Consider the following 132,427-nt stretch of genomic DNA (forward strand, 5'->3'; position numbering starts at 1 on the left):
TAGTTTTGAAAATACATCTCTGTTTAAAAAATATGCCTTGGTTGAAGGCTTTATCTTTTATTTAGCTGCAGTAAACTCATATCCAGATACACTAAATTCATTTTCAGTGACATTAAATGTATTTTTAGTGACCCCAAATATATTTTCAATGACACAATTAATTTTCGGTGATGCTGAATTCATTTCCAGCAAAGCTAAATTTATTTTTAGTGACACTAAATTTATTTTCTATTTTTTTATCATTTTTTACACCCGAACAGGTGCAATGAACAAATGGGAATAGACTGGACAGCTCCACACCATAGGAAAGTTGGTCCGTAACCATGCGGATAGAAAAGTCAGTCCCCCCAAGGTAGACCGCATTCAGTGTATGACCGCACAGCAGATCACGCACAGGGAGGAGGCCTAGACTCCTGCAATTCGAATACAATGATGATGGATAAAGTAAGGCCAAGTCCAAAACCGATTAGACTGGAAGGCCAACCGTTAATCAAACTTTCCATTCAAAATCGTGTTTTTCAATCAAGAAAGTCATAAATAAACTAAAACAAATGGAGAATACCAGAAATAAACCGCAGATGGGTTGGGAACACGAACGTTGATATAATTAGAACAAGAGAATATGCCCTTAGCAGGTCCGGTGAACGGTGGATGGAATTACCAGTGGATGACGACGACGAATAAGGGTATGTTCGGAATTTTAAGGAAAATTAAAAAAATAATTAGTGAATAGAAGAGTTTAAAATTCTTAACCTCATTTTTGTCAAATTTCTTGAGCGGCTTTTCTGCGTCGGCGTCGCTTTCCACTCTTAAATGAAGTCACCTGTGGGCCCTCCTTTTGCTGTTGCTTGAAGTGAAGGACCAAATGAGGTCGACATCCCATTTCCCATCAATGGCCCACAATAAGGGAAGCTTCGTATTACCATCCTGTACCTATGGGCAAGCGAGAGAGGAGTCGGACGGGTCAGCTCCAACTTTCGCGTCACCGTTAGTGGGCCCACTCTAATTTGCCCGTCCAAACTCCTAAAAGTACAATGGCATGTTTTTCGCTTACCTTTTTTATTTATTTCCAAATCGTCGTTTTTCATTTGGGCGGCGCCGGCTCCTACGCTTTTCCGCCTAAACAAATATCCTCCCCTAGTTCCTCTTCTTCGGTGAGTGCCCCTCTTCCGACCCGAATTTCCCGAAAATGGGAATTCTCCGGCGACAACTCAAAGCCATGCTCCGCAAGAATTGGCTCCTCAAAATTCGCCATCCTTTTTCCACTGCCGCCGAGGTCAGCCGACTTGTCTTCCTCGTCGTCGAATTTTCGAAATCTTGTCTTCCTAGTTTGTTTTTAGAAATTTTACAATTAAGTATGTTTTGCAGATTTTTCTTCCGACCGTGGTTATGCTTTTGCTCATCGGAGTGAGGACGAGAGTCGATACGCAACTGCACCCGACGCAGCCTTATATTAAGAAGGGACTCTTTGTCGACGTTGGCAAAAGCGACATTTCTCCGAGTTTTGACAAAATTCTGCAAAACTTGGTTGCTATGGGCGAGCATATAGCTTTCGCGCCCGATACGGAGGAGACTAGGCGGATGCTCGATATTTTAAGCTTCCGGTTCCCTCTGCTTAAGGTATGTCTCCCAATGCATAGGTTGAGCTTGCTTTTTTGTTTGGATATCTTTTCTGTTACGAAAATAAACGCGGAACTTGACGTACTTCTTTTCAGCTTCCGAAAGAGATACTCTATGTTGTTCTAAAAATGATGGAAATTACATTAACTGACCAATGAATATGTCAAACTTTGAAGTGAAGAATAAGCAAGTAATGGACAACTATAACGAAATTTTTGTGAGATGACTCTTTCAGTATGCTGAATCACGTAGAAACTTGTTGTGACTTGTTAAGCTTGGCCGGGTTTAACTATCAAAATTTGCGAGTGTGGGGGGTCGGATTTTTAGTCTGGACTCAGAGGAAGCTGTAGATTGAGTAGTGGAGATAACTAGGTTCTACAGGTCAAGTGGTCATTCCAATTTTTATGTATAAAGGAAAACCCCTTTGTCTTTATGTTCCTTGTTGATTTTGAGAGAGGCGTTATAGAGTTTTTTATTCTATCACAGAATCATACTGAGACTTCTGCTTATGAGAGGATCTTCAGTCAAAATAATGAAGCCTCTTCTTCTGAACCTTTATGTATGTGTAAAATTACAAACATAACTGTGCAATATTTTGGTGGTAAAAAGTCCATGAAAGCGAGGAGAACTTCGTGTTCTGAACTTGAATCCAACAGTTATACAATTATTCTAATTTTATGTGAATGACAACATGATAAATGATTGAGATAACTAATGCGTCTCTGGCATTTTTGAAACACTGTTTCTCCTTATGTTTACAGGAATCTAGCCTAACGTTGATCCAAATCTTATTTAAAAAATAAAAACTGTTGGATCTAATTCTGACCTTAATCCTGCTTAGAGAAAAAAACAACTTTTCTATTGGATAGAGGAGATTTTTCTGAAGAAAATAAAGCTTTTCACACTGAGACCTTCTGATAAACTATTTGGTTTCATTTTCCCAATAAATGTTTTCTTTCTTCTTTTCTTCTATTTCCAAATTCATGTGTAGTGTTCAATGTTTTAACAGTGTAACTGCTGTTGGTTCTTTTATCACAGGTAGCTGGGATTGTTTACAAAGATGAGTTGGAGCTAGAAACTTACATACGTTCAGATCTTTATGGTTTTACTGACCATGCCAAGTAAGTAGCATGTTACCAAGTTTCTGCTGTGGTGCAAATTCATTGAAGAAAACAATTAAGTTTGGTAAATGCTTACTGTAGAGGTCACTTCTCTTCATGAATGTTTAAGGATATTCTATCCTTTTGATTGCACTAGGATTTTGAAGTTTGAGAGCAGAAAATTGACTAGGGATCTTCTTCTTGCTTGTCCAGGAATATATCTTACCCTCGAGTCAAAGGAGCAATTATATTTCATGAACAAGGTCCCCTTTCATTTGACTATAGCATACGCCTCAATCACTCATGGGCCTTCTCAGGGTTTCCTGATGTCAAAACCATCATGGACACAAGTGGTCCTTATCTGAATGACTTGGAACTGGGTGTTTCTCCTGTACCCACTCTACAATATGGCTTGAGTGGATTTCTAACTGTATGAACTCTTCTTTCTCCCTCACACACACGCACACACGCGCACACACACGCTCACACACGCAGGCACATAGAGAGAGAGAGAGAGCTATAAATGATATTAACTACATTCCATATTGCTAACTGGAAATAGAAGTGGATTAATTACTCTTTTCCCCTTGAGAAATGCTGAATTTACTTTCCCCTTTGAGAAATATTAAATTACTCTCATCACCCCTGATATCAAATCTACATTTTTTTACCCTCTTCTCCTCCATTTTTTTAGTAAAAAGTACAAGACTGCCTTAAAAAATTTTAAATCCAACTCAGGGAAAAGCTTCGTCTGTCAGCCAAGGAACCCTCCTGAGGGAAAATCTTTTCCTTGAAAATCCAGAAATCCAGAAAATCCAAAAGTTCAACTCCTATGCCACCTCACCCCCTCAAAAATCATCATTACCTCCCCTCGACTTCGCCACCCTTCCGCCACATCCTAACTCTGTACGTCCGGAAACCCAAAATACTAACCCAACTGTCACCTCACCGCCCATCACAATCCCATCACCGTCTCCCGATACTTCCATCCTCTCGCCTTTTCAAATCTAGAAATAACACAAATCCAGAATGTTAGCCACATCATCACCTCCCCGCCACAAAAAATCTCACCGCTGTCCCTCGATATTCTCCCACCTCCACCACCATGTAAAAATCTTGAAACCCCAGAAACCCAAAACCCAAATGTAACCTCATCTCCGCTCGACAATCAAACCTTTTCGCCGCCTCTGTACGGGACGCAGACTGGTACGGCGAATTTGATCCTGCTCTGTCTGACCTTCCCACCCCTCTCTGCTCCAATATCGACCCCCATCATTTCATCGATCCCATCAAAGTTTTCAACATCTCTATCCCAGTCCCACCATCTGAAAGACCCATCTCCATCAAATTATGCCTCTTCCCCAAAATCCTGCAACACCGTTTCCTGAGGGCAACCCACTCCAAAAATCACATCTGTACCCTACCAAGTTCCCCCCATCTTTTCTCATCCCGCCTCCCGAAATCCACCATCATGTAATACCCCATCAGCCTTTCCGTCTCCGTTGCCCTCGGGCCAAAACAACAAGTGTCAGCCCCCTACTTTCTCTTGAGCCTCCCAGAAAACTCCCTCCCCATCAACTACCTTTTTTGTCCGGGTTTTAAATACCTTGAAACCCACACCTGATAGAAATGTCCAATTGACGGTTTCGTGTCCAAACATCCGTCAGTCCCCATACCTTCCTCGAACCCCATACAACACCACCCCCTTAACCCAACCATCGAATATAATCCAAAAAAATCCTTCACTTTTCCCAAACTTGCCACTAAGTTCTTTTCAACGGAAGACATTTGACAGAGTTAACTGGAAGTTTTTGGATACCCTCCTGAGGAAGATGGGATTCGGAGAAAAATGGCGCTTCTGGATCCAAAGCTGCATCTCCTCTGCAAGATACTCTGTCCTTCTCAATGACACAATTTGCGGGTATTTTAAGGGAACTAGGGGAATCAGACAAGGAGACCCCCTCTCCACCCTGCTCTTCAACATGGTGGCAGAATACCTATCCTCCTTGATCTACTTGGCCAAGAACATGGGATGGCTCCTACCCACGACTGATTGCACAACATTTGATATTCCGACTCTCCAGTTTGCAGATGATACTATTTGCATCGGGTTTTGTACTATGGATCAAATTAGAAAATTACGTGCCGTGCTGGGATTATTTGAATTGGCTTCTGGTCAGAGCATAAACTGGGGAAAAACCACTCTCCTTTGCTATCATATTGATCCAGTTGAGCTTCGGAATATGGCGGACTATCTGGGATGCTCTGTGGGAAATATGCCTGGTACGTATCTTGGGCTCCCACTTTTTGATTCTCGGCCTTCGGCGTCTCTATGGTCCCCCCTCATTGAGAAATTTGAAAAGAGGCTAGCCACTTGGAGGGGTAAACTCCTATCAATAGCGGGGCATCTCACTCTTCCCAAGTCTTGTCCTGCGGGGCTTCCAAATTATCTGTTATCATTCATGCACTGTCCGGCTTCCATTTGCTCCAAAATTGATGCTATCCGTCGACGATTTTTGTGGAGGGTTTAGAAGATACCTTCAGATACCATCTGGTCAGTTGAAGGATATTTGCATGCCTCATAATAGGGGAGGAATGGGCATCCGACCTACAAAAGAAATGAACACAGCTCTTATGCTCAAATGGATTTGGAATTTCAACAACAAGCACAATAGTTTATAGAAGAATATGGTGAAATTCTACCTTCAGTTTTCGGGTGCATGGTGGAGAGATGGTAGCGCTGCTCGCCTCCTATCCATGATATGGAAATCAGTTTTCAAGCTCCTTTCCAGTATTCAGAGATGCTACCGCATTTCACACGGGCAACGGAAGGACCCTTCTCTTCTGGTCGGGCGAATGGTGTGGCCCCCGATCTCTCTCAGAGGACTTTCTGGGGTTGTATAGGGTGGCAAACAACCTCTCTTGCTTTGTGGCTGATTCATGGAGTGATCACTCGTGGAGTCTTCCGTTTCATCGGGGATTAAATGATGAGGAATCATTGGCTTTTTGCTCTCTCCTTACTAAACTCAGCAGTACTATTATTCGGGAGCACTCAGATGATAAGCTGATTTGGAAGCTCAGTAATAATGGCTGATTCACTGTCACTTCGGCTTACTCTCATATCAGAAAGCAGGACTATAGTCCTCATGAGCACAAGGCAAATCTGGCTTGGAAACTCTCAGTGCCAAGCAAAATCAAGTTCTTCGTGTGGTCAACCATCAGAGAGCAGGTTCTTACTTCGGACAACCTCCATAGAAGAGGTTTCACTGCCACCGATCTTTCTTGTCCCCTTTGCGATGAGTGTGAAGAGACAGTCCAACATGTCCTCTTACACTGTCAATTTTCGTGGCAAGTTTGGATGAAGATATTTCAGAAAATCGGGCTCCAACTGGGGCTACATCAAGACCTCTTTGGCACCTTTGAGATGGTTTGAGGGATTCTCCTTTCTTGGCTGGGCAAGTTAATTCTTTCGGCCTGTCTTGCGCATGTTCCATGGTGCATTTGGTTCGAGCGGAACAACCGGAGATTCAATTCCAAAGCTAGTACCCCAGACAACACGACTTCTCATGCCGTCGGCCTCATCTCGAGCTGGCTTCATACAAAGAAGGATTTTGCCACTCTGTTAGGGGTTTCCCTTCGGGAAAATTGGAATTTGATCGCTCACATGTCTGGCCCTAGCAGAGCTTCTAGAATGGCTATCTGGGATCCTCCCCCTTGCGACTGCATAAAGTTGAATTTTGATGGTAGTGCTATTGGATGTCCTGGTCCAACAGGAGCTGGTGGTATATTTAGAGGTCACAATGGAGATCCCATTCTTTCTTATGCTGGTCCGGTGGGCATTGCAGATTCTAATACTGCCGAAGTTAGTGCTCTACTGTTCGGCCTCCAAATCTTCATGGATTGACTTCATGACAAGTTAATCATCGAAGGAGACTCGAAGACGGTTATTAGTTGGTGTTCCAAAGACAACCTCCCCCCTTGGCGCCACTGGCCCATCACTGATAGTATTGTTGACATTGTATCTTCTATGCATTGTAATTGGAATCTCATTCCTAGGTCAGCCAACTCTTTGGCTAATAAATTGGCAAAATTCGGAGCTTCCCAGCAATCTCTCATTGTATGGGAAGGGTTCCCTTCTTTGTAGTTTGCTCTTTTGAACTTTTGTCTTAATAAAAATCAGCATCATTTAAAAAAAAAAAAAAGTTCTTTTCAACTGCAGCCACATGTCACAAATCAGGATGGGAAATCTGCCCGTACCCTTCACCCAGATTGACGTCTGTCACTCCGACAACTCATCCAAACCAGATTCCGCCTAGGGCTCCATTTTTTCTCTTCCCAATACCCCCCAACACTTATAAACATCACCCCCAGACGTTTTCTTTGCCCCATCCCATTACAAATCTTCAACCCGAACCCCACCATGGAAGCGTCAAGTTCAAAAGCCAAAACTCCCTCTACCCTCCCCCCCTCCCTCAAAAATAACGGGCCCCGAAATGGTTAAAAGATCTTTAGTTACCCCTTCACTTTTACTTACTCTAAAAAAAAGAGAGGGCAAAGCACAAGTTACCTCCCCCCAGAAAATTAGTACTCCCCTTGTCTCCACTCCTAACCTCCCTCATCCAACCACAAACTTTATGTCTGCTTACTACCCGGGTACCCAGCCTCAGCCCTAGCACCAACCCCAACTTGAGGATGCTCTCCCACATCCAACAATAGACCTTATGTCTGCTTACTACTCTGGTACCCAGCCGAAGCCCCAGCACCACCACCAGCCCCAACCTGAGGATGCTATCCTCCAATTCCTGGAAGAAAAAGACTTAGATCTTCCACCGGAAGAATACAATGAAATAACCAAACTTGCGTGGATTTTCAGCTCTTATTACGATGAGGCTTCTCGCCAATGGGAGAAGGATATCAACCTACCAGTTTCTAAATGATTATCTTGTCATGGAATGAGGAATCTGCTCACTGTCTAAGTGCTCCATCATCAAAGCAGCCCTTTTGGAATGTAAGCCAAAAATTGTAGTTCTTGTTGAAACGAAGCTGCAAAATTTTGATTACTCTATTGCTCGCGATTTATGGTATTGTTTGGACCTTGTGTGGGCAACGGTCGATGCTATTGGGCACTCGGGTGGCATTCTTGTCATCTGGGACCCAAAAACAGTAGACGCTAATCTCTGCCGGTTGGGACAATACTCCATTGGCATTTGCTTCCACGATTACTTTTTGGGCACTTCGTGGGCTCTGGCTGGTGTGTATGGTCCGACTAGGCCTGACGAGGAATTATTTCAACTAGTCCATCTCTGGGATCTGCCTTGGCTTCTGGCCGGTATTTTAATTCTATTCTTCTCTACTCTGAAAAAAGCCCCCCCACGCCCAGAACTAGATCTGCTATGAGAGCTTTCTCTGATCTCATTGGTAGTCTCGAACTATCAGAAATTTCTCCGTCCGGGAAAAAATACACTTGGTCAAATGGCCAATCCTCTCCAATCTTCTCTAAGTTGGACCATTTTTTTGCTAACAATGAATGGCTCAATCTTTTCCCAGACACATCTGGCCAAGTCCTCAACAAAGTCGGTTCTGATCAATGGCCTATTCAAATTAATACCCTCCTCCCTACGTGGGGGCGCTCTCCCTTCCGTTTCGAAAATTCTTGGGACCCTTCTGGAGGTTTTCAACTCTTCCGTTCCGGTCTCGTGGCAAGAATTGAAGCATCACCCTAACCCTGGCTGGGAGCTTGCTCTTAAATTGAAAGCTTTGAAGTCGAAGATTCGTTTATGGTCTTTTTCTCATCGTGCTACTATTGCTTCTCGAAAGGATTCGGTTCGTCGTCGCATCTCGGAGTTTGACCTACTCGAAGAGCAAAGGTCTATTTCTCCCTCTAATGTACTTCTTAGAAGTCAATTAAATTCAGAACTTTCAAATATGCTTCGCTATGAAACTGTCCGCTAGAAACAACATGCAAGATTTCGCTAGATAGCCGAGGGGGATGGAAATATGAAGTTTTTCCATGCTATTGCCTCGGCCAGAAGGAGGGTTAACCGTATCACTTCCTTGTGTCACGGAGACCAAGTGATTACGGATAGCCCCTCTATCTCTAATATTTTTGTGAAGTTTTTCTCAGAGTTTTATTCTGAAGAGCGTTATAATCAGCCAAAGCTGCCCCAACTCGACTATCCGCGAATCTCTTCGTTAGAGGGAACTGATTTGGAAAAGCCTCTCAGAACAGAAGAAATAGATTCGACAACCATGGGGCTTCTGAAAGATAAAGCCCCTAGTCTGGATGGTTTTAATGATGAGTTTTACCACAAATATTGGGATACCATCAAATCAAATGTTTATACGTTTGTCCAAAATTTCCACCAAGTCAGCATCACCCATAAGGCTGTAGGTGCTTCCTTTATTGCTCTGATCCCCAAAAAATCCCCAGCCATCCTTCCACAAGACTTTAGACCAATCAGTCTCACTACTAGTTACTATAAAATAATTGCCCGTTTACTTGCTAAACGTCTTCGGATCCACCTCTCCAAACTCATAAGCCCTTGCCTAAGTGCCTTTATCCGGGATCAGAATATCTTAGAGTCTGCCGTGGCTGCCCATGAACTCCTAGACACTTTAAAAAAATCAAATCGGCCTAGATTCGCCCTAAAAATTGATTTGAAAAAGGCCTTTGATCGAGCAAACTGGAAACTAATTGATTACCTTCTAGATAGGATGGGTTTTGGGACTCGGTGGAAAATTTGGATGAGAGGTTGTATCTCTATTGCATCATATTCTGTCCTAGTTAATGGGAAGCCCCGTGGTTATTTCAAAGCTACAAGAGGAATCAGGCAAGGAGACCCACTATCCCCATTTCTCTTCACTCTCATTGGGGAACATCTTGCTTCTATGGTCTGATTTGCCAAAAGAACGGGTTGGCTTAATCCTATCTCTAATGACCCAAGCCAAGATATTCCGTTAATGCAATATGCTGATGATACTATTTTTTTCGGAGAAGGTACCTTGAGTCAGATCTCCCACTTGAAAGCTCTGCTTAACCTTTTTGAGCTGTCTTATGGACAAAAGGTAAGCTGGGCTAAATCATCTATTTTTGGGTTTCAATATTGATCCTTCGGTTCTAAATTCCATGGCTAATTATTTGGCTTGTAAAGTTGCCTCCCCTTCGGGCACATATTTGGGACTTCCTCTTTCCCCTGTCTTACCTTCAAAATCTCCTTGGCATCCAGTCATTGAGCGTCTTGATGGTAGACTTGCCTCCTGGAGAGGAAAGTTCTTGTCCAAAGCTAGTAAACTTACCCTTATTAAGTCTTGTTTACATGGTATACCATCTTATTTTTTGTCTTTGTACTGTTGCCCTGCCTCTGTCAGAAATAGAATTGAGTTCTTAAAAAGAAGATTTTTATGGGGTGGGCAAAATGGTGAAAGAAAATATTGCCTAGTGAAATGGGTTGATGTTTGTAAACCTCTTGTTGAGGGTGGTCTTGGGATTCGCGACACTGCAACAACAAACTCTGCTCTCGTTATGAAGTGGATTTGGAAATTTAATATGCACCCGTCACTGATTTGGCGGAACATAGTGGTGGTAAAAGCTGATAAGTTCTCTGGATGGTGGACAAAAGGAGGAAGGTATAACAGATTATCTCATGTTTGTAAAAAGATAGCATGTTTGTTACCTGTTTTCAAAAACGCTGTCAAGTGTTATATTGGATTGGCAGTCGGACAAAATTTTGGACAGATTGGTGGGTAGGCCCAGCTAGTTTAAATTTTAGCTATGGTCAAATTTTCTCTCTTGCTAGAAACAAGGAGGCGAATATTTCAGAGGTTGGGCAGAATTCTTGTGAGTGGAATTTAAACCTCCGAAGAGCGTTGACGAAAGTGGAAACCCTAGAAGCCGCCGAACACATCATGAGATTATCTTTGGTTCGTGTCAAAAATGCTCCAGACACCTTGATTTGGACTCCATGCCCCAAAGTTGCATTTTCCACTTCTACTGCCTATAACTCTCTTCTCTCTCCCCCCTCTACTCAATCCTGTCACCCATCTGCTATTGCGTGGTCTTTACTTGTGCCTCCAAGAGCAATTATTTTTATCTAGACAACATGCCAAAACAAAATCCTGACCTCTGATTCGCTAACGCGCCGGGGAACACATGTTTTGGATCCCCTGTGCCCGTTTTTCTAGACCTCTACCGAAGCTGTGGACCATATATTATTGCACTATAATTATGCTTACTCTGTTTGGACCAGCAAAATTGGTCTGCAATACTGTTCCTCCCAAAATCTCACATCTACTATTCATATGGTCACAAAGGCTCATCTCCCAAAGCGTAGAAAGTTATTAATCTCTTGCTGCGTTGGTCACATCGTTTGGGCCCTATGGAAAGAACGGAATAATAGGAGGTTTAATAGAAAATCTCTTCCCGAAAATATTCTAAGCAACAGAATTGTTGGGCAAGTTACTTCCTGGATTCTTATGAGAAAATAATTTAAAAATCTCAAAGGAGTAAACTTACGAGAAAACTGGCATTTTGTTGCAAAAATGTCTCACGACCCCTGCCCTCCAATTATGGAAACTTGGTCTCTTCCCCCGATAGGACATTTTAAACTGAATTTCGATGGAAGCGCGTTGGGTTGTCTAGGGTCTGCTGGATATGGAGGGGTTATTCATGACGATAAAGGAAACCTTCTCTTTTTTTTGGGCCTATTGGTGAATCAGATTCAACAACAACCGAGCTTTTTGGTTTGTTTAAAGGCGTAAATCTATTCATCAGCGGATGGTAGGCCCTCTATATGTCGAAGGCGACTCAAAAGTTGTCATCAATTGGTGTAAAAAGACATGTAAACCTCCTTGGTGGCACTGGGATCTTTTCGAGGATATATATAATTTAATTTCTCAATTACAATGTATTTGGAATTATATTCCTAGATCTGCTAATCACTTAGCAGATAGTCAGGCTAAACTAGGGGTTTTTCTCCAACATCTTGTTGTGGAGGAAGGTTTTGTTTAGTAAGGTATGTATATTTTCCCTCAGTAATACATTCACACTTTTTCTCAAAAAAAAAAAAAAAAATGAACTAGAGATAAAACTAAACACAGAGAATAGGATAATGTAGTTGCTGGACTTTGTAGGAAGTATAAAATGACAAAGTTGCCCTTTAGTAGATCTTCTAACATACTCCAAGAGATTAGCATTTACCACCCCTTTACCACTGATGAGAAGGGGCTTAGAAAGCAGTAGGGACAAATTTTTGTAGTGAATTTTTTTAACATGGAAAGTGTGGTATGAAGGTGTAAGCTCCAAGGAAAAAATGGGTATTAGAAAAAAAAAATCTAAAAAAAAAAACCAAACAAAACTAATAGTGATAACAAATAAGAAAAAGAACACATTTTCTCTATGGGTTGCTCGAGTCAACTCATAGAACCTCTTCTAAGACTAAGTTAAATTTCTGGAGAAAGAAAATAGTTCATGGATTGATTTGTAAACTAAGTACACTGGGCCCCTATTTATATTAGAGAGATTACATACTATCTGAGTTAAATTTAACTACCCATATCCCAGTTACACCCAAAGTACAACTTTTGAAAGATAAGTTCTACAATAATTAAACAATTCTAATAAAATTGAAGTATAATAATACAAAAGTTCCTCCTTAGTTGAACCTTCTTCCTAGAGACTCCTTTCTATGAATTTCATCTAAGCCTCTTCAACATTTGTTCTTCAGTAGATAGGTTTGGTTTCGGGATGATTATCATGGATGGGTTTTGGATATGAATGGTTTGGATGGGATTTCGAGGAAAGTGGTTTGTTGAATGGTTTGGTGAAATATTGATTGGGTCATAGGTTGGGAGGTGTGAGGGAGCAATAATTGGTAGGTGGTTTGGCATGAGGTTTGATGGAGTATTGATTGGGTTATTTTTGGCTGATTGAAGTGGTGTTTATGTGGAGGAATTTCAGCAGAAATTTGGTCAACCATGCTAGCTTGCAATGTAACTCCATTCTATCCTATGCAGGGCCGGTGGGTATTGCTGATTCAAATACTGCTGAAGTGAGTGCTCTTCTATTCGGCCTCCAAATCTTTAAAGAGCGGCTCCATGGCAAGCTGATTATTGAAGGCGACTCAAAGACTGTCATCAGCTGGTGTTCAAAAGAAAGCTGCCCTCCTTGGCGCCATTGGCCAATCACTGATTGTATTGCTGACATTGTGTCATCCATTCATTGTAATTGGAACCTCGTTCCTAAATCAGCCAATTCTTTGGCTGATAAATTGGCAAAATTCGGAACCTCCCCAACAATATTTCATTGTTTGGGAAGGCTTCCCCTCCTGTAATCTGCTCGTTTGAACTCTCATAATAAAATTCAGCATCATTTTAAAAAAAATAAAATGTAACTCCATTTTCGGGAAGATCCAAAATTGAAGCATCCCATTGAATTTGGGGTAGATTCATTGCAGGTTTTTGGAACCAGAATTCAAATTTTGAATTTCCGACCTGTTACCTTCCTTAACTAGATGAGTCAGCGAAGGTAATGAATTTCTTTCTCATGATTATAATAAAAAAAAGAAATCTCAACATAATTTAAAATTTCTCAAGGGGAGAACGGTGAGAGTTATTAGCCCATAAAAATATGGGATACGACCATAAAGTTGAATTAGTTCAAATATCACACATTTCCTTTCATAATTTTTCTTTGTTAAATTGGGTCCAAGTCCATCCCTAGGAGGTCTTTTCCTAAGTAATAAGTACAAGAAATTTCTAATTTTATATCCATGTGAGACTATTCTAGCACTCCCCCTCATGTGGCACCCTCTTTGCACATGGACAATTTTGAGTTGAAGCCCATGTAAGAGTGACCACTTTGGTACCATGTTAGTCCTGATCCATCACAATGACTATCCAAAGTAGGGTGACCTCTTTCCAAGTAGTAAGTATGGGAATTTTTTATCCAGGATCCATGTGGAATTATTCTAACACCTGGTATGAGAAAAAGGTATTAAATATCATGATACACCTTGTGAAAGGTAATATATTGAGCTGATTTTCTTCTTTGTTAATGCAGTTGCAGCAGATGGTGGATTCTTTCATAATATTTGCTGCACAACAAAACATAACTGAGACTGACTATGCACATGTGAATTCATCTGTCGTCCCCAGATTTAATGCTTCCTCTCTCCTCCAGCTTCCATGGACCACTTTTAGTCCATCTAACATACGGATGGCTCCATTTCCCACACGTGCATACACTGACGATGAGTTCCAGTCCATCATAAAGACTGTGATGGGAGTTCTGTATGTATTGTTTACTGTTACCATGCTTATCATTGCTTTATCTTGCATTTGTGATCTTTTCTAAAACTTTTTGATCAAGTTGTTGTTTTGCTTTGTATTAATTGGCTATTAAAGTATGATAAAACTATCTAAATTTACTGGGGCACAGGTATCTCTTGGGCTTTCTTTATCCAATTTCTCGTCTAATCAGTTTTACCGTCTTTGAGAAGGTATGATGATAAGCATAACATGAAAGTTTTGTCATTTATGTTTTTGCTTGGTTTAGTGTCTTTCTCTTTCCTCTTAATGTTTTGGATATCTATATATGTATGAGTTTTAATGCTTCAGGAACAGAAGATTAAGGAAGGTCTTCACATGATGGGTCTTAGAGATGAGACATTTTATCTTTCGTGGTTAATTACATACAGTGTACAGGTATAAACTCTGGTTTCATGCTATACTAATTGCCGTTATTAGGTCCTTTGTTGTTACTGCATGTCTTAACTTTTCATAAAATTTGCTTCTTGTGCAGTTTGCTATCTCTTCTGCTATCATCACAGTCTGCTCGATGGGTAGTCTTTTCATGTATAGTGATAAATCGGTGGTGTTTATATACTTCTTTTCATTTGGCCTCAGTGCAATCATGCTCTCCTTTTTGATCTCTACGTTCTTTTCACGGGCCAAAACGGCTGTGGCAGTTGGTACACTGTCTTTTCTTGGAGCCTTCTTCCCTTATTACACTGTCAATGATCCTGCAGTTCCCATGTTAGTTACTTTTTTTTTTTTTTTTTGAATTGTATGTTAGTTGTTTATCAAATTGGGCTCTTTTGATTTGACTAGATTTGGATAAGTTTGAATACTGAAGAGCATTATTGATTATTACTACCAGGGTATCAAAGGTCTTGGCTTCTTTGCTCTCTCCTACAGCCTTTGCCCTTGGTACAGTAAATTTTGCTGATTACGAGCGTGCTCATGTTGGTCTTCGCTGGAGCAATATTTGGCAGGCAGATCTCTTCATCACTTCCAGTTTATTTCCCTTATTTTAGTGATTGAACACTTATTATTTGAGCCTAAAGAATAAATTTCTGTAGGCTTCTTCAGGTGTAAATTTTTTGGTATGCCTCTTGATGATGTATCTCGACACAATAATCTATTGTGGCTTTGGGCTCTACCTGGACAAGGTAACATATTGGAATCTGACAAATGGTTTTTCAATTTTTTTTATTGCTATTGCTGAAATTAAACGAAGATCATAAATTCTTCTCACATATAATTTGGTGGAAACTACAGTATGGTTCTTCTTGCACAGAAATTGAACAAGCAACATCATGGTTCTTCTTGCATATAACTCGGAACACGCTAATGCGTGGTCCTCTCTTTTCTTCTGTCCTGGGTTCTAACAGCTTTCTGATGTTCTGTTTCTGTATTTGGCAACTCTTCATTGGTTTACTACTCATGATTGTTCATACAGGTTTTGCCCAGAGAAAATGGAGTGCATTATCCATGGAACTTTTTATTTACTAAGAGCTTTTGGGGGAAGAAAAACAATCTAGAAGTCAAACTTAGTGACAAGGTGTCTGAAAGTGCTACAACTCTTGGATGTAAAGACTGTCCAGAACCTGCTATTGAAGCAATTAGCTTAGATATGAAACAACAAGAACTTGATGGCCGGTATGAAATCTTTTCCTTTTGGCAGATCTCAGCTGTACTGGCTCTTTCTTTTTAGATCTATAACATTATTTTCTCCCTCTTTCAGATGTATCCAGATTCAGAATTTACAAAAAGTCTATGTGACAAAAAAAGGAAAATGTTGTGCTGTGAACTCTTTACAACTCACTTTGTATGAGAACCAGATCCTTGCACTTCTAGGTATTTTTTGTTCATTCCCCTCTGACTTCCTGATGCAGGGGACCTATGTGTAGCTTGAAGCTACCCTTTGTTTCTTGAAGCACATTGCGTCAGTTGTATGATTATAGCTTGATTTTGGCCTAAGGAAGTTCTCTCTGTTAGAATTAGCTTCTTTACTGATATTCAGTTTTACTAATTGGACATTAAAATTGATACCAAAAAGGTACTCATTGAGTTAGATTAGAGACCAGCTTTGAACACTGATTCTGGTTAAAAAATCCCTTCTTGGTTCTAATCTGATGCAATAGTTTGTAGAAACACTTCTTGCCTCAGGACAAACATGTAAGTCTATACTTCTATGCGTTGTGGGAGATCAACATATCAAAAAGGGTTTCATTGAGTTAGATTAAAGACCAGCTTGAAAACTTATTCTGATAAAAAAAATTCCTTCTTGGTTTTAATGTGATGCAATATTTTATAAAAATATTTCTTGCCTTACGACAAGCATGTTAGTTGATACTTGTATGCATTGTGGGAGATAACATATCTGCATTAACTCTTTAAATCTCTTGCATAATAAGTTATATCGTACACCACAGGACATAATGGAGCTGGTAAGAGCACGACAATCGCAATGCTTGTTGGGCTTATTCCACCTACAGCTGGGGATGTTCTTGTATGTGGCAAGAATATTAGAACAGACATGGTATGTATAAACATTTTTTCTTTTAAACTTGTTGAGAGATAGCAAGTTACAAAGGCATCCTTGTAATTAACTTGGCTATTTCTCTACTTATTCATCTGGGATCATTGCTGTCCCATGAATTAGATCTCTTTTGTATGTTAGTTAGTGAGTGTGAATAGTCTTTTATGATACGTGCTGTTCTTAAGAGAGTTAAGGGTCGATTGTTGCCCTAAGCTCATTAATTTAATAAAGTAGGATCATTGTTTGGGATGGTTCCCCCTCTTTGTAATCTTGCTCTTTTGAGCCTTTTAATATAACTCAGCACTATTTTAATTTTTTTTTTAATAAAGTAGGATAACTCTGTCAGGCTTGGTGTCTTCAGCATTATTATGATGAATTAGTGTATTTGTGTTCTGATCTTTATGTTTCTTGAAGTCATATTTCAAGATCAGGGAACCATGTTGTTGATACTCTAGCAAAATCTGGTGTAGCAAGATCTTGTCTTTCAGTTGTAGATTCTTTCTTTAATGAGGCTTGAGGGCTCTTCCCTCCCCTGCTCTTGTATTTTTTTTGCTTATTTTTGTGAAGTTGGGTCCAAGGCCCATCCCAAAATGACTAGCCAACTCAACTAATAAACTCAAGATTTTTGTATACACCAATCCATGTGGGACTATTCCTTAGCACTCCCCTCACGTGTAGGCCCTCTTTTGTGGCTCTACAAGTGGATAATTTAGATGTAGGCTCTCTTTTGTTTGGTGTCTTGTTTGTTTGATTGCAAGACTAGAGGAGGGGCGTGTAGGCTCTCTTTTGTAGCTCTACAAGTGGATAATTTTAGGTGTAGGTCCTCTTTAGTGGCTCTACAAGTGAATAATTTTAGGTGTAAGCCCTCTTTTGTGACTCTACAAGTGGATAAATTTAGGTGTAGGCCCACGTATGAGTACCCGTTCTGATACCATGTGAAGTTGGGTCCAAGACCCATCCCATAATGACTAGCCAACTTAGGAAGTCTCTTTCCCAACTAATAAACTCAAGATCATTGTACTCACTAATCCATGTAGGACTATTCTTTAAAAATATTAATGCATCAAATTCAAATTCAAATTCAAATTCAAATTCAAAAAAAAAAAGGAAGATTAATGGTGGTAATGTTGCTGGTTTTGCAAAATCAGGTGTTATTACAAGATGTTGTCTTTCTGTCAGAGATTCTTTCTCCATTGGGGTTAACGGGTTCTCCTCTCCTTTTTTTGTTATTTCTTTCCTCATATTAATCATTTTCTATGAAAAGCTTAATGTTGGTAGTTTTGGGTGTTGGCCTCATCCTTCATCTCCTTCCTTGAGTTCATGGAAGGAGAGATCACTTTGCTAGTGCTAGAATCAGCCATGGGATCAATGTCCAATACAGCACAACATTGGACATTTCAAAATTTCACCAAATAATCTCAAAGTAATGGACAAAACTACATCCAAAATGACAATTCAGCCAGTGCAGTTATGCTAAATGCCTCCTTTTACACATACATATACTTCTGCAATAGAACAAGGAGCAATCAGTGAATAAATAATAACCAAAACACACTTAACCACTTCAATACTAATTAAATTTTCCAATAGTAGAAATTCCACCTAGAGAATTGCAAGAAGAGAGACCTGCGAGGTTCGATAAATAGGACAACACGTGGCACAACAACATCAAACATGGTCTACAATCCACAGTACACCGTCAACCAACCATTGTGCATGAGAGCAGAAAAATAATCTTTAATGGCCTTTTAGATAAAAAAAAAAAATCCCTTAAGAGATGATCTTAGGAAGTGAAATAAGGGAAGGGGATTTGTAGAACACACACAAGAAAATGAGCTATGTTAAATTGGGTCTAAGGCCCATCCCAAAATGACTAGCCAACTTAGGAAACCTCTTTCTCAACTATAAACTCAAGATATTTGTACTCACTAATCCATGTGAGACTATTCCTTAACACTCCCCCTCATGTGTAGGCCCTCTTTTGTGGCTCTACAAGTGGATAATTTAGGTGTAGGCCTTCTTTTGTGGCTCTACAAGTGGATAGTTTTAGGTGTAGGCCCTCTTTTGTGGCTCTACAAGTGGATAGTTTAGGTGTAGGCCCACTTTTGTGGCTCTACAAGTGGATAATTTAGGTGTAAGCCCTCTTTTGTAGTTCTACAAGTGAATAGTTTAGGTGTAAGCCCTTTTTTGTGGTTCTACAAGTGGATAGTTTAGGTGTAGGCCCACATACGAGTACTTGCTCTGATACCATGTTAAATTGGGTCTAAGGCCCATCCCAAAATGACTAGCCAACATAGGAAACCTCTTTCCCCACTAATAAACTCAAGATATTTGTACTCACTAATCCATGTGGGACTATTCCTTAACAAGCTATGGAGCGATGGAGCCGACAATGATAATCGAGGTCAGACTTGTTAGGAATTAGATGCCCTAATTCCAAACTAAAGAGAACAATAATAATAATCTTGGAAGAAAGAAAACGCAACCGTGAACAATCAAGCTTTATACAGGTTTGCCTTAAGGTGAGACTACGTCCTGTCTTCCGCCACTGCAGTAATCCACTATGAAGATTAAATTGTTTACAAGAGAGATTGCACACACTTATAGGTGTTGTTTTTCTCTAACCTTTCTCGGCCGCAACTGATACTCTTCGGATGATAAAACCCTAATAGTGGTGCCCCAAATATAAAGAGGAAACTAAGGCAACCGCGATAAAAGAGTTAAATTTCCAAACTGCCCTTAATGAAACAACAATTAATATATCTTGGACCATCCGTGTAGGGCGTTGATTATGTTCCACAATTTAACAATCTCCCACTTGGAGACTAATCCATCATCAATATCTCCTTTGCAGCGACAACAACTTCTCAATCCTCAGAGAGAAGTCCAATTGAAGTTACACAAATTCAATATCTCAATCGTAACAGTCTTTGTCAACATATCAATCGGATTCTGACTTCTTTGAATCTTCTCAAGTGTTAAGACTCCATCCTCCAGAGCCGATCTGATGAAGTGATAACGAACTTGTATGTGCTTTGTTCTGGCATGATAAAAAGGGTTTTTTGCTAAATAAATAACACTCTCACTGTCACAATACAACACATTCTTCCCATTCTTGGACGTAATTCTTCCAACAAATACTGCAACCATACCATCTCTTTGTTGGCTTTAGTCACAACGACATATTTTGCCTTAGTAGTGGAATGAACAACTATTTTTTGCAATTTAGAGACCCACTAACTGCTGTCCCACCCAATGTGTATACATATGCAGTGGTACTCTTCCTGCCATCAATGTCTCCAGCCATGTCAGCATCTACTTAACATGTAATCCCAAGTTTGACTTTTTGAAACATAAGGCTGAGTCTACAGTGCCTCTCAAATACCTGAGAATCCACTTCACTGCTTCCTTATGCTGCTTACCCGGATTACTCATATATCTGGTCTAGTGCACACCATGGCATACATGAGACTGCCAATTGCAGAAACATAAGGCACATTGGCCATGTAGGCTTGCTCTTGCTTTGTAGAAGGTGACTGCTCCTTAGATAGCCTAAAGTGACTTGCCAAAATAATACTCATTGGTTTTGCATCATTCATGTTGAATCTGCTCAGCACCTTCACATATTCTTCTTATGACAACTTCAAGACATCAATGTCCCTAGTAATCCTCATCCCAAGGATTTGTTTTGCAGCACCCTAATCCTTCATTGCAGACTTCTTGGACAACTCCCTTTTCAACTGATCTATTTCCCGTTTGCCAAGCACCTGTTATCAACATGTCATCAACATATAGCAGTAGAATGATGTATGAGTCATCAAACTTCTTCACATAACAACAATGATCCGCCTGGCACCTCAAGAAACCATTATTACTTAAAAAGGGGTCAAACTTCTTATACCCTTGTCTTAGAGCTTGTTTAAGACCATATAACCTCTTTTGATGTTTACACACCATTTTCTCCTTTCCTTGTGCTTTGAAACCCTATGGCTGCATCATGTAAATTTCTTCTTCCAAATCACCATGAAGAAATGCTGTCTTTACATCCAACTGCTCTAAGTGCAAGTCTTCATTTGCCACTAGTCTAATAGTAGTCACTTTCACTACAGGAGAGAAAATCTCAGTGTAGTGAATGCCTTATTTTTGTTGAAAAACCCTTTTATCACCAATCTTGCCTTGTACTGCTTGCTGCCATCATGTTCGTCTTTTATTCGGTACACCCATTTGTGGGCCTTCCTTGGTCGTGTGACCTATTTTACAATACTCTTAGATATGTGGGCCTTGGTCGTGTGGGCTTGGACCCTATCTTCCAACACTCCCCCTCAAGCTGGGGGTGAGAGAACATCAAGAACTCCCAGCTTGTTGCAAATGATGTATAAAATCTTTTTGTATAAAATGGCAGTCCTCCAATCTTCCAACACGCCCCCTCACGCTGGTGCTCTCTTCCATGAGGCCCAATTGGCCAATTCAGGGGGGTATAACATAGATGTAATAATAAGTTCCTCTGTCATGGTGTCCCAACCGTTGACATTTGATATTTTTGACGGGGTATTAAGTTCCTCCGTCATGGAATCCCAACTGTTGACATTTTTTATATTTTTGACGGGGTATTAAGTTCCTCTGTCATGGAATCCCAACTATTGACATTTGATATTTTTGACGGGGTATTAAGTTCCTTTGTCTTGGTTTCCCAACCCTGATATTTTTTTACAGGGCCCATCATGGTTTCTCAATTGTGATATCTTTTGACAGGGTATTAAGTTCCTCTGCCATGGTTTCCCAATCGTGATTTTTTTGATAGGGTATCCTCCGTCATGGTTTCCCAACCATGATATTTTTTTGACAGGGTATTAAGTTCCTCTGTCATGGTTTCCTAATCGTGATATTATTTGACGGGGTCAAATAAATGATGATATGAGAAAGGATACCAAGACCACCTCTTCATTAATAATAATGTCCCCAAAGAGACATAATAGCTATAGCTGAATATAACACTACCATCTTCCAACACATATAACACGAACCAAAATAATAAACCTTGTAGAAGGACCCATGAAATAATCATAATCCGATATAAATATTTTTTCTTAGATGCAGAAGCTTCATCTTTTGTGCTCCCCCTTTCTTGAATATTTTGGTAAAATAAACTTATCCACAACACATGAAATAAAATACCTCTTTCTTGTACTTTTTCTACTTCTCCCCCTCAAGTTGGTAGGTAATGGCAGTGATCCCAGCTTGAACCAAATATCATAGATGCAACAATAAACCTAAATAACAAAGTTGTAGTAATAAGCCCTCAAACTAGGGAGAAGTGAGATATTTTTTTGATATATCAACTCAAAAAGCGACGCAAAACAATGGGCTTAAATTCGGATTTTTCAATGCAATAGGATTCCAGCATGACCTTTGATTCTTCTAATGCGAATATATATTAAAATATAGATCAGATTGACATAAAATTTTTTCCTTGTGAAACTAGACTTAAATACCTTTCATCCAAGTATAACTTCTCTTCATAAAACATAATTATCAATAGACAAATAATCTGATAGATTTCAGTCTCTGTCATCTGGCCGAACTAAGTACTCTTTCTCCTTTTCTTTCCATAATGATCATTGACTCTTCCAAGATCAATATCTCCTTATAAAAATCTCAGATCGAGAATTTGTTGAAAGGTAAGAAAATAGACTTAAAAATATTTCTTTTGATATATAATTCTCCAGATAATGTCTCTTTCTTGATAGCATAAAATACCTCGGAAGTTGAAGCTTTCTGCTGCTGCTCAAACCTCTTTTGTAATCTGACCTTCGTTGCTTCAAATATCGATTTTCTTTTGTAGATAACTCAAATAAAAAATTGGTTGAATAGGTAAGAGAATAGACTTACAAATATTTATTTTGATATATATTTCTCCATATAAAGTCTCGTTCTTGATATCATAAAATACCTCAGAAGTTGAAGCTTTCTGCTGCTACTCGAACCTCTTATGCAATCTGACCTTTGCTGCTTCAAATATCGATTTCTCTTTGTAGATAACTCCGATTGGAAAAACTCTTTTTTTATTGGAAAGTAGACTCGAATATCTTTTCGTCAATATATAATTTGAAATATGAAATGCTCAGTATAGAGGTTTTAGCTCAGTATAGAGGTTAAAAACATAAAACAAACTACGTGTGTAGGGATTGCAAAAAAAAAAAAACTACGAACCCTAACTACTAGAGATGATAGATCAGAAAAGAATCACATTACCTCTGTGGGTTGACCATGTCAACTCACATAACCTACTCTGATACCATGTTGAATTTATGGAAAAAAGAAATACTTCATCGACTTTATTAACTTATTATAATCAGAGTACATGAACCTCTATTTATAATAGGGGAAGGTAGTAGAGTCCAATTACAATAAAACTACCTTTGTCCCAATTACACCCAAACTCTAACACTTAAGGATAAGCCTTAGCATAATTAAATAACTCAATATAAATAAAAGACAAACAGAACTCAAACTAGAACTCTTCTAGGACGTGACCATAAGATAAAGATGCCAACTCGTGGTTATCTTTGTGAGTCCTTTTTGATCTTCCAATTAGCTTGTGGTTATCTTTGTGAGTCCTTTTTGATCTTCAAACTTATGTGATAAGGATGCCAGCTCGTGGTAATCATGGTGGGTCCTACTTCTTATGTGCTTGGGCCCATCTTACAATACTCTTAGATATGTGGGCCTTCCTTGGTCATGTGGCCCCTCTTACAATACTCTTAGTTATGTGGGCCTTCTTTGGTTGTGTGGGCTTGGGCCCTATCTTCCAACATGGTAAGGATGTTCGATTCAAATGGGGAGAAACGAGCATCAGGTTACCGAGTTTTGGTGTCAATGTCTGAGAATGTGAGATTGGAAATGAGTTGGGATCTCTCCGCGTATCTGCATCGTGACAGAAACTGGTGGACAGGTCAGCAGGAGGAGGATGACAACCGTGATTGGGAGATGGTTCAAAACAAGGGGAAAAATCGACGTGTGGATATAAGGAACCCTGGAGCATAGTTCGTTTATGGAAACGCTGTGCTTACGATAAGCAATGTGGAGGGCTTAGGAATTTTTGTTCTCATCACTGTAAGGAATGGCGAGAAGCGCTCATTCCTCTCCATCTTGATGGCTGCTTGCTTCTCTTTCATTCACTAGTTCATTGCTGTCACTACTGACAGTAATTCTAGGAATGAGATTCCAATTACAATCAATAGAAGATACAATGTCAGCAATACTATCCGTGATGGACCAGTGGTGCCAAGGGGGGGAGCTGTCTTTGGAACACCAACTAATAACAATCTTCACTTATTGGCTTTAATATTGCTCCTAATGCATTAAATTCTATGGCTCATTACTTGGGATGTAAAATTGCAACGCCTCCTTGTACATATCTGGGATGCATTAAATTCTATGGCTCATTTCTTGGGATGTAAAATTGCAACGCCTTCCTGTACATATTTGGGTTTGCCTTTATCACCTTCATTGCCCTCCAAAAGCTCTTGGCACTCTGTTATTGAGCGTTTGGAAGGACGTCTGGCGGTTTAGAGAGGACGGTTTTTATCTTCATTTCAGATTCAACTGAGAATCAATGTTTTTATTGAGCGTTTGGAAGGACGTCTGGCGGTTTAGAGAGGACGGTTTTTATCTTCATTTCAGATTCAACTGAGAATCAATGTTTTTATTGAGCGTTTGGAGGAGTCATTTCAGACTCAACTGGGAATCAATGTTTTTATTGAGCGTTTGGAGGAGTCATTTCAGACTCAACTGGGAATTAATGTTTTTCCTATGCTGGTCCTTCAGGCATATCCGACTCAATGTCGGCAGAATTACATGGCCTTCTTAATGGATTGCGGGTGTTCAAAGACAAATGTAGTGGGCCTATTCACATCGAAGGAGATTCTGAGGTGGTGATTGGTTGGTGCCAGCGCAATTCTTCTCCCCCATGGAGGCATTGGGATGTATTCCAGGAGATTTGGATATTGTTTCTTCCTTTTCTTGTATTTGGTCTCACATTCCGAGATTTGCTAATTCGGCAGCAGTTGTGCTTGCTAAGGAGGGAGCTTTCCTGCAATCTCTCGTCGTAAAGGATTTGCGCCCACTGCTTTTGTAGTTTTGTGGTTTTCTCTTCCTTCTTTTAAATAAAATTACATCTTCATAAAAAAAAAAAAAAGATTTTTATCTAAGGGTGGTAAACTGGTTCTTATTAAGTCCTCTATGCATGACATTCCTTCTTATTTCCTTTCCCTTTATCGATGCCTTGCCTTTGTTTGCCAAAGAATTGAATTGTTCAAAAGAAAATTCCTGTGGGGACGACCGAATGATGAAAGGAAATACTCTCTGGTGAAAAGGGCTAAGGTATGTAAATCAAAATTTCTTGGTGGGCTCGGGATCCGTGATACTGTTACTACAAATTCAGCACTGCTACTTAAATGGATTTGGAAGTTTAACTTATCTCCTGAATTAATTTGGAGGAAATTGGTTGCTGCAAAAGCAAATAAACTGTTGGGTTGGTGGACTGAGGGAGGGTGATGTGATAGGTTGTCTCTTGTATGGAAAAAAATTGTAAAATTATTACCTGCTTTCAAATCTGCTGTAAAATGTTACTCTGGGACGGGTTTTGTAACAAGATTTTGGACCGATTGGTGGACCAGCGTTCACAGCTTCAACGTCAGCCACAACTTGATTTCAAATCTGGCAAAAAATATTGAAGCATCTATTTCAGACCAGCGAATTGATGGAACCTAAATCTCCAAAGATCACTCATTGATTCTGAGCCCTTGATAGCTTCTAATCTCATTATCGTTCTCTCTTCGGTAAGTCAAAAAAATTCGCTAGATACTCTTTTTTGGATGCCGAGCATGAAAGGTAATTTCTCAACTTCAACTGCTTGCTGCTTCCTGAGTTGTCCCAACCCTCCACAAATCAAACATCCAACCGCCATTGCATTGGCTTCGCATGTTCCCCCAAATTTTTTATTTGGTCTGCATGTTGGAACAAAGTCCTTACCTAGGACTCCCTAATTCGAATAGGTGCCCATGTTCCAGACCCTCTTTGCCCTTTTGCCAAACTTCTCCATAAACAACCACCCATATCCTTCTACATTGCGAGTATGCCTATTTTGTGTGGACCAGCCTGCTTAACAAAATCAGTCTCCAATACTGTTCCTCTCAAAATCTCTCTTCAACCATCCTCTCATTTACAAATACGAACCTTCCAAAACTTAGAAAATTATTAATATCTTGTTGTGTGGGGCATCTAATTTGGGTGTTATGGAAAGAAAGGAATAACCGTAAATTTAATCTAAAGTCTACTCCTGGAGAAGCATTGGTTGAAAAAATTATTGGTCAAGTTACTAAGTGGATCTTATTGCGTAAGGAATTTAGAAACCTTCGAGGATCAAACTTTCGTGAGAACTGGCGAGTCATTGCTGACATGTCTTATCCAACTCGCCCCCTAGGATGGCGATTTGGTCTCCTCCCCCTAAAGGCAATTACAAATTGAATTTCGATGGGAGCTCGTTTGGATGTCCGGGCCCAGCAGGTTTTGGTGGTGTTATTCATGTCGAAAATGGAATTGTTCATTTTTCCTATGTTGGGCCGATTGGAAATGCGGACTCTATTACTGCTGAATTATCTGGATTACTTAATGGACTTCAAATCTTTCATAGTCGTCTCTCAGGTCCCCTCTATATTAAAGGTGATTCAAAAGTTGTCATAAATTGGTGTGCAAAGATTGATCATCCTCCTTGGCGGCATTGGAATATGTTCTACAATATATGTAATTTAATTTCTGTTTTAAATTGTAAATGGAATTGTGTTCCTAGATCTGCTAATCATTTAGCTGATGTTCAGACTAAATTAGGCGTCTCTCTCCAACACGTTGTTGTGGAGGGAGACCTTGTTTAGCAAGGTATTGCAATCTTCATATTTTCTTTTAATACAACTTATACATCATTTTTCAAAAAAAAAAAAACTTGCCATGGAGACGATCCTTGAAGATTTGGAGGCTGAACAACAGAGCACTAACTTTAGCAGTATTAGAATCGGCAATGCCCATCGGACCAACATAAGAAAGAATAGGGTCACCATTGTGACCTCTAAACACACCGCCTGCTCCAGCCGGTCTAGGACAACCAATAACACTACCATCAAAATTCAGCTTAATGTAGTCACAAAGGGAGGATCTCAGATGACCATACTCGGAGTTTTGCAGGGGCCAAACATATGGGCGATCAAACTCCAATTTTCCCGAAGGGAAACACCCTATAGAGGGGCAAATTCCTTTCTTGTATGAAACCAACTTGAGATGAGGCCCACGACATGAGAAGCTGTGTTGTCCGGGGTGCAAGCTTTGGAGTTGAATCTCAGGTTGTTCTGCTCGAGCCAAATGCACCATGGAACAGGTGCAAGACATGTCGAAAGTATTAACTTGCCCAACCGAGGAAGGTGAATCCCTCGAACCATCTCAAAGGTGCCGAAGAGGTCCTGATGTAGCCCCACTTGGAGTCTAATCTTTTAAAAAATCTTCATCTAGACTTGCCACGAAAATCCAGTGTAAGAAGACATGTTGGACTGTCTCATCGCACTCACCACAAAGGGGACAAGAAAGATCAGGGGCGGTGAAGCCTCTTCTATGAAGGTTATCCGAGGTAAGAAGCTGTCCTTTGATGGCCGACCATACGAAAAATTTGATTTTGCTTGGTACTGAGAGTTTCCAAGCCAGATTTGCCTTGTACTCATGTTTATTGTAGTCTTGCTTTCTGATATGAGAGTAAGCAGAAGTAACAGTGAATAGGCCAGTAGTGTTGGGCTTCCAAATCAACTTATCAACTGAATGCTCCCGCATAATAGTACTGTTGAGTCTGGTTAGGAGAGCAAAAAGCCAATGATTCCTCATCATTTAGTCCTTGGGGAAACGGGAGACTCCACGACCGATCGCTCCATGAATTGGCCACAGAGTAAGAGAGGTCTCTAGCCACCCTATGCAGCCCCGGGAAGTCCTTCGAGAGGGATCGGGGGCCACACCATTCATCCGATCAGAAGATAAGGGTCCTTCCATTGCCCGTGTGAAACAAGGTAGCATCTCTGAATACTGGAAGGAACTTGAAGATTGATTTCCATATCGGGGATAGGAGTCGAGCAGCGCCACCCTCTCTCCACCAGGCACCCGAAAACTGAAGGTTGAATTTAACCATATTCCTCCATAAACTGTTATGATTGTTGTTGAAATTCCAAATCTATTTGAGCATAAGAGCTTTGTTCATTTCCCTTGTAGGCCGGATGCCCAATCCTCCCCTATTATGAGGCATGCAAATATCCTTCCAACTAATCAAATGGTATCTGAAGGTGTCTTCTGAACCTCTCTAGAGAAATCACCGACGGATGACATCAATTTTGGAGCAAACAGAGGCCGGACAGTGCATGAATGATAACATATAGTTTTGCAGCCCTACTAGACAAGGGTTGAGGAGAGTGAGACGCCCCGTTGTAGACAGGTGCTTACCCCTCCAAGTGGCTAGCCTCTTTTCAAATTTCTGAATGAGGGGGGACCATAGTGACGTCGAAGGCCGAGAATCAAAAAGTGGGAGCCCAAGATATGTAACTGGCACATTTTCCACAGAGCATCCCAAGTAGTCTGCCATATCCTGAAGCCCAGCTGGATCAATGTGGTAGCCAAGAAGAGTAGTTTTTCCCCAGTTTATGTTCTAATCGGAAGCCAATTCAAATAATCCCAAAACAACACAATTTTCTAATCTGATCCATAGTACCAACCCTGAAGCAAATAGTGTCATCCGCAAATCGGAGGATCGGAATATCAAAGGCTGTGCAATCTGTCGTGGGGAGGAGTCATCCCATGTTCTTGGCCGAGTAGATCAAGGAGGATAGATATTTTGCTGTCATGTTGAAGAGCAAGGGGGAGAAGGGATCTCCTTGTCTGATTCCCCTGGTTCCCTTAAAATACCCACAAACTGTTCCGTTGAGAAAGACGGAGTAGCTTGCAGCGGAGATGCAACTTTGGATCCAAAAGCCATTTTTCCCCGAATCCCATCTTCCCCAAGAGGGTGTCCAGAAACTTCTAGTTAAATTTGTCAAATGCCTTTTCGAAGTCAAACTTGAGGATAAATCTGGGGAGTTCGAGGACCTTGAAATGATGTCGACATGCCATGGCCGAATCAAGAATGTTTTTTCCCTTAATAAAAGCACTCTAGCCATGATGAATGTCAATAGGGAGGACTGCCTTGAGTTGATAAGCAAGGAGGCGTGCAATCACCTTATATGCACTGGTGGTGAGATTGATCGGCCGGAAGTCGGATGGGAGGTTTGCCCCATCTTTTTTAGGGATGAGGGCGATGAAAGAGGCTCCAATGCTCCTATATTTGATGCCATACTGATAAAAGAAGTGGGCCATGCCAGAAATGTCGTCTTTGATGAAGGGCCAACAACGACGATAAAATTTCCCTTTGAATCCATCCGGGCCCGGAGCGTGATCTAGAGGAAAACCAAGGGCTGCAATTTCAATTTCCCGACTAGAAAAGGGGAGCTCGATGAGGCTAGCTACAGTTGATGGAATAGCTAGGAGGTTAACCCTTTGGAAGAAGGGGGGGGGGGGGGGGGGGGGGGGGGGGGGGGCAGGCTGGTGATCAGAGTATAAATCTATAAAAAAATTCACCAGTGAGTCAGAAATAAGGGTTCGGTCTGAGGTGGTCTCACTGTTGACGCTAAGCATTGTGATGTGGTGGACCCTTCTTCGTGTAGAGGCGATTGCATGGAGGAATTTAATATTAGCATCCCCATCGGAGAACCATTTGAATCTTGCACGTTGCTGTGAACTAGCTTGTTGTGGGTGAGGACTGCAATTGCCCTTGAAGGGCGTACCTTTGAGAGACTTCTGGAGAAGAGAGACATCTAGACTCCTCCTCAGAGTCGAGAGCGGCTATCTGAGCAAGGGCATTGGCTCTCACAGCTGAGGAAGAAACCTTCTTTTCGGAGGCCTAGGACCGTAGCAACGGCTTCAACATCTTGAGATTGATTGGGAAGGTCCATCCGCTCGGGCCAACAATGCTCATATTCTCCCAAAAGGATTGGACAGATAGATCAAAAGAGGGGTCTACCATCCAATTATTATTGAATCTGAAAGAGGATAGGGGGTGCAACTACCAAAATGGGTATCAACCATAATTGGCCAATGATCAGAGACGACTCGATTGAGTACTTTGCCAGAGACATTACTGTAGAGCTAAAGCCAATCATTGCTGGCTAAGAATCGGTCCAACTTTGAGAGGATAGGGGGCTGCCTGCCATTTGACCAAGTGAAGGCCTTCCCAGATAGGGTAATCTCATCCACGTCCCTGCTGCCAATAAAGTCAGCAAAAAGCTTCATGGAGGTTGTGATTCTTCAGGACGACATGGATTTCTCATAGCAGAAGCGAGTAACATTGAAGTCGCCCACAAGCATCAGAGGAATAGGCCACATTTGACAAGTCTTCAATAGATCCTCCCAAAAGAGGTGGCACTCATGGTGTTTGGTAGGGCCGTAGACCCCAACTAGGCTCCAAATGCTCCCCGAATCTCTGGCTCACAGCTTGATGCCAAGGGAGTAAGAGCCACAACAACGATCAAGCACGTCAATAGTATTGGTGTCCCACATCAGTAGGATACCGTCAACCGCTCCCACTGCATCCACTGAAGCCCACTCGGGCTCCTTTAGGACCCACAACTCTCGGATGTATCCAAGGAGAAGAGAAATCGTCTTGGTTTCTTGGAGAACAACAACATTTGCCTTGGTAGAGGCAAGGAGGTTTGGAATGGAGGCGCTGCAACGCAAGGACCCAATTCCACGAACATTCCAGGAGAGAATAATCATTGATCCTTTATCTTCTTCTTTGACTTCTCAGATGGGTGGTTCCATTATTTGGGCCCCGGTTTCTGGGTCGTATTGGTGTTGTTTTGACTGGAGAGCAGCCACAAACTTTTGAGCTCTTTCACCCGGCTCTGGAAGGATGAAATCTCTCGTCTCTGGGTTATGGGGGTACCGAGTGGTGGCACTGGGTCCTTCCTGTAGAAGCTGTCTTTGTTGACCTCTAGCTCGGCATTGGCAGGTGACAACGGGAGGGGGAGGAGTTTTTTGCTTGTGACCACGGTGAGTGCGCTCGCTAGTTCCGGACTCTTGCGTCAGAGAGGCATTTTCGTGGTGGGGATTTCTTGGTGGTGAGGGAGGGGGAGAGTCCATTATCCGGGGGAAAGCTTGTGGAGTGTAGGGGCTAAGAGGACGATTTATAGGGGGGGGGGGTTAGGTTCTGTCCGGGCCAGGGGTATTTTTTGTGGGGGACGGGTGGGTGGATGGGTAAGTGATGTGTCGGATAAGTGGGAAAGTCGGGGGGTCAACGATAATAAGTCTCTTGCTAGCTATAAAGCTGCTTGGGGGGAATCGAATCCGCTAGGGGGGCAGAGTCCAGAGGTGCATTTCCCAGAGCATTGACTGGCTGTGTGATTTCCTGAGGCTTGATTGTGCTTTCGAGGACCACATTTCTAAAACCATCCATCACAACGATGCTGATACGGATCCAATACTGCGCTTTATCCACCATGACACATCTGAAATATTGCTCTTTACACGGGTGAAGAGGATTGATGAGGATCTGGGCCTCATCCAGATGGTGCCAGTGCTCCGTGAGTAGGTCCAAAGCAATGATGGAGCCAAACTCAGACACGATTCTCGAGAACCGCATTCTACCATAGCTCGGTAGGAAGCCCTTTAATAGTGACCCATTGGCCGTACTGGCTGGATGGTGCTGAGAGGAGCCACTCTGAGGCCCCAATGATGCATGAGGTGGTGTGATGTATGAGGGCAAGAGCCGCAGAAGACTCCTGCTGGGTTCCGAAATGAACAAGCCAAGTTTGGGGACTGAGATAGGAGATTCTATGAGTGTAAGGGAGGTGAAGTTCGTCAATCAGCCAGTGAAGAATGCTGGATTTGATGACGCTGGGGGATGTTTGGATGAGAATGGAGCGAGTCAAAATTCTACGCCTGTCATGGAGAAGGTTTGGAAGGATTTGAATGATTTCGGATGTTTCTGTGGGGGGGATCTTACTCTGGCATCACTGGGGAGGATCGGTGTTTCTACTGGATCTAGCATCGGGGAGAGGCTTTGGAGTGCAACGACTAGCTCATTCCAGCCAAAACCTGAGTTTGTGGCCTCGGGGATGAACAATCTGGCCAAAACGGAGGTTCCTCTTCTGTGGGTGACTTGACATTCTCGGCGACCACGGAAGGTAGTCACTGAGAAGAGGAAGATCGAATCCTGTGACCAAAGTTCACGGGATTTCTCTATTTCCGTGGTGGCTCATTGGAACTAAACCCTGAAGCTATGGATTGTGTCCACTGGGACGCAAATGAAGGAAAGCTTTGATCAATCAACTGAGGAGATACGGATCATCGGATTAGTTTTCCGGGCGACTTTCTCAACGGTAACTCTACATTTTCCATAGCTGAAGCGGAAAAGATTATTTTGCTTCTTTCGTCGGGAGATCGTCGTCCAACAAGCTTCGTAGTCCTCCGTCAAAGCCTCAGAAAGCTCATCGGAGCGGTGGTCTGACGGATCCGACCGTCTGTTGGATTTTCTTCCTCGCCCGTGGAGAGACATTTTTTTCGTTTCTTCTCGTCGCAGCTTCATTGCGTTTTCTACCGGTGTTAGAAATGTTTTCGATGGCCTTGCCAGAGTGGCGGTGGCTGTTGGGATTGGTCTAGTCGCCGGCCGTGGGAACGATGATAGTCGGGGAGCTTTCTCTCTCATTTTGATTTTTGGCGAACATTAGCGATTTCAAAATCGCATGGCACACGATGTGATGCAGTTGGCGTATGATAAGCTCGGTCTCCTCTCACACGATTACGATCGCTCTCCTCTCTCGCAAAATCACATCGTAAAGGATTATCGAGGCAACCTTGTTATGGCATGGATTTACATCCCCGAGCATGTTGACAATTCGCCTGGTCCCCCATTCCTACCCCCTTCCACCACACCCATGACCAATCATGAAACCTAGTTAACTCACTTTCCCCCCTTACTGAACATAAATACCACCTCGCATTCAACTCCACCACCCATCCAGCCTAACCATGATGATTCCATTCGTACCCCATCTCTGACTTTGGCTATCAATCTCCTGCCTGACTCCTTGCAAGGGGAAGACAATCCCTCACTTCCGCAGTTTTCGTTACCATGATTGAGCCCCATTGGAATCATTCCAGCCTCGCCTCTTGATTCAATGCTCGTCTTTGAGCTGGACTACTTGCCAAGAATATCCTACTTGGGCTCCCTTGATTGGCTTGTTCTCTTCCAATCTTCAGGTGATAAAGCCACTGCATTGAATGTCCTATCTTGCTGCCATCTGCCATTGTCAAAAATTATGGAATGGGAACCGTCCGTCCTTGCCAGTCCCTTTGGGCAGTGGATTTCTATTTGGTGTATTCTGGTGGAACTCTGGACCGACAACACCCTCTACAGCATTGCTACAATCTCTGAGCGGCCACTGAGAACGGCGAATGACAGCTCCAGAAAAACCAGGCTGGACATTAACCAGCTCTTCATTGCTCTGACAAAGCATTGGTATGGCCAATCCTTTCTCAAAATAATGGTAGGCGAAGATTACTATTGGACCAAGGTGGTGTTTGATGACCAGTTCCCCATAGTTGATCACGCAAGATGTATTCAAATTTTGTTCTTTAATTTTGATTTATCTAGCTAACTTGGCTAGCATTCCTTGACCTCCTTAATGAAATTTCACTTTCTCCAAAAAAATGTGAAGTGATTTTATTAAATTTTCTATTTCCTAATAGCTTAGCTAAATTTGGAACCTCCCAGCAATGTCTGTGTGGGAGTGTATGTGTTGGAGTATTTTTTCTGGCTGTCACTTGTGATGAGACTGATTTTGGACTTCATGCGCAAGACAGGCAAGTTAATTCTTTCAGCCTGTCTTGCGCATGTTCCATGGTGTATTTGGCTCGAGCGGAATAACTGGATATTTAACTCCAAAGCTAGCACCCCAGACAAAATGGCTTCTCATGCCGTTAGCCTCATCACGAGTTGGCTTCATACAAAGAAGGATTTTTCCACTCTATCGGGGGTTTCCCTTCAGGAAAATTGGAATTTGATTGCTCATATGTCTGGCCCCAGCAGAGTTCCAAGTATGGCTATCTGGGATCCTCCCCTTTGCGACTGCATAAAACTGAATTTTGATGGTAGTACTATTGGATGTCCTGGACCAGCAGGAGCAGGTAGTGTGTTCAGAGGTCACAATGGATACCCTATTCTTTCTTATGCTGGACCGGTGGGCATTGCCGATTCTAATACTGCTGAGGTTAGTGCTCCGCTATTAGGCCTCCAAATCTTCAGGGATTGTCTCCATGGCAAATTAATCATTGAAGGCGACTCGAAGACGGTTATTAGTTGTTCCAAGGACAACCTCCCCCTTGGCGCCACTGGCCAATCACTGATAGTATTGCTGACATTGTATCTTCTACACATTGTAATTGGAATCTCATTCCTAGATCAGCCAACTCTTTGGCATTGGCAAAATTCGGAACTTCCCAGCAATCTCTCATTGTATGGGAAAGATTCCCTCCTTTGTAATATGTCTTTTGAGTTTTTGTCTTAATAAAAATCAGTATTATTTAAAAATAAAAAAATATTTAGAAAGTCAAAGTGTATTAGCTTTGGGAGTCATTTTTATTTTCTACTTTTGATTGTTAGATCACTCTATATTGTATCAAAACTTCTAGTAATGAATAATCTATTTAATGAGGTCACTGGTCATCTATAACCATTAAGATTGCTCTCATTTTCTTTTCTCTCAGTTTCTCTTTTGTTCTTCTTTCGTTACTCTGTTCATTAGGATGACATACGGAAGGGACTGGGTGTGTGCCCACAACATGATATTCTCTTCCCAGAATTAACTGTGAGTATCTAGAACCATTTTCATTCTGATACATAGTTCTTTTTGAAAAAAGGCAGACACTTTTATATAACATATTGTAGTATCACTGGGTTGTCTGTATTCTTGCATTTAGGATGAATTGATTTATGCCGTCTAAAAGATGTCATAATTTTTAAATATTTTAGAACAGATGGATAGTTTTACCATATTGATCCATATTTTCTATAAGCTTATGCAAAATTTTCCTTCCATGGACGGATTTACAGGTCAAAGAACATCTAGAAATCTTTGCCATCTTGAAAGGCGTTGAGGAAGACATGTTGGAAAGCAAAGTAAATGAAATGATTGATGAAGTGAGTATGATTAGTATTGCTTTGGATCTACTTGTGAAGATTCATACTTATGTTGATTGCATTTATTGCGTCTCCAATAATTACCTTTCTCTAGACTGCATTACTTTTTCTTGGTCTTGTTATTATTTTGTCAACTCAATTATAGAGCGTTGATGCTAGTAGGGTGGTGTAAGTGCCAATGATAGGAGAATGAACTGCTAGCAGTATCTCATCCCCAGAGAACCTGAAATGTAGATCACAACTCATTCTTTTATTTTGATTTCCAGATGCTATATTATATCCATTTCATTTACCGCCATGAATTTAATTAAAATTTCAATGAAGCCAAGGATAGGAGTTGTTCATTCGTATACCTTTGATGTTTCTGCTGAGCGTCATCCTCAATTTATAGAAAGCTCTCTCTGATCGAAAGGTCTAATGGGAGAAATAAAATCACTGTTGTTGTTGCATTGAAGAAATTGTTTGGAGAACCTTTTGTAGAATCTTAGAGATAAGAGGTGAATTATGGCTTGGCTCAATATATGTACTTGAAGTTTTATGCACTGTTGGATGCTCTTGTTGAGTGGGAAAAGTCTCACACTAAAAAATGAGAAGAAAAGTTAATGGGTTATAAGGTTGAGTAATAGGCCTTTTAAGAGGTTAGTCATTTTGGGATGGAAGGGGGTTGAACCCAAAAACTCAGTTCATGGTATCAGAGCAGGTTATGTGTGTGGGCAGAGGCCTAGTTTGTGATCCCCAAGTTATTTGTGTATTGGGGGCTCCATAAATAGAAGCCTATTTGTTGTGGGCTTGATGAAGGAATCTATTGCCCTATTAGAGGGTTTGTGTCCACATCTCAGGCCCGTTATGTGTAAGCCTGGATATGTGGGGAGTGTTGAGTGGGAAAAAACCCCATATTAAAAAAAAGAGAACAAAAGTTAATGGGTTATAAGTGTGAAAAGTAAAATTTTGGTGGAGGAAGAAGAGAAAAATGAGAGAAAAAGAGAAAAAAAAAGAGATAATTTGAGAAGAGCTAGAGAAGGCTTGTTGGGCACCGTGCATGACCCCCTACTCTCTTAAATAACTGATTTGGGCTGATAATTACAAAAAAATGCCCCTATACACCTAATAAACCTTATTCTCCTTATATCTCCCTAACTATGTATTCTATGTATATGAAAATTTAACCACTAATATAACTTAACATGTCGAACAAGATTACATAAATAAATTAAACCATAGAGGTGATGAAATGACCTAAGTACCCTTGGATGTATTTCTAACACTGCCCCTCAAGCTTGAGCGCAAATATCCAGGAGTCCCAACTTATTGCAAAACGATATAAACTTTTGCTTGCTAAGGGCCTTAGTGAAGACATCTCCCAACTGATCTCCAAACCGAACAAACGGAGTAACTACCTCCTTCTTCATACCAACATCTTGAATGAAGTGGCAATCCACTTCAATGTGTTTAGTCATCTCATGGAAAACCCGATTACTTGCGATGAAGATCGCAATCTGATTATCACAAAACATACTCATCGGTTCATCCTGGTTGAAACTCAATTCCCGTGTAATTGATCTGACCCACATTAGCTCGCTCACCGTGTGAGCCATTACACTGTATTCAACTTCTGCACTAGACCAGGCCACAACATTCTATTTTTTACTTCTCCAACAAAACAAATGTCCTCCGATCTAGAGGTTGACTTCCTGTTCAATTTGGACCTAGCATAATCTGCATTAGAGAAAACCAATGTTTTCATATGGTTGTTAGGACTAAAGAAAAGACATTTTCCTAGTGCCCCTTTCAAATTGTCAAAGTTCTTTGTGCAGCTTCTAAGTGTATTTTGTGGCTATACTTACTGCAAAGGAAATTTTAGGTCTAGTAATTGTTGCATAAATTAACTTGCTCACTAACCTCCGATATTGTGTTCTTCATTTATCTTGCCCCCTCCCTCTGCTCCTCGCTGAGTCAATACTTGGGAGCCTCCCCCACTGGTTATTATAAGCTCAACTTTGACGACAGTGCTTTTGGGAATCCGTTGTTAGTTGGCTTTTGGGGGGGGGGGGGAGGTTTCTGTTACCCCTTGGAGGAACAACTATTATGTCATACTCTGTTCCTCTCGGCATTGCGGACTTGACTACTGCTGAGCTCTTTGGCCTCCTCTACAGGCTTCACATCTACTAGGATTGTTCAGAGGTTCACTTATCGTGGAGGGTGATTCCAAAGTCGTCAATGGCTGGTGTTCCATCGCCTCCTTTCCCCCGTGCTGTCACTGTCAGCTTTTTCTTGATAGTATGGACATAGTTTCCACTACCTCTTGTACTTGGTGCCATGTTCCTAGATCAACTAATTCGTCTGTTGATTTGTGTGCTAAATTGGGTCCCTCGCAATCTCTTGTTGTTAGGGGAGGCTTCCCTTGATGTATTCTTTTGCTTTTCTTCGTAATAAAATCATCACTGTTTCAAAAAAATTCCACACTCTGATCATCATGGAGGTCATGTCCCACTTCCACTAGGGTATCGACTGGCTTTGCTCCCAACAAACCGTACTCCTGAAGTATGTTTGTTATACATTTGTGTCATGTTATCACAACTCCTTTACTTTTCACCACTTCAATGCCCAAAAAAATTTCAACGACCCCAAATCTTTAGTTTGAAAATGAGCGGATAAACGAGACTTTTATTTTTTATTTTTTATGAAAGGATGTAAACTTTTCTTTAGTTTGGAAATGTGCAGATAAACGAGACTTGGTATCCTCTATATCAGAAATGTCACTCCTAGATAATATAATATCATCTACACAAACCACTAGCACCACAATTCTAGATTCATTAAAAACAAAGAGTGATTTCAATGACTCCTCGAGAATCCCAAATATTACAACTTGGCTGAATTTTTTATAACCAAGCACGTTGACCATGCTTTAAGCAACATATCCTAGAGGTTGCTCCATATACACAACTTCTTCCACATCACCATATAAGGTGTTTTTATGTCCAGCTGACGTGGAGGCCATCCTTGATTCACTGCAACTGAGTTCAAAATAAAAACAAATGATAAATGAGCAACAAGCGAAAAAGTTTCAAACAAAACAATGCCAAAAGTTTGAGTATACCCCTTAGCAACCCACCGAGTTTTATACTGGCTAATAGAACCATCTGCATTATATTTAATTGTATAAACCCATCAACAACCAACAATTTTTGCTCTTGATGGTAAATCACACAGTTGCTAAGTGCCCCGATCTATCAAAACCTCCATTTCAATATCCATAGCTTACTTCCAATGAGGAGATAAAAGAGCCTCCTGCAATGAAGAAGGAATAGTGTTACAGGTAGAGATTTTTTTTTTTTTTTTTTTTGAAATGGTGTTGAGAACTTTATTAGAAAGAAACAATTACTTTCTGTGGTCACCGAGATTGTAGAATATCTCAGCGCCGGGGGAGCTCGATCCTTGCTCACCTCTTCATCCTGGAGAGCACCAACTCCTGCTTCACCTGGAATGAGCTGGCAGAAGCTCTCTAGAGCTTCTCTCCGGCGAGTTTTCCGGCGACCACTGGCGGTAGTAACTTTGCATTCCCACCTCTCCTTCCCGAGCCTCGCCAAAGCCTTGTCGCCCCCACAAGACCTTTTTCTTCCCTTATCTCCCCTCGTTTGATTCTTCGGTCCAGTTTTTTTGGAGAAGGATTGTTGCTGTCGGCCCAAGCAAGTGGTCCCTCTCGCTGAAACTCAAGCTTCTCAAGCCCCTTTGGAGCTCCTAGGCCCTTGAGCGTCAGTCCTCCCGTTCGGCGGAGAAAGCTTCTGCTCTTGCTTAGGTGGCTACCATTGACATTGGAGAGTGGAGATGTCAGAGAAGAAAGAATAGAGTGCTTAACAAGCTCCGGATCAAGACCTTATTGCTTTGATACCATAAAAAAGATGGAAAATAGGAGAAGAGTGGAGGAAGAAAGAAGAAAGAAGAAAGTGAGAGATGAGAGAAACTTGAGTGTGCTAAATGACACTTGATACGGGAAAAGATTGACCTCTTTTTCTTTTTATTCTTCATTTAAGTGACTTGATGTCTATTTACACAAATACCCCTCATGACTCGAATCTCTATAATTCAGTAACTAAACATCAGAATAACATGTAATCTGGACCATAGACTTCTAACAATAACCTCATCTCGCTGATACTCCTAGAGACATATATATAATACAAAAATAATCAAAATAGCCCTACTTGATGTTTAACACTCTTGTCTTCAGAGTCTCAACTGATGATAACAAGATTCTCCTTACTGCTGTACTAAAAGGTGTCCTTTCCACATTGTCAAACCATCAACCAAAGTTGGAAGAAGTTGGATTGTCTTCATGAGGTTTATAAGGTTGCAATGAAGTTGCAAATTTCCTCAAAAGTAATTCTCTACCTTTCAAATTGGTCCAGAATTGTCCCAATTGTAACTGATTATGATGGTTGGTCAATTAATTGTCCCATGGGAGCTGTTTTATGAAGTTGTCTTTATTTGATTGTTGTTGTAGTCAAGATTTGTGAAGTTTCAGTTTGAGAAAGTAGATTTAGGAAATTGCTTTTCAGAAAGCTTAAATAAATCTTTTATTATGTTTGTCTTATCGGTCAGGTTGGTTTGGTAGACAAAGTTAATACAGTTGTTGGGGCTTTATCTGGTGGGATGAAGCGGAAACTCTCCCTTGGAATAGCTCTTATAGGAAACAGCAAGGTTTGATCACTATTTTACATGGAAAACTAAGGATTTAATACATTATTTTTCACTAGATTTTTGGCATTTTGTTTTTCTGTTTGTGAAATGACTACGAAGGTACCTGTACCAGTGAAGATTTTTATGTATTGTTTTGAATTTCTTTCTTGTATATCAACGGATCATCTCTAGGTTATCATTCTGGATGAACCTACAAGTGGAATGGATCCATATTCCATGCGCTCGACTTGGCAATTAATAAAGAAGATAAAGAAGGGTAGAATCATCTTGCTGACAACACACTCCATGGATGAGGCTGATGTGCTTGGTGATCGCATAGCTATCATGGCAAATGGTTCATTGAGATGCTGTGGAAGGTTTCTTGTTACTTGAACTTGCTATCTTCTGTCCTTTGCTTTGGTTGGCTTTGATGTAATGTGCTCTTATGCTTCTCTCTTTCCTTAATGGACCTCTTATTCTAGAAAAAAAAAAGCTCCATGTTTTTGTGCTTGGCTAGTTGTACATTTACTAAGTACATTTTGTTTCATTCACATTTCTTGTCTATTCTTCATTTACTTTTTAAAAATTTCCTATTAGGATTCTGTCATACTTGTGGGTTGACTTGTTACTCCATAATATGGCTTATTTGAGGCTAATTTTAAGTTCTGTTTGAAATCAATTCCAACTTTAAGAGTACTTAATTTTTATTTTCTTTTTCATTTTCTCTGTTATGTTTCTTGGTAGCTGTCCTACCTGGTAAGTAATGCTCAGATTCTTGAATGGCGGACATCCAGTTATTGGTTACTCATTATTTGGCCTTTCCCTGTGGCACAGCTCTCTTTTTCTCAAGCATCGGTATGGGGTTGGTTATACCCTCACTCTTGTGAAGGTTTGTAAATGGCTAACTGAATTCTCTAGCTATTAGTCTTCATTTGGTCATTGCTTAGAAAACCTGACCAAAGAGTTAGTTTCTTTCAACTGATATTTGTATTGCCACTGCCACTGTCTTCTTGACAGACCTCACCAGGTGCTTCTATAACTGCTGATATTGTTCAACGTCATGTTCCATCTGCAACCTGCTTAAGTGAGGTATCTTGGAGTGTGCACACTTCATATTTTTGTTTCATATGTGAATGGTAAAGAACTGCTCAATGAAGTTGGAAAATGGGTATTTTGATTATTTTGACGCTTTTGTTGAAAGTTGAAGAAAAAATTAATAAAACATGAGTATATAGCTTAGATTTTATTTTAATTTTATTTTCAGAATTATTATATTCTTATGGGTGTTTGAATCAAAGCCCCCAAGACACACTTTTATGTTTCCAACTCAACCTGTCTCATCGGAGACATCTCAGATTTTTGCTTACCCACTACTCCAATAACCAGTCATAGAACCGTTAAGATACTCCTGCACTTATTTAACTTCATGTTGGTTTTGGTGCAAACTTAGGGATAAGAATGCTTCCTTGCTTCCCAGATGTGGCTTGATGAACATACATATGCACACACATATGCACACTCATATACAAGTACATTCATCTAAAGTTGGTTTTAGTGCAAGTTTTTGGAACACACCTCATCGGTGTTCTAAGCTTTCCCTTGACAGTAACCCATTGGCTAGGTCATGATGGTTGCAATAAGACATCTACAAAAATAAGGGTTGTATTCTGCTTTCCTTTCACGATTGTTTGGCTTGTTCTCCAGAGTGTGCTTAAGTTTTCTTTGGACCTTTTCTGGAATAATCTAACTTTTACTAGAAACAGCTTGGCTTGTTGGGCATCTTCCCTCAACAAATCACTCGATCAGCAATATCTTTGAGAGTAAATGTCACTTTGGAGAACCCTTTGGTATACGGTGGAATCGTCTAGCACAAAAAATAATTGTACAACAGTGAATCTTTGGAGGGTGCTTTGTTGAATTTCTGAAAAAGAGAAGTAATTCATTGGCTTGATTATTAATTGAGTATAATGAGCCTTTATTTATAATAGAGGAAACAAGTATAATCATATTACAATTAAACTACTATTAGGAAATCTTTTGAAGGGCTTTATCATCATTTTTCACTCAGTATAAAGTCCAACAGCTATGGGATATAAATGAGCCTTTCCTTCTCACTCCGGGATCAATCTGTAACTGGGTTTGTTGTCTAGAACAAATGATTGTTATCTTATTCTATGTGTTTAGTTTTGTCTCTAGTCCTATTTTCATGTAATTTGAACAAGTATGTAGGGAGATATAAGGGTTTAAGAGTTTTTAAGTGATAAGGGGCACTTATGTAATTTATTCTCAGAACTATTATAAAAATACTGGGGTTGAACTCGACCCCCAAGAAGAGTTTCCACACTCTTGTTCTCTCCTCTTTTCTTTCTTTCACTCTCTCTTTCTCTCCAAAACCCTAAATTTCACTTTTTTTCAACTACCCATGTCCTAGTTACACCCAAGTCTAAATCCTAAAGATAAGTCCTAGAATAATTAAACTAAACATAAATAGAAGACTAAAATAACTAAAACACCTTGTAACTGAGACACTTCTGTGAGAGCTCCTCATGTAAGACTCCTGTTGGACTCCACCATATTAATTCTCCTTCTTTGAGACTTCTTCCTATGAGAGTCATGTAAGACTCTTCTATAATTGCTCTTCAACATGTTTAATAGCATCAATTTTTTGTCTCCTAAGCAAATCCCTATTTTATAATGAAAAAAATTGAGAAGAAAGAAGGTTGAAGAGAGAGAATGAAAGGGAGAGAAAGTGGAGAAGAGAAAATTGAGAAAGTGACTGAGTTGGGGGACCTGCACGTCCCCCAGCCTCTATTTATAATCAGGGTTGAGTACAATTTACAATATTGCCCTTTAAGTGAAAAGCCTAATTCTCTATATCTCCTATTCTACGTGTCCTCTTTACATGAAATTTGGTCCATAGACATAGTTTGACACGTAGAACAAGATTACATCAAGAAATATAAATAACGACAAGGTAAAATGACCACAATGCCCCTGTTTTTGTTTTTCAACATCTCACTTTTTCTCTGTTTTGTTTTACTGTGGTTTTCTTTTAAAACTCTGAGCAAAGAAATCTCATCTGTCTGGTAAATGGGTAATACAATTGCAGTTTATTTTTCTTAAAAATAAAATTAACTTTATAAAGTTGATTTATTTTATGTATCTAGAGTTCATTTGGTTTCTTTTCAGGTGGGTACGGAGATTTCATTTAGGCTTCCTCTCTCCTCATCATCTGCATTTGAAAGCATGTTCCGGGAAATAGAGAGCTGCATCTGGAAATCTGGTTGTAACTCAGAAGCAAGCTGTAACAGCGACAAAACCGCCTATGGTATTGAGAGTTATGGAATCTCTGTAACCATGTTAGAGGAAGTGTTCTTGAGAGTGGCAGGATCTGAGTTTAATGAAACTGAAAGCCTTGAGCAGAGTAAGCCACATGCAGAGTCTAGTATGGTAACATATAAAGCCTCTGATCTCCCATCAAAAGCCTCGAATTCCAAATTGTGCTTTAGAAATTGTTGGAATGTGTTCCTCATTTTAAGTTCCGCTGTGTGGAGAGCATCCTGTTTGATCCTGTCAACCATTTTTAGTTTCATTGCATTCTTAAACATTCACTGCTGTGGCTGTGGAGTCTTCCTTGGATCCACATTTTGTGAACACTTTCGAGCTCTGATCATAAAGAGAGCAATCTATGCTCGGCGAGACAGAAGAACGGTTGTCTTCCAGCTTCTCATTCCAGCTGCCTTCTTGTTTTTCGGTCTGCTTTTTCTTGAACTAAAGCCACATCCTGATCAACTATCAGTGACTCTCACAACATCACATTTTAATCCCTTGCTAGGAGGCGGTGGTGGAGGAGGGCCTATTCCCTTCAATCTGTCTTTGCCTATCTCAGAAAAGGTTTGTGAACCTCCTGCATTTTTGTTCAAAACAAGTAGGCTGTGTTTCCATTTTTATGATCAAATGTGGTTCATGATGTCTTTACAGCTAACGATATGGAAGATCTTTCAACACTAGGCTTTGCTGAGCTGCAATACTTTATAAATTTTGTGTATGTTTAATGTGACAATGCTGTGATCATTATGGATGCTCTGGTTGAACTTTACCCATATCTAAGTCCGATGTGGTTACACAAGAAAATCAAGGCCAGAAAAACAAATTGTTTGAAACAGGATATTTTGACAATGGACCTGGTTGCACTATATAAGTATGAAGCAAAACGATCCAGTGAGGCAAGCCCAAAGTAATTGGGATTTGCTTTGAGGGTGATAATAAACGTGTCCCCTCTTGTACACTAGCCCTGTATTCTAGTTTCTCGAAGCACTAAAAGTTTTCCTCCATTATCAAAAAAAGAAAAAAAAAAGGGTTTCTCATTATACTCAAGAAGAAAAAGATTTGACTTTACTAGTGTGGGAAATCTATTTTAGTTATTTATTTATTTATTTAGAATCTCCTAAGGTAAGCCTTTGATCAGGAGATTAGAATGCTCTGTTTGGCTTTTGGAAAATGATCCATATGTTCTGGCTGCTTAGTTATGTGCTGCTCTGCATAACTTGATACATTGTTACATGGAAATTCTGTCCATGGTAATTGATTTTGAGCTGAGTTATGCTGCTCAGCATAAGTGGGAAACATTGTTACCTGGAGATTCGCATCCAAGGTAATTGATTTGGAGCTAAGTTTCAGCCCTCACTGGAATACAAGTTAAAAATATGGATCTTAAACTGAGTGCAAGGGTTTGGATTCAGGCCGTACAACATTTGTTAAGATCCTTTGTGGATGTAGCCTGTACAAACCTCTGCTTAAGTGTTAGATAGGAGTCATGTACCATGCCACGGTGTTCTCAGTGACTTCTTCCTTTGCAAACTTGCCTTTTACTCTTTTTTAATGCATCTGTTTTTTTGACTAATTCTGTAAAATCTTTGCAGGAGAAAAAGGATGTAAAACTTCACTCACCATCTAACCCAGCTGTTTTTCTTGCATTAGTTGATATTTGTTTACATATTTGCTCAAAAGGTATAAATTTGCAGGTGGCATCCTATGTTAAAGGCGGGTGGGTTCAGAAAGCAGAACTTAGGTCTTACAGCTTTCCTGATGCAGAGAATGCACTTGCAGATGCTATTGATGCAGCAGGACCAACATTGGGCCCCTTACTTATTTCTATGAGCGAATATCTAGTTACTAGTTTGAATGAATCTTACCAGTCAAGGTCTGTTTATTTATACGTCTTCTTCTAGGTTAAATTGGCAATTTGTTTTTCAAAAGTTATGTTTGAAATTCCCTAAAAGTAAATCTCTGATTGATGAGGCATTAAACAGCAACAACTTTCTTGCTCATCAGCTTTGAACTATTCCTTTTCCTTGTTGCCTTTTTCATGATACTGCCAAATTTACTTGTAGTGTGGCTTGAACCTCATTGATTATGCACTGGGTTTCATTTTTGAATAATCTGTGGGAACATTGAAAAAAAGAGAGGATAAAGAGACATGCTTCTAACTGTTTTTTATTTTTTTTATTTTTATTTTTATTTTTAGAATAGAGCGATTTTATTGAGAGCCTGAGTGCAAAACGACAATGCAAGACATGTTTCTCAGTGTTAAAACTTAAACCCTTCAACTCTTTCTTTTAGATCCTCTTAATAGTTTTTATTTTTTTGATAATATAGCTCAAATAAGTTGCCCTCTTCTTCTTTTGTATTACATGGTCTTTCCCTCTTGTTCCTATGTTTATTCTTATTGTTTGATGTGAAGGTATGGTGCAGTTGTAATGGATGATCTCAATGATGATGGAAGCATAGGTTATACTGTACTTCACAACAGTTCTTGTCAGCATGGAGGTCCAACTTATATTAATCTGATAAATGCTGCAATTTTGAGGCTGGCTACTAATAATGAAGCTATGATGATCCAAACTCAAAATCATCCCTTGCCGATGACAAAAACTCAACATGCACAGCACCATGTAGGTTTATCTCACTTCTCTCTATTTTTCTATCCATCCGTCTATCTAGCTAGCTTTTTCCTTAGTTTTTACGAAGTCCACATTCAACGCACTTACTATGAGAGCATTTATCAAACCTGCAAAATGATTGCCTCAATCTAATTTGCTTTATATATTTATTAGTGAACAGTGACTACGACTGATGTAATCCATTTACATAATTTTGCCTTTGTGGCATTATTAATGAGAAATCTGTTCATATTGCATGGCGTCATCCATGAAAGTAACATCTTTTAAACCGTAAAAGTTTTTATTAGTGTTTATCAGCTCTAGTAATGAAAGTTGTTGAGAGTTGTAAGCTTTAGGGGTAATATTGTAACTTTATTATGGTTTTATGAGTTTGCATCAAGTGTAATTGGGGCAGATAATTTAGAAAGTTTTACTTCGTATTAGTAATCTGACGGTAGTTATGCAATTGAACCTTTTTTATATGTCCTTAGTGATTGGGGATAATCAATTCAGACTGTAGAACTACTAACAGAGGTCACAGCCTTGAAGTTCTTCTCCATGGTGTTTCTGATTTTACTTGACATCAGAACCTAATTCGATCTAATGAGGTGCCCTCTAACATGTCTTTCTCCTTTTTCTCTCTCACTTTCCTCTCCCTGACCTGCGACTGCCTTCTAGTGATAGAGTTCATAATTTCTTATTATTTTCACATGGAGTATGCAAGGAGAACATAGGGGAATCAAATTTAGCAAGTTTGGAAGAGTCTTGGGCACCAAGCAAGGAAAAGGGAGGGGGGCGCCAGCCTAGGGGCATTTTGGGCATCTTATCAAGAAAAGTCAAAAAGTGTAGTCAGAGGAGTCTTAAGTCTTAGTTTCCTATTAGGAGTTCTAAATTTCCAATCTTTTTTTTTTGAAAAGAGGTGTGAATATATTACTGAGAAAAAGAATACAAACCTTACTAAACAGGACCTTCCTCCACAACAAGATGTTGGAGAAAAACACCTGATTTAGCCTGACTATCTGCTAAGTGATTAGCGGATTTAGGGATATGATTCCACATACATTGTAATTGGGAAGTTAAAATATTTATATCATCAAAAAGATCCCAGTGACACCAAGGAGGTTTACATGTATTCTTACACCAACTGATGACAACTTAAGAATTGCCTTCGACATATAAAGGTCCTACCAGCCTTTGATGAAATAGTTTCAGGCCATTAAACAACCCAGATAACTCGGCTGTAGTTGAGTCTGATATCCCGATTGGCCCGGAAAAAGAGAAGAGAAGATTCCCTTTATCATCGTGAACAACCCCTCCATATCCAACAGGCCCCGAGCAACCCAACGCACTTCCATTAAAATTTAGTTTAAAAAAGCCAACCGGGGGAAGAGACCAAGTCTTCATAATCGGAGGACGGGGGAGATGAGACATTTTTGCAACAAGATCCCAATTCTCTCAAATGTTGATTCCTTCAAGATTTTTAATTTCTTTTCTCATACGAATCCAAGAAGTAACTTGCCCAATAATTCGGTTGGTAAGAATATTGTCGGGAAGAGATTTTTTATTAAACCTTCTGTTATTCTGTTCTTTCCAAAGGGCCTAGATGATGTGACCGATGCAGCAAGAGATTAATAACTTTCCAAGTTTAGGGAGATTAACCTTTGTAATCGTATGGATTGTAGATATGAGATTTTGGGAGGAGCAGTATTGCATGCCAATTTTGTTGATGATCTTTGTCCATACTGAGTGAGCATAGTTACAATGCAATAATATATGATCCGTAGTTTCCATGTAGGATAGGCAAAACGGGCACAGAGGATCCAAAACATGCGTTCCCCGGCGTATTAACGAATCCGATGTCAAGATTTTGTTTTGGCATGCTGTTCAGATAAAGAATTTTGCTCTTGGGGGTACGTGTAGAGACCTGATGGGTGACAGGATTGAGCAAGGGGGGGGGGGGGGGGGGGGGGGGGGAGGAGCATAGTTACAATGCAATAATATATGATCCGTAGTTTCCATGTAGGATAGGCAGAACGGGCACAGAGGATCCAAAACATGCGTTCCCCGGCGTATTAACGAATCCGATGTCAAGATTTTGTTTTGGCATGCTGTTCAGATAAAGAATTTTGCTCTTGGGGGTACGTGTAGAGACTTGATGGGTGACAGGATTGAGCAAGGGGGGGGGGGGGGGGGGGAGAGGGGGGGTGGAGTGCTTTGTATGTAGTTGAGGTAGAAAACGTACCTTCGGGACAATGAGTCCATATCAGGGTGTCTGGGCCATTTCTGACACGAACCGAAGATAGGCTCGTAATGAGTTCGGTAGCTTCAAGAGTTTCTGCTACGGAGATTTAAGTTCCAGTCACAAGAATTCTGCCTGACAACTGAAATATTAGCCTCCTTGTTTCTAGCAAGTGAGAAGATTTGACCATAGCTAGAGTTTAGACTAGCCTGGCCTATCCACCAATCTGTCCAAAAACTTGTCCTACTGCCAGATCCAATATAACACTTGACAATGTTATTGAAGACAGGCAGTAAATTAGCTATTTTTTTTCCAAACAGGAGATAATCTGTTATACCTTCCTCCTTCAGTCCACCATCCCGAGAGCTTATCTGCTTTTCCTGCCACTATATTTCTCCAAATTAGGACGAAAACATATTGAATTTCTAAAGCAGAGCCGAGTTTGTTGCTGTAGTGTTGCGAATCCCAAGGCCACCCTCAGCAAAAAGTTTACAAACGTCAACCCATTTCACTAGACAATATTTTTTTTCACCATTTTGCCTGCCCCATAAAAATCTTCTTTTTAAAAACTCTATTCTCTTTTTGACAGAAGCAGGGCAACGGTACAAGGATAAAAAATAAAATGGAATACCGTGTAAAGAAGACTTAATCAGAGTGAGTTTACTAGCTTTGGACAAGAATTTCTCTCCAAGAAGCAAGTCTACTTTCGAGGCGCTCAATGATTGGGTGCCAAGCAGATTTTGAGGGTAAGGCCGGAGATAGAGGAAGACCCAAATACGTGCCCAGAGAGGAGACAACTTTACAAGCTTAGTAGTTTGCCATGGAATTAAGAACCGAGGGATTATTATTGAAACCCAAAATGGATGATTTAGCCCAACTTACCTTCTGTCCAAAAGACATCTCAAAGAGGTTTAGGAGAGCTTTCAAGTGGGAGGTTTGGGTAAAGGTACCTTCTCCGAAAAAAAATAGTATCATCAGCATATTGCAATAAGGGAATGTCCTGGCCGGAATTAGTTGAGATAGGATTAAGCTAACCAGTTCTTTTGGCAAATCTGACCATAGAATCAAGATGTTCCCCCAAGAGAGTGAAGAGGAATGGGGACAGTGGGTCACCTTGTCTTATTCCTCTCGTAGTTTTGAAATAGCCACATGACATCCCGTTTACTAGGATTGAAAAATATGGGGAAGAGATACAACTTCTCATCCAAAATTTCCACCGAGTCCCAAAACCCATTCTATCAAAAAGGTAATCAATTAGCTTCCAATTTACTCGGTCAAAGGCCTTTTCAAAATCAATTTTTAGGACGAATCTTGGCCTCTTTGATTTTTTGAAGGTGTCTAGGAGTTCATGGGCAGCCATGGCAAAATCTAAAATATTTCTATCTCGGATGAAAGCACTTTGGCAAGGGCTTATGATTTTGGAGAGGTGGGTCCGAAGGCGATTAGCAAGCAGACGGGCTATGATTTTATAATAACTTGTGGTGAGATTGATGGGTCTAAAATCTTGAGGAAGATTGGTAGGAGATTTTTTTGGGAGTAGGGCAATAAAAGCACCTACTTCCTTATGGGTGATACTGACTTGGTGAAAATTTCCGACAAACGCATAAACATCCGATTTAATGGTATCCCAATATTTATGATAAAACTCACCATTAAAACCATCCGGTCCAGGCGCTTTATCCTTCGGAAGCCCCATTGCTACTGATTCAATTTCTTCTGTGCTGAAGGGCTTTTCCAAGTCTGTTGCCTCAGACAAGGAGATTCTCAGGTAATCGAGTTGAGGCAACTTCGGCCGATTGAAGCGCTCTTCTGAGTATAGTTCTGAGAAAAACTTCATAAAGAGATTAGAGATAGAGGGACTATCCGTAATCACTTGGTCTGCATGACAAAGGGAAGTGATACGGTTAACCCTCCTTCTGGCTGAGGCAATAGCATGGAAAAACTTCGTATTTCCATCCCCCTCAGCCATCCAGCGAAATCTTGCACGCTGTTTCCAGCGAACAGTTTCGCAGCGAAGCAGATTAGAAAGCTCAGAATTTAATTGACATCTAAGGATTAATTCAAAGGGAGAAATGGAACTTTGCTCTTTGAGTAAGTCGAGCTTCGAGATGCAAAGATGAACCGAATCCTTCTGAGAAGCAGCAGCAACACGATGGGAAACAAACCACGGACGAATCTTCAACTTCAAAGCTTTTAATTTAAGGGCGAGGTTCCAACCAGGGTTAGGGTGATGATTCAACTCTTGCCACCAGACCGGAATGGAAGAGTTGAAAACTTCCAACAGGGTCCAAGAATTTTCAAAGCGGAAGGGAGAACGCCCCCAGGAAGGGGGGAGGGTGTTAATTTGAACAGGCCAATGATTAGAACCCACTTTGTTGAGGACTTGGCCAAATGCATTTGGAAAGAGATTGAGCCAATCATTGTTAACAAAAAAAGGGTCCAGCTTTGTAAGGATTGGTGGGGATTGGCCATTTGACAAAGTGTATTTTTTTTTGGATAGGAAGATTTCTGAAAGTTTGAGACTGGAAATGAGGTCGGAGAAGGCTTTCATGGCAGATATAGTTCTGGGCTCAGGAGGGCTTTTTTCAGAGCAAAGTAAAATGGAGTTAAAGTCTCCGGCTAGAAGCCAAGGCAGATCCTATAAGTGGACTAGTTGAAATAATTCTTCCCAGAAAGAGGCTCGATTATTAGGTCTAGTCGGTCCATATACACCAGCTAGAGCCCATGACGTGCCCAAAGTATAATCATGGAAACGTATACCAATGGAGTATTGACCCAATTGGTAGAGATTTGTGTCCACCAATTTTGGGTCCCAGATGACAAGAATGCCACCCGAGTGCCCAATAGCATCGACCGTTGCCCATGCAGGGTCCAGACCATACCATAACTTGCGAGCGATAGAGTAATCAAAAGTTTGTAGTTTCGTTTCAACTAGAACTACAATTTTTGGTTTACATTCCAAAAGAGCTGCTTTGATGATGGGGCGCTTAGAGTGTGAACCAATTCCTTTGACAGTCCATGACATGATGATCATTTAGAAACTGGTAGGTTGATATCCTTCTCCCGTTGGCGAGAAGCCTCGTGGTAGTAAGAGCTAAAGATCCATGCAAGTTCAGCTAGCTCGTCGTATTCTTCCGGTGGAAGATCAACTTCTTGTTCTTCCAGAAATAGGAGGTCTTCCTCCGGTAGGGGCTGGTGTTGGGACTGGGGCAGCGGCTGGGTACCTGGGAAGCAAGGAGACAGAAAGTCTGTTGCTGGGTATGGGGTGGCATACTCAGATTGGGATTGAGGCAGAGGTTGCGACTGGTGACCCATGTAAGAACAGACATAAAGTTTGTTGGAGGCAGTGGGGGGGTAGGGGTGGGGGTGGGAACGGGTGGAGTATTGATTTTCTGGGGGGAGGTAGCTTTTGCTTTGCCCTTTTTCTTTTTTCTGGAGTAGTTGAAAGTGAAAGGGGTGACTAAGGATCTTTTTTCTGTTTCGGGTTTAGCTATTTCGAAGGAGGGGGTGAAGGGAGTTTTGGTTTTGGAGCTTGATGCTTCCATGTGGGGGTTTGGGTTGAAGATTTGTAATGGAACGGTGGATAAATAATAGCTGGAGATGATATTTATATGGGTTGGGGGGTTATTGGGAAGAGGAGACGCAGGATCTCGGATGGTATCTGCTTTGGGAGAGTTGTCGGACTGACAGGCGTTAGTCCGAGTGGATGATTTTTGGATGGGAGGTGTACCTTTCTGAGTAGCCGTGTATGGGTAGATTTCCCGTCCTGGATTGTGATAAGTGGGGGCCTTTGAAGGGGGCTTTTGTGCCAGGTTTGGGAAAAGAGAAGGATTTTTTTGGGTTGGGAATGGTGTTGTGTGGGGCTTAAGGGAAATGTGGAGACTTACAAAAGTTTGGATACAAAGCCGTTGACTGGTCATTTCTATCTGGCGTGAGTGCCCGTGCCGAAAAGACAGTTGACGGGGAAGGAGATTTCTGAGAGACTCGAGGGAAGATATGGTGTGGGCGTACGTTGCTTTGTCCCGAGGACGTTGGAGGCAGAAAGGCGACAGGGGAATTATACGATGTTGGATATCGGGAGGTGGGGTGAGGGAAGCTGGGGGGAATTCGGTAGGGAGTAGGAGTGGTTTTCGGGTCGCGGGCTAGGGACAAAGATTTTCAAAGATTTGAAGTGGTTGATGAGGTGATGGGGGGCGATATCGGAGCAGAGTAGGGTGTTATGGGTCAGACCTCGAGGTGCGAACAGATCTGCCAGAGGTCCTCCGTGCCAGTTTGCATCCCGTACGAAGGCGGTGAAATGTTTTGGTTGTCGAGGAGGGGGGATGGGACATTTGGGTTTTGAGTGTTTAGGGTTTCAGGATTCTGACATGATGGTGGGGTCAGGGGAATATCAAGGGGTGGCGGTGAGATGATTGGAGAAAGCGAGAGGGAGGACGTATCGGGAGGTGGTGATGGGATTATGTGGGCCAGAGATGTGACAGGTGGTTGAATAATTTGGATATCCGAAAGTATGTGTAGGATGTGGGGGGAGGGCGGGGATTTCAAGGGAAGGTAATGATGATGAGGTGGCGTGGAAGTTGAATTTTGGGCTTTGTGAGTGTTTGGGGTTTTGGGATTCTGACATGGGGAAGGGGTTGGGGGATTATTGAGGGGCGGCGATGAGATGGTTGGAAAAAGTGGGAGGTTGGCCGTATCGGGAGGCTCATTGGGCGACAGTGATGGGGTTAAGTGGGGCGGTGATGTGACGGGAGGGTAAAGGTTTTGATTTTTTGGAAGTATAGGGCTAGGACGTGGGGGGGGGGGGGGGTTGGTGTTTGGTGAGAAAAATTGGTTTTTTGGATTTTCTGGATGTTTGGATTTTCGAGGAAAAGATTTCCCCTCTGTACGACTCCTTGACTGATGGTCATGGCTTTCCTCTGAGTTGGCTTGGTTACCCCTGAGCAAAGCTCGGGGCGAGCTTGGAACTGGTCAACTCAGAACTCAACGATTCCGAGTGTCTAGGTTGGGTCGACTCGGAAGCTTGCGAGTCAGGGTTCATGGAGGGGAGACAAGTCATCTCCCTGAACTCCATAGTGATCCAAGCAGAAAGATCTCCAGAGTGAAGTTCAATGAGTTGCAAGCCACTTACCGGGGTCTTTGGCTTAATGAGAAATTTTAACGTGAGCAATTCTGTAGCTTTTTCTTCTGCCCAAGCGAGCTCTCCAAAGATGTTGGCCAGGCTTTCCAGAGTCTGTCGGCAGTGGAGCTCTGGTGGAATGCCTCGGGCAATAACCCATTGGCCGTTCAAGGTGAGGCCAGTTGTCCAACAAGCTATACTCATAAATGGGGATGCAGTCTCATTTTTTAAACGAAACAACTCATCTTTGTCTTCTTGCGTTTTGGAGATCAACAACCAACATTGATCCGGAATGTGCATGATGTCAAGGGTCTTTCTAAGCTTTTCTCTTACTCTAAATTGCCAATCTTTAATTTCCTATATTTATATAATCTCTAAAATCAGAATATTAGTTAGAGTAGGAGTTTCCTATTTCGGTAACATCTGTCGAGAGCTCGAATGAGCTAACATGCGCCGATAGAATGTCGCGATGAGAGAGAAGAGAGAGGCGAGAGACCAGATCGTAGGGAGAATCGACGGGAAGACGACGAGGCACAAGGACCTGCAGCCTGACTAGCCGACAGATCGTCACGACGATGGCCGACGAGTCTTTGCAACAAATTGACGATCGAACCAGATCTGGTTGTGATCTTTCGGGGAGACATAAGCTGAAAGGTATGCGTCGTTCCCGATCAAAAACTTTTTCCGATCGGGAACCCCACCTCCGACCGTGATGTAAGGGAGAAAGCTTTCCGTCCCTCCCTCTCCTAGACGGCAATGAAGACCTGTAACTTTCGTAGGTGATGACTGATGGCCTCCAGATGTTGTTCGACAATCTCAATATCACTTCTTTGATGATTCCGAGAGCAACAACAGTGAGGAGAGCTCGAGTAGTTGTTGTGCGACATGTGACAACGGTGGCGCCACTAGCTGAACCATTGTTCGCTGCCGAAGCCGGAGAAGACGACCCCGATAACCACCTTTTCACTTCATTTTTTGTCCTACAGCCGTCACGATCACTCAGGTGACCATCCAATGCGCCGAAAATGACCGTATTATAGTAAAAACATGGGAGCATCGTGTCTCCAGCTCTATTGGCTGGCGCTTCTTTCCTTAGTGCCTTCTTGACAGCAACTGTTGAGGATATGAGGACGTCACCCAGAACCAGAGAACTCTGGTCCAGATCCTGGCTATATTATTTTCGTACGATCCGCCGTGGGAACTGTGTTGAATGCAAAATTTCGCAGCACATGGGCACCATGGCCTGTGTCACTATCCTAGAAACAACCAACTCCGACTTCGGCTGGAGTTAGCTAGGCCACGCCATCCGCCACATTCTTCCTCTCCCATCACCATCCAACACCTACCTCCCCAACTAGACTACCCCCCTTTTCCCCTTTGCCCCCCTTGTTCCCAAACCCGACAATCCAAAAAACTGCCCCCACTTACCCCGCTCCTTACTCGACTAACCCCTTGGCCCTATCTGTCAACATTGCCCCTTATATCGCTCGTATGGACCTCTCACAGACGAGCCATGCCACTCCCAGACCCACCTCCTTCCTCCTTTCCGACAGCGAGTCCTCATCTTCCTCCTCATCTGAGACCAGTCAGCCCAGTGGCCCTCCCCACAGTCAAGGGAAATGATTCATGGAGACCTTTGCTTTCTCCCACCGGATGACAGAAATCGGCAGTTCTACTTGGCTTTGCAGAATGAGTGCCAACAGTTTGATGATGAAACTTGGGGTCGTATCTCCAAGTTGGGTTGGAGAATGGGAGTGGTTTATAATGATAACATTTGGTGTGGCAAGACCACATCAGGAGTTTGCAGAGAAGTCAAGAAATGATTATCCTTTCTTGGAATGCTAGCGGGATTGGATCCTCCAGAATGCGTGCTACTGTTCGGAATCTTATTTCCAGAAGTAATCCATCTATTGTAATCCTCCAAGAATCTAAATGTCAGTACCCTTCCAATTCCATTATGCATGACCTCTGGGGTTGTAATAATTTGAAATGGCTTGCTATTAATGCTATTGGGTTTTCTGGTGGCCTCTTTCTTCTCTAGAACTCCTCTATAGTTGAATTCTCAGAGGACGTGTTGGAGTTAAGTTGCTTGACAGATGCACTGGTTTCACTTGGGGGCTTGCCGGCATTTATAGCCCTACTAGATACCGCGAGGTCGCTCTTTTTGGGACGAGATTTCTGGCCTTCTACCTCTTTGGCCCATTCCTTTGCTCCTAGCCAAGGATTTCAATGCAACCCATTTTTGTATTGAGAAGTCTCCCCCTACCCCCTGGACTACTTCAACCATGAGGCAAATTGCTGACTTTATCAACGGTTTTGAGCTGGTAGAAATCAGCCTCTTTCGCAAGATGTTTACTTGGTCCAATGGTCAGATGCCTCCCATCCTTTCCAAGCTTGATCGATTTCTTGCCACTAGTGAATGGCTCAGACTTTATGGCAACACTTGTTGGTTGGTAATGAGCCGTGCTGGCTCTGACCGCTGGCCTATTCAGATTGATACCAAACTTGATAAATGGGGGCCTGCCCTTCGCTGTTGGATAAGCACTTTGCCGGCAACGTTGCCTCATGGTGGGAAACCTTTGGGGACTTAACTATGATGGCTGGTCTCTCCCCCACAAGTTGAAGCGTCTCAAAGTAAAGCTCAAATCATGGTCGTCAGAGTGTCACCTTGCTGCCTCCCCTCAGAAATCCTCTCTCCAGTCTTTGATTGCTGCCCTTGACATGGTTGAGGAACAAAGATGTCTTATTCATGTTGTGTTTTCTACCCGTATCTCTCTTCAATGCAATTTTCAATCTATTCTGCATTCCGAAAGGGTTTAGCGGAAGCAAAAAGCCCGCTTCAAGTGGTTGGCCGAGGGGGATGCTAACACAAAATTCTTCCATGCCATCGCCTCGGCCTGTAGGAGGACTACCTGGGTCACCTCCTTGTCTATTGACAACGAGGTTACCTTGGATATGACCTCCATTACTGATGTTTTTCTCAGTTTCTTTGCTGATCTTTACAGAGAGGAGCACCACCACCGGTCTAGGCTTTCTAGTCTTCACTTCTTCGCGATTTCCCCAATTCTGGCAAGTTTCATTGAACTTCCTTTCTCTGACTTGGAGGTTGAGGAGGCAGTCCTGGGACTCCGTCGGGATAGGGCTTCGAGGCTTTATGGATTCAACGGGGAATTCTACAAGCCTTGCTGGCTCGCTGTGAGGTCGGATATCATTTCCACGGTTTGAAGCTTCTATGATCGTGGAATCATTTTAAGAGCATGCGTGCTTCTCTTATTGCTCTGGTCCCCAAGAAAACTAGTGTGGAGTGCCCTTAGGATTACCTCATGTCCTTATTGCAGTCTTGTTTCAAGTCCCTACAAGATCTTCGCCTTGCATCCTGGCTCGTCGTCTCAAGGTTGTTCTACCTACCATCATCCACCGGGGCCAAAGTGCTTTTATCAGATGCCGTGACATACTTGACTCAGCTATGGCCACACATGAAATTGTGGATCATTTGGCCAAGATGGGTCGGCCACCGATGGCGTCAGTCGTGGAGCAAATGGAGGTCAGACAACACATGAATGATAGCAGATAGTTTGGCAGCCCTGCCAAACAAGACTTGAGGAGAGTGAGATGCCTTACTGTAGATAAAAGCTTACCCCTTCATGTAGTTAGACTCTTCTCAAATTTCTCAATAAGGGGGGACCAAAGCGACGCCGAAGGTCGAGAGTCAAAAAGTGGTAGCCCCAGATAGGTAACTGGCAGATTTCCCAAAGAGCAGCCCAAGTAGTCAGCCATACCCCGAGTGGTGTTGCCGTAGGAGAACTGGAAGTTCTTGTGTTTCCTGAGGCGATGAGTTCGCCATTGCATTACCCTCCAGTCATATGTTATGACAAAATGCCTCTCTAGAACTACCTATACAGAAAACAAAATAAAACTGTAAATGCACAAAATAAAAACGTGCCCTATAACATTCTATCATTCACCGAGACCCATATAACCTAGTGGGGACTCACAAAATACCCCTGAACTTCAACCAGGAGCTTACCAGATTAACTACTCAAGAATCATTCACCTTGGTTTGAGTGAAAGAATTTGGAATTTGAAAATTCAATCAGTCTCCCATCTTATAGTGGTTGTTTTTTTTGGTTAAGAACATGTCCTCTCACTATTTATCATGCATTTTTATATATTCTATTTAGCATGTTGTTTACTCAGTTTGGTGTATCTTATTTCTTACTTTCTAATTTGAACTATTTGCAGGATCTGGATGCTTTCTCTGCTGCAATTATTGTTAGCATTGCATTTTCTTTCATCCCTGCTTCATTTGCAGTGTCTATTGTGAAGGTAACTTTATAGTAGTTATGTTGAAATATAAATCCACATTTCTACTTGAATTTGTGAATGGGACTAGATCAGGAAAACAAAAAATAAAACGTTGTGACAGACATATGGGACTGGATCAGGAAAACAAAAAATAAAAGGTTGTTGACAGGCATATGGGATTAATGTGTTTGAAACATCTTCTATAGTTATCCGTCTATCTTTGGTTCGGATCTAAGATAATTTCACCTCCAAATTTTCTAAATGAGCGACTGTGCACCTGTGCACGCATGATAGGAACCGGGAGAGATGGTGGCCCCGCTGGCCACCAACCCCATGGCAGGATCCATCATGCCAGCTGCCTGGCTGTTGGCAACTCCGATGCCGGCCAACTTCGCTCCAAGCCCGTGCTTCGAGCAACACCCAGAACCAGGAAGGTCTTCTATTCCAGAAGCTGCCAGAGCTCGGGCTGAAGGTCGGAATCCTCTGACCACTCTACCGGCAAGCATATGAAGACCCCGACGATGCGGAATGGACTACTATCTCTCGGTGACAGCGATAACAAGCTCTTTTTCGCTTTTGCTACGGAAAAAGCAGAGTTATGATCGAGAGGGTCAATCGGAGCTCCGGTTCGGTCATCCGCTTCAGCTTGCCGAACGGATCCAAGCTATCGTTCGTGTGCGTGCCGATTGTGGCCATTTCCGGCTTAGTCCAACAGTTTGCTCACTGTACTAGTGCGATGATGAGATCTTCGTGTGAGCTCTGGTCAGGAAGCTTGGGGTTCTTCTTTTCGGTGACCACATTCCATGGTCACTGAGATTGCTGGATTAGATGTTCCAGAGGGCACAAATGCCGGATTTGGCTGGAAGGAACTGACAGAAGCCCTACGGAGCTTCTCTCTGGCCTCGACTCCGGCGAGAGGGTTGTCCTCCCTGGTGAAACCAAGCAGGCCTTCCCGCCTCTTCTTCTTGAGCCTTGGCGACACCAAATCCTCCCCCTGAACCCAAAATATGGGTTTGATTCCCTTGTCTTCCTTTCGAAACAACCTGAACCAGTACTCCCTTCTGAACCAGAGCCTATTCCTCTTGTTGAACCCCCAAAAATCATTTGACTCCCCCCAAACCTTCTTCTCGACGGGTGACTCGTACTCGTGCGATCCATTGCCATCCACACTAGTCCCAAAATCTTCAAATCCACCATCCTTCAATGGCTGAATGATGAATTACACCTTCCATACACACCCAAAATTTCCTATCTCACCACCCAGACCTGGCTCGTACACGGCAGCCCTCGCCCTTTCACCTCACGCCCCTTTGGGCATCATGGGGATCTCGGAGTGGCTTCCCTCCACTCCTTCCAGCCAGTTTTGACAATGGGCAATGATAACTGGCTTACCAGCAGAACTATGGCAGTCAACGGTCTTCTCGAGCATCATCTCTGAAGTCAGGTCTATCATTGCTTTGGACCCACTCATTGAGCACCGGCATCGTCTTGATGATACCCGAATCCTCATCAACCCCCTTCAATCTTGTAAAGGGCTGCACTTCAGGTGTATTATGGTTGATGACGCCCAATTCTTGGTCCGGATTGACATTAGTGCCATGGAGGAATTCTGGCTTGTGGCCTTTTCCCATGACCGGTGATTCTCGAGATGCCCCTCCGCAGCCTGACAGCTCATTGGGAGCAACATCTCCAGACTCCACCCCTCCTCTGCAGGTACGGTCCCCCCTCCCCCCCAGACAGCTCTAGGACAGGTTGTGTTGCTACACCTGTAGACCCCCGGCGTGCTTGTTCGCTTGTCTGTCCCCCCACCCCCTCCCTCCTCTATCCCCCACCCACATCCAGAAAAAGACACCTCGCCTTTCAACCTTCCCCAAAAATTAATCCCTCTGAATTCTAGCATCTTTATGTCAGCCACCACCTACTGACACCCACCTCGATTCTACTATGGAAATAGCCCCCCTCCCCCCCTTGGAGGCTTCTTCGTGTCCCTCGAATAACTCAGCACTATGCTCAAACCCATTTCCCTCGTGATCTAGAAACGGGGCGTTGTGTTTCCGGAATTGGGTGAAAGATTGTGGAGGCGCTTCAAACCAAACAACACAAGTTTGACCTAGAAACCTGGGCACAAATAGTGGAATTAGCCAAAGTAATGGGCACTATTTTCATGGGGCCTCTGCCGAGAGACAACCACCCATCTGAGAAGTCAAAGTAAAAAAGAAATGATCAATGATTGTGTTCTCGTGGAATGTTTATGGAATTGGGTTCACGCAGCGCTGTGCATCTATTCGGAGTCTCCTTGCCTCGACTAAAGCAAGCATTGTTGTGCTTCAAGAGACCAAGGTTGCTTCTCTCCCCCTCGTCTTTGTTCGAGATATTTGGTCTTTGAAGTTTTAAGTTGTAGACCCTAATTAACGCCTTACACAGAATCGGTAGGGGGATTTTGTGTACCCTAATTCACACTTATATTACGGTTACCTTAGTTTTATATTTATATTTGGGGGCACCATTGTTAGGGTTATTATCGAGGATCCTGCGTTGTGGGAGAGAAAGGTTATTTCCCTTGTAAAATAATTCATCATTATAGTGAGTTATTGTAGCGGTAGAAGATAGGACGTAGTCTCACCTTGAGGTGAACCTGTATAAATCTTGTGTTCTCGTGTTTGATTTTTTTTTTTTTTCTTTTGCGATTATTATTGCTCTCATTAGTATTAAATTAGGGTGTCTAATTCCTAACATGAAGAAGCCCAGTTGGACCACTGTGGACGGCGTTGGCTCGATAGGAGGCACTCTTCGTGTCTGAGATATGCCAACAATGACTTGCCAGTTCTCACGAAAGTTAGATCCTCGAAGATTTCTGAATTCCTTACGCAATAAGATCCACGTAGTAACTTGACCAATATGTTTCTCCAGGAATAGACTTTATATTAAATTTATGGTTATTCTTTTCTTTCCATAATGCCCAAATGAGATGCCCCACACAACAAGATATTAATAATTTTTCAAGTTTTGGGAGGTTGGTATTTGTAATTGAGAGGATGGTTGAAGAGGGATTTTGAGAGGAATAATATTGGAGACTGATTTTGTTAAGCAGGCTGGTCCACACAAAATAGGCATACTCTCAATGAAGAAGGATATGGGTGGTTGTTTCTGGAGAAGTTTGGCAAAAGGGGCAAAGAGGGTCTAGATCATGGACACCTCTTCAAATTAGGGAGTCTGAAGTAAGGACTTTGTTTCAAAATGCAGACCAAATAAAAAATTTAACACGTGAGGGAGCATGCGAAGTCCATGCGATGGCGGCTGGATGTTTGATTTGTGGAGGGTTGGGACAACTTAGGAAGCAGTAAGCAGTGGAAGTTGAGAAATTACCTTTCATGCTGAGCACCCAAATAGGAGTATCTAGCGATTCTTTTTTACTTTCCGAAGAGAGAATGGTAATGAGGTCAGAAGCTACCAAGGCCTCAGAATTAGTAAGTGATCTTCAGAGAATTAGGTTCCATCCTCCTGAATTAGTTCGCTAGTCTGAAATACATGCTTCAATATTTCTTGTCAGATTTGAAATCAAGTTGTCACTGACGTTGAAGCTGTGAGCGCTGGACCACCAATCGGTCCAAAATCTTGTTACAAAACCTGTGCTAGAGTAACATTTTACAGTAGACTTGAAAGTAGGTAATAATCTAACAATTTGTTTCCATACAGGAGAACCTATTACATCTCCCACCCTCAGTTCACCAACCCAACAGTTTATTTGCTTTTGTAGCAACCAATTTCCTCCAAATTATTTAAGGAGATAAGTTAAACTTCCAAATCCATTTAAGTAGCAGTGCTGAATTTGTAGTGATAGTATCAAGAATCCCGAGCCCACCAAGAGATTTTGATTTACCTACCTCAGCCCATTTGACCAGAGTGTATTTGCTTTCGCCGTTCGGTCCTCCCCATAGGAATTTTCTTTTGAGCAGTTCAATTCTTTGGCAAACAGAGGCAGGGCATCGATAAAGGGAAAGGAAATAAGAAGGAATGCTATGCATACAAGACTTAATAAGAACCAGTTTACCAGCCTTAGATAAAAATCTTCCTTTCAAAGCTGCCAGACGTCCTTCCAAACACTTAATAACAGGGTGGCAAGAGCTTTTGGAGGGCAACGAAGGTGATAAAGGCAAACCCAGATCTGTACAGGGAGGTGTTGCAATTTTACATCCCAGGTATTGAGCCTTGGAATTTAACACATTAGGAGCAATATTAAAACCAGTAAGTGAAGATTTCGATCATCTAACTTTCTGAGCAAAAGAGAGTTCAAATAAATTTAACAATGCTTTTATATGAGAAATTTCTTCTAAAGTACCTTCCCCAAAGAGAATAGTATCGTCGGCATATTGAAGCAGGGAAATATCTTGAGTGGGATCATTTGATATGGATTTCAGCCACCCAAAATTTTTTGCAAGATGGACCATAGAAGCAAGATGTTCAGCAATGTGAGTGAAGATGAACGGAGACAAAGGGTCCCTTTGCCGAATGCCTCTTGTGGCATTAAAATACCCACAAGGTTTTCCATTAACTAACACAAAATACGATACATTGGAGATGCAGCTCCTCATCCAAAATTTCTCTTAAGATCCAACTTATATAATGTCCACCCTTTATCTACTACAATAGAAATGAGTATATGCATAGAGCTTCATTGGGCAATGGGAGAGAAAGTGTCAAAGTAGTCTACGCCATAGGCTTGGGAGTACCCCTTGACAATCAACTGAACTCTATATCTCTCTTGAGAACCATCAAGATGATACTTGGAGAATTGAAAGCCGGGAGAGGAAGAAAGTCACATAGAGTAGAGAAGGAGAAAGAGTCTCACACTATTTTATTAATGTCGAGATTAGGGTATGATAGTTGACCCCTCTTTCTAATAAAACCTCTTACAAGATAATGACCTTTTTATCCTTCAAGTAAGGCTACTAATTACACCAAAAAGTAAAGTGTATAATTTACCCCTAAGCAATAGAGCTCTAATACAATAAACTAATTACAAATTTGCTTTTATTCTCATTACTCTCAACACTCCCCCTTAAGCTGGAGCATAGTTATCATGCTTCCAGCTTGTCACACATAGTTTTGAACTGCTTTGGAAGAGCCTTGGTAAGCAGATCTCCAAGTTTTTGAGATAATTGCACATAGATAATCATAATTTTGCTTGGTAAAACTGCATCTTTGCTAAAATGAAAATTCACTTCTATATGGTTCGTTCTTTGATGAAATATATGATTGTTAGCTATAAATATAGCGGCCTAATTATCACAAAAGATCTTCATAGGTTATTCAGTCTCCAAAACCAAACTCAGCCATAAGAGTCTTCATCCACATCAACTCACATGCCGTGTGTGTAATTGCACGGTACTCAGCTTTTTCACTTGACCTAGCTAAGACATTTTGCGTCTTGCTATTCCAAGTAGATTGATTTCCACCCCCAAATGTGCAATAGCCACTAGTTGTCCTTGTATCAACTTTAGATTGCACTGAATCCATATCTGAGTACCCAAGTATGTCAAGATGGTCATGAGCTACATAATTTAATCGTATACCTGGTGCTTGATTTCCAAGTACTCTTGTTGTTTTTGTACTTTTCTTGTGCTGTTCTGTATTGTCATAAAGTCTGCCCAAAACTCATTATAGTTTTTATTTGCTCGCTTAAATTCTTGTCATTGTCAATATAGGTAGATTTTTAATTGCCTAATATGTTTTTTAATGAGTCTTTTTGTCCTTAAGGCAAGACAAAGAGGAGAGAGAGCAGCCTTAAGTCTTTCTTCACAAGTCATTGCGGCTATGATTAAAGCTACTTTGTCCATTCAACATGCTCAATAGCAGAAGCTTTTACTCTTTTGAAAGTGTCTCTGGTTGTTTTCTTTTTGGGTTTTGTAGGGAAAACCGATTGCTTGTCAATTCCTACTGTTCTCTTTGATACTTCTTTCAGCTAATACCTCGAATATTTAAAAAATATACAATCTTAACTTTTTCTTTTGAACTGTTAAAATCTTTAATATTGCAGGAGCGTGAAGTCAAAGCAAAGCATCAACAGCTAATTAGTGGAGTATGTGTCTCCCATGTTTCTTCTTGTTTGAAATGGTCGAGTGGTGCTTTAGTAACAATTATGTTTTCCATTTTATCAAGATCATTTTTTGATCTTTCAGGTGTCTATACTTTCATATTGGTTATCCACATACGCATGGGACTTTATCAGCTTCTTATTCCCCACATCATTTGCAATCATTCTACTTCACATCTTTGGTATGTACTAAGAAATTAATTTTAAATGTTTATTTCAACTTGAAGTGGATCTGGAGTTAGTTGTTCATCTTTCTTTTCTCTGCTTGCTACTTATTAGAAACATGGTTCCTCATCTTGCTAAGTCAACTAGTGAATTGGGGCAAGATGGTCCGGATTTGGACGCTTGCAATTTGGTTCAGGACTGATTTAGTTCGAACCATCTTTAATCAGTTGAACTCCATCTGAACCATGTGTGACTTGGGAATTTGAGTCTTAATAATTTCATCTGACTTGGTCTGACCCCATTTCGTTTTGCGTTCTGGGTAGCCCTTATGACTGGATCAAAATGAACTGTCTCACGTAATTAACTCAAGATTATCAGGTTCCTGGTCCAAGATGGAGAAACATGATTAAAAATTCTTCATGTTTCTATATGCTACAAAAAGTGACAAAATAGTGGTTTGAATGCTGAAAAGAGTTCTTTAGCAATCTAATTGAAATATATTTAATGACCAGAATGGTGAATAGGAATAAGCATTTCTTGGTTCGTGATCAAATCATTGGTTAAGATAAAGGTACAATTCACCTTCTTTTGATCAATATCCATGATCAGACGGTCAGAATTGTCTAAATGGTGAAACCCCTTGGTTGTTAGGTCATCTACCAGCTTTTATGTGCGTGTATGGCAACTACAATTTGTGCACTGTAGGTTATAACCTCTGCTATTCATTTTCTACTCATATTAGAAACCTGATAAGAGTTGTCATGGTTTCGTAGGTCTTGAACAATTTATTGGAAGTGGTTGTCTCTTGCCCACTGTAATGATATTTTTGGAGTATGGATTAGCCGTTGCAGCATCAACATACTGCCTCACTTTTTTCTTTTCAGATCACTCTGTTGCACAGGTTCTCTAAATTCACTTTCTTTGTTGCTCTATATTTCATTTTAAAGTACTCACTGGCTTTCCTCATCTTGTATAGTATGCATTTTTTTGGTTTTCCTTTTTCTAACTTCATAGCTACTTTCTCAATTGCTCATGTTTCAATGCAGAACGTTATACTCTTGGTGCACTTTTTTACTGGACTTGTTCTTATGGTTATCTCCTTCATCATGGGCCTTATACCAGCAACTAAAAGTGTAAACTCTGTTCTGAAGGTTTGTTAACTGAATTTTTAGCCTTTATCTGAGCTACTTCCTATTTCATAGTCAGATTCTGCGGGTTGTGTTTCATTCTTCCCGAGACTTGGAACTTGACTTACTCATAGAGGGGAACACAATGGAATTACTTGGTATATGATTTGAGTCACCTGAATTAATAACCCAAGATGAGGTAGAAGAAGAAGTAATGCTGAAGTTCCTGATTTGGTAGCAGTAGCCGAATGGGAGGATGCAGCTGAACCCACAGTATTGATGATTGAAGCCTGGAGAACTTGATGCACAAGCCAAGTTAAATCCTCTTTATTGACAGTCATGTGATTAGGTTCAGGAGCAGCTTTGATTCATTCCCTTCATGAGTAGTTTGATTTTCCAGAGATGCTAGAGGAGGATGACCAAACTTGTCCCAATACATGTTCGATCATTGGTTGCTCCAACCACAGTGAATACAAGGCTTCTGCTTCTGACTACAACCCCTGGTACCTATTTCTCCCCTTTGAGTCTGGGCTTTAGTCTCCAACCACCATTGGCTGCTGAGTTGATGGTGGGAGTAGTGCTGGCTGTATTAAGGGCAGAGTGCTTTGCCTCAGTAGCCCCTGAAAGGACAGCAGATTCTGCATGCGTAACTTGAAAAAGAGCATGATTTAAAGAGATCTTACCTTGCTAGTTAAAATCTGATCTTGTATTCCTACAAACTCAGGGCCTAAACCATGTAGGAGTCTGGTGACATGAATTGCTTCACTCTGGGATCAAGCTCTTTCTCATCAAGTATAAAAGGATTATGATTCACAATCTGCTGCCACTTACCATCCTGTTTTGCAACATATTCAGAGACTTTACCTGTTCCATCTGAATTGAAAAAAACCTAGTGTATAAATCATACACCCAGGACATGTTCTGATCTTGGGAGAAGTGTTTGTGAGAGCAAACCAAGTATCTTTGGCATTTTTTAAAAATAACTTGTTTCTACACCTGATATTCCATACTATTTTTCAGCCATGATATAACCAGAAAAGTGTCTGATTTCCATGCTGCAGACCAATCTTTTGGAGCAGTATCATTTTGAAACTTGTCCTTCTTCCTAGCCAACAAAAATTTCCACCACACAAGCCCAAAGCAAGTAGTTCTTGGACTCCTTAAGCTTGATAGTGGTTATCTGACCAATTGGTCCATCTTTCTTTTGGCTTTTTCACGCCACTGGTGGGATTAAAGGCCTCAGCATATTTGCTAGCCGAGACTAAGCTGTAGCTAAACAAAAAGACTGTACACTCGGGCTTGACGAAGGACAACACTCAGTACTATTTGCAAGCAATGAGCAGCAATGCAAACAATACTCAAAACAGAGACTTAAGTCAAAAACTCGATCTGCGGAATACATCTAAGCTAGATACGTAGCATTACCAGGACTAGGGTATGCTAGGCAAACTTTTCGAGATAAAGAGGACCTTGAGACAACCATGCAATGATTCACTAAACAACAGTGTGAGAGATCATTAGGCAAGAACTTGCAATAACCTGCTTTGCCTTGTGTAGGAGACATAACGTCTTGACCTCAATGTTGTTTCTCTTCAAGCTTTAGAGACAAAAAGATTAAAAAAAACTTATCTTTGTAGTGTAGAACCGAAATCCTCTTTGGTCTTTGTTTTCCAACAATCTTTTATCTTCACTGCATCTTTTATGTTTTGTTCCATATTGCCCAACCCAACAACACAGCCGTTCATCTTCACAACATGATGAGTCAGCAATATCCTTGAGAGACCAAGACACTGGACTGCTTTATGGGTATTTACCGAATGAAGAGAAACCACCTCATCAAGGTTTCTATTCACTAACTTACTCGTCAAAGGATTAATTGCATTAAACCAACTTAGTGCTATTAATCCCAATTTATTATTGTTAAATATGACTTATAAGGTCCCATTTTTTGACAGTATCCTGCTTGGCCTATAAGCCAATAAAATAACGTATGATTGCTAGAAAATATAACTTGAGTTCTTTATTGGAGTTGGACCATTACTTAAATAGACTGTATCCATACACAATGCAATTAGATTGCATTCAATGATTGAACAGTCTCTTTGTCTGTATTGAGGTATTTCTATAGTTAATGAAGCAAGGTCATGACTCTAAGAGTTAAAAGAGCAAATGAATCAATATCTTATTAGACATTCTTCCATAAAACAGTCATTGCTTCACAGGCTTTAAGCACATGTTATGTAGATCTTGTGGTTGAGACTTACCACATTGCACACTGTACAATCTTTAGTATCTAGGCATTTTATTGTGTCTGCTCACATACACTTATGAACCAAGCATATTTCAAGAATCAATCCCATTGACTACTAAATCTATGACCATTGTTCACCTAGTAGCCTACGACATTCCCTAGGGTAAAAGTTCTATACACTAAAGAATTTCTCAAGGTTATTTGAATGCACTTGTCACATGCACCCGTGAGCCAGGTGAATTTCAAAATGGCTCGCCCAACATTTCCAAGGACAATTTGTTCTTTATACATATTGTGTTGAGCCTGGTTCTATCCCAAAATAACTAGCCAACCTTATAACCCGATAAAATTTCTTAACATTTATCAATGCGGGACTTTCCCCACTCAACATTTTCCCTTATATCCAAGCTTACACATAACAAGCTGGCAACATAAGCACAAAGTCCCAACGAAGTACAAACTCCCAATAGAGCACCCAAACTATTAATGGAGCTCACACTAAGCCTCGACTCGCATTGACTTCTTATTATGATACTATTGTTAGATTGGTCCCGGTTCCATCGCAAAATAGCTAGCCACTTAGGAAACTTATTCCTCAACTTTATAAACCAATAACATTTCATCACATTTATCAATACGGAAGTTTTCCCACTCAACAAACCAGTCTAAAAATAAACGTTGAACCACATTTAAGTCCATTGGACTAGTCTTAAAATAGCTAAACCAGTTTGAACTGGTTTGTAGAAATTTTTTTAGACAGAATTAGACTTAGATAGGAGGTCTCTTCCTTTTTCAGGCTTAATCAGTCGCAGCAAGATGTGAGCCAAACCGTTGGGGTTGTGTCCACCACCAATGGGTTGGACAGATGTCCATTGGATTGCCTGTGCTAATTTTATCAAGCAGATGGACCATACCATCCAGGATTGCCATTCCAACATCAGAACAATGGAGCTTTTGAATGGGAGGCTCGTCTTCTTCTTCTCAGTTCTCCAATTCAAAGATAGATGGTGAAGAAAATGAAGCATAAGAACTTCTCAATTTTCATTTTAATCACAGCAAGAATTATTAAATATATACAACATAAGAGAATGAATCAACATACAATGAATCTGGACATATTCAACAAACAATGAATCTGAACAATAAGAGAATGAATTTGGACATATTTAAAAATCATAAATGTTCAAGCATTTCCAGCTTGCCAATTAGGAAGTCAAATTGTTGTGATTGAGGACTTTTCGTGAAGATATCCGTCACCTGTTATTTGGTAGGAATGAATGGAATACATAATACTCCATCTAACTTCTCTTTGATAAAGTGTCGGTCAATCTCAATGTGCTTTGTTCTGTTGTGTTGTACTAGATTATAGGAAATACTAATGGCTCCCTTACTATTTTTGAGTATAACTTCATAGATTGGTTGAACACAATCTTCAACTCACTTAGAAGCTATTTTATCCATAGAAGCTCATATATCCCTTGTGCAATAGCTCGAAACTCAATCTCAATGCTGCTTCTAGCCACCACATTTTGTTTTTTGCTTCTCCAAGTCACTATATTTTCTCCTCCAAAGGTGAAATATCCAAATGTAGACCTATCATTTATACTTCTAGCCCAATCAACATCACGAATGCTTCAACACATACATTATCACTCTTCATGAACAATAATCTCCTTCTTGAAGTCTGTTTAAAATATCTGAGAATCATATAAACTGCATTTAAATGCTCCTCACAAGGGGAGTGCATGAATTGACTCACAACACACTACAAAAGCAATGTTAGGTCGAGTATAAGTAAATCAATGTCTCAACTAATCATTGATTTTGTTCCTATCAACCTCAACATTGGCATTCACACTTAGCTTGCAATTGCATCAATGGGTGTTTCAATTGGCTTGCACCCTAGCATATCTGTTTCATTGAGAAGATCTAAGATATATGTTCTTTGAGACACCAAGATTTCTTCTTTAGTTCTTAGCACCTCCATGCCCAAGAAATACCTCAAAGTTCTAAGGTCTTAGCTTTTCCTATTCAACAAGATCATCACTTGTTATGATAATATCATCCACATTCACAATAAGTATAGCAATCTTCCTTCCATTAGTGTGCTTAAAAAAACATAGTGTGATATGCTTGGCTCTGAAGGTACCTAAAGTTCTTTATAGTTGTAGTGAACCGATTAAACCATGCTCTAGGTGATTGTTAAGACCATAGAGTGATGTCTTGAGTTTACAATTTTTTTTGCACCAAGTAAGCCTTCAAATCCTGGAGGTAGATGCATATAAACTTTCTCTTCCAATCTACCGTGGAGGAAGACATTCTTCACATCCAATTGTTGCAATGGCCATTCCATAAAAGCTGCAAGAGATTACAGGATTCTGACACTTCATTTTCACAATAGGAGCAAAGGTCTCTTGATAATCTATTCCATATGTTCGAGTATATCCCTTTGTTACCAGCCTTTCTTTGTACCTTTCTATTGATCCATCAACCTTATATTTCACAGTGAATATCCACTTACAACCAACTGGACTTTTTCCTTTGGGAAGACTTACCAATTCCCAAGTCTGATTCTTCTTTAACACCTTTTTCTCCTTAAGAACAACCTCTTTCCACTCAGGCACAACAAGAGCTTCTTGTATAGACTTTGGAATTTCTGTTTTTTAAGAGTTAGAAACAAATGTTCTATAGCTTGAGGACAATCTGTGATAGGACACAAAGTGAGATATATGATGATTTGTGCATGACCGTATACTTTTTCTATGAGCAACTGAGACATTAAGGTGAAAATAACAAGATTCTGAACACAAGGAAGAATCTGAATTGCTTAATGTGCTTGGAATTGAATCTTAACAGTCTATTTGTGGTTGTTGCTCCGCACCTTGTGGGTTATGCCTCATTGTATAGACATGCAACTTTGTGTTTTTCTCAGGTTGTATTTTCCCCCATACATTAGCTTTTTCAATTTCTAGCGCAATAGACTTGTGTTCAAGAAGGGAATCTGTGATTGAGGGGACGAAGTGGTTATTTCTAGATAAGAGGTAACCAAAGAGATAGGCAAAGGGACACCTGTTTCCAAAAACTTTTCTTCGTCTAAATTATTCTCGCTCTGAAGAGAAAGTTTGGGGGAAAAAAGATTGATCTCCAAAGAAAGTGACATCCATACTCACATAGACTTGGTTGGTGGTAGGATCAAAACACTTATATCCCTTTTGAGTTGGTGAGTACCCAAGAAAGACACATTTATGACCTCTTTGATCAAGTTTACTACAGGTATGACTGTGAACATGAACAATCACATACCTAATCGAATTCAGGATTGAGTTCTAACAAGAACTGGAACACTCTCTCCCTCTCCAACATGTCTTTTATTTTTTCTTGTTTGCAGCAGATTCCATTTCCGCATGTCGATACATATCTATCTCTGCAAACAACCCTTGCAATTTTTTATAGTAGTCTATAACACTTGAGGACTAGAAGTTTCAAACACAATGGTAGAAAAGTTTGACAGGAAAGAGAAACTAGTTGCACCTTCCCACACAGACAAGTCCAACGATGAAGGTTGATGAAAGGATTTCGACAAAGAGTAGCTAGTAAATGGGTGAATTTTTTTTTTTTTTTGGTAATGAAGACTAGACAATGGTGATTGATGACAATGAAGGGTGGTGAAACAAAAGAATTTAGAGCCTAGGCTCTGATACTATGAAAAAAATAAAAAATAAAAACTTCTTTTTCAATTTTCATTTATATAATCACAACTACAATGGCTACTATATATACAACGGAGTAGAATGAATCTGAACATATTTCAACATACAATGAATTTGGACAATAAGAGTGAATTTGGACTATAAGAGAATGAACCTGGACATATTTCAATAGAAACAAATAGAAAGGACAAGCAAGAAATAATAATACTTCGAGGAGAGTCATCGAGTAGATATAACATGAGAAATTGGATTAGAGGTAGAAGCTCTTTGAGGAGCACAAGAATGTGGTTCTTTAAGGATAGCTATAGGATGGGTATCAAATGGAGCCCAAATATAGGAGGAGAATGAAGGCGAGTTATTGACCTCAGAATCAGCCAGTGGGGTAGGTGATTGGTTGGTCAGTAGAGAGGAAGCAACTTATACCAGCTGGTCTAATGGGTGATCATGTGGTTATTGAATGAACTGGTCCAAGGGATCAACCGGTCTGGGCATACTTGTAGAAACTTCAAAACCTGGCGGAGAGGTCCTTTGAAGTAAAATGGTTCGTCCTCAAAGAATGTAACATCAATAGAAACAAAGGTTTTACACAAGGAAGGCTTATAACACACAACCTTTTTGATTCTTGGAGTATCCAAAAAAATACGTTTAAAGGACTTCTAATCAAGTTTATTTTTGTCTGGTAAAAGATTATGGACAAAACACACACAACCAAATACTTTAGGATGAAGTGGCAAGGTTTTTCTCATGAGGTAGAAGTGATGAAATGGTGTTTCTAGGCAAGGACACTTGAAAGCATACTTTTAAAAAAAAAGACACTTGAAAGCATACAATTAAAAAAAAGATAGCAAGCAATCAAAATAGCATAATGCCAGTACACTATGGAACATTCATGGACAATAGTAGGGCTTGAGCAGCTTCTAAGAGGTCAATTTTTCCTTTCAGCAACATCGTTTTATTGTGATGTATATGGGCATGATGTTTGATGGATGGTCCTTTTGTTGTTGCAAAAGGATTGAAATTGAGATGATATCTATTCTTGACCATTATTGAATGAAACACTTGAATTTTCTTGTGGAACTGAGTTTCAACCATATAATAAAAGGACTCAAATATAGAGAAAAGTTTAGACCTATGTCTCTCATTAAAGACAACCAAGAACTGAGTTAGGCAAACAGGTCCCCAAACATTTGAATGTACCAAATAAATGGACTAAGACTAACTTTCTCGAGGTGAGAAGAGAAATTACCCCTATGGTGTTTGCCTATCTCAAAAGGTTCACAAGATAACTTTGAAATAGGCTTCAAGGAAGGGACTAATGAATGTAGCTTGCTCAAAAAGGAATGTCCCAGTCAGTTGTGCTATCGAACAACTTGTTAAATAATATGTGGGGGTGTAGTGATCATGGCTGAAATTATCCATAAAGTAAAGTCCTCTTTCATGGCCTCCACCAATCATCTGCTTGATTTAAATATCTTGAAAAACACAATAAGAAGGATAAAAGGTGATAAATAATTAAATCTTTTTGTGATTTGACTAACAAACATAAGACCCAAGGGAAATTTTGGAACAAACAAAACATTAGACATAAACAAGGATGAGGATGATGATAAAGAACCAATTCCTTGAACCTTGGTTTAAGAGCCATCAACAATTGAAAAAAATCGAATAGTAGGACATGGTGACAAGGTGGACAAGCCTAGTAAGATGTCCAAAGGCACTTGAGTTAATAATCCAGGGTGAAGTGTTGGAACATGAAAAAGAAAATGACATACCACTAGTAGCAGTAGTGGCAGGAGGAGGATTTGAGGATAAGGCCAACATCTGTTTCAGCTTTTGGAGCACATCATAGTCATCTTTTGTGTGGATTTTGGTGGTTGGATGGGGTGCGGAACCAACTTCTTTACTTTACAATAGATGCTTGATTCATATGAATTGTTTTTCCATGCAGCTTCTAACACTTCTTGACTAGATGTCTATTCAATCTACAATAAAAACAAAACCAAGGAATGCGTAAGTCTTTGGAGGCCTCTACCTCTGCTTCTGCCATTATCTTTGCCTCGAGCGTCTCCCTAAAGTGACTATCCTCTACCTTGAGAAATCATAGAAAATGACTCAACAATATCTATCTTTAGTTGTGACTTGGCTGGACTACTGAGGATGGTGGCATATATATCATCAAAAGTGGGCTTTGCAATGGAACTCAGAATTTGTGTTTTGGCAACATCAAGATACGATTGAAGGTTGCCAAGACCAATAGTTCCAACTAGTTCTTCCCTTTGTTTTTCTTGAACAACAATGTCTGAATATGGTTGAGCTAACTTCGACTCTTGCAAGAAGCCTTTGAATCAGGCAAAATACTCATTCAAGTTGTTTGAATGTTTGGAAAAATATGGTGCTCTCAAAGCTCGGCATTTCCTCGAATTGGTGAACCAAAGGGGGAAACAGAAGGCAATTTTCTCCTATATGGAAGTCTCTCTATCTCCTTACGCCAATTTTTTGATCGGCAGTCCGATACTATGTGGGTGATGGCCAACATATCATATTCTGGGAAGACTGGTGGTTGGGGGATATGCCTCTTCAGAACTCCTTCTCTAGCCTCTTCAAAATTTCAAGATTAAAGAATATTACTATTGCTGAAGTTGCTGATAATGGGAGATGGAACATTCAACCTCGTCATGGTCTATCTAAGCTTGAAGGTCTTGAAGCCAGCCAAAATCCAAGCTAACAAATTAGATAAATTAATCTGGTGGCTAGATAAAAGTGGCTCCTTCTCAGTCTCCTCTGCTTACCTTGTTATTCAAGGCGGGATTACTCGTGGTTCCAAGCATGCAATGGAGTTCACATGGTGTCTCAGCGCCCCCCAAAAATAAAATTCTTCATATGGAGTGCTTGCCGCAACAAGATTCTCTCAACTGACAATCTCAGAATTTGTGGCCAGCTCGTAGTTGACCCCATTTGCCCTTTCTGCCATGCAAATGAAGAAACTGTTAGCCACCTGCTTCTCTTGTGCCCTTTCTCTTGGGGGATTTGGACGTCGATTATTAGCAGAATTGGGCTACATCTCTGCTTCTCAAAAGACTTGGCCACCGCCTGCAGAATGCTTGCAGGGACCCCTGTCCCCGGTCTCGGAAAAATGATGATCTCTGCCCTCTCCGCATTCATCCCCTAGGGTCTTTGGCTAGAGTGCAATCAAAGGAGATTCAATGCCAAATTCAGCACTCAAGATAGAGTCATTGAAACCATCTTAGGCAATATTGCTACTTGGCTTCACTCTCGAAAAGCCTTCGCCCCCTTCTCGGGATCTTCCATCAAAAATAATTGGAGGAGCTTTGCCTAGCTCCACACTTCTTCGAAGCCCCCCATTATTTGTGAGTGGACCCCGCCACCTGTTGGTGTCCTTAAGTTGAATTTTGACAAATCTTCTTTTAGTAACCCTGGTTTAGTGGGTTTCGGCGGCATGATTTGTGATTCTCTTGGGAACCAGATCGTCTCCTTTTCTGGCCCTCTCGGTATTGCGGACTCCTCGATGGTCGAGCTTCAAAGCCTTCTTAATGGGCTCCGTGTTTTTCGCGATCATTGCTCCGGGCCCATCCTAATTGAGGGAGACTCCAAGTTGGTGATTGGTGGGTGTGAGAAAGCCTTTGTGCCTCCGTGGCACCATTGGAATGCCGTTTTTAAAATTTTGGATATTGTCAATCTTTTTTACTATTTTTGGTCCCTCGTTCCGAGATCGGCAAATTCTATGGCTGATGCTTTAGCCAAGCAAGGAGCCTCCTTGCAATCTCTTGTTGTTAGGAGTTAGCTCATCTATGCTCTCTTAATAAAATCACATTTCATAAAAAATAAAAATAAAAACAAAGAATGTTTGGTATTTTATATGGCCTGAAATATATTATAAAGTCTTTGGAGACTGTCAATGCTTGAATAAAGTTTGGAACATGGATCTTATATGATTTTAGCGGTTTCAAGATGAATCACATTGTTTGCCACAAATTCTTCCATATTATTGATCAACTAACTGATCACCAAGGTGTCGTGTCTTCTTTCTGCCATTTTTTGTGGTAATATCTTCTTCATTAATCGAAGGAGGTGACATGGTTAAGTGATCATCCAAGTCACTTGTGATGAGAAATCTCTTGATGGATTGAGACCAATACAAATGATAGAGACACCCTTTAAAGGAATAGTAGTAATTTTCAAATAGTCATGCTTCCCAAAATCATGGGAATAATAAGATCTTTCAACCATGGTCAAAACTTGGACTTGTGGATGTTGAAACTTACGATTCCATGATGTATAATCACAGTAGAAGAGGATTGAGTGAGAAAAAGAAGAGTTGTGGAGAGAAGGTTTTAGGAGGAGAAGAGGAAAAGTGACGAATTGGGAAAGCAAGAAAGAACACCAAAGGAGGCCTCCCATTACAACAAGAGATTGAAGGGAGGGACAAAATTTAGCACAAGAGTCAACAACTGTATTGGCTGGTCTAAGTACATGAGACCATGAGTAGGAAATATAGGAGAATATCTATAATATCAAGAAAATGTTGCCAATGAAGCCAAGGAGGAAAGGAGGCGGTGGAGCACCATCCAATGGCGACGTTCGAGTTCCCTTACATAATAAGCGAACTACTAAAGTGATTCCGAAATATGCAGAGGTTGTGGAGAAGGCTCGAGAGTTCCTCCATAGTTGAGTTTGCAATGTCGAGAGGACCAAAGTTGGAGATAATAGTTGCACCTTCGGAATCAAAGATCACCCCACCAAAGCCCGTCAGGGTTCCCAAGAGCACCGTCATCAAAGTTGAACTTGGGGGGCAGAAGGAATAGACGTCTGAGCAATTACCTTCCAGTTGGTGTAGAGAGGAGCACATGAAAGACAAGTAAATTCTTTTCAAGTGCAGATCTAGGTGGAGACGAGGCCTGTAGCAGTACACACAATCTCAATAGCTGAGCAGAAAACACAATCAAAACGGCAGGAGTTCCTCTCCTTCCAGATCACCAAGGGATGTAAGCAACACAGGCTGATAGAAGGAGCTTGCCTAAGCAGGGGAGGTAGACCTCAGAGGAGTAGCGACACATGGTACTCCTAGCCCTATTCCCCACTCTGTGACAATGTTGAAGAAATGGTTTTGCACATTCTTCTCCAATACCCTTTTGCCTGGAAGATCTGGTCTCATTTCTTCAATAAGATTGGTCTCCAGATTTGCCTCCCTAGTAATCTTACTACTATTAGTGAGATGATCAATAGGACACAGATTCCTGATTTTGGGAATGACTTCCTCTTGGCATGCTTGGATTTTATCGTTTGGGGCTTATTGATTGAGGGAAATAATAGGAGCTTTATCAACAAATTCTCTTCTATGGAGCAGGTTTCCATCCGTATCCATGGTGAAATTGCTACGTGGATTTGGAATAGAAATGAATTTGGCAGCTCAAGTGAGGTTCCAATTCGTGAAAACTGGTGCATTATTGCACAAATGCCTATTCCTTTGCACCCTGCCATTATTGCTGAATGGAAACCTCCTCCCCATGGTGTGATGAAGCTTAATTTTGATGGTAGTGTTTTTGGTAACCCGGGCAAGGCTTGAGTTTTGGAGAGTTATAAGAGAGTGAGGGTACAACCATTACTACTTATTTCGGGCCTTTGGGGATTTTTGACTCCACCATTGTCGAGCTTCAGGCGTTGCTGCATTGGCTAATCATTTTAGGGATCATCTGAATGGTGACCTCATTGAAGAAGATTCTAAAGTTGTGATTCGACGGTGCTCCTCGCCTTCCACCCTTCTTGGTGCTATTGGGATGTGTATCATGAAATTGTAGACATTTCTTTTTTATTGAATTTTTCTTGGACTCATAATCCTAGATTTTACTAATTTTATTACTGATTTCCTTGCCAAGTAAGGAGCATCTCTACAATCACTCAATGTATTTGGCATGGTCCATAGCTGACCTGGGGATTTGTTTGTGTTTTGTTCTTGGCTTGCCTTGAAGAAAATTTGCTTTTTCTCAAAAAACAAAAAAAGTAAAAGTGCAGTGAATAAAAATGCGATCTACTTCTTCCACAAAGGCATTGCAAATTTATAATGGGGACTCTTAGTATCCTCAAACAATGTAGTATATTCCAACCTAGTTAAAGATCCTTATCTTAGTCAAGAAAAGAAATTTGTCTGCTTTAACTTTGGCCTTCAATTTTTTATTTTTCGATTTTATATTTGTGAAGTCTTCAAGATTCCCAAACAAAATTGAAGAAGAAGCAAGACCAATGAATGGCAACTAGAGTTGCCTCTAGTTGTAAAGCAATAACTTTAAAATAAAAAAATAGCATACTATTCTTTATAAACTATTGCATAATTTTCTCATAAAACCTTTATTTTTCTCTCTTTATTTGTATTGGCAGAACATTTTTAGATTGTCTCCTGGGTTTTGCTTTGCGGATGGACTTGCTTCACTGGCTCTTCGGAAGCAAGGTATGAAACTGGGATCTGGATATCGGACGCTTGACTGGGATGTAACTGGTGCATCAATCTCTTATTTAGCAGTTGAGGTGTTATTCTGATCCTTTTGCTTCTATGAGCATTGCTTACTTTGTTTGTTGTTTTTATGTTTGGCTTCTTTGGCTTGTTTGTAGCCTCATTGCCTGGAATATATATTGTACCCTTATGTGTTTTCTTTCTGTCCCACGGGAAAGGTGAAAGAGCCTCATTGCCTGGAGATTGCTCTATATCAGCTTGAATCAGCAAGTCAATGAAGAAAGTTGTCTTGAAAAAATGAGCAATTTGTTGTATGTTTCATTGTTATTACCTAATGAGTATTTAAGCATTATTATCTCTGATTCAATGCAATATATATTTGTTACTCTTTGTTACAGCTGTATGGTCTCATATTATGCTAGTTCTATGAGAAGAAGCCTCAGAGGAAGAGAGAGAGTGAGAAAAAGAGACCCTACAGTCTCATTTCCATATAACGAGAAAAAGAGAGAAATTGTTAAGCTAGATGATTGCTTCTTCCAAAGGATGGTTTCTGTTCAACATTGCTTCCAGCTACATGATGCAGCATGCTTTTCTGGTGTTAAGCTTATCTGATTGAGAAGATTTGATATAAATCTTCTCCAGCTCGGCTACTATTTGACAGTCTTCAATAGCTTCCTGATCATTTAACTCCCCTAAACAAAAAGACTTTAATCAACATTTCTGAAGGAACTTTCCATCATAGCCTCAGCATCACTTATATTTGGGTTTCTGGCTAAAGAGAATGAGCGAGGAAAACTAGTCAAAGTAACATCCCCATGCCAAAGATCCAACCAAAAAGTTCTATTTCATGACCCAGTGAATCTTATATAAGGCATTACAAGCTGAAAAGTATGATAAATATATCTCCAAACAATAGAAAGACGAAGAGTGGAACCTTCACCCAGCCACCAACTTGAGCTAGATGGATTCAATTTTCTTGTAACTAAAGGTTGTCAAGGAAGTCTGCCATGATCTTAGCGTTGAGAAATGCTAGAGAGAGGTGCGAACAAGAGAGACGATTGACAAACGGTGAATGCATTGTTCGTCGAGAGAGATCAGATCGAGAGACCACCAAAGATTTCGTGTGGCTCCGAAGAGGGGGACGTCGTTCCTAGGGATGGAGCTAGACGTTTCCCCCCTCCTGCAAACGGTAAAGCCCTACGATTGCAACAGACGAAGACCGAAGGCAAGCCACGACCACTCCCAACACTGCATTCCTGAAGACTCAAAGAAGGATTGCAGATCTAGTAGTTCGAGTGACGACCTGAGGACCAATGAAGACGATGAAGACTCCAGCTAGACCACCGTACGTCGTCCGAACCAGAGAAGAAGACTTCCCCGAGGTATTGCGACTCCTTCGAGGGCTCCGTTTCGCTTCTCCTATGGACCTACATTAGTTTTGATTGCTCGGGTGGCCCTCCGAGACACCCCCAACTTCTCCTTGAAGTAGGCTACTAACTATTCCTCCTCTGCATCTCCTTTGCATGCTACTCCGTCCTTCTCAACGGAACAATTTGTTGGTATTATAAGGGAACCAAGGGAATCAGACAAGGAGACCCCCTCTCCCCCCTGCTTTTCAACGTGGTAGCAGAATATTTATCCTCCTTGATCTACTCGGTCAAGAACATGGGATGGCTCCTCCCCATGACAGATTGCACAGCCTTTGATATTTCGATTCTCCAGTTTGCAGTTGATACTATTTTCCTCAGGGTTGGTACTATGGATCAGATAAAAAAATTGTGTGTCGGGCTGGGATTATTTGAATTGGCTTCCAGTCAAAACATAAACTGGGAAAAAACCACTCTTCTTGGCTATCACATTGATCCAGCTGGGCTTTGGGATATGGCGGACTACCTGGGATGCTCTGTGGGAAATATGCCAGCTACATATCTTGGCTCCCACTTTTTTATTCTCGGCCTTCAGGGTCACTATGGTCCCCCTTAATAGAGAATTTTTTTTTTTGAAACGATGCTGAATTTATTATGAGAGCTCGAATGAGCAGATTACAAGAGGGGAAGCCTTCCTAAACAATGAGAGATTGCTGAGAGGTTCCGAATTTAGCCAATTTATCAACCAAATAATTGGTTGATCTAGGAACGAGGTTCCAATTACAATGAATGAATGACACAATGTCAGCAATACAATCAGTGATTGGCCAGTGGCACCAAGGAGGGGAGCTATCTTTTGAACACCAGTTGATGACAGTCTTTGAGTCGCCTTCAATAATCAGCTTGCCATGAAGCCGCTTTTTAATACATATCTTGGGCTCCCACTTTTTGATTCTCGGCCTTCGGCGTCACTATGATCTCCCCTCATTGAGAAATTTGAAAAGATGCTAGCCACTTGGAAGGGTAAACTCTTATCAATAGCGGGGCGTGTCACTCTCCTCAAGTCTTGTCTAGTTGGGCTGCCAAATTATCTGTTATCATTCATGCACTATCCGGCCTCCGTTTGCTCCAAAATTGATGTCATTCGTCGACGATTTCTATGGAGAGGTTTAAAAGACACCTTCAGATACCATTTGGTTAGTTGGAAGGATATTTGCATGCCTCATAATAGGGGAGGATTGGGCATCTGGCCTACAAGAGAAATGAACAAAGCTCTTATGCTCAAATGGATTTGGAATTTTAACAACAAGCATAACAGTTTATGGAGGAATATGGTGAAATTCTACCTTCAGTTTTCGGGTGCCTGGTGGAGAGGGTGGCGCTGCTTGCCTCCTATCCCCGATATGGAAATCAGTTTTGAAGCTCCTTCCAGTATTTAGAGATGCTACCTCGTTTCACACGGGCAATGGAAGGACCCTTCTCTTCTAGTCGGACGAATGGTGTGGGCCCCGATCCATCTCAGAGGACTTCTTGGGGCTGCATAGGGTGGCAAGCGACCTCTCTTGCTCTGTGGCTTACTCATGGAATGATCATTCATGGAGTCTCCCGTTCCGTCGGAGATTAAATGATGAGGAATCGTTGGCTTTTTGCTCTCCTTACCAAACTCAACAGTACTATTATCCGGGAGCACTCAGTGAATAAGCTGATTTGGAAGCCCAGTAATAATGGCCGAATTCACTATCACTTTGGTTTACTCTCATATCAGAAAGCAAGACTACAGTATTCATGAACACAAGGCGAATCTGGCTTGGAAACTCTCAGCGCCAAGTAAAATCAAATTTTTTATGTGGTCAACCATCAGAGAACAAATTCTTACTTCAAACAACCTTCATAGAAGAGGCTTCATTGCCCCTGATCTTTCTTGTCCCCTTTGCGGTGAGTTCAAAGAGACAGTCTAGCATGTCCTCTTACAATGTGGATTTTTGTGGCAAGTTTGGATGAAGATCTTTTAGAAAATTGGGCTCCAAGTGGGGCTACATCAGGACCTCTTTGGCACCTTTGAGATGGTTCGAGGGATTCTCCTTCTTCGGCTGGGCAAGTTAATTCTTTCGGCCTGTCTTGCATATGTTCCATGGTGCATTTGGCTCAAGCGGAATAATCAGAGATTCAACTCCAAAGCTAGCACTTCAGACAACACGGCTTCTCATGCCGTTGACCTCATCTTGAGCTGACTGCATACAAAGAAGGATTTTGCCACTCTATCAGAGGTTTCTCTTCGGAAAAATTGGAATTTGATCGGTCATATGTCTAGCCCCTACAGAACTCCGAGTAAGGTTATCTAGGATCCTCCCCCTTGCAACTGCATAAAGCTGAATTTTGATGGTAGTGCTATTGGATGTCCTGGGCCAGCTGGAGCAGGTGGTGTGTTCAGAGGTCACAATGGAGACCCTATTCTTTCTTATGCTGGTCTGGTGGGCATTGCCGATTCTAATACTGCTGAAGTTAGTGCTCTGTTGTTCGGCCTCCAAATCTTCAGGGATCGTCTCCATGGCAAGTTAATCATTGAAGGCGACTCGAAGACGGTTATTAGTTGGTGTTCTAAAAACAACTTTCCCCCTTGGTGCCACTGGCCCATCACTGATAGTATTGCTGATATTGTATCTTCTACGCATTGTAATTGGAATCTCATTCCTAGATCAGCCAAGTCTTTGGCTGATAAATTGGCAAAATTCAGAACTTCTTAGCAATCTCTCATTGTTTGGGAAGGCTTCCCTCCTTTGTAATATGCTCTCTTGAGCTTTTGTCTTAATAAAACTCACCATCATTAAAAAATAAAAAAAATAAAAAAATTCCTCCCTATCTTGAGGAACTTTAACCTCAAGGTTCAGATACAACTAGTGCTGCAGGAATCATCCATTTTCCAATTGTTGAAGATTGTTAAGTCAGGTCCAAGTCCAAATCACTCGCCAAAGTTAGGAGGTCATTTCCCAACTAATAGCCATATAATTAGAGAGATTATCCTCAAGTCATCATCTTTTTATGTATTTTTAGATTTTAAGAGGGATATGATTGGTGGAGGATGTGAGAGATATAGCACACTATACCACCATACAATACTATTTTCAAGGCTTAGCAGATCCTATATGGCACGCTATACCACCATCTCCCCTTACCAGCTACATCTTCTACTTGAGCATCCATCACCAAATAAACTTCACCATTTGTTTCTAGAAATGAGTTCTTCTTTAGTTACGTTTGAGTGTGAAACTTGTCAACATCTCAAGCATCACAGGTCGTCATTTACAAGTCGTGTCAATAAACAAAGTAAGGTTCTATTTGATTTAATATCTGGATCTATGGGGCCCTTGTAGGCTGTCTAGTATATTTGGGTTTAGATATTTTGTTTTCTTTGTTGATGATAGTCTACAACTGCTTGGGTCTACCTCATAAAAGCTACAATTGAGGTACTTGATGTATTAAATTTTTTTTATTATGAGAATTGGTTTGATGTTTCAGTTTGTATTCTCCGTTTAGATATGGACTTGAATTTTATCAATAAATTATTTGATGAGTTTTGTACTTTTAAAAGAATTTTACACCAAACTTCTTATGTATATACCCTCAGCATAATGGGGTAGCAGAAAGAAAGAACAAACACTTACTTGATATTGCCCATCCTATTTTTATTTCAAATGCAGGTTCCTAACAGTTTCTGGAGGAATGCAGTCCTCACAGCTTTTTTCGAATTAATCGGATATTGTCTTTAGTCCTAATTGGTCAAGTTCCTCTTAAGGTTCTTCAACCAAAATCTGAATTGTTTTCTCTTACCCCAGGAGTGCTTAGTTGTCTGTGTTTTGTTCATATTCTTGGTCATTGATAGGTTATCTCTTAGGTTTATTAAGTGTGTTTTTGTGGGATATTCAAGGTTGCAAACTATGATCTTGCCTCCACAAAAAATGTTTATATCTCCAGATATCACATTTTTTTTAAGTACATTCTTTTCATCCATGAGTGTCTCAGTTGGTTCACATGATGAGTGTATTCTAGCTGTTCCGCTTCCTTCTCCAGTTAGTGATGCTTTGAATGGAGATGCCTAGTAATCAATAGGAGAAACCTTTACAAGTGTATCATTGACAAACAAAGGCAAAGGAGGTGGAGCAGCTCATTCCTACCTTCCTACTAGATCCTCCTCCACCTTCATTGCCCTTGGCTGAAGTTCCTACTTCCATTAATCTTGACTTACCCAACTTATTGCAGAAAGGGGTATAGTCTGAAATTAAACATCCTCTTTGTAAGTTTGTGTGGTTTGATTTCTTGTCTCCTTCTGTAGGTCTTTTGTTGCCTCACCTCTTAAACTCAGCAGCTGTTTAAATACAGCAGCTGCTTGATAATGATGCCGGTGCTGATCGATGACAAGGCAAGAACAGCACTAGTAAACAGAGAACCAAACTGCGATAGGAAAAGGACTGAAGAACAAGTTCAAAAGCTAAGGACTAAAGTAGGAAGAACTGAACATGAGAAGAAATAATAACGATTTGCAAGCATTGAGAAAACTGACATAGACTTAAAACAAAGAACAAGAAAGGGAAACCCTAAGAGAGAAACGGAAAGGGTTTTGCTTCATCATCACTTTGAGCAACTCACAGATCTTAATCAACCTGCTCTAATACAATGTTGGAATTTTGTAAGAAGAAAAGACATTGGTGAGATTAGGCTTTACAGACTCCTCTCTCCTATTTATAATTTAAATAATATTCAAAATACATCAATGTCTTGTAGTCCATAAACCCTAGAAATCTAATTTATAGAAGAAAACATTTCCTAAAAATAAGTAAAACCTAATTATGCCTTCCAACAATAACTAGCCAAGTTAGGAGGTCATTTCCTAACTAATAACTGTAATTTTTCTTAACACTATTGGACTAACCCATTAATAATATAAATATCGTTATTTCTTACAGTTTACAGAAAAAGCTTTGATTATGCTTGCACTAGACCACTAGCCTTTGTAAAAATAATCTATATGATTATAGATATTTGCCCTACAAGAATTTTCTTTTCCTTTTGTTTTTTTATCTTTTGCACTTAACAGAGATGAACTAACGCTGCTATTTCACTTTTTGATAATATTTAACAGAGTCTTCTTTACTTCGTTTTCACTATTGGTCTTGAGCTTATGCCAGCACACTGCCTAAGGCCAATTTCAATTAGAGGGAGGTGGCCAAGTTTTAAACCTTCCTATGGTGATATTCCCAAGGAGACATTGGAGCCTCTTCTGAATCAACCTACAGTAGATATTGGTTTTGATGTTGATGAAGATATTGATGTGAGGGCAGAACGACATAGGGTACTTTCGGGTTCCACTGATAATGCCTTATTGTACCTGCATAATCTCCGGAAGGTACTTTCATTTTCCCTGGAATGATCTGTTAATGCCTAGCAGTATGGACTTAAATCTGCTCTAAGCTTTGCCCTGCACAAAACTGGTGATTCGTTTTCACTATTGAAACTGATGTGATTTTTAAACCATGGTGCTTAATACTTTCTATCAGCAAATTGACCCCATGTGCCAATATGACTTTAGCAAGTTCAAGGTGAGGTTGAAGACTCTGGCTGGTTCTCCAAGAATCTCTTGGGCTAACACTTTAAGATCTGCTAATTCTAGTGCTGATTCCCTTGTTACAGAGGCACTTTGTTGTTAGATATTTGATGTTGTATTACTTCTTTCATTTTTTTATTGTTTTTCCATGATTCTTTTGTTTTTCTTTTGGGTTATGCCTGCTATGGCTTCCCTGAAATAGTTGTTGTAAATTCCTCTCTTTAATGAAATTTTCAGCATTTAAAGAAAAGAAGAAAAGAAACAGTTTTGCCACTATCTTGATACTATTTTCATTTTTTCTGAATTGGTTGTGACTTTGTCTCTCCTCTCGTTGTATCAGTTCTCTGGGATTCTACTAATAAAGTTCATCATTAAAAAAAAAATGCTTATTACATATGATTTGAATGCTGTTTGAGAACTTGGTGCCATCATTTGTCACCGGAGGTATCCTATCTGTTGAAATAAGCTGAATGGAAACATTGTGCTATTTTTTGTATTCTTTCCTCTGAGGCTCTTGTATTTCTTTTGTCCTTTGTATTAGTCACTTCATCCTTTTGGATGTCTCCTTCAGTCTTCCTCCTCTTCTTACTGCTTCAACTTGTAAACTTCTTCTACTATACAAGTTTTACAGAAAAACAAGGATAATTGTTACTGTTTGGCACTGATAATTTCATTTTATAAATATATTCATTCATAATTAGGTGAAATTTTCAGGTATATCCAGGAGGACAGAATCGCCCTTCAAAAGTTGCTGTGCAGTCTTTAACTTTCTCAGTTCAAGAAGGAGAATGTTTTGGCTTTTTAGGAACTAATGGAGCTGGGAAGACCACTACTTTGTCCATGTTATCTGGTAACTAATATCAGCTAATCACCATTGCTGATTTAACTAAATCTGGTGTATCATGCTCTTGTATTTCAGTAGGGTATTCCATTGACCTTGGGGTTTGAGGGCTTTCCTCTTTCCCTCTATTTAATGAAATGATCACCCTTTCGAAAAAATAATCATGGTTCATGGTACTTGAAAATCAAGTTGATAATGAAGGAGGCTAATTTGCTTCTCGGGAGCTTTTATTAGGCTTTTAGTATGAATGGGTTTGATTGCATAAGATCTGTACACTTTGTAGTTAGCTAAGTTCTAGGGACCTTCAACTCATGATACTAGTGGGATGTAGCTTTTTTACATTGTATTTGTGGAGTTTGTCCTTTGGTTATCTTTCATTTGTTGTGTAAAAATCAAGATTTGGATGAAGGAAGAGGAGAAAATTGAGAGAAAAAGGACAAAAGAGAAGCAGAGCTTTCTGAAGAGCCTGAACAGTGTCCTTGGGAATTGTGCACGAATTCTTAGACTCCTTAAACAAGTATTTTGAGTTACAAATTACAAAAATACCCCTATACACTTAATAAACATTTAATCTTCTTATCTCCCTAACTACACATCCTATGTACAAGAAAATTTAACCACTGATATAATTTAACATGCAGAGCAAGATTACGTAAAGAAAATTAACCATTGAAGTGATAAAATGACCAAAATACCCTTGGATGTATTTTCTAACACTCCCCCTCAAGCTGGAGCGTATATATCCAGGAGTCCTATCTTATTGCAAAATGATATATATTTTCGCTTGCCAAGGACCTTGGTGAAGACATTTCCCAACTGATCTCCAAACCGAACAAAAGGAATCACTACCTCCTTTTTCATCACTGCATCTCAAATGAAGTGGCAATCCACTTCTATATATTTAGTCCTCTCATGGAAAATTGGGTTACTTGAAATAAAGATTGCGGCCTGATTATCACAACATGTTCATCGGCTCATCCTAGTTGAAACCCAACTCTCGTGAGACTCACCTAACCCACATCAACTCGCGCCATTGCCCTGTATTCAGCTTTTTACTTCGCCAATAAATCAAATTTCCTCCTTGGAAGACACAATAACCAGAGGTTGACTTTCTATCTAGTTTGGACCCTACATAGTCTGCATCAGAGAAAACTTTTATCTTCATATAATTGTTAGGTCTAAAGAAAAGACCTTTTCTTAGTGCTCCTTTCAAATACCTCAAAATTCTTTGTGCAGTTTCTAAGTGTACTTTTCGTGAACGTTCCATAAACTGGCTCACTACACTTACTGCAAAAGAAATGTCAGATCTAGTAGCTGTTGCATAAATTAACTTTTACACTAACTTCCAATATTGTGTTGTATCATTTAATTCATCACTCCCATTTCATTGAGGTATCAGGTGGCTTGGCTCCCATCAAACCATTCTCTTGAAGCATATCTGTGACATACTTATGTTGTGTCATCACAACGCCACTTCAATAGCCATAAAGTATTTCAACAATCCCAAGTCTTTAGTTTGAAAATGTGCAGACAAATGAGACTTGGTATCCTCTATACCAGAAATATAATGTCATCTACATAAACCAAAAGCACCACGATTCCGGAGGACCTCTTCATCACAAACAAGGAGTAATCACAATGACTCCTCGAGAACCCCATAGATACCACAACCTGGCTGAATTTTTCAAACCAAGCATGTGAACTCTGCTTCAACCCATAAATCTTCTGAAGTCTACATACTTTATGGGTCTCCCCCCAAGCAAAATATCCTGGAGGTTGCTCCATATATACCTCTTCTTCCAAATCACCATATAAGAAGGCATTTTTAATGTCCAATTGACATAGGGACCACCCTTGATTCACTGCAACTGAAAGAAAAATACATAGAGGCAACAAACGAGCAACAGGAAAAAAAGTTTCAAACACATCAATACCAAAGGTTTGAGTACACCCCTTCGCAATTAGTCAGGCTTTATACTGGTCAATAAAACCGTTTGCATCACTTAAACCCAACGGCCAACAACTTTGTCCCCAGATGGTAGATCACACAATTGCCAAGTGTCCCGATCTATCAAAGCATCCATTTCAACATCCATAGTTTGATTCCAATGAGGAGACGAGAAAGCCTCCTGCATTGAAGAAGGGATAGTGCAGGTAGAAAAGGAGAAATAAATTTTTTTATGGGAGTCAAATAAGGAATAAAAAGACAAAAACTGAGATAATGGATACCACGTACCTGACACCCTTTCTGAGTACAATAGGAAGATGTAGATCATTACCTCCAAGATATTGAGACGAAGTAGAGTCATGGTCCGGTGAGAGGGTCGGTGCTAATACTTATTTTCGATAGTGATGGCTTGTGACAGTCCAACGGGCTCATCAACAGGATCAGGAGGTAAAGACAGAGAGGAAAAGAATGGTACATCCAAAGAAAGTAACGTCAACAAATACAAATGTTTTTCTAGTGGACAAGCAAAAACATTTGTACCCCTTCTATATCGTATCCTAAAAATACACACTTAACTGCTCGGGGAGATAATTTATCCCTGGAAGACCCAACCACATGATCAAAGTGGACACATCCAAACACGTAAGGAGAAATAACAAAAAATGGCACGAACGGCGAAAGAATCTTCATAGGAATTTTCCTTCTAACACATACAAGGGCATTCTATTAACCAAGAAACAGGTTGTAAGAACAACATCACCCTTACAAGACTTAAGCACATGCATATGAATCATTATTGTCCTAGCTACCTCCATTAATGGCGATTCTTACGTTCAGCGACGCCATTCTGCTGAGGGGTAAAGACACAATGTCTAATGAATAATTCCCTGTTTTTTTGTTTTTTTTTTCTTGAAAAAGTGATGAATTCATTAAACCAAAAACAAAAACAAGATTAGGCAGGCCTCCTCCTTACAAGAGGAGCATGGAGGGAGGCCCCCTGCTTAGCACAACCGTCTGCAATAGAATTTGTAGATCAGGGAACATGGGACCTAATACATGTAATATAAGGGGAGAATGTCCAAAATGGAATAGTAAGCATTACAGTGACGCCATGATGGGGGAGAGGGGGAGGAGAACCATTTGAAGATCACCGCGGAGTCTCCCTCATTGTGGAGTGGCCTAGAGAAATGCTCACAAAAGATGATGAGGCCTCTAAGGAGGGCCAGAAGCTCAGCAGTAGTGGAGTCCGCAATGCTCATAGGACCGGAATAAGACAAAAGCTGGGTACCGACCAAGTCATGGAAGGTCCCACCATAGCCAGCCAAACCAGGGTTGCCAAGGGAGTTGGCATCAAAATTCATCTTGATGTAACCTGGATCAAGGGGTTGCCATTCTTGTATTTTTGGAGACTTCGATAGAACTCCCAACTAGGCAATGGTGCTCCAATTTTCCCTGAGCGAGAGCCTAGAATTCCCTGTTCTTGCAAAAGACTTGGAATTTATGACTCATGAACTCAAGGCCATTATCAATATGCAAGATACGAAACTATGTAGCGAACTGATTTTTTATTTCGTCAAAGAAAAGTTTGAATACATCAAAGGTCTCAGATTTTTCCTAAAGAAGGTAAATTTAAGTAACCTACTAAAATTATTGATAAAGAAAATAAAATACCTATGACCAAACTGACTAGTCATAGGACAAGGACCCCAGACGTTTGAGTGTACAATCTCAAATTGATGACCGGTTTTATGAGACGAGACTGGAAAGGAACTTCTGTGATGCTTGCCTAGTTTGACATGACTCGCATTGAAAAGAAGAACTCGAAGGAAGGTCTAGAAAGATTTGAGTCATTTTGCTACAGACAGATGACCTAGCCGCAAGTGTCACTGTAAAGAAGAATCTACGGTATGTAACGCTCGAATATTATTCTACCGATGGTTCTCCAGGTAGTATAACCCATCTCTCTCACTAGTGGAACCAATCGTCTTCCTCATCGCGAGATTCTAAAAAACTCATTGAGTAGGATAAAATGTGAGGGAGCAACTCATGGACTTGGCTAACTGACTAACTGACTAACTGACAACAAATTTTGAAGGAAACTTGGGAACAAAAAATTCTAACCGAAAAAATAAAAAGGAAGCCAGAGTAATATTGCCTACTCCTTGAACAAGAGTGGTAGAACCATCTGCAAGATTAACATGTTTGACACACAAAGACTCTTTTAAATCGGAAAACAATGACAACATACCTAACATGTGTCTGGAGGCTCTTGAGTCAGGAATCCAGGATGGTGACTAGTGAACATGATAAACTATCATACTTGAGTCAACACTGGTAGAGCTAAGAATTGGGATGGAAGCATGAGCTACAAATGCTGAGTCGAGACAACAAAGATCTGGACCATGTTTTGAGCAATCTATTGTGGCTATTGATGCAACTCATCTGGGGCACTGGTGTAATCGGCATAGAAGAATCTATACTCCCACTTCCATTATCAGGAGTTGTAGAATTAGCCCATGCAGGCTTCCCAAACTTAACCTAGCATTGGTTAGAATAATGATTATTTCTGCCACAATAAGCACACTCCCTTTCTGTTTTACTATCACCACATTCTCTATCTTTGTTTGTGTCCTCTCTACCTCAGCCTCTACCTCTACCTCTAGAGGAATCTGTAGTGGCTGATGTAGTATTGGAAGCATTAAGATATACATTGATCTCTTGCCATATGCCAAGAAATACACTATAATGTTCTTTTACAATTCGGTTTCCTCCTTTTAACCCAAAAAAAGTCTGTATACAGCTCATAAACTCGAGAGATTTCTCTCCTATGCATATAAAGATTCTAGAGATAGCCACATAGCCTTTGTTGTCTCACAATTCATCACCTGATTTTTAAAAGTAGAATCAATACTCTTGACAATTTAGGTCATAACTTAACTATTCTCTACCTCCCAATCATCATCTAGAGGCACTCGAGATCATCTCGGATAAACTTCAACTTTTTTCTACCCTTCAGATACATTTTGATAGATTTAACCCAATTAAGATAATTAGACCTTGTCAACTTTTCCGAAGCAATCATGATTGTATCCTTTCCATCAAACCCAGAATTTCCTCTAGCCGGAGTATAAAATTCTCTTGTCTCAGCCATAATACTGATATATGATCACACAATAACCAATTTAAGCTTCCAGACAATTTTCAGATTTATCACCAAGGTGGGCCCCACTCATAAAATTAGGGTTTAGGGCACAAAAATAGGATATGCACAATTCAACAATCCAATAACTTGTAATTAACAGCTATTTCAACCAATATCATGCAAAAGTAGGAGCAATTAGGGCTGACATCATCAATTGGGTGATGACGTAGGCATCCAACATTGCGTTGGGTGATGCAGATCTCAAAAAACCCAATTAGAGCAATCAAAGTGTAGAGAATCCTTCAATAATTCATAAAGACCAAAGAAAGGGAGAAAAAATCTTAACTTTGATGAACCAGCATAAAAAACCTGTAGTTTTTCTCCTTCCAATAGGTTGTTCTCTTAAAAAATGGCAAGAATCTGCAGTAGAATGCTCTCAACAATGATCTACCGTTTTGATACCATGAAAAAATCAAGATTTGGGTGAAGGAAGAGGAGAAAATTGAGAGAAAAAAAGAACAAAAGAGAGGAAGAGCTTTCTGGAGAGCCTGAATGGTGTCCTTGGGAACTGTTCACGAATTCCTAGGCTCCTTAAATAAGTGTTTTGAGTTACAAATTACCAAAATGCCCCTATACTCATAATAAACATTAATCTTCTTATATCTCCCTAACTACATATCCTATGTACATGAAAATTTAACCACTGATATAATTTAACATGCAGAACAAGATTACATAAAGAAAACTAACCACTGAAGTATTAAAATGACCAAAATACCTTTGGAAGTATTTTCTAACATGTTGATTTATTTTTATTCGCCATTTAAACAAAAAGAAATATGACAGCTAATTTTTCTCCTCTTTTTTTTATTTGAGTCTTTCCTCATATATGGTAATTTATGTGCTGTATTTCAGGAGAAGAAACACCATCGAATGGAACTGCATATATATTTGGGAATGATATATGTGTGCACCCCAAGGCTGCTCGGCTGCATGTAATATATGAAAACTATGCCAAATATTTCTTTTGTAGTTAATCCATATTAAAAGTAGTTTCAACTTTTTTTAAAAAAGATCCTTTCTTGTAATTTCATTGGTTAACGTTCAAAGCTGTATAAATATTTCCCAGCTAATTTTATTTTTTCCTCTCTGTTTCATTTCCTTACAGATCGGATATTGCCCCCAATTTGATACCCTACTAGAACTTCTGACAGTTCAGGAGCATCTTGAGCTTTATGCAAGAATAAAAGGGGTTCCAGAAATGAGGCTTAGGGATGTAAGGCGCACATCAGTGTCAACTTTGTCTCTTCAATATGGCAACTTTACAAAGAGTGGCATTATGGTTTTCTAGATGCACCTAATAAATGCTTAATTCTCTCTCTCTCTCTCTCACTATTTGTATATATATATATATACCCACTCACAAGTGTATGCAAGTTTATGTGTGGTTAACTTGATCACTCCAGATTGACCATGTATTGATCACATGGATGCACCTCATAGAGGATCCCACAGTGGACAATCCATGGGGCAAAAAACATAGCGGTCAAGTAACATCTTAGCTGCCCCATCTCCCTTTCTAGCCCTTGTCAGGTAGCTAGAGGCTAATGGCATGTCTGAACCATTATTCATCTATAGTTAGGCCCTTTCATACAACTCTGGAGTATGCAACTATTTCAATTTACTGGAGACTGCTGTATGTTTGACAGTGTTAAATACTTTCCAGGTCATTTAAAAAAAATATATATATTTTCCAGGTTTATTCCTATGGTTATAGCTCAAGTTGAAACATTAATAATGGTGATGTATGTGCTGACCAGGTTGTTGAGGAAAAGCTAATGGAATTTGACTTATGGAAGCATGCTCATAAACCATCATATTCTCTTAGTGGCGGAAACAAAAGGAAATTATCTGTTGCAATTGCTATGATTGGCAATCCTTCCATTGTTATTCTCGATGAGCCATCTACAGGTTAGCAATTTGCCCTTGGCCCTATTGAAATCATATTATCTTTTTTTAATTACTTATTTCCATGATGATTTTTCAATGTGAACTATAAACCATCACTGATAGTATTGTTGACATTGTATCTTCTACTTATTGTAATTGGAATCTCATTCCTAGATCAGCCAACTCTTTGGCTGATAAATTGGTAAATTTTGGAACTTCCCAGCAATCTCTCATTGTTTGGGAAGGTTTCCCTCCTTTGTAAATTGCTCTTTTGAACTTGTCTTAATAAAAATCAGCTTCATTTAAAAAAAAAAAAAAAAGTGAACTGTAGACCCTTGGCCTAGGGTTCTTAGTGTGCCAGGTGAGCGAGGTAATTATTTTATAATCTTGAACTGTTTTCAAAAAAAAAAATCTAAATTTCGACTTTGTAGAACAGTGGCCTACGGTTTTAGTCAGCAAGGTAAGAGAAATCAGAAGTTTGGAGAGGACTGGCTAAAGTTATCAGAGCATTAAGGTCCTTGGAGTAGTTTCTACTGACCTCTGTCACTATTTTGAACCCTGCAGTCCCTATCTTAGGGACTTCTTCAAATTTTCTTTTGTTGATTGACTAAAGGTTAGATCTTTCCCCTTCAATTCTTCTTTTGTTGATTGACTAAAGGTTAGATTTTTCCCCTTCTTCTATGCCATAACCGCTTAGTTGATGGCTTGTGCTTCCAATTGAACAACTGTTATGTGCTTTTATGCCCTTAGAGGGTAATCTTCCTGTGTTTTCCAGGTCTGAGTCCAGATCTGTGCCTGCACAGACATCTCTAGGTCTGCAAAGTGCTTGTGCAAGCTGTCAATTTCAGTTAAGGGTATGATTGTTTTGCAATCTGTTTTGGTGATGTGTTGCTGATTACTGTTACTAAAAGTGTTTGTTGTGTGCATTAGGTCAAATTTTGTGTTAGTGGGATCCACAAGTTTCCTGCACACGTTGAGTTCTTGCTTGTGAGATTTGGAAGAAAGGGTTAGGGTTTAGACACTGCTCTCCCCTATTTATTACTTGAACAATATTTAAAATTACAATCATGTCTCTGCCACCTGTAAACCCTAGGAATCTACTTTCTATGGGTCTTCTTTCATATACTTGCAATGGAGAAGAATAAGGAATTTTGTAATCAAAGGTCACTAAAAGTCTGAGCAGAAGCTCAGAATTGTGCAATTGTGAAGTGGTTTTATTTGGACTATAGAAAGGAGTGTTTTTATTGAAAGAAACGTTCATTGAGGTGTACAGTTTTTTTTTTACTAGGATGATAAGCATACCTTTTTCGTCCATGATTATCCCCAAAAATACATTTCAATGACTCTGGATCTGGCTTGCTCCCACTTGGAGACAAACAGTATATAAATGACACATCCACAGACCTGAAGGGGTTCATATACACCAATGCGCCAACTTGGGGTGAGTTTTAGAAGTATAGCCGGTATCTTGGTCTTTTAATGTGTGTGGACTCAATAGCACACTGAGTCACACAACGAAGGAGGTAACAACAACTCACTCAATAGGATTTATTTCTTATATTACTTTGAGTAGGATTTATTTCTTATATTGTTTTAAGTAGAGTTATTTCTAATTACTTTATATGTAAGGGCTTTATGGGGAATTATTGTAACCCTAACCCTAAAACTCCATGACGTGACCTATTTACGGGAAAGGAATGAATGAAATAGGGAAGCTTTGAGATTTTAGAATAACCTAGTGTAAACAGGTTGAGATCTCCTCTTGATCTCGAGTTTAGGATTACTCCAAAAATCCAATCTATCCTTTACCCTCCATTGCCATCCATCTTCACCCAAATTCATCCACCATCATCCCTACTAAGAAAATGAGCTTCCTGCCCCTTTTTCGAGCCCAAAGAGGAGGTCTGTCCTCCTTCTCGGGCAGCAGCAAGAGAGGCCTCAATTCCTCCCTTACCGAGCAGAAAGTGAGGATTTTTATCCTCAAATCTTGAGCAATCCTGGTGCAACGTGGGAGCTGATCATAGCATCAAAGAAGAGGTATTAATCTATCCCAAACTCGTGTTTCAAGTTATTTAAGAAAGAAGGATTGCACTCTTAGCTAGAGCAGCAAAAAAGAGGGCCAAACCCTCTTTGCCGTGAGCAAGAAAAGAGAGCACCTTGCTCTAGCAAGGTCAGCATTGTTGTGGGGTCTTCTACCTAGCACAGCAACAACTCTGTAGGACCCTCAAAAGAGGATTTTTCCTCCTGGCCGAGCACTGGTCAAGGAGAAATACTCATATACAGACCCTTGATGTGAAGTGAGTTAAATTTTGAGTGCTGGAGTCTCAAGTTCCACGTCGTGTTACTCGATCCATGACCCGGGACCGTAACATGATGCATTTGGTTATTTCTTGTAAGGTTAGTGTGGAAATTGCAGGTATGTAGAGGAATAATGACAATAACCACAAGAATGCCCCTGCTCTTCTTGACACCCTACAAAATAAGATTCCACAAGAAAATACTTGCGAATAAAACTATGAAAACTAAGTAAACTCAAAGTGCATCTTCTAATTGGTAGTTTGGTACTTCTCTCTCTCTCTCTCTCTCTCTCTCTCTCAGGGTATATGTCCGTTAGTCTGTCCATCTAAGACAATCATTGAGAGAGATAATCCCAATAACATTATCACAGAAGAAATATGTAAAACTCACAGTTCGTTGAGTATCAAGTTCAACAGAAATTAATTGATTGGACAATTTCGTCCATCAAACCAACTTCAATATACAATTAGGGTACTTGTACCCTTACTAGTACCATGGGAATTAAGAACATGGAGCAAACAATCGATCAATAGAATCATGATACAAGTCTAAAATTGTTAGAGTCCAATGATATCAGTCAATTTTTTTTTTTTTTTTTTTTTTTTTGTTTAACTGGTATTGTATTTTATTAAGACAAGAGCTCAAACGAGTAGATTACAAAGGGGAGAAGCCTTCCCAAACAATGAGAGATTGCTAGTTAAGACAATGTCACCAATATAGACAGCCAATAGTATTTTTCCTTTTGAGGTATCTTTAAAATATACCGAATGATCTACCAAGCACCGACGAAAGCCAAACCGTAGTAGTGCTTGGCTTAATTTATCAAACCAAGCCCGAGGGAACTGTTTAAGCCCATATAAGGACTTTTTTAACGGGCATACAGACTCCCCTTCAACCACATAACCAGGTGGTTGAACCATATAAATTTTCTCGTGTATATCACCATTTAAGAATGCATATTTTACATCGAGTTGATATACGAGCCATGATGAGGTAGCAGCAAGAGATAATAGGATAGTACCGAATTTAACTTGGTAACGGGAGAGAAGGTCTCCTCATAATCCACTTCATAACATTAAGTGTATCTTTTAGCAACAACTCAAGCCTTAAGACGAGCAATGGACCCATCCGGGTTATGTTTAACCGAAAACACCCATTTACAACCTACCAGTTTTTTACCTTTCGGATGCAGTGCTAAGTGTCAGGTTTGATTCTCATATGAGGCGTGTATTTCCTCATCCATAGCCGCCTTCCATCCTGGATGTTGCAAGGCCTCATGATAGTACTGCGGAATATAAGTGGAAAAAAGAAATGCAATGAACTAAGAACAAGTGGAAAACAAACGATGGTGAGACATAAATTTGGATATAGGATGAGAATGGCGTTTCTTTCTTAGATCAATAGGCCGAGTATCAAATTCTGGACCAAACTTAGTAGGGGAAGGACGTACCTCGGGAGGATTCGAAAACTCCACAGGTGAGGTGGCGGTCGATGCTTCAGGGGGCTGAGTAATATCGACATTAAAGGGTACAAATAGACAAAGGAGTGGTAGGAGGAAATGACAAACCTGTAGGAGCACCAGTCGAGGAATATAATGAGGTGTCCTGAAAAAAGGTCACATCCCGAGACACATGTATCCTTCGAAGGATAGGATTGTAACAGACATAACCTTTTTGGGTGCGAGAGTACCCCAAGAAAATGCACTTCAGAGAGTGAGGTGCAAGTTTACTCTTTTGAGTAGATGTGACATGGACAAAGCATGCACATCCAAAAACCTTCAAAGGAAGATGAAGGTAATCTATTGATAAGAAAATAGGTTGTAAGTATAGCATGAGGCCAATAAAAGGTACGTTCATGGAGTAGAGGAGACCCCGAGCAACCTCAAGGAGATGACAATTCTTTCTTTCAGCAACACCATTCTGTTGAGGGGTATAGGCACAAAATGTTTGATGGATAAGACCATTACCCTCATAGAAGGATTGAAACTCACTAGACAAGTATTATTTAGCATTATCAGACCTAAGGATTTGAATTTTTCCCAAATTGAGTGAACACCATAACATGGAAGGTCTTAAAAATAGTAATTATTCCAGATCGTTCTTTAAAGAGATATAACCAAATGACCCGGGTAACATCATCAAGAAACGTAACAAAGTATTTAACATGAGAAATATTAGAGACATGCAAGGGTCCCCATACATCAAAGTGTACTTAAGAAAAAGGAATAACGCTTGTAGTTTTAAGTCGAGGAGAATATGTACTCCTTTGGTGTTTGCTTAATTGAGAAACCTCACAATTGAAAGTAGAGAAAGACTTTAACAAAGGAAGTAAATGACGAAGGGAAGGAGTAGATGGATGGCCAAGCCGGTTGTGCCAAAGTTGTGCCTTAGATGTAGAGGATGATAGTAAAGCTAATGGAGGAAGGTTGAAGTAATACAAGCCCCCTTTTTCATGGCCTCCACGAATCACCCATTTCGTGGTTAGATTTTAAAATGTACAAGAAGAGGATGAGAAGGTGACACAGCAATTCAGATGTTTTGTGATTTGACTAACCGAAAGTAAGTTTAAAAGAAATTGAGGGACAAATAAGACATCTTGAAGAGGGATAGAGGATGTAATAGACGATGAGCCCTTGCCAAGTACTTTGGTTTGGGTACCATTAGCAATAGTAATAAATTTGTGGAAGACATGGAGATAAAGAATGGAGCATGTGTTTGTTACCTGACAGATGTTCGGAGGCCTTGGAATTTGTGATCCAAGATGAAGAGGAGGAAGAGGAAGAAGAGGAAGAAAGCATACCTGAGGCAATGGTGGTAGCAGCCGTAGGTAAAGGTGGAAGGGAAGACTCCATAATAGACTTCATCTTCTAAAATGCGACATAGTCTTCAGCAATGAGACTCATTTTTTCGGATTGGGAGTCAGCCTTTTCTTCATGTTTATCAACATTAACGGAGGTTGGGTTAGCCTTTGCCCAATCGGGTTTGCCATGAAGCTTCCAACAATTTTCCACAAGGTGGTTTTAACCACCATAGTAGGTGCATATGTGAGGCTCAGTGCGTGAGTGGGTAGGACCTGTTCTACCACCTTTTGTGCGGCCTCCTCTAAAGTTTCTGCCACGTCCTTGGTTGGAGGATGATGTACCTCTATGACCGGAGTACATAGCCGTTGAAGCATCAATAGGGGAGGTAGGAGATGGATCAGGGAGACATCAAACAATTTTTGCTAAGAGGCCATGTTAGAGTATAACTTAGCACATGTGTTCCAAATATCCTTGGTTGTTTTCAAGTGGACCACACTGTTAGCTTCATGTTCTTCCATGCTATTTATGAGCCAACTAATAACCAAATTATCATTTTTAACCCACTTGAGGTAGGATAAATCTTCTTCATCAATCGAAGGAGAGGGTTTGTTTAAGTGATCGAGAAGGTCATGAGTAATGAGAACCCATCCTACCGATTGTGACCAACTAAGATAATTGGAGAGGCCCCTCAAGGGGATAGTAGTAATTTTTAGTATGTCACTGTTACTAGTTGTATGTTCAATCTCCATTTTGAAGCAAAATAAATGCTTAAGCCACACCAAGATCAATTGGAAAAGGGCATCTCAAAAAAAAAAAAAAATCCATTAATGCAACTTTGAAGGATCCGTGGACCAAATCAGGCACTTACAAAGTGAGATATAAATTTTTCTCCACAAGATCAGGCACTAAATCATCAAAGAATTTGTGCTTATGTCAAGTGGAGACATCATCCAGAAATGAATCAAATCCTCTTATATCCTTAAAAAAATCTCAAGAGGATAAATTGAAAAACTTATGCCTTAATCCAAACTCCAAAAACGTGGCCAAACACTTAAGAACCACAATTTTCTTTCTTTGAGATATTTAGTAGCAAGTCAAGTCTCTTATAACTCTCAACTCATGGGGACAATCCAACTTCCAAATAACCAAGTGTTGGAATTCAAGAGAGTAGAAAGGGCAGCCAAATAATAGAGGCAAGTAGATGCTGGAATTTAACCATATGTTGATCATCCAGCTAAATAATTAGACCCCATGAACAGCACCAAGTGTGAGAGATCTTACAGCAACATGTGCTAGAATTCCAACTCATAGAAAATTGATCAAAGTTACATGTAAGTAACTGAATCGCAAATCATTTCCGTCAATTCATCAATCTTAATAAAACACTAGTAGCAATCAATCTTGATCAAACTTGTAATTTAGCTACTAGAAGATTAAGATTATAACATCTTCTTAATCACAAGAGATTAATCTTCACAAGTTCTCATATAAAGAGAGTCTGCCCCCAAAGCTAGGTTTGTATTTTTCTCCTCTTGTTTATCAATATACGCACTTTTATAAAAAAAAAAAAAACTTCTCATATAAAGATCATCTTATCTTGATGTAATCCAGAAATCAAGACCACAGTATATAGAAGGAAAATATGTAAATAACAACCAGAATTGACTTCATCTCTTCATGGCTGGACTCCTTTCATGAGTAATTTCTTGGACAGATCTTCATAAATATTTTCTTGTATACTTCATCAAGAGGGATCCTAAACTCCTTGCTCTGATACCATGTAGAATTTAGGATCTCATGATAAGAACTTCCACCAAACTAAGTAGAAAAAGGAGAAGAGAGAGAGAAGAGATCAATCACCAAGGGAGAGAGCTTGGATGAAGGAGAAGAGGGAAAGTGCCTACCAAGGGAGAGAGCTTGGACGAATTTGGGGAATAGGAGGAGAGAGCTTGAATGCTCTACCTCGCATCGACGAGGAAGAGATCCAACCGAATTACCTCTTTATGCATCAATAATGAGGTAACATCGGATAGGATCCAAATTACTAATGAGCTACTCAGTTTTTTCACAGGTTTATACACTGATGATTTTATTAACCGACCCAAAGTCCACCAACTTCATTTTGGGCAGCTTCCCATCTATGCCTCATCTATCCTCGAAGCTCCTTTCTCTCAAAAGGAAATTGAGAAGGCAGTATTGGGCATGGCTTGTGATCAGGCCCCGGGACCTGATGGTTTTAACGGTGAATTCTATCATCATGCTTGGCCTATTATCAAGGGAGATATTTATAAGATGGTTGAAGGTTTTTTCATGATTGGCATCTCCTTCCTCAGCATGGGAGCTTCTTTTATCTCACTAATTCCCAAGAAGAGAAATGTTGAGACCCCCGGTGATTTTCATTGCTAGACTCCTTGCAAACAGGCTCAAAACAGTTCTCCTCCTTGTCATCAGCCATGGCTAGAGTGCTTTCTTGAAAGGCAGAAACATCTTGAACTCGGCTATGGCGGCGCACGAGCTGATCGATAAATTTTCTCGCTCAAAGGATCCAACTTTTATCCTTAAGTTGGATTTAGAAAAGGCTTTCGATCGGGTAAATTGGAGTCTCTTAGATGACATCATGAGTAGGATGGGCTTCGGAGATCGTTGATTAAGAGTTGCTTGTCCTCCGCCTCGTACTCTCTTATCTTAAATGGAACAGTTAGTGGTTGCTTTAATGGATATAGAGGATTAAGACAAGGCGATCCTCTTTCCCCTCTTCTCTTCAACATTGTGGCGGAATTCTTTTCTACCATGCTAGTTTCGGCCAAAGAATGTGGATGACACTTTGATTTTTGGAGTAGAAACATTGGACAATATAAAAAAAGTAAAGGCAATTCTGGGGCTCTTTGAAATCTGCTCAGGTCAAAAAGTCAATTGGAGGAAAACTTCTTTGATTGGGTTCAATATCAACCCAAAATCTCTCTCAGAAGTGGCGGAGGTGCTTGGTTGCATAATCTCATCCACCCCTTGCACTTACCTTGGCCTTCCTCTATTCACTGGTCATATTTGCAAAGATCTTTGGACTCCAATCATAGAGAAGATGGAATTACGACTTGCATCATGGAAGGGTCGTTTGCTTAGCAAGGCAAGAAAGTTGACTCTTTTAAAATCATGTATCGTTGGCATTCCAAACCACTATCTATCCTTCATGCCTTGCCCAGCCTCTGTTTGTTAGCAGCTTGATAAAATGAAGAAGCATTTCCTTTGGAGAGGGAACAGCTCTGACTTCGAGTACCATTTTGTCAACTGGGAGGAAGTTTGCCTCTTGAAGAATTTTGGAGATCTCAGAATCCAGCTCTCCAAAGACATGAATCAGGCCTTGCTTCTTAAATGGATTTGGAGACTCAATTCATCTGCTCCAAACCTCTGAAAAAATTTGGTGCTTTCAAAGCTCGGCATCTCCTCAAAGTTGGTGGACAGATGGGGGAAACAGAAGGAATTTATCTCCTATATGGCGGTTGCTCTATCTCTTAACTCCTACTTTCTCCGCGGCAGTCCGATTCTAGGAAGATTGGTGGTTGGGTGATATGCCTCTTTAGAACACTTTTCCGAGCCTCTTCAGAATTTCGAGATTGAGGAATAGTACCATTGCTGAAGTCGCTGATAATGAGGGATGGAACATTCAGCCTAGCCGTGGCCTATTTGAGTCAGAATTTCTTGAAGCCAGTCGACTGTTGGACGCTCTACAGCCAACTAGAATCCAAGCTAACAAATCAGAAAAATTAAGCTGGTGGCCAGATAAAAGTGGCTCTTTCTCTGTCTCCTCTGTTTATCTTGCTATGCGAGGAGAGATCACTTGGGGCCCCAAGCATGCAATAGAATTCACATGGCGTCTTAGTGCCCTCCCAAAAATAGATTTCTTCATGTGGAGTGCTTGCCGTAATAAGATTCTCTCTGCTAACAACCTCAGAATTCGCGGCCAACTAGGAGTTGACTCCATTTGCCCTTTCTGCCATGCAAAGGAAGAAACTGTTAGCCACCTGCTTCTTTTGTGCCCTTTCTCTTGGGGGATTTGGTCGTCGATTTTTAGCAAAATTGGGCTCCAACTCTACTTCCTTGAGAACTTGACAACCACCTGTCATATGCTCGCTGGGACCCCTATCCCCGGTCTTGGGAAATTGATGATCTCTGCTTTATCCGCATTCATCTCCTGGGGACTTTGGTTGGAGCGAAATCAACGAAGATTCAATGTCAAAGTCAGCACTCAGGATAGAATCATTGAAACCATCTTAGGCAATATTGCAACTTGGCTTCACTCTAGAAAGGCCTTCTCCCCTTTCTCTGGATCATCCATCAAGAATAATTGGAGAAGCCTAGCCCAGCTTCACTTCTCCTCGAAGCCTCCTGTCATCTGCGAAAGGACCCCACCTCCTACTGGAGTCCTTAAGCTGAATTTTGACGGTTCTTCTCTTGGTAACCTTGGCTTAGCTGGTTTTGGTGGCGTGATCCGTGATTCTCTTGAGAACCAGATCGTCTCTTTCTCCGGGCTGCTTGGTATTGCAGACGCCACGACGGCTGAACTTCAAAGCCTTCTCAATGGGCTTCGTGTTTTTCGCGATCATTGCTCCGGACCTGTCCTGATCGAGGGAGACTCAAAGGTGGTGATCAGTTGGTGCCAGAATGCCTCTACTCCTCTGTGGCGTCATTGGGATGCCTTTTTTGAAATTTTGGATGTTGTAAATCTCTTTAATAGTTTCTAGTCTCTCATTCCGAGATCAGCAAATTTTGTGGCTGATGCCCTAGCCAAGCAAGGAGCCTCCTTGCCATCTCTTGTTGTCAGGAGTTAGTTCCTTTTGTTCTCTTAATAAATTCACGTTTCATAAAACAAAAAAACAAAAACAAAAAAAAGATGATATTGGTTAGTGTGGAAATTGCAGGTATGTAGAGGAATAGCCTTCTCTCATTTATAACTTAAAATAATGACAAAAACGACAAGAATGCCCCTGCTCTCCCTTACACCCTACAAAATAAGATTCCACAAGAAAATACTTGCAAGTAAAACTAAGTAAACTCAAAGTGCATCTTGTAATTGGTGATTTGGTACCTCTCTCAGTGTATATGTCTGTTAGTCTGTCCATAGTTTAGTTATTATTTGTTTGGATTTATATTGTTTTGTGTAAATTAGAGAGAGAGGAAGAGAGTGGGCACTTCAGTTGTTTAAATATTCAGCAAATATTTAAGAGTGATTACGATCATGCTTGACCCCTAATTGGTGCTGTTTCTTTGCGGTGTTTATTCTACTCTTCCCTTCTCTTTCTTTTACTTTCTCATCAAACTTTTCCGCTTTTTCTCTCTTGGATTACAAATTAACAAAACTCTCATCATTTTCAAAAAATAAAAAGAATGAATAATGGAGGTGGGCCATCAGGGATTTATTAAGTGCTATTTTCACTTAAATGAATAGTGGAAGTGGGCCAGCAGGCCCACTCCATTACCCCTAAATGTTTATCAAAAGTAAGGATCCCCTTTTGATCAATAAGTAAACCACTTAAAAAAAAATCGTAATGTGACCTAATCTGACCATGGCCTAAGGAATATTAACAAAATGTCAAGAATAACAAAATGTCCCTTGCAAAAGCTAAATTTGCACTTAACCAACTCCTAACACATTAAAAAGAAATTGTTAACTGTTCTATTGCATTCAACTCTCTTTGCAATTCTCTTTGATCTCCTTGGCTGTTCTTTTGTGAATCTTTCTCAACTTATGAGCCACTTCCTTAGATATCTCTAAGTCAATAGGTTCTCATTTTATAGGAATTTCACTCTCTTCTAACTTTTTCTCCCTCTGCTATCATTTAGGATGTTCAGTTCTGCATTTAATGTGTAAAACAAACTTGGTTTTATTTCTCTCTTGGACCTTTTTTTCTTTCAAATTTAGATTCATGTTGCACTCATTTATGAGAGCATCTTAATCCTTTTATTTATAATGTATTATTCAAAACTCAAAATTCTTGTGGATGTACTAAAGCATGATTAGTATTGATTACACTGATATTGATCCATGCAAATTTTGTTACTTTTTAGGAATGGATCCAATTGCCAAGCGATTTATGTGGGAAGTAATTTCCCGTCTATCTACGAGACAGGGGAAAACTGCAGTTATTCTGACTACTCATAGTATGGGTGAAGCTCAAGCTCTTTGTACACGAATTGGAATAATGGTACCCGTCCATGGACCTTACTTTTGTTACACTAGCTTCCCAGACCTTAAAAAATAAAATCCTGACAGGAATGTTTTTTTTCTTTGTAAAACATGTAGGTCGGAGGTAAACTCAGATGCATTGGAAGCCCTCAGCATCTGAAATCTCGCTTTGGAAACCATTTAGAACTTGAGGTACTTAAAAATTGAAGAAAAAATGAAAAAAATTGGAAGTTTTCTGTTATTTGAATCGATGATGATTGAGCAACTTATTGCTATATCAACTATTATACGTTATCCTGCTTAACTGTTTGACTCTCCAGCATTCTATAGGCCCTTGTATTGTTGGTCCATAGTTCAACAATCCTGAGAACCGGACTACTGCATTTGCTGAAGCTAAGATTTACTGAAATTTTTGGCATACCTGTGTTTATCTTGATTCGTCATTCAGTTGCTAGGATTAGGCATGGAATGAGCCAAGTTCTGAAAAACCCACCCTTCTTCTCAGCACAAACTCCATCTCCTCCCCACCTTTTTGTCCTGACCCACAGCCATCATGTCAATTTGGCATAATTTCAGTGGCCTACTCTCATTGAATATAAGACTTCACAAGGATGACTGAAGTTTAATTTGACATGGGACTTGCAATTTAAGTTTCAAACCATATCTTGTGGCAACAAACTAATTGTGATTCCCTCAAGAAGCATCACTGGATAGAAGTTGTCACTTTTCTAGTAATACATGCTAGATTCTCTGAAGTACATTGTGACCGTGAACATTCAACTGTTTGATGCTAGCTATGCACTGGATTGCTTAAGTGGATGAGCATGATTGATAGGACAATTGATTTCTTTTTTTTTTCAATCAAAATAATAATAGTAAAATCCATCTGGTTTTTATCTCAGATATCCTACTGAGAACCATTATCCTAGGTTCCAGCTTTCCCGACAATGTATGTGCTCGTGGCTTATTTAATATAACTTTTTATGTCTAATTGCTCATAAATCTTTCTGCTTGTTCTCAGATGAAGCCTACAGAAGTGAGCTCCAGTGAATTGGACAATCTATGTGGAATAATTCACGAAACCCTCTTTGACTTTCCTTCTCATCCAAGGAGTATACTTGGTGACCTTGAAATTTGCATAGTTGGAAGTGATTCTGTTGCATCTGAGAATGTGGCAGAGGTCAGTTTGTCTCAAGATATGATAACTGCAATTGGTAGATGGCTTGGCAATGAGGAGCGAACGAGGAAACTTATTTGTTCAACACCAGCTACTGATGGGTTGTTTGAGGAACAATTATCAGAGCAACTAATTCGTGATGGTACCTTGAGGCTTTTATACTTTTGATGTTTTCCTGGGACATGCCACTTTCATTGTCATCCATGAACTTAAATTTCCTTTTAAAGTTTTTGTCCTTTCTCCCCATTTTACCTTGCATTCGATGCTGTATCTGTTTTAGCCTTTTCTACCTCTCCTATCTAATGCTGTCATTCCCCGGAAAAGAAACTAACAAGAAAGAACTATTCTCTTATTTTGCGGTTTCAAAAGACCTTATTGTTTAAACAGAGCATTTTTTGTTGCATGTTTCAGCTTTTGTGCTAAGGATTTAGTTAATCTTTTCTCAAAAATTTATTTATGACAATTCATAGGTGGCATTCCCTTGAAAATATTCTCTGAGTGGTGGTTGGCCAAGGAGAAGTTCTCGGTCATTGACTCTTTTATCAACTCATCATTCCCTGGTGCGACCTTCCAAGGGTGCAATGGCTTGGGTGTTAAATATCAGGTGAGGAAATATTTATATTCTTTTTTATCTTCACTATGAAAATCTCCATGAAATTTTTATTAATATCTGGGAAAGCCCTTACATCATGTTGTTTGTCTACTTTGTTTTGACTTAATGTATTTTTTTTTAAAATTATTTTTGCATTGTAGTATTCTCAAAATTGTTAGTGAGGTATATCATTGTATACAGGTGATTGCAGTAGCATTTTATTTTAAGTGACCGGTCATTTGTTTGGTTTCAGCTGCCGTTTGGAGAAGGCTCCTCACTAGCTGATGTCTTCGGGCACTTGGAGAGAAACAGGTGAATATAAGTTTTCATTTATCCATCCAGTAAAAGACCAAATGCATCTGATGCCTCACTCCAAGTCTTTGGTAAAAAACAAACCTGTTTCTACTAGCAGTTTTGGTTCCACACCGTGGCATGTACATAGGAACTCTTTAGTTATAACAGTGGATCGTTCCACCAAATTAAGGGTCTGCAAGAAAAAGCCACTTACCGAAGATCTTTGCAGCTTGACAGCATACTTGATAATTGTGGCCATGGTTCATCTGATGACTAATTTTATTCCACTTTTAGGCCCTGTTAAGGTTGAGTTCTTTTTCTTTTCTTTTTTCCTTTGAGCACTCAATGATTTGGCCCTCATTTTCATTTCTTGCACTTGCTTTTGAATTAAACTAGGGCCTTTGGATACTATCATTTGATGGCTGATCTACAAATGCCATTTGTAGGGTTTTGAATGTCTCAGGATTCTTACTCCATGATTTTCAGAATATGCATTTTGAGTATGATGTGTGTTAGAGAGGACAAATTGTCGTCGTTACATGTCCTTTGGCCTCTGAAACCTCGTTTTTCTACAGGTGGAATCTAGGAATTGCAGAGTATAGCATCAGTCAGTCTACACTGGAGACCATTTTTAACCATTTTGCTGCTGCAAATGCAAGCCCTAATCGATGAGGAAACTAGCAGCATCACAACAGTATGTTCTTAACAGTATGTTTGGCCCTTCCATTTTTAATGTATCAATGCAACCATTTTTCTTATTCTTTCTACATCCTGGTTAATTTTGCATGCCCACTGTAAATAGAGAGACGAATTGAAATTTTTTTAATTTGTAATATAAAGGTACATTTATGAAAAACAAGTTATTTGTCGGTTTAAGTCTATGCTAGGAAACATACTGTTAGGGCGGTAAACAGATCAGATTCGATCTGTTTGTAGATACTTGAATATCCGAAATTCAAATATCTGAAGAACTATCTAAATCCAATCCAGCGGATAATATTTGGATATGAAAACTTGTAAGAAAAATGGAATAAAACTAGGAAAAATAACTTAAAATAGAGAAAAATCTGTCAAAATAACTATAACAGAAAATGCTGAAATAAAAATATATATAAGCAAACAATAAAAACTCAAACCTATTGTTTATTATTACTATGTTGTCCCTGCCGTGTGTACAAGAAGAAGCAAAAATAGCTTAAGAAAATGAATTAAATTAGAACCAAAGAGTTAAAAACCTTCGAAAACACTTGGCATAAAAGTAGGTTTATAAGTGGAAAGGATGATAGACATGTTGAGCTTGATTTTAATGAGCCCCTACTGGGGACAAGGGAAAGAGCAGATTCAAAATTAATCCGAAAGAGCAGATATCCATGGAGATAAATCTCTTTCTGGACCTAAGGTTGACAGTTTGATTGTAGAACTCGAAAGTGACAGGTAAAACGCTTTAAGAAACAAAAAGAAAAGAAATGAAAAGACGAAGCGGAAGGGTTTTTTTTTTTTCATACAACAAAAATTGCTGTTCTAGGATTCAATTCAAAGCCCTGAATCATCGGTCGTGAAACAAGCAGGGGTGAATGGGAATGATTAAACGACAATAGAACGTGGTTGTTGGACACTTGTCAGGGTTTTGTCTAACGTTGTGAGTTGGAGAAAGAGATTAGAAAACAAAAGCTTTTTTCTTGGACTAGAAAGAGAGAAGAAGCAGAAGAAATTTAGAAGCTCCCAGAGTTTAGATGACAGAGAAAATGAGAATGGGTCGGATGGAAATTTTGAGGTGCACGTAAACTACTTTTTGGATCCAGATTTTCAAATTGCGGATCTAAATATCCTTTTTAAGATCTGATGGACACAAGGTTTCAGATTTTGTCTGATAATCTACATTCGTGTATGTCAGTTTTCTCTTCCCATTCTACTTTGGAATTTGAGACCATGGTGATCAGACTGATGAGTACTTTTTAATTCGAAAAATGAGTTCAATCTTAGATGGCAATCTATAGAGGAGAGAATATGAAATTCGAGTTCAAAAAAGAATGTTGAACACTTTAAATGATTTTAAAATCAAATTCACAATAGTTCAAAATTTAATTGCTAAGCACAAAACTTAGATTTATTTAGAACAATTGCTTGAGAAATCTCAAAATAGTTGTTAGTTTCATTTGTTCAAACGACTAAACAAACATTTAAATAGCTGAATTTATAATGTTTTAAAAATTAGCCATAATCATGAAAGAGAAATTTTTTCCTCATATGGTAACCATCAAAACTTGGCACATGTTTGGTGTAGCCATGGTTGAATGACTTGATTTGATCGATCAAATTTTCGTCTTTCCACTATACAACTTGGTTGGGTTGATCAAATTTTGCTTCCAATAATATTTTGATTTTATATCTTAGACAATCAACAAGGTCGAATTGATCAGATTGATTTGTAGTACTTTTTAAAAAATTAAATGTTGATTCATCAGATTATCTTGACTTGATCAATCAAGTCAACTTCCAACAGCTTGAGTTCAAATGTTGGTTGATTAACTTGACTTGGCCAATCATCCCATCTTTTAAAATTCTCTAGATATAGAACTTGTTTAATCAACTTATCTTATGTGCCTCGATTGGAGTCTTGATAACTTCAACCTAAGTTGGTAAATTAGCATGATTTCAACAATTGCTCCTCCAATTCTTTGTCCAATCAAATTGCTTTTGTTTGCTCAAATGCTTTTTGGATCCCTTGATAGATTTAAAACTTATTTTCAGCACATAATCAACTTCTTTTGTTTATTGTTCTCAAAACAAGGTCAAATGAGGATCCAAGTCCAATCAAATATTCTTTCCTTTTTCTATGATACCAACTGAGATATATAAAATTTAAGTGTAGGTGTCATGCAAAGAAAAATTGATTGAATGCTCTCTTATTAAACATACTCCTTTTTATTTAGCTGACTTTTGAAAGACTAGGTCCAAGTTAGCTCCCCTCAATTTGAATTTTCAAATTTGAAATTCTAATGTTTGAACTTTTAATTTTTAGTTTTGATTAGTTGTCTGTCAAATTGAGCTTTTAATTCTTAATCTTGAAATTTTACTATGTGGCATTGGACTTCATCTCATCGTGGTGTGTTCTTGTTAATTATTTAAAATACTTTACTCTAGCACTCCAAATACTTTACTATGTGGCATTGGACTTCATCTCATTGTGGTGTGTTCTTGTTAATTATTTAAAATACTTTACTCTAGCACTCCACATACTTCATTTTTTATTTAAATCCTCAATTCAACCCCCATCTTGAAAAGCCACCTCAGCCAATAATTGGTATCAAACCAAACCTAACTCTTTGAAAATCAAAATCACAATTTATTTCATCAAGCAATCTCAATGGCATCTCAGGACAAATTGCTCTTTCCTAAAGGACAATCCACCAATCATCTCTCAATATTTATTAGCATTCATTATGCTTATTGGACGATAGGAATGGAGTTTTTCCTTCAATCTAAGGATTGAGAAATTTGGAATGTAACCAAGAATGAGTCATTCAAATCATTGAAAATGGTTGATGGTAACTTAATCTCTAGAAGAAATGCCCAAATCTTGAAGAAATATCTCCATCCACAAGCAAGGATCCCAAAAACAATAAGAATAAAGTTTAGATCAGGTTGGGATGTGGTTGAAGGGGACTCCAGCCATTTTGAAGAATAAGAGAGTGATGTGGGGCTCACGGCGATTGAGAATGATCATTCCACCAATTTGGAAGTGGTAAGTGATTTTTATTATGAAAATGAATTTGAAATGTTTCTTGAAAAATGTTTGGTTTACGATCCCATGATAAGGTCCTCGAGAAGAGGGTGAGAGAGAGAGAGGAGAGGAAAAAAAGAGGAGAAGAAAAGAGAGGTAGAAGGAAGAGAAGAAGGAAGAAGAAAGAAGGCTAAAGGGAGAAGGAGCTCGAGTGAGCTTAGGAGAAGAGAGAAAGGCTAGGGACGAATTTGATAGAAGAGGGGAGGACTTGATGCTCTACCCCTTACTTTGAGCCTCTATTTATATTTTATGAGAGGGTGTTACAATGTCTACCATAACTACAAGCTTTCAAAAGGAAAAAATATAAGTAGATATACAACACCTTACATAATTACACCTTTGTGTCGTCCTTATGATAAGAGCACTTATTTACCCTTTTATGCCACCCCCTTGACGTGGGCATGCATATTACCATGATACTATTTGATGTGTCTTCTAACACTCCTCCTCAAGCTTGTGGGGAGAAAACATTGTAGATACCCAGCTTGCTACATATAGTGGTTAATATCTTGAGTGTGACTGGTTTTTTAAGAATGTTTGCCACTTATTGTTGTGATGGAACGACTAAGAGATAAGATAACAGACTAAAATTTATCCTGTATAAAATGGCAGTCTACCTCAATGTGTTTTTTCCTCTCATGGAAGACATGATTTTTGGTGATATGAATAGCTGCCTGGTTATCACAATATAATTTCAAAGAAGCTCCTTTATAGAACCCCAATTCAGTAAGAAGGAATTTGATTCATAGGAACTTACTAACTATATGGGTCATAGCTCTATACTTTGCCTCTGCACTAGACCTTGCCACCACATTATGTTTTTTACTTCTCCATGTAACTAGGTTACCTCCAACTAAGGTACAACCCCCCAAAGTGGACTTCCTGTCGTGTGATCCAACCCAATCTACATCTGAGAAACCTTCTATGTTATAGTGACCATGATTCTTGTAGAGAAGTCATTTCCCTAGGCTTGCTAATGGGTAAGTTGTGGTTTGTGCATATACTAACTTACCACACTTACTGCATATGATATGTCTGGTATGGTCACCATGAGGTAGATAAGATTTCCCACAAGCCTCTAATATTTACCTATATCAATATCTTCTCCAGATAGTGCACATAACTTGACAATAGCATCCATAGGAGTATCTGTAGGTCGACTCCTCATCATCCCTGTGTCTTCTAGTAGTTCCAAAACATACTCTTTGAGATAATACAATTTCATGCTTAGACTGTATTAGAAGATGGGCTCAAACCCACACGAGTGTGGAGAAAGTTCACACATCCAAGAGAGGTGGCATGATGGTAAATAAGAAGTCATCTCATAAAGATGCCACAAGGGAGTAATTATTCAAGGAGAATGTGTCTACTTATGTCTTTTCCTTTGTAAAGCTTGCAGCCGTAAGGGTATTATAGACATTGTAACATCCTCTCTAAAACTATAAATAGAGGACCTTGGCTTGGGGTGGAGCATCAAACTCTCTCTTAGCCTAAAGGCTCTCTCTCTCTCTCTCTCTCTCTCTCTCTCTCTCTCTCTCTCTCTCTCTCTCTCTCTCTCTCTCTCCTCTACCCAAGTTCTCTTTGCCTTCTCTTCTGTTCTTCTCTTCTCTTCTCTTTTTCTTCTCCTCTCCCTCTCTTACTTTGCTCGAGGTTCTAATCATGGGTTTCTAAATTCAACATGGTATCAGAGCATTGGATTTAGGATCCCCACGTCAAGAAGATGCTCTAAAGAGTTTATGATTAAAGTTATTCATGAAAAGCTCTCTGTGAAGCAAGATTGAAGCTTGTTGAGATAACTTTTACGTTCTCGTTATTATCACCTATTTATGGCTTCATGCCCTCAGTTTTTTTATCTCTAGAAGATGATTTAGAGATGATTCTCTTTATCCTATGAAAGTATTGAGATTTACGTATCATGAATTAGAAGAAGCTTGTCAAAAGCTGGATTTTTTAGTCAGTTTGCAAGTTTTTGGTTGAAAATCGATTTATGTTGAAATCTTTTGCATGGGAAGTTACTAGTTATGGATGAAAGCTTTTTTTTTTTTTTAATGAAGAGAAATTCTCTTGAGCCTATTGTGAGTTTAGATTCATTGGATTTATAAAACTTAATCACCTTGGTTACTATGCTACTCTTTTCACTAGCCGATTCTTTAATGTTTGAGGAGTTGGAACTCCACTTGATTTAAGTTTGAAGGAGATTATTTTTCTTTTAAGGTCTCGGATTTCTTATGAGTTTAAAGTGATATTAATAATTTCATGCATGAATGATTTATCGTGCCAAGATTCATTAGTTCTTTTAATAAGAGGATAAGTTGAAAGAAAAATATTTAAAAAAAAAAAAACTTGTTGAAGACGTTTTTAGAAGAGGCTGAAACTCTTGGTTTGATTCAAAGCCACGAGTTGGCTCCTTATTCTTGCATGAATCTCCATGTGGAATCAAGGTTGGAAGATTTTTTTACAAAAGAAGAATCAAGAAAAAATGAATTAAGTAGTTTTTGGAAAAGTCAAGGTGGTGCCTGTTGAGCACTATGGAGTCTGATCCACACGTATGAGCAGGACATGGAGGGTATTTTAGTATTTATTTTATATTGGGTTTGGCATGTGCAATACTCAGTAAAATTAAATCTCCCTTGGGACTTACAAAGAGAATGCGGAAAAACAGAGTAAGATCGGGACTCACGGAAACAAGGGGTATCTCTCTCGGGACTCAGTGATCTCCATTGTCGTTCTGGTGCTGCCATGAGAGGAAGCAGAGAGAGGTCTCCAACATCGTTCTAGTGTGTTATCAGGACTCGACCAAGCAGAGAATAGAGTTGTTGTTCGACGTTGTTGCCAGAAGAACTCGGGACTCGACCGAGCAGAGAACAGAGTTGTTGTTCGACGTTGTTTCCGGAAGAACTCGGAACTCGACCGAGCAGAGAATAGATTTTTTTTTCGACATTGTTGCCGGAAGAACTCAGGACTCGACCGAGCTAGAACAGAGTTGTTGTTCGACGCTATTGTTAGAAGAACAGGGGACTCGACCGAGCAGAGAACAGAGTTGTTGTTCGATGTTGTTACAGAGAACTCTCTGGACTTGTTGTAACGATGAGGTTGTGTACTACTATGAATAAAAACCTATTGAGATTCCTCAAGTAATAAAATCCTCTGCAGCTTCTGTGGACGTAGGCAATTTGCCAAACCACATAAAATATTGTATCGTGCGTGATTACTTACCTTATTGTCATCATTTTTATAACAACTGGTATCAAAGATGAGGTTCAGGTCTGAGGGAAAACGATGGCTAGAGACGAAGTTAAGGTATCGGGGATCGAGAAGTTCGATGGCATGGACTTTGGATACTGGAGGATGCAGATAGAGGACTACCTCTATGGGAAGAAACTCCATCTTCCACTGTTGGGGAAAAAATTTAAAAAAATGGAGGAGGCCAATTGGAATTTGTTGGATCCACAAGTTCTGGGGATCATTCGGCTAACCCTATCGAGATCTGTTGCACACAACGTCAACAAGGTGAAGAAAACTGCGGGTCTCATAGAGGCTTTGTTAGGTATGTATGAAAATCCTTCAGTGAATAACAAGGTTTATTTGATGTAAAAGTTATTCAATTTGAAGATGGCAGATGGTACGTCTGTTGCACAACATCTAAATGATTTTAATACTATCATAAATCAATTGTCGTCTGTTGAAATTGAATTTGATGATGAGATACGTGCACTGATACTATTGGCTTCACTGCCAAATAGTTGGGAAGTCATGAGAATGGTTGTCAATAATTCTGTTGGTAAATCAAAATTGAAATATGATGACGTTCGTGATTTGATTTTGGCTGAGGAGGTGCGCAGGAGGGATTCAGGCGAGACCTCGGATTCGAGTTCAGCATTGAATGTTGAGTCTCAAGGGAGATCACATGACAGGAACTCAAACAGACACATATCAAAATCAAAGAACAGGGGCAAGAGCAAGTTAAGGTCTAGTTAGCAGGCAACTTGCTGGAATTGTGGCAAAGCTGGCCACGTAAAGAACAACTGTAAAAAACCTAAGAAGACCGAGAATGATAGTACTAATGTGGTAACTGAAGAAGTACATGATGCACTATTGCTTATAGTTCATAGTCCAGTTGATGACTGGATACTGGATTCAGGGGTTTCCTTCCATACATCTTACCATCAGGAGATAATGCAAAACTACGTTGCAGGTGACTTTGGGAAGGTGTATCTGGCTGATGGAGAAGCTTTGAACGTGGTGGGGATGGGAGACATTGACATTGCACTCCCCAACAAGAACAAATGGACCTCGCAGAAGAAGAAAAACCTCATTTCTGAGTTGAAGAAGAACCTCATTTCTGTTGGGCAGCTTGATGATTGTGGCCATTCAGTGGTGTTCTCAGATAGCACTTGGAAGGTCACCAAAGGTGCATTGGTACTGGCTCGGGGTAAGAAAACTGGTACACTCTATTCGACTACTGGTTTGAATAACACTATTGCTACTACCATTGCAGAAAGCACAACAGATTTGTGGCATTGCAGGTTTGGCCACATGAGTCAGAAGGGCATGAAAGAACTTCTGTCCAGAGGCAAGCTACCAAAACTGAAATCAGTTGATGTGTGAGAGTTGCATTATAGGGAAACAAAAGAAGGTCATTTTTTTGAAAAGTGGCAAAACACCGAAGAAAGAAAATTTGGACCTTGTGCACACGGATGTGTGGGGACCTTCCCCAGTGGCATCCCTTGGAGGTTCTCGTTACTATGTCACGTTCATTGATGATTACAGTAGGAAGGTATGGGTTTATTTTATGAAGCATAAAGCTGAAGTATTTAATGTGTTCAAAATTTAGAAGGCCATGGTTGAGACAGAAACAGGCTTGAAACTGAAATGTTTGAGGTCTGATAATGGTGGTGAGTATATTGATGGCGGGTTCAAGGAGTACTGTGCAGCTCAGGGTATCAGAATAGAGAAGACTATTCCTGGGACACCACAACAAAATGGAGTTGTTGAACGTATGAATAGAACCATAAATGAGTGTGCTAGAAGCATGAGGTTGCACGCTGGATTACCACCTACAAATACAGTCTACTTGATAAGCAGAGGGTCATTAGTTCCATTTGATTGTGGATTGCTTGAGGAGGCCTGGAGCCGAAAATAGGTCAAATTTTCTCACCTTAAAACTTTTGGTTGTCTTTCTTATGTTCTTGTTGATTCTGATGCTCGTAGTAAACTTGAGGCTACGTCAAAGAAATGTTATTTCATTGGCTATGGAGAAGAGGCATTTGGCTATCGTTTTTGGGATGATCAGGGTCGAAAGATTATAAGAAGCAGGAATGTGATTTTCAATGAGAATATTGTGTACAAGGACAAGTCCAGTACAGTTGCTGAAGCAGCTCCTCAGGAGTCCGAGTTTGTGAGATTGGATGACCTACCAGAGGCCACAGTGCAGTGTAGAGATGCGAGTGACGGGGAGAGTGAGTCCAGTGCACCCATTCCTATTATTCCGTAGTCATATCTAGAGTCGTCCACTTTTGTAGCTGCAGTTCACAGGTCAGTTAGGACTATTCGGCCTCCACAATGTTTTTCACCTACCTTGAATTATATTCTGTTGACAGATGGTAGAGAACCGCAGAGTTATGAAGAAACATTGCAAGATGAAAATTCTAGCAAGTGGGAGCTGGCCATAAAGGATGAGATGGATTCCCTGTTAGGGAATCAGACATGGGAGTTGACAGAACTTCCACCAGGGAAGAAGGCATTGCACAACAAGTGGGTATACCGGGTGAAAACTGAGCATGATGGCAGTAAGAGGTACAAGCCTAGACTTGTTGTAAAGGGCTTTCAGCAGAAGCAGGGTATTGATTACTCTGAAATTTTTTCTCCTGTGGTGAAGAACACAACCATTAGGTTAGTATTGTCCATGGTTTCTACTAAAGATTTATTTCTTGAGCAGTTAGATGTGAAGACAACTTTTCTTCATGGAGACCTTGAAGAAGACACATGCACCAACCTGAAGGGTTTGTAGTACAGGGAAAAGAAGGTTCAGTTTGCAGACTGAAGAAGAGCTTGTATGGCCTGACGCAAGCTCCTAGACAGTGGTACAAGAAATTTGACAGCTTCATGTGCAGTATTGGGTACATCAGATGTTAGGCAAATCACTGTTGCTATGTCAAGTATTTTGACAATTCTTACATTATTCTATTGTTATATGTGGATGACATGCTTATTACAGAGGCTAGTATTGATGGTATCAATAATCTGAAAAAGCATATGTCAGAGCACTTTGCAATGAAGGATTTTGGAGTTGTGAAGCAAATCCTTGGTATGAGAATTTTCAGAGACAGAGTCAGAGGCACGTTGAGACTCTCGCAGGCTGAGTATGAGAAAAGGGTACTCAGTAGGTTCAATATGGACAAGGCCAAACCAGTTGGCATACCTTTGGGTAGTCACTTTAGACTCAGCAAGGATCAGTCACCCAAGTCAGCGGAGGAACAAGATTACATGAGTAAGGTTCCTTATGCCTCAGCCATTGGTTCACTTATGTATGTTTTGGTTTGCACTAGACTGGATATTGCCCATGCAGTGGGAGTTGTGAGTAGATACACGAGTAACCCAAGAAAACAACATTGGGAAGCAGTGAAGTGGATTCTGAGGTACCTAAAAGGATCCTCAGAAACGTGCTTGTGTTTCTCAGGAGAGCTTAGAGGTGAGGGGCTATATTGATGCTGATCTAGCAGGAGATATTGATAGCAAAAAAAGTACCACATGGTTTGTTTACACTCTGGGTGGTACTGCAGTTTCATGGGATTCTAATATACAGAAAACAGTTTCTTTGTCTACTACAGAAGCTGAGTACATTGCAGTATCAGAAGCTACAAAGAAGGTGATCTAGCTACAGGGTTTCTTGGAGGAATTGGGCAAAAAGAATCAGAAGGGCACTCTCTACAGCGATAGTCAGAGTGCCATATTCCTTACCATGAACCCAGCATTTGAATTTCATTCCAGAACTAAGCACGTTCAGATCAGGTATCACTTTATACTATCATCGTTAGATGATGAACAATTGTTACTTGAGAAATTTTGTGGAAGTAAGAACCCTGTTGATATGTTGACAAAGGTGTCACTCTTGAGAAACTGAAGTTGTGCGCAACTTCAGTTGGTCTTCTAGCATGAAGACAGGGGCAATGAGTTACAGAGGTGGAGGATATCATGTTTGAGGAAAAGGGCGATATAGTGGGTGTACCAGTCTCCAAGTGGGAGAATTGTTGAGCATTGTGGAGTGTGGTCCACACGTATGAGTAGGACAAGGAGGGCATTTCAGCATTTCTTTTATTTGGGTTTGGCATGTGCAACACTCAAGGAAAATTAAATCTCCCTCTCTAGTATTTTCATCCCCTTCGGGACTTACAGAGAGAGTGCGGAAAAACATAGTAAGATCAGGACTCACAGAAACAAGGGGTATCTCTCTCGGGACTCAGTGATCTCCATCGTCGTTCTAGTGTTGCCGTGAGAGGAAGCAGAGAGAGGTCTCCAACATCGTTCTGGTGTGTTCGACATTGTTTCCAGAAGAACTTGGGACTCCACCGAGTAGAGAACAGAGTTGTTGTTCGACGTTGTTTCCGGAAGAACTTGGGACTCGATCGAGCAGAGAACAGAGTAGTTGTTCGACGTTGTTGCCGAAAGAACTTAGGACTCGACCGAGCAGAGAACAAAGTTGTTGTTTGACGCTGTTGCTGGAAGAACTGGGGACTCGACTGAGCAGAGAACAAAGTTGTTGTTTGATGCTGTTACAGAGAACTCTCTGGACTTGTTGTAACGGTGAGGTTGAGTACTGCTGTGAGTAAAAACCTTATTGAGATTCCTCAAGTAATAAAATCCTCTGCAGCTCCCATGGACGTAAGTATTGTGTCGAACCACATAAAATATTGTGTCATGCGTGATTACTTACCTTATTGTCATCATTTTCATAACAGGAGCCAACATGTTTGAGGAAAGTTTCTCTTTTTTTTTGAAGATCTCATACCACCTCAAGATCTCCTTGATTAGGCTTGATTTATTTATCCTTAATCAATCATATCTTTCCTAAATCAAATAGGACTGAATCTAGACTGATTTTTACAAGTTGGTGTCAACAATTATTTTTGGAAAGATCTTGAAGATCTTAGACTATCGTCAAAAAAGAGAAAATTGATTCCTTAATGATTTGGTGTTCTTGATTGATTTTTTTTCCTCTTAATGTAAAAGGAATATAAGAGGTTTGATTAAAGTATCTTTTGGCCAGCACTCCTTGCCTAGTGGATATTTTACTTGCATAAATGGCTAGTTAAGATCGGGTTCTTCCTCATTTTACCCAAGCTGGTTTACCTTGTCAAGGATATTGATTTTTGGTTAGGCTTGATTCTCAGTTCTTGAAGCTTATTCCTTAGACTGTATCATTTATTTTGTTAAGTAAATTATCATTCTCAAATTATCTCTAATAGCTAAATAACACATTGGTAGTAAGAGTGGTATCCTCAATATTACCACTATACCCTTGAGAGGATTATCAAATTACTCAAGCTAGTCAAAATTGGTTAAGAGGTTTCTTATTACCCGAGACCTACTAGGTCACCTAACCAAGCTCGGACTACCTATTGATGAGGAAGATAGTGGTTGAAAAATTACACATTGGTGATTAGTTGGCTCATAAACAGCATGGAGGAGCATGTGGCCAACAATGTAGTCCACCTAGATACAGTTAAACATATTTGGGATACATTTGTCAAATTGTACTCTAGCACAGACAACCTACAAAAGTTGAATGATGTCTCCCTAAAGTATGTTTAAAACTAAACAATGAGACAACTTACATGAGTACTTGGGAAGATTCAGAGGCCTCATTCAAGAATGAAATCTAGCCCAGCCTTCTACCGATGTCTCTATTTAAACCAAAAGGAAGCCTTAGCAACCGCAATCTGTTTAGCAAATATTAAGCCTTATCTTGAGGTTGCTAAATCTCAAATCCATAGCTCCTCCGCTATTCCAACATTTGATGATGTATGTGCCACCTTACTTAACATTCCAAATTTTTCTTCTGCCTCTCCTAATGAAGTATTATCAACCATATACTCCGGTAATAGGAGCATATCTTCTACCAACCGAGGATGTGGTAGAAGTTATAGAGGAGGTCGGGGAAGAGGTGGAAGGACTAGTCCACCTTGAACAAACAACCAGGGATGCACTAACTGCAGAAGGTTCAACCATACTATAGAAAATTGTTGGAAACTCCATGGAAAGCCCGAATGGTCCATGGCTAATCAGGCCTCAGTCAACAGCAAAAAGGAGGACAAGTTTGTACCACAGTTAGACAAAAATACCCTCACTGATGATGAGTATGAACTATTCCAAAAAATGAAAACTTTGATGGTATCTCCTCCAACATCTTCCATTGTTGTTGTTGCCACCACCGCTTCAGGTATGCTCTCTACCACTACCTCCTCTTCATCCTGGATTATTATCTCAGGAGCCTCAGAGCATCTCACAGGTAACAAAGGTCTACTACATTCTTTCTCTCCATGCCTCTCAGATAAATTTGTTACCATAGTTGATGGATCCCAAACCAAAGCTCTCGGGAAAGGATCCACTTCTGTTATACAATCACTTCTACTCAAAGATATACTCTTTGTTCCAACTTTTCCCATTAACCTATTGTCTGTCAGTCAACTTACTAAACATTTTAATTGCAGCATCACCTTCTCACGATCTTCTTATTTGTTTCAAGATCTAACAACAAAGCGGGTGATTGGTGGAGGATGTGAACAATGGAGGAAGGAGGGGGGGTGTTAGGGGTTTACTACTTGGAGTTGCCTCAAATAAATGTAGTTTCAACCAAGCAAACCGAGGCAAGATTATGGTACAATAGGTTGGGACACCCCTCAGCACCATCTCTTTCTAGCATTTAAAATTTTGTCAGGTTTGAACTGTGAAGTGTGTCAACTAAGCAAACACCAGAGGACCACATACTCTCCCGGACTGAACTTAAAGGTGTTGCTTTTTCCTTGATCCACACTGATGTATGGGGCCCTTGAGTGTCTCAAACATTTTTAGAGTTAAGTATTTTTCACTTTTATTGATGGTTTTACTTGTGTCACATGGATATTCCTCTTTAAAGAGAGATCTGAAATTTATCCATTTGTAAGTCCTTCTATGCTATGGTGACCACTCAATTTGGTAAGAAAATAAAAGTACTTCTCTTTGATAATGCCAAAGAGTATCTCTCTAGTGACCTTGACTCTTTTTGTCATGAAAATGACATTATCCATCAAACGTCTTGTGTCTACACCCCTCAACAGAACGATGTAGCAGAAAGAAAGAATCAACATCTCCTCGCAACTTATTATACTCCATGAAAGTACCATACTTCTACTAGACACATGCAATAGTTACTTCTTCCATGGCAGTCTTCCATCCTGGATGTCTTAGAGCCTCTTGATAGGATTGTGGAACATATATGCAAGAAATTGACACCAAGAAGAAGATAATCGATGGTGAGAAACAATATTTGAAATGGGATGAGAAGTAGAGGGCCTAATGCAACTCCTAGGCTCCTTTCTTAGAGCTATAGGTTGAGTGTCAAATTGTGGGCTAAATACAACTAGGGAATGAGGAGATACCATATGTTTTCTTCCTCTGGAAGAGGTGTCTGCTTTCCTCATTGTGACTCAGGTTGGGCAATATGCTTCTAATTTTGAACCAAGGCTTCGTTGGCAATGACCCAGTATGGTTTGCCATGAAGCTTCCAATAAGTCTCCACCAGATGGTTCAATCCACCACAGTGAGTGCATAACCAATTGTCTAATCTTGAAGGACCAGAACCTTCCTACCTCCTCTTGCTCGGCCTGTATAATTTCTATCGTGCCCTCGAGTGGTAGAAGAAGTAACTCTATTTCTTGTGTACATAGCGCATGATACCTCAGTATGAGAGGTGGAGGAAGAATCTAGTATTCAACATAAAGTTGCACCAATGTTATCGAATGATGAAAGTGCATAAGAGCTAAGTAGCTGAATTTTGGCCACTTCAAGATATGGCTTAATATTGGACAATAAGATAGCAACAACTAAGGCCTCCCTTTGTTTTTCTTGAACAGATATATCAGATGATAGGGGTTGAGCAAGTTTCCATTTCTGAATCTAGCCAAGAACTCATGCATATTATCTCCTTGTTTGGTAGTAAACATATTCTGAAATACATCATATATTTTTTGTAAACTTTCAATGCTTGAATACAACTTGAAGCAAGTATACCATAACTGCCTTGCGGTTTCAAAGTGGACAACATTGTTAGCCACATGTTCCTCCATGTTGTTAATGAGCCAACTAATGACAAGTGTATCATTCTTATGTCATTTGACATAGGAACTATCATCTTCATCTATGGGTGGAGATGGTCTAGACAAATGTTCTAAGAAATTTATAGCGATAAGGAATCTCTTAACTAACTGAGCCCAACTCAAGTAATTTGATAACCCTCTCAAGGGTATTGTGGTAACCTTTAGAAAATCACTTTTACCACTCATATTCACATAATCTTCACCCATCACTAGGAAATATTCAAAACACTTGGTTCATCAATTTGAACCAAACTGAGAAGAGAAGAAGAATCGAGCCACAAAAACCGAGGCAAGCACTAATTTCAAACCAAACCAAGCATGTAATATTTGATTTTTTGACTCATGCTCATCCAAATCTTGTAAAATTGATTCAAAATCTTTCTTATTTAAGAAAGAATTATACCAGCAAGTGAAATTTGAAGAAATGCTTGACAACTTAGAAGATCTTCCTACGTGTGACTAGAATAAATTATTATAAAAAAAATTAAAATAACATAAGCGAATATTATAAATAAATAAATTATTTTTTAATAACATAAGATATATTTTAACATTAAAACTCACTAATTTAACACATTGATAAATATATATATATTAATTTATCAATAACATAATATATATTTTTACATATTATTAATTAATAATATATTAATTAATAATATATTAACAAAAAATGTAAAACCATTGGTTTAATTAATTATAGCAATTGGATAATTAAGCCAATTAAAAATTATAGTTTATTATAAATTAATATACTAATTACGTGTGACTAGAATAAATTATAAAAAATTTAAAATTAAAAATTAAAAAAAGCAAATATAATTAACGAATAAAATATTTAATTGAACTAAATAAATAAAAAACAATTGTTTTATTAATAACATACTATGAATTGTTTACGTTATCAATAATATATTTTTATAAAATAAAAAATAATTGGTTTAAATAAATTATTAAGAACATATACATATATATATAATTAAAACTTAAAAAATGCTTCAAAATGAATTTAGTTACTCGTAATAGTCCACAATTTACAGGTTAAATGCAAACGTTTATGCCTTGGAATATAACAATGAGTTCGTGTATTTAAAATCATCAACTTACTATTTTAGTACATACGAATGACAATAAACATGTTCACAAGCAATAAAGTACAACTATCAATAATCACTCCACATGCTAATCTCTATAACATCTCGAAATCGTGCGACTCTAGTGGATTCGAATGCATACTACCTCTGCATGGTTGTTGATAGGTTGTCCTCATCCCCAAGACCATCGCTATCATCACTATCTTCATCCTCATTTACACCTGCGAATCAGACCTCATCCCCTCCTCCACCAAGCTCATCATCCGAATTATCATCTTCCAATTCAAACATATCATTGTAATCCTCTTTGTGTATATAATTGTGTAATATATAACAAGCAATTACATTTTTTATCTGGATCTTATAAGAAAACGGAGGAGCGCCTTTCAACATTTGAAATCGAGCTTTTAAAGCACCAAAAGTTCGTTCAATAGTATTCCTCAAAGATGAGTGCCTTCAGTCAAATAACTCTTTATCATGTCTAGGAAGGTTGTCTCCAAATCCTTGTAGATGATAATGAGTTCCTCGATATGGAGCCAAAAATCCAGGCATATTTGCATAACCAGCATCGACTAGATAATATTTACCTACAGTACAAAATATATTCTACCTAAGATAATTGAAGATAAAATAGAAAAAAATTACTACATAAAATATATTATTTACCTTCAAGTACAAAGGTTCTTCAGTACATGGGAATCAGCTGTTGATCCTTCCCATCCAGCAAGTACATAAGTTAATTGCATGTCAAATGTACATGTTGTCATCACATTTTGTGATAGATAGCCCTTTCTGTTTTAGAAGCTTTGTTGTTCTTCAAGTGGGATGTTTGTTTTGATATGAGTTATATCAATAGCCTCAATACAATCATAATTATATCATTTTAATTAATACAAAGTAACTCTAAATATTAATCTAAAATTGTTCATTAGAGGCCAAGTGATGTTACCTTAAAATACGAATAAAACATTTGATTGTTTAAAACTTTCGAGCGAGTACGTTCTGAAGGCCGTTTAATGTAATCAGACTGAAGTTTGATAATAGCATTCAACACCTTATTGAAATACTTACTTATGGTTCAGTTTGATCTATCAAACATCAGGAGCTGGTTACGATAGTTTTCGGGGTAACTGATCTTATGAAATATACTCCTCTGTTTTTATGATTCGACAGCTTTCTTTCCGAGTTCCTAGCTTTCAGATCAGAGAAGGCAAAGAAGTTAAAAGGGATGTAAGGAGTGGAGTCAATCTATCTTTAATCAGCTTAACCCCATTTATAAAAGTGAGTACTTTGCCTGCTCTCGTTAAGGAAATCAGTTGATTACAGTAGCATCTTGTTATGGTCGTTATCTCATAGAGTCGCATATTTGCGCTCTCGGGAGAAGGGAAAAGGAGGTCAGTAATAGACCTTCCTCCATGAACAAGCCTTGCGGGGTTTGCTGATCATCAGGAATTTATCCCTGCGTGACTATGGAAATGGGAAGGGGGAACCCTCGTTCTCATCAACGGGGAAGGGAAGAGCAAGACTGTCAATTCCAAAAAGCCAGAAGTTTCATTTTTATACCTTACTAGAAACAAGTCAGATATTGCCAGTGTCTGTCACCTTCGCTTCGCCGTTTTTATTACCGGATTTTGGCGCAGATTCGGTTGCCCGCATTCCCGTCACCTCCCAGTATTTGATGCAGCCGACTGCTCCTCCCTCCCTCTAACGATGTCATCGAGTAATGTGATAACCGATAAAATCTCAACCAACGATTCACATGATCAACGTTAATCGACGATCAAGACTGAGATTACCAATTGACCAATTGATTAAATTTATTCGGCTCTCTTTGCTCTCTTTCGCATTTTTTCTCCCTCTCTTCCGCATTAAATTGCTCTTAGTTTTAACTGTTAAATGTCATTAATCCGGTAAACCTCAGTTGGCTAACCCAGCTTTTACTAATCCTCATACTAATTTTTCTTGTGTGCATCGTTACAAGCTGAATGGAGAAAAAAGTGCCCATTCGATATGTATTTCATATAAGGCCTGGGTTGGGGCTTCTCTTTGGTTTGTTTGTGTTTTTTCCATAATTTCTTCTTGTTATTTAGATTTTTGTTTGTACTTATATGTATGCTCCCATAGTAGCTTTAATTAGGGGTGGACATGGGTTGGGTCAGGGTTGGGTTTCCCAAAACCTGAACCCGAAATGTCAAATCCGACTTTGATTCAATCACCTTCTCTAGCCCATTCCTGTAAATCTTATTTAAACCCAACCCATCTTCATAAACCTCACTCATCCCTACCCCATCCCCGTAAACCCGACCCATCTCCAGCTTGTCCCAACCCTATTTTACATTCTCATGTCATGCAAGTTGGGTTTGGGAAAATCCGTCCACAACCCAAAACCAAATGTGTTTCGTTTCGACCCATCCTCGACCCACAAGGTGAAATCCGAAATTCGACCTCAGGGTTTTCGGGTTGGGTCAAGTTAGGTTCCTCGTGAAACCCAACCTGATGCCCACCCCTAGCTTCAATGATGCCATTAGTCGGGAAAAATAGTACCCATCTCTATGATTCTATTATTTTGTGTATTTACATATATCATAGATTAGGTACTTAATGTTTTGGATTTGTTTTTGTATATTTTCCTCTTATTTAGTTTTTTCACCTTAAAAGAGTTCATGTTAGTTTCCCTTCCACTAGATTTGAAGGTGTGCACGTACTTGTGTACATGTAGATAGTATTCCATCGAAAACCTTAAATTGAAGAGTCGATCAACTCCATATGACTCGAGTTGCCCAAGGCAAAATCTGATCCAATGTGATGTATCCAAAACTCAAGCAATGAACACATTGTTCACTATGCCACTATTATTATTAGATATTTAATGTACTAATATTTATTATTTTAGAGTAATCAATTATTATTTCGACCAATTATTGTCATTATTTTATATTATATACAAATTTAAGAGCTTAATCCATCATAAATGACTAATGAATATATATATATATATATATTAACATATGAATTAATTAAATTGATATTATTTTATCAATCATTTAACAAATATATCAACTATATATTCATAATCAATAAATAAAATAAACTTTCATAATTTGCTCTTCCATATTCATTTAGCTAGGTTAATTACTTTAGTTTTTCATTATTGCTTCAATTTAATTATAATTTAAAATATTAATAATCTATAATTATTTAATATTTAATAAAAAATTACTTTACTAATAAAATTTTAATGATATTATTAATCAAGATTATGTTATTATTTGAAGCAATAAATATTAATATTAATTAATTTAATAATATTTGATAGTAATTTAAGTATCTCGTTACAATTACAATATATTATGTAATTTCTAAATTAAATATTAACATAAATTAAATGGAATAAATGGAGAAAGGCATAGGGGATACAAAGGATGCAGAATTTAATTGAAAGGCTTTTTCTTTTCCAATCTAATTGTCATTATATTTCACCTACTACACAAGCCAATACACCTTATACATGTCACAATATCGTATCAGGTTTTTGGTATCTAATACATTTCAGGTTTCCGCTACGCCCACGGTCCCACTGAGTTGGTCATGAAGAAGAATACCAGGATAACTCACGGCTCATGCATTAAATACCATTTTTAAAATATTAATAAATACTTGAGTTTATTTCAAACCTGAGAGCGAGGAGAGAGAATAGGTGGAGGGGGGGCTCTCCTGTAATGCCGACCATGGCCAACAGATCCGACAGGGATGACGCGGAGAACAATGGAGAGAATATGTTGGACTTCAAGTTCACGCCAGATCAAGTTGGAAAATCGCAGATTTTGGTGCGAAAATCGTGGAGTGGCAACGAAGAAGAAGATCGGAAAAGTAAGAGAACGAGAAAAATTAGGGTTTTCTCTAGAAATACATTTGCTTTAATACTGCTTCAGAGCTGGATATTTTAAAGATTCTTGTCTAAAACTATAACTGAATCTTTGTGGAGCTTGATTTGAATACTTCGAACTTGAGCTTAGCCTCGAGCCTAAAATTAGAATTGAACTCGAGCCCAAGAATTTTAACCGGGTTCGAACTTGAACTTGAACTGGGTTCGAACTCTAACCTATATTTAAAACTTTTCATACACTACATGTTAAATAAATTGTATCCACCTTAAAGGTATATAGTTTTGAGCACCAAGCTACTTAAGTAATAGCCAATATCACTGGAAACCTGGCACAACGATGGTTAAAATCCGAAAAGAAAGGGTTGTAGAAGAATGAACTTTCAAAAGCCCTTGCTCCCAAACTTAAACTTTACTAAAATGGAAAATCCAAAGACTTAAATCTCTAGTCTTTAAAACCTGCTAACTACAGCACTTGCCCTAACCAAGAATCCAAATAGCAAGTCTCATACCCAATTTAGAATACTTGTAAGAAACTTTAACGACTTGCCAACTTTAGAGTTGGCATCGGGTGGTCCAAAGAAGAATTCAGATATTACACACCAAACTAGTCCTATTTCCATGTTCACCACAAGTGAGCGAAGTCCTTGAATCTCATGTCATGAAATGCAACAGACATGATGTCCCCAAAAAGAGCAATAATCAGATAACATCTAAAAAAAACATACAATTACAGTAGTATTTCAACAGGAAAAGAAGTATGAAAGAGTTTAAGGACATCTGGTATAAAAGAAACACAAAATGGACAGTGTGAAAAGCAATAGGCTCAATAAGGGGAATGGCAATTGAGGGTAGACATCGCCACTACATGCAGCAGAGCCTCTAGAATGAACTTAGAAGCAAATTGATTTAGGGACTTCAACATAATTAGGTCCTGCAATGAGAGCTCAAATGCACCTACTATAACAAGTGCATCAATATAATCTTTTTTTTTAATTAATAAAAAAATAAGAGGCATGTTGACATACCAGTTGCAAGAGCCTCCTTTACATGGACTAATCTATGGTAAAACCCACATTAACAAAAATTAATAGATTCTTGGCCCTCGATCTTGGCTATATCACTTTCATCTTAGAGCTAGAGAGCACAAATTGTCAAACCAAGCTCGTGGAGATTGCTTCAAACCATATAAATATTTTTGTAAGTGGCATACCAACTCTCACTCAGCTATATAACTAGGTGGTTGCTTCATATATATCTCCTCCTTAATATCTGTTATGGGACAACAATTACAGTGCGTCAGATAGCTAGATCCTGGGCTAAGTACATATGTCTTCCGCTCCTAACAGGCCGGTCTTTTGGGTAGTATTGGCTAGGTGCTCAACATTTGGTATCAGAGCGGGAGCCACGTTGCAAGTTCGATTCCCGGGGCGTGCAGAGGCTGGATTAAAATTACTGGTAGGCTGCAGAGGTTGGATTAAAATTACTGGTAGGTTGCGGTTGGGCCAGTGTCGCTGCGCCGTCGTGGTCGTCGGCTCGTAACGGTAGGAGTATTGTTATGGAACATCAATCACAGTGCATCAGACAGTTGGATCCTGGGCTAAGTACCTATGCCTTCCGCTTCTAATAGGCCGGTCTTTTGGGTAGTATTGGCTAGGTGCTTAACAATATCGCCATTAATGAAGCCATTTTTTACATCAAGTTGATAAACCTACAACCAAGAATTAGCAACAAGGGAGAGTAAAAGACGCACTGAATTAAGCTTGGAAAAAGGCAAGAATGTCTCCTCATAATCAACCTTATAGCACTGAGTATAGCCTTTAGCCACAAATCTGGCTTTATGATCGGTCCTAGAATCATCCAAATTATGTTTCACCGTGAAAAGACACTTACAACCGACTAGTTGTTTTTCAAATGGAAGAGGAACAAGTTGCCATGTTTGATTCTCATAAAAGGCCGCCATTTCTTTGTCCATAGCCACTTTCCATCTTGGATGCTGGAGAGCATCCTGATAAGACAGAGGAATAGAAGTGGAGGAAATAGAAGCAAGAAAGTGACAACATGATGGTGATAAGTGGTGAGTAGATACAAATTGAGACATAGGATGAGATGTAGACGTTTGTGTGCAAGATCGGGGCTCTTTGCAGACAGCAATCAAACTAGTATCAAATGGAGGACCAAACAAACAAAGAGGAGAAGAACTTACCTCAGGAGAATTTTCAGAATTCACAAGTGAGGTATCAAGCATGGCCTCAAGGGGCTAAAGAAATACATCATCGGGGCCTAGAGATGTTGAGTCATCAATGGACACTATAGGCTTTAGGAATTCAGTAGTAGGGGAGCACCTTTAGGTGAATAACGTACATCTTAGGACACAAATATTTTCCGAAGAGAAGTATTGTAACACACATAGCCTTTTTTAGTGCAAGATTACCCCAAGAAGATACATTTAAGCGCTCTTGGATCCAATTTAGTGGTGTGAGGAGAGGTGACATGGAAAAAACTCGTACAACCAAATACTAACACCGGAAGCTAAAACATGTCATCATAAAAAAAAAAGATATGAATAAAGAGTGGCACCATTAAGAACCGAAGACAGTAATATATTGATAAGAAAGCAGGTTGTAAGGATGACATGTGGCCAATAGAAGTGATACACATGCATATGTTGCGGAAGGGCCAGTACAACCTCGAGGAGGTGGTGATTCTTTCTTTGAACCATACCATTTTGTTGGGGTGTGTAGATACAAGAGGTTTGGTAAATAATTCCTTTACCTACACAAAAGGAGTCAAATTTACCTAACATGTATTCCTTGGTATTATTTGATCGAAGGACTTTTGTAGCGGTGTTGAATTGAGTAGAAACCATGGCACATGACCTCAAACCTGTCCTTAATAAAAAATGACGATGTAACCCTCGAGAAATCATAAAAAAAAAGTAATGAAATACTTGGACTCATAAATATTTGAAACATGTAACGGTCCCCACACATCAGTGTGGACAGATGAAAAAAGAACAACACCTTTAGGTTCTCCACGAGGGGAATAGATACACCTTTGGTGTTTACTCATCTGACAAACCTCACAATTTAAACTAGAAATAGAATGCAGTGAAAGAAACAAAATTTTAAGTGACTGGAGAGACGGATGGCCAAGTCTATTGTTCCATTGTAATGCCTTGTGTAGTGAGCTGGATGTAGCAGTGATTGGTGGTCAATCCACTTATCATTTGTTTCGTCTGCAAGTCCTGAAAAACACAAGAAGTATGGGAGAAGGTAATGGAGCAGTTAAATTTTTTTTGTTAATTAACTGACAGACAAGATTCAATGGAAATTGTTGAAAAATTAAGACATCTTCTAAGGGAAGTGTCTGTGTAGCAAAGGTGAATCCCATCCCATGTAGCTTGGTTTGGGACCCATTGGCTATAAAAACAAACTTGTCAGTCAAACAAGGAGAGATGGAACTCAAAATTTTACCATTACCTGTCAGATGCTCGAAGGCCCTAGAATCAATAATCCAAGATGGAGAAGGTGAAGTAGCCGCAACCATACCTATTATAGTGGTGGATGCAGTAGATGAAGAAGCCTTGGGAGGACCCATCATGGTATTTATTTTTTGAAGTAAGTCAAAATCCTCCTAAAAAATAATCTTCTTGCTTGTGGGTTGCGCAACTTTGGGCCCATCTTTATCGCCACTAGTGGTGGAGACATGATTTGTTGTAACCCAGTTGGGTACCCCATGAATTTTCCAACATGTCTCCACTAAGTGATTTTTTTTTCCACAATGAGTACAATTCCAACCATCGTCAGGTCGGAAGAATTTTGACTAGACCTGCCTCCTCTACCATAACCTCCTTTATTATTTCTACCTCGACCCCTATTCCCGAAACCAGCCACAATTTTATAAGAAAAACAAGGTTGTATGAGGCATAGAAATAGGATTATAAAACACCTCAAACCGATAACTTTCTTCCACCAAAAAACCAACTTTCTTGGAGCATAAAAAACTTCAACTTTTCCTCACAAATCTCATGAAAGAATCATAAATTTTGGATGAAGAAGATCTGGCATATATCTGGGATTAATATGTATGAAACATCAAAGATAAAACCTGGAAAAAAAACTTAGCTTTCCCATGTAATTCCAAAACCAACCGGAGAAGATGATTTCGGCTCTTGAAACCGAAACTTTCACCTTGGAGTCCTGAAACAAGCCATTTTTCATAGTATGTTGTTTTCAAAGTCCATCTCTAAACTTGAAGGCGACGTGTGATGAAGGAGAGGAAGAAGAGCACGAGAGAAGAAGAAGAAGAGAAGAGGACGACTAGAGAGGAGAAAGAGGGAGCACGTAGAGGAGGAGGGGAGAGATTAGGGTTGTGTTGAATGACCTAATCCTCCCCCTTAAGCTTTATTTTATAGTGGTCAAGAATATATCAATTACAAGTATACCCTTCACCCTAATAGGTGTGAATAAGAGTAAAAAATAAAAGGGTTATTACAATAATGCCATTTAAGCTTGACCTTATCTTCCAACACTTCAAACTATATAAAAATTTCTATAAATGGCATACCAACTTCCCCTCAACCACATAGCCAGGTGGTTTCTTCATATAATTCGCCTCCTTAATATTGCCATTGAGAAAGACATTTTTTACATCGAGTTGAAACACAGACCAGCGAGAGTTAGCTGCTAGAGATGATGAAAGGCGTAACGAGTTGAGCTTGGCGACCCAAGTAGTAATTTTTTTTTTATGATCTACCCTTAAAATAGTGAGTAATCTCATTTTCATGCCCAAACATTTGGGCTTTTCAGCCTTTGAATTGAGCAGAGTTTTTTCAGACTTAGAGCATTTTGATTAGTATATGGCTTTTTATTATTTGGCTAAGATTGATTTTTCTTCTCAAATATTTTTTTTGTGCTAGTTGGGCCTCTTGAAAAATAAAAAAGTGGTCCCTAGCTTGAGGGAGAGAAGTAGAAGAAGTAGAAAAGAAAACGTATTTAAGTGCCTATCACAAATATTTTCATGAGTTGAGGTATAAGTTTTATGTGACCAATAATGAAAAACATTCAAACAAAGGGGAGAATTTGAGATGAAGAATTTTTTCAGCTAAATAAATTAAAGATAAAGAATATTTTCTTTCCAAGCTGAAGTTAGAAACTCCAGCTTTAGAGGGAGTGTTGAAGAGTAAACATGGAGAAGTCTTACATGACTCTCGTAGGAAGAAATCTCAGAGAGGAAAAATTAATATGGAGTCTTACAAGTCTCATAGGACGAAATTTCACATAGTGTATCAATTTAAAGGTGCTTTAGTTTTATTAGTTCTCTATAATTGTTATTTACTTTGATTATAATTAGAATTTCTATTCTAAGTGTAGCTAGGCTACAAGTAGTTTAATTTACCTTTGATTTGATGTATTCAATCCATTATAAATAGAGACCCAATGTATTCAATTTACACTTAGTTAATGAATTTTATCTCTCCTAAATTATTAAAAAAAAATGTGATTGGATGCTTCTGCTACATGAGTACAACACCAATTACCAGTTACCATGTGTCGCGCTCATCTATAAAAGGTTGGCTCAAATCCAGGAGAGAAGACCGGTGCAAAGTCCATGCATTTATTAAGGCACTCAAAGGCTCCAGAAGACTCAGTATTTGCAATAGCTATAGCCAATGCAAGGAGAGCATAATTTTTATGTAATATCGATAATAACTGATGAGTCCTAGTAATCTGGCAATAGCTTCTCCATAGTCCGCAACAGTTAGTCCATCATGGCTCGGATCCTTTTAAGATCTGCTAAAACTCTTTCAAAAGAGAGAATATTTTACCTTCCTGTGAACAAAAAGGCACTTGAAAGGTTTAATATGCAACTAATTTTGAGACAGGAGTTGGAACACTAAAGGAAGATGAGTAGCATAATCCTCTAAAGTGGAGTTTAAATCACTACGTCATTAGAACAAATTTTCTTGAATATGTTAACATATATGTAAAAAAGGAATAGGGTTGTTAAGCACCTAGCCAATACATCCCAAAAGACCGACCTGTCAGGAGCGGAAGGCATAGGTACTTAACCCATGACTATAACAACACACCCACAGTTGTGAGGCCGACGCCCATGACGGCCTACACTAGAGACGGCCCACTTCTGACGACGGCCCACTTCTGACGACGACCCACTCTAGAGATCGCCCTAAGGTGCTGGAACACACTCAGGTTGCCCCTTTTGCTTATAGCGATGGCCCATGGTGCGGGAACACACTCCACACGTCGCTTTCAGCTTACGGGAATCGAACCTGCGACGTAGCGCTAGCTCTGATACCAAATGTTAAGCACCTAGCCAATACATCCCAAAAGACCGGCTTGTCAGGAGCGGAAGGCATAGGTACTTAATCCAGGACTATAACTTCCGCTCCTGACAAGCCGGTCTTTTGGGATGTATTGGCTAGGTGCTTAACATTTGGTATATGAGCAGGCGCTATGTCCCGACTTCGAGTCCCCGTGTGCGCAAGTGGACCGCACGCCCATGGCGGGGTGCCGTAAGGGAGTATGGGTTCCTGACCCGGTCCTCGTTGCTATGTTAAGGCCGTCGTGGTTGTCAGCTCGGGAAGGCGGGGTGTACTGTTATGGTCTTGGGGTTAAGTACCTATGTCTTTCGCTCCTAACAGGCCAGTCCTTTGGGTAGTATTGGCTAGGCTCTAATACCAAATATTAAGCACCTAGCCAATACATCCCAAAAGACCGGCATGTCAGGAGCGGAAGGCATAGGTACTTAACCCATGACCATAACAGGGGCATTATTGTAATTTTGTATTTATTATCGTTTACGGAACTATATGTTCCCTAAGTTCCGTCTTCTCTGTATGAAATCAATTTTGGAAAATTGAAAATAATCTTTGGAAGATCTTGACATGGTATCAGAGCTTCATTTCGAGCCCTGAATTTTTTTCCAAAGCTTGTTCGGTGCCCTCGCGGTCTCGGTTCAACGTTGGAGATCCTCGGCGAGTACTCCTTTGACGCTTCGGTGCTCTGAGAGGTGAGTTATCTTCCCCCTCTCTCTCAGTTCGTCGTACTAGGTTCTCGTTCTTGATTTTTCGTGGATTTCGGCATCTTTTGCTTCGCCTCCAACATCCGGTAAGGTTTTGATCATCGGGGACATCCTGTAACAGGACATCCC

The 132,427-nt window shown here is 39.8% G+C and overlaps 1 protein-coding gene across 2 annotated transcripts; it reads left to right on the forward strand.

Moving 5' to 3' along the window:
* The first annotated feature begins 1,088 nt into the window (after positions 1-1,088).
* LOC137955991 (ABC transporter A family member 1) lies at positions 1,089-106,003 on the forward strand. Of its 2 annotated transcripts, XM_068803260.1 has the most exons (39): positions 1,089-1,276; positions 1,369-1,620; positions 2,659-2,741; positions 2,934-3,150; positions 13,777-14,006; positions 14,155-14,215; positions 14,334-14,420; positions 14,518-14,750; positions 14,875-14,989; positions 15,077-15,166; positions 15,457-15,656; positions 15,742-15,854; positions 16,433-16,539; positions 34,458-34,520; positions 34,766-34,852; positions 39,455-39,553; positions 39,725-39,909; positions 40,367-40,421; positions 40,550-40,621; positions 42,722-43,426; positions 44,557-44,735; positions 45,276-45,486; positions 57,072-57,155; positions 63,172-63,213; positions 63,314-63,410; positions 64,167-64,294; positions 64,440-64,544; positions 76,875-77,021; positions 83,452-83,715; positions 84,628-84,763; positions 90,760-90,839; positions 91,013-91,120; positions 91,665-91,815; positions 102,956-103,092; positions 103,191-103,265; positions 104,095-104,392; positions 104,721-104,854; positions 105,096-105,154; positions 105,712-106,003. In XM_068803260.1, the coding sequence occupies exons 1-39, from the start codon at positions 1,190-1,192 to the stop codon at positions 105,806-105,808; spliced, it is 5,673 nt and encodes a 1,890-aa protein (XP_068659361.1). In that variant the 5' UTR covers positions 1,089-1,189; the 3' UTR covers positions 105,809-106,003. The 2 variants fall into 2 exon arrangements, with proteins under 2 accessions (XP_068659361.1, XP_068659362.1); XM_068803261.1 differs by lacking the exons at positions 1,089-1,276; positions 1,369-1,620; positions 2,659-2,741; positions 2,934-3,150 and adding an exon at positions 7,713-7,728.
* The last annotated feature ends 26,424 nt before the right edge of the window (positions 106,004-132,427 follow it).

This window comes from Aristolochia californica, unplaced genomic scaffold (assembly GCF_029961685.1).
Source record: "Aristolochia californica isolate CCGP_79_NKW_82.1479 unplaced genomic scaffold, dmAriCali1.0.hap1 SCAF_2, whole genome shotgun sequence".
Taxonomy (NCBI): domain Eukaryota; kingdom Viridiplantae; phylum Streptophyta; class Magnoliopsida; order Piperales; family Aristolochiaceae; genus Aristolochia; species Aristolochia californica.

Coding starts and splice junctions, on each gene's coding strand:
- LOC137955991 (XM_068803260.1), top strand. CDS start 1,190: ATGGGAATTCTCCGGCGACAACTCAAAGCCATGCTCCGCAAGAATTGG. Junction 45,487..57,071: donor CTCAACATGCACAGCACCAT/GTAGGTTTATCT, acceptor AACTATTTGCAG/GATCTGGATGCTTTCTCTGC. Junction 83,716..84,627: donor ACCTGCATAATCTCCGGAAG/GTACTTTCATTT, acceptor TGAAATTTTCAG/GTATATCCAGGAGGACAGAA.